General features: G+C 43.6%; 6 protein-coding genes across 12 annotated transcripts in view; 2 read left to right on the plus strand and 4 right to left on the minus strand.

Annotated features, from left to right (window-relative positions):
• SHCBP1 (SHC binding and spindle associated 1) overlaps window positions 1–485 on the minus strand; it is a 13,956-nt gene extending 13,471 nt beyond the window's left edge. Inside the window, exon 1 of the mRNA XM_071567425.1 lies at window positions 333–485. Coding sequence (XP_071423526.1) covers window positions 333–435 — 103 coding nt within the window. The 5' untranslated portion in view covers window positions 436–485. The remainder of the gene's footprint in view (window positions 1–332) is intronic.
• Window positions 486–24,408: 23,923 nt separating this feature from the next.
• On the plus strand, window positions 24,409–29,191 carry LOC139677306 (histamine H3 receptor-like). 3 transcript variants are annotated; one of them, XM_071567131.1, is made up of 3 exons: window positions 24,409–25,010; window positions 27,169–27,338; window positions 27,429–29,191. In XM_071567131.1, exons 1-3 carry the CDS (start codon window positions 24,552–24,554, stop codon window positions 28,045–28,047), a joined length of 1,248 nt encoding a protein of 415 aa, XP_071423232.1. In that variant the 5' UTR covers window positions 24,409–24,551; the 3' UTR covers window positions 28,048–29,191. The 3 variants fall into 3 exon arrangements, with proteins under 3 accessions (XP_071423232.1, XP_071423231.1, XP_071423230.1); XM_071567130.1 differs by having other exon boundaries at window positions 24,409–24,777; window positions 24,844–25,010; window positions 27,169–29,191; XM_071567129.1 differs by having other exon boundaries at window positions 27,169–29,191.
• A 1,011-nt stretch (window positions 29,192–30,202) lies between these two features.
• Window positions 30,203–55,087, minus strand: VPS35 (VPS35 retromer complex component). 2 transcript variants are annotated; one of them, XM_071567128.1, is made up of 17 exons: window positions 55,045–55,087; window positions 47,429–47,527; window positions 45,820–45,916; window positions 44,956–45,079; window positions 43,329–43,511; window positions 42,800–43,013; window positions 41,988–42,071; window positions 41,447–41,556; window positions 38,508–38,604; window positions 38,271–38,419; window positions 37,543–37,750; window positions 36,874–37,029; window positions 35,083–35,205; window positions 33,976–34,155; window positions 32,589–32,828; window positions 31,782–31,925; window positions 30,203–31,101 (listed from the first exon to the last, which is right to left on the minus strand). In XM_071567128.1, exons 1-17 carry the CDS (start codon window positions 55,045–55,047, stop codon window positions 30,922–30,924), a joined length of 2,391 nt encoding a protein of 796 aa, XP_071423229.1. In that variant the 5' UTR covers window positions 55,048–55,087; the 3' UTR covers window positions 30,203–30,921. The 2 variants fall into 2 exon arrangements, with proteins under 2 accessions (XP_071423229.1, XP_071423228.1); XM_071567127.1 differs by having other exon boundaries at window positions 55,039–55,066.
• Window positions 55,088–55,227: 140 nt separating this feature from the next.
• ORC6 (origin recognition complex subunit 6) lies at window positions 55,228–74,919 on the plus strand. Of its 4 annotated transcripts, none has more exons than XM_071567461.1 (7): window positions 55,228–55,301; window positions 56,056–56,185; window positions 56,935–57,098; window positions 58,123–58,212; window positions 58,707–58,819; window positions 60,087–60,158; window positions 74,667–74,919. In XM_071567461.1, the coding sequence occupies exons 1-7, from the start codon at window positions 55,237–55,239 to the stop codon at window positions 74,789–74,791; spliced, it is 759 nt and encodes a 252-aa protein (XP_071423562.1). In that variant the 5' UTR covers window positions 55,228–55,236; the 3' UTR covers window positions 74,792–74,919. The 4 variants fall into 4 exon arrangements, with proteins under 4 accessions (XP_071423562.1, XP_071423560.1, XP_071423563.1 ...); XM_071567459.1 differs by lacking the exon at window positions 74,667–74,919 and adding an exon at window positions 60,551–62,871; XM_071567462.1 differs by lacking the exon at window positions 74,667–74,919 and adding an exon at window positions 60,551–62,872 and having other exon boundaries at window positions 55,287–55,333.
• On the minus strand, window positions 62,025–84,393 carry MYLK3 (myosin light chain kinase 3). Its single transcript, XM_071567464.1, has 14 exons — window positions 83,863–84,393; window positions 81,735–81,800; window positions 80,689–80,779; window positions 78,959–79,397; window positions 75,236–75,807; window positions 73,430–73,535; window positions 72,250–72,343; window positions 71,879–71,988; window positions 70,512–70,653; window positions 69,418–69,488; window positions 67,815–67,943; window positions 66,612–66,764; window positions 64,759–64,891; window positions 62,025–63,876 (listed from the first exon to the last, which is right to left on the minus strand). Exons 1-14 carry the CDS (start codon window positions 84,373–84,375, stop codon window positions 63,805–63,807), a joined length of 2,691 nt encoding a protein of 896 aa, XP_071423565.1. The 5' UTR covers window positions 84,376–84,393; the 3' UTR covers window positions 62,025–63,804.
• A 22,210-nt stretch (window positions 84,394–106,603) lies between these two features.
• C12H16orf87 (chromosome 12 C16orf87 homolog) lies at window positions 106,604–118,971 on the minus strand. Its single transcript, XM_071567577.1, has 4 exons — window positions 118,805–118,971; window positions 115,186–115,282; window positions 112,631–112,813; window positions 106,604–107,152 (listed from the first exon to the last, which is right to left on the minus strand). The coding sequence occupies exons 1-4, from the start codon at window positions 118,868–118,870 to the stop codon at window positions 107,034–107,036; spliced, it is 465 nt and encodes a 154-aa protein (XP_071423678.1). The 5' UTR covers window positions 118,871–118,971; the 3' UTR covers window positions 106,604–107,033.
• Between the last annotated feature and the right edge of the window lie 1,778 nt (window positions 118,972–120,749).

The following is a 120,749-nucleotide window of genomic DNA, read 5'->3' on the forward strand; positions in this document are numbered from 1 at the left end:
CAGCAGGGATAGCTCGGACAGCAGGGACAGCTCGGACAGCAGGGACAGCTCGGACAGCAGGGATAGCTCGGACAGCAGGGCCAGCTCGGACAGCAGGGACAGCTCGGACAGCAGGGATAGCTCGGACAGCAGGGATAGCTCGGACAGCAGGGCCAGCTCGGACAGCAGGGACAGCTCGGACAGCAGGGACAGCTCGGACAGCGTGGCCTGCACTGCAGCCCGGCGGCTGCGGCTCCGGTTGCGGCACCGCCCGAGCGCGGTACGCGGAGTGCCCGCGGCGGTCCAGGCTGTGCCGCGCTCGCCCTCCCTCCCTCCCTCTCTCCAGCCCGTACCTGTCTCCGCCTGCTCGGCGCGGTCCCGCGGGCCGGCAGTTCTGCCACAGGGCAATGGGGCACAGCCGTCCCCGCCCGGCCCCGGCGCGTCCCGCTCGGCCATGGCCCCCCCAGCGCGTTCAAACCGCGCGGGCGCCCAACGGCCCTCGGAACTGGCGGCCCCGCGCCGCGCTCTGCCCACCGTGATTGGCTGTCGTCACAGCGCCCCGCTCTGATTGGCTGTGGCCAGCCAGCGGCCCGCTCTGATTGGTTGGCGGCACGGCGGCGGGTGGCGCGGGTTACCCTCAGTGCGTCGGGGCTGCCCGGCCCGCCGGAGCCCGCGGGGATCGCTGTGGGAGCGATGGAACCTCCTCCTTATCCCAGCCGGGAACGGCCCGTCCTTGCCGGCCGACAGACGGCACTGCCGGCCAGGAGCCGCCGCCCGCACATCCCTGGCCACTCCGTCCCTGCGGGGAGGGATCCACGGCGCACGGCGGGACTGAGCGGCCAAGCGCGGCCGCGGGAACACCCAGCGATCTCCCTCCTCAGGAAAAAAACAAACGAACGACAAAAACACACCACACGACCCACCCAAACCAGCAACAAACAAACAAATTAACTAAAATTTAAAAATGAAATAAACCCCACCAAGCCCACCACTGAACGGAATTCCCTGATGGGCGGCACTAACTCCAGGCAGAGCCGCCTCGCGTTCAGCTCCGCCCGGTCCGCGCACAAAAGGCGCTTTTATACCAAAATCTAAAGCCCTGAGATCTGCCCACCCTGTGCCGCCCCCAGCGCTGCCCTCCAGGCCGCTCGGGATGCTCTGAGCGCCCACGGGCACCGGAGCCCCCCGCCCATCGGAGCTGCCCCGGGCTCCCCCCGCGCCCGAACCCCTCGGGCTCCCACCAGAACTGGCTTTGCAGCATCGCGGTGCCCACAGCATCTCACGGTGCGGGGAAACCTGCCCGAACCGCCCCGCTACTCCAGTGGGAGTTGCCAAAGGTCCGCTGGAATCAACCCTCGCCCATCACAGCCCCAGAGGAAAAGGGAGTGTCCCATTCCCCAGGATCTGTCTGCTGTTTGCTGTCAGAATTTAATAGAATCATAGAATCGATTTGGTTGGAAAAGACCTCCCAGATCATCAAGTCCAACCCTTGGTCCAACTCCAGTCCCTTTACCAGATCATGGCCCTCAGTGCCACGGCCAATGTCAGTTGAAAAACCTCCAGGGATGGGGAATCCACCCCCTCTCTGGGCAGCCCATTCCAATGCCTGATTACTCTCTCTGCAAAGAATTTTTTTCTGATCACCAACTTCAATTTCCCCTGGCAGAGCTTGAGCCCGTGCCCCCTTGTCCTATAGCTGAGTGCCTGGGAGAAGAGACCAGCCCCCACCTGGCCAGAACTTCCCTTCAGGGAGTTATAGAATTTACTCATTATACTGGGTGTGCATATTTAATCTCACTTATATAGTTTTCATCTATCATAATTAGTTCCAAAATTACAGGTAAACATCAAGATCTCCACCAAAAGCTTTTGGAGTTTGTTTGTTTGTTTGTTTTTTCCAAGGTCAGGCTTCAGAGCAGAGTGTATTTGTAAACATCCCCTTCCAGTAGCTGAAAGGGCTACAAGAGAGCTGGAGAGGAGCTTTTCCCAAGGGCATGGAGTGATAGGACAGGGGGGAATGGCTTCAAGTGGAAAGACAGGTTAGATTAGATTGGATTAGACTAGAGATCAGGAAGAAATGCTTCCCTGTGAGGGTGGGCAGGCCCTGGCACAGGTTGCCCAGAGAAGCTGTGGCTGCCCCATCCCTGGAAGTGTCCAAGGCCAGGCTGGACAGGGCTTGGAGGAACCTGGGATAGTGGAAGGTGTCCCTGCCCATGGCAGGGGGTTGGAACTGGGTGATCTTTAAAGTCCCTTCCAACCCAACCCCTTCCATGATTCTATAAGTAATTAAGAATTGTGAGATTGTCCCTACAAAACCTGCAATACCATTGAACGTGGCATTATATTAGAAATGAGATCCCCCATATTTAAAGGGACACAGTTATCCACATAAATCTTTTGCTATAAATCCACAGAACTGGGATGCTGCAGTAGGCAACACACATTTGTTACTTGCACACAGAAGAATGTCTCTGATACGAAAGAAACTTCACTCAGTGAAGAAAGATTTTTAATCCAACCTCAGCAGCACATATTAACAAAGTTTTATTCAGGCTGTACACTGAGTCAGGAGGAACAGAGTAATGGTCAAAAAGAGAAAATTTAAAACTGTAAGAAGTAGCCTAACAGAGAGGAAAGATAATGGAGGAACAGAAATAACTTTCACAACAGGAATGGGAAGAAAGAGGGTATTTGGAAAGAAAAGGACTGGAAGAGGATATTCCACGTAGACAAAGAAGGTCCTCTTTTGGCACTTAGTTCCCTGGTGGGATGTTCCTTGTCTTGTCCTTTTTTCAAAGCCTAGAATGAAAAGAGACCCAGCATGAAAAGATATAAATAGCAAACACAACAGGAGGGGGGAAAAAGCCCAAACAAACAAGAAAGGCCAAATAAAAGGGAGGAAAAGCAGAATGCCAAACATAGCTTGGAAGATCCATGAGAAGCCAGACTGGTTCTGTGACTCCAGGAACAAAGCTTTGAACATGCTTTCTTCCTGAGCACAGGAGGTAATAAAGGATTCAATAAAAAGCATGAGGTGGATCCAAAAGGAAAGAAAAGGGGTAGCAAGTGAAGAACAATTAAAACCCCCCTCATTCTATTATACATTTGAGATATCTGCTGTTAAATCTCCACTTTTATAGATTTATGTCCATAACCTTAGGCCCACTGTCTTGCCTGTGCATATAAGAGGTTCCCATGTTATTTAAATGTTTGGGTTATTTTTTCTCCAAACAGATACAATGAATTCAGGCTCACAATGGGCAGGTCAGTTCTTTCACACCTGGGTAAAACACTGGTACAATGTTGTGATCAGGACAATCCCTTTATCCCTATTTGTTCCATTTGCAGAATAGCTGGGGCTAAGCAGATTGTGTTCCATTATTAAAGACTTCCAAAGTGTTCAGTTAATGAGCCACCATCCTTGTAAAAAAGCTGTTTTGCTTCAGAGAGACATTGTCCTGGCAGCAATTGCTGCTGTAGGTGCCATGGACTGATCTAGCTCCATTTTGCTAAAAAAAAAACTTCCACCACAGTTGGTTTCCTTCCCCTCATACTGGAAATAGAAACACAGTCCTCTTATTGTTGGAAAACTTCCACTTTCCAGCTTGAATGTGCATGCACAATGCAAGCCATCAGTTATTTTCTTGAGCTTCAACAGTTATTTTTCTCCCTACAATGTTTATCCACCCAATTTATTATTGAGCATGAAATTGTGTTTTGCTGAAGCTCTTTTGGTAAGTCACAGTCTGTCTTCCTTTGCACAGCAGGCTTTCCATTCACCTCAGCTCACTTCTTGTCCTTTTTTGCACTTTTCTCCAAGCTTGTTTCTTTTCTTGAGTAGGAGCGACCAGGTCTGTGTGGAGAGCAGAGCACTGGAAATGCCCTGCATGGAACATTAACACTCCTGACTTTGAGGGGATAAACAGAAAGTGTTTGCCCTCACACTCTGTGCTCAGCCCTCACACTTTTGAATAAAATCTCATTGCTGTTGCTCCTGTGAATGAGATGTGTGCATTTAAGTCATCTGGGTGCTTCTAAAACCCCCAGACTTATCTTAAGCCTCAAATATATTTGTTCAGCTGCCTTCCCCTTGAAATATTAAACCAGTGAGGAGTGCTAGTATGCAGAACTCCATCTTTTGAAATCTGAAATAGACTTTCACTCCAAAACATGACACCACAAATACAGTTTGGAAATCACAGAAGGTGATTAATTGCTTTGCAAGCTAAGGAAATGCAGAGAGGAACAGAGTCTTAATGCTAAATGATAATTATCTTTTAGTATTGTACTGGTTTTGACTGAAGAAACACAATGGACATACATATCTCTCAGTTGAGACTATTTATGCCTTAAAATAGTATCTTCTTAGTCATGTCCCATTACAAGGAAACCTTAAATTACAAATAGAATTAGAAGATCAAATTATTTTGTTACATGCAATGAAAAACATTGTTAGTCAATATAAGCTTGGAAATCAGAAAATGTCCATGAAACCTGTGGAACAAGCAGCTGAGATGAGCCAATGGAGATGTGATGGTGATGGGAAAGAAACAACAAATATGCACAAAGGAAAAAGAAATCCAGAAAGCAACTGCTACGTAAGACAATAAAACGTTTCTGTGTCCTTTCCTTGTTTTGGCACACGTTTTCTTTGTTGCCATGGCAATCACTTTAGTCTTTCTAGGCCTCCATTTGCACACTGTAAAACACAAATAATACTTTTTACTGCAAATGTTTCAGTAATTCATTTGCAAACCACTTTCAAGGCAGGTGATGAATGGTGTCACAGAACTGTATTGTTGTTAATTAACTGGCTTATTATATATTGGGTTACATAACTGATGTTCTTTGACAGGTATTTCATCTGTCTTTAGACTTCCTTCTGTAGCAGTATGAACTTGAACTATTGTAAACCTAAATAAATTGAATCTGATGAGAAAAGCAATTAAATTTTGAAGACCTGTTCAGTTTCTTTCTCTCAGGAAGTCAAATCCAGTTATTTTCTTATGAACTTTTATTGGACCCTTATATACGAGTTTGCATCCAAATACTTACATTTCTGAAAGATGGAGCCATGCCTCTGAGACCAAGATATCTGTCTTCAGAAGTTGTAAATTAGAGCTGGAAATCACCTGCTTGTACCACTGCTTCTCTCTTTATTCCCAGAGGATGTTTCCTTAAGTGTGTTTTCTTGTGTGTTGAGAGTAGTTTTCAGAAACTTCTCAATACTGGCTTCTTCCTGAAGGTACTGGCTGAGTTAAGAATTGTTCTAACAGCCACCTTAGATTTAAAAACCCCAATAACAGCATTGCTTATTTGGATGTTCAAGTTTACAGACCCTTCTTTTCTTTCTGATTTCTTTCTCCATGGGCAAAAAATAGGCAGGCAGATTGTTCCAACAGATGTTAAAATTAAAATTGAGAATTAATGGGAATAAATAGAGAGCTTGGGCAAAACCAGAAATTGTAAACGGGCTCTATGACTAATACTGTGAGATTTATATGTAGTATAACAGAGTGAATGATGTATTGCCCTGTTACTGTCAAAATTTTCACTGGCATTAGTAAGAATAGACATCATTGCCATCACAGGCCCCTTAACTGCCTGCCCCTCTGGAGCTGCTGAGCACTTCTCTGAAATGGTAGCAAAGATGCTGTGACTAAATACAAGGAGGAAATCATGATAACTGCAGGTGCAGAACACAACAAATAGGCATAATTATGTCAGGAAGAAGGCATGTTTGGAAAGAATGGCAATCACTTGCAGTAGTTATTTCACATGATCACTGCACCTCTTCATTCACTGTAAACAAAACAAAATCAAATTTACCAATGATGCAGAAGAATGCAGCTGTTGGTGATGGGACATGTTTTGATCAATGCTTCCTTTAGTTCCAGTTAAAATCTGAACATGGCTACTTAAAAGCGATTCTTCTATAATTTTGTGATAGTTCAAGTACTTGAGGTTCGTTTTTCCAAAGGACAGCTGTGTCGTTATCTTGACAACTAATGTGCAATAATGATGGATTTTGGATCTTAAAAATTAGCTACTAAAGCGTGTCAGAAAAGAGACCAATTAGCCTGAAGAGACCAATTTCTGACAAGCACTTGTCAGTGGGCTTGTGATTGTCTCAGCAGATGGTGGTTTGGAAGGTTGGAGCTCTCTGAAATGTGCCACTTCCACTGCCAGTCAGAGCAGAGACAGCCGGTTCAGCTGGGCACTGAAAGCCAGAGTAAAGCAGAGTACACTGCACTTGGTTTTCTTGCTTTTCTGTTCTTGGCTTGGGTTCCTGTGCTCTGCAATCTGTGTACCAATTTGTGCATAATCACAATAATTTTACCACATGTGCCATCAATGTGTATGTATAATAATGATGCAACATAAAACTCCACACACATTTAATTTATAAAGGCAAGTCCTTTTCTAATGGAATTCTTAAGATATTTTAGAATTTTTAAAATATGTTGAAGGCCCTTCAGGAAAGAAATGTTTCAGACAAAATAAAGGTTTTCTGCTTGGTGCAGCAGGTGCTGGGGCACATTCTAAGGTCTGTGGTTCATAAAACAGTAGAATATGGGACATAGTGATCCCCAAGGACTGCAATATATTCAATTGACACAACAGCATGTATCAAAAAAGGAGCTATTTTTTTCCTCCAAAATACAACATATTTTGGTTATTTAGTGAAATTTTTATATTTGAATTGAAACATTAAGAGGTGCATTTCAACCCCAATATACTGTCTTTAAATTTTACCCAAATAAATAGCATAATTATTAAGTAGTGTAAAATAGGTTACTATTTTTTTAAATTAATCCTTTGGTTTTATCCAAACCAACTTCCCCTTTGGTGGCCCTTTAAGTAGCTGCAAATCTCACCCTTCAAAAACAGGGCCTTATTTATTAAAAAATAAAAATTACAAATTTAGATGTATTCAAAGCTACTGCATTTCTTTCCTTAATATACATCCCCACTATGTAATAGCATATATAATGTAGAGCAGATGTGCACTGACAGAGAAAACATATCTTGTCCAGCTAAAATAAAATAAAATAAAATAAAATAAATCCCATGGTTTTGATGTTGTTTTTATGTTTTTAGAGGTACCTTTTGTGTTGGGAGCAAAGCAGAACCCTGTGTGCTGATGGGAATCCATTGCTATGTCTGTGCAGTCAGGCTTCTTCACAAACTACCTGGAGATGTTCCTCCAGACAGGATGCTGCTCCTGAGCTGCCTCCTTGCTGCCTGCCCCCCTCAGTGGCCAGCACAGCAAGAACACACAGAAAATATCCTGCACTGCAAGCAGACATGTGTAAGTGACAATCCCCAGTGTGAAAAGTAGTCTCAACTATATCAAAAGTGTGCAAAGTCAGTAATTTTGCAAGTCCCTCCCAAACACAAAGTTCTGTAGGTAACACTACTGATAATGGGGTCTCCACAGGGCCAATCCAGGTCGCAGCTTCACTGCCATCTGCAGCCACCAGCACTGCAGTGATGCTTGCAGGGAGTGTGGGAGCAGGGCAGAACCACACTGGATCCAGCCTTAACCCCACCTGTGGGCCCTAGAAATTCTTATTTGCACAGAGGACCCAATTTCCCAGATCATCAAACACTCATTCTCCACTGTCCCAACTTTGAGCAGCATGACAAGGTAAACAAATATTTTAAAATAGAGCCTTCAATGTTTACTCTTCAAGTTCCGTGTACTTTATGTGGCCATTTGAAACTAAAATGAAGTCAGAGACAGGTTTTAAGGTTCTGCCTTCCTCACAACCCGGGGGATGTGTGAATTGAGTACTTTGTATTATACCCAAGGAGAATGGACACCAAAAGGGCAGAGTAAATGCTTGGGTGGCAAATAGAGTGTTGATGGAAAGAAAACTAAACCACTCAGGAGCACCAGCCCTGTCTGAGTGAAGTGTGGCCACTCAGCACATCAGCCTCAGAAAGCAGCATGTCACCAAAAAGAACGTGCATGAAAGGAACAGGACAGAAGGCAACAGGCAAGTTTGCATGTTCCTAGAGACCCAGAACAGAGGGCAATGAAATATATGTGGCTTGCTCACCACTTTTTAAAAAAATGAAGGGAGAGACAAGAAGTTCTTTCATTGTGTGACCAAAGAGAATCAAAATCTGGAGGCATTTTTGTATGAAGAGAGACTGATATTAAGCCTGTTAATTCAAGCATTAAATTGTTTCTTAGTGTTAAAATTAACTGAATTTTTTCACATTCACACATAATAGTGCACATTCTTCTATGAGAAGCTGATCCTCTCCTCTGAGAGAAGACAGATAACTGTGATGAAAACTGTATTATGAAAGACTTCCCAGCCAGTTTCTGAGCTACAGATTGTCACACTAAAATTCCAATAGGAAGAGTTATCATTCAGATTTTGTATTTGTATTTGTTTTCCTAGTTATTGCACTTCCATTTAGAAACAGAGAATTCTTACTAAGAACTTGTTCTCCCACCTCTTTTCCTTAGCATAAGCCACAGATCATCAGCTGCTTTTGCATATTGCTGCAGAAAATACTATTTGGTATTTCTCCGTGGAGAAGACAGAAACAAAGGACACACAGGGTGACACCAACCTGCTTCACAAGCTGTGCAGTGCCCTCAGTGGAGCAGACAGGATGTGCCAGCTGTGCTGCAGCAGCTGTGTCCTGGCACAGCAGCTTACCTGTACAAAAGGAACATTTCATAAGTAATGGCAGCCCAGATGGAAGGAGACCACTAAAACAATCCACTTGGTTCAAATGCTTGTTATTCCTTAAGCCAGTATGTCCTGAGGCAACGTGACACATGTCCTGTATCAGTGTACAGCCCAGAGGTTGTGCCTGCACAGCTCTCTGTCTGTGGGAACACACAGCCTGGGGGCTGCTAATGAGGGCAATCAGGCCCACTAATTAGGTGCCCTCGAGGCAGCACATCCTGGCTGGTTCTGCGAGGTAACAGCAGAATCAGCAAAGTCCACACTCAGCTCCACAGCAAGAGTTGTCAAAAAGACACTCACAATGTCCTCCAATCTTTCAGAAAGAGAAAAGCAAAGCAAGAGAAGTGGGTTTTCTCCCATTCAGTCCCATTTTTGTAGCCAAATCAATATTCTCATGTCTGAATAAGGCCCCATTATCCAGCTGTTGTGAGCTACCACATCCCTTCTGACATTCCCAAGATGATACGTAAATGAGCCAAGTCCCTCTGTGTCTGCCCAGTATTTTAGGTCAGGATAAGGCCACCCCTGCAGGTAAGAAACAAACATTTTTTGGTCTTTCTTACCTCTGTGCTAAAAGTGCTGAGCCTTTACACAGCCTGCACAGTGCGAGGCCACATCAGCATTGCACAGCCCCATTCGGTACCATGACTTCCACGAGCTGGGCAAGGGCTGCAGCCCTGCTGTGGCCTTTGAGTTGTGGCTTCTGGAGGTACAGCAGAAAACAAAAACCCAGCATGAGGGACAGCATCCCTGCTGCTGCCACCCCAACCTGCAAGAGACATGACAGTACAACTGGACCTTTGCATTCTAGACAAAGTTTGTCCAAAAGGACAGAGCTGGAGGTGTCTCTGGCCTGGAAGCATCTACAGAGTTCAGCAGCAAAGGGCAGTTAATAACAGAAAATAGAGGCACAGAGTAATGGCAAATGCTGTCACTGGTTTTGTGTAGTACTTTGACATGCACAAACAACATTTTCCATATCAGGGTTGCTTCTGCTTCTTTTAAAATCTTTCCCTTATATATATATATATTTGATATGCTATTTGAAATAAAGGGCAACTTAAAAGCAAAGAGTGTTCATGAGACAAAAAGCTCAGCCCCACACATGGTAGGACAGTGGACTCATCTGTTGCTGGAACAAAGCTTTGGGGAAGCAAACAATAGAAATCCAATTAAAGGTGCTTTAAAACACATGCAGTAGAGGGTGGCCTAATTCCCAGAGCTCCCAGGCAGTGTTGCTGGGGTGTGCTCAGCACCTGCTCCAGGGGCTGGCGTGGCAGGGAAATGTGGATGTGCTCAGCTGGGTGGGAGCTGCTGGCAGCGTGGGGTTCTGCATGGAGGAAAACAATTTCTTTGTGTTCATGGTGGTGCTGACGAACAAATCCTGACTGACTTTATTCATAACCATCTCCTATCTTATTTTAAACATACTAAATATGCAGCTTCCTGCTAGACAGATAAAACTCACACTCCCAGCACTCCCAATTTTGTTCATAAAAAGCTTCTTTTGCCCTCTGTCCTTCTGTTGGTACCAAGCACTCATAACTGCCCCATTAATCTGTGCCTGTCACTGCCTTTTTAATCCCAAATTACCTCCCTCCATTCAAAGTAATGCAGAGGTTCCTCTGTTGTCAGTGGCAACAGTCTGTTAATCATCAGTACCACAGCATCCTGCGTGACACGCTAGTCCTGTTTTCCTGCTGAAGTCTGGAGGAGTGAGCCTCTTACAGCAGGCACTGAAATACAGCAGATGACCTGAAAAGCCTTTGCAGGAATATTGTCAATATACTTCTAATAAATGTGCCCAATGAGAGATCACACTTTTGACAAGATGACAGACAGACTCCTCTCAAAGGCTCCCAAGAAATGGCACACTCTTAATTCCTCATTTGTGCTGCTGTCCAGGAGTGAACACTGGTACCAAGACACATCTTTCACCTCTGAGAAGGCAAGGCTGAGGGAGGCAGGGAGAGACAATGCTTTTGTTCACACCTCTGTTATTGACCACGAGAAGAGGCTTTCTCTGACTGTGTCAAACAAAACTGGTCCAAAATGGAATATCCCATATTTACATACATTTGCTTTCTTTATGCCTCATCCATCCTGATATTTAGCTATTTCCATGAGCCTATCAAACATTATTCTGTATATAACTGCATAACACCAACATACAGCCTGGCTTTTCAAAATACATACTAGGTCAGAATGAAATGTCTCAAATGTTCCACTGGGGAGATTGTATTAAGTTACTGTACTCATCACTTGCCAGTTAGCCTGGTAAAAACAACCTGTCACAACTCCCTGCCAAAACTGATACATACTGGATAAAAACCAGTAGCTCTTATCAAAAGGCCTGGACTGAATCTGGTTATTTTCAATGTTAATCACACTGCAATGCCACTTCCAGTGAGCTGTTGTACTGCATGGGAACCAAAATGCTCTGCAGAAACTTGCACAGCCAGGACAAAACTCAAGGATAAATCATGCAAGTGGGGGGTGAAAGACCTAAACAGTAGCACAAATCCAAGCAAAAGCAGTGAGGTTTAAGAGAGGACAGAAAAAGTATTTTGCCTGTGTGTGTATATGTGCATATAAACATGCATGGAGAAACCTTACTCAGGGTATCCAGGAAAAGATAACATGAAATCAGTAGCAGAATAGACTATAGCTGCACCCAAAAAAAAAAAAAAGCACAAATGATACAAACCCCCTTTTTAGGTACTAGGAAGAAAAGCACAGCAAATGTTTTCCCTGTGATTAGAAGAGGGACTGACTCCTAGGGAAGTCAAGTTAGCCTAAATAAAGCAGATATGGTATGTTCTTATATTCTACTCATAATGCTATTCATCTAATCCTTCTGAGGCCTTGGACTTCTCTACAAATAACTTACAAAGCCAGAAGGCTCAGCCTGGCACCACTGCTCTTCAAAAGTGTCTCCCTCCAAACCAGCTGGTTAGCACAGCCCTTGTTGCAAGCACAACAACAAGCTGAACAGTTACTTCAGAGCCATGAGCTTTGTATTTAACTAAGAACTTAAAAGTACAAATACCTGCTCAGAAGCAGGAAACCATCCCCTAATTATTGCTTTGCATAGTTTGGTCATCTCATTTAGTTACAATCAACACGATTAAAATTTTTGAAGTCAGTCTAACACATCCTGTATGGTTACTCACCACCCTCTTCTGCAGCCATGTGTCACTACATTTTGAAATCATGTTTACTAGTTAATGTCAAGTGCAAATGCACTGCATCAGTTCATGTCTGAGATGTTATTACTGCCTAAAACTGACCTCACATTGCCCACATAACTAGTCCGATTTCTATCCAATGAGCTAAAGTAGCCAACAGCTCCACAGACTATACAGTGAACAATTCAACAACTTCTTCAGCATTAAATTACAATGATAGATGATTAATAACAAGGACACAGAGACAGAATTTAATGGAAAGTACAGTGAATGCAGTACAGAAGAGAACTAAGAGGTTATGCTCCTAATACAATAAAAGTTCTTTATCTCAAACCTCATCACTTGCATTATCAGTCACAGCAGGAGAAAGCTTCAGTTAATAGGTAGGTCTTGCCTTTTTCTTTGGTGACCACTGAATGTCCTCTTGCCCGCAGTGTTCAAATGCTCTAATACAGGTACAAATGTGTGTGTGTCCCTATATATGTGTGTGGACATGCATAAAGTGCCAGCTGGAGCTGCCCCTTGCCTGTGGCCTGTGCAGAGAGCACAGCCTGGCTCAACACTGCCCTTCACACTCACTTCATGTTACTCTTGCCTGGCCTCCTTCTACTCACTTCTTTGACTAGTCCACTTGATACAGAAAGTCTTCAATAAAACATTGTATGGTTTGTTGTCCAATATTTTTGGAAGTGGCTGTTATTGAGTTTTAGGTAATTGGAGTTCTTGGCACCATCTAGATAGCCAATGTCTTAATCTTTCTGACTGGCACTGCAGCTTTGGGCTGGAGTTTCTGACCTGCAGTTTTCTTTGTACAAGACACTGCTGGTTAGTGGTGCAGAATATTCTGCAGTGAATGCAGCTGTGTCCAGCAGTGTGACTGGTCCTGGAGTGAAACAAGAGAAAAGCTCTGTGGGAAACAGCTGTTTACTGAGAAATTAGATGTGGCCACATATACACATTTTTCTTTTCCCCAGATCAGCCCCTTTATTATTGGGTGTTCCAAGCAGGTTGGCAACAAGCAGCACAAGAAGAAATAACTTGTTTTTCAAGTGGGATCCTGATGTCCTTAGGTTATCTGGGGATGGAAGTAGATCCTTCAAAACATGACTGTTTTATTGGAGCCAAGGCAGATGGAGACAGGCAGACTGCTGAAGCAGCAGCTGGAAAAGACAGCTGGCTCGGTTCAGGCAGCAGCACTGCTGTTCTTAGCTAGTCTTGTTAGCAGGCTGGAACTGGAATGGACACTGCTCAGGATTTGGTGATGAATGTGTTATTCTGCTGCCTCTGCAGCTGAGAAAAAAAGGCTGTTGAGGGAGGATCTCCACTGACTACTTCAGGAGCAAAGATTGTACAAGATTTTGAATAAGAAGATGAAGGTGCTGTGAGCATATCAAATTATGAATGCTAATTAAAGCAAATACTATGATCATAGGGAATAAAACAACTCTAATTTTTCTTAGTTTCATGTCACAGATGACTAAGCAGAAAAATACTTCAAGCTGACACCTTCTGGTTGGTTTGTTCCCACTGACCTGCTGATTGCCAAGAATCACATCCATTGTACATTTCTGCTTCTATGGAAAAGTCCTGTGCAGTCACAACCTCTGCTTGGTGACTAAGGAAGAGAAACCTAGGAGGGAAAAAAGCAGCAAAACCCAACAAAGCAAAAGGTGCCCAACAGCCACACAGGAGGCTTCCACAGGTGCTGAGTTATTTCATAGGGGATGGCAGTTTTTTCTTATGGAGTAGATTCTGCTTACCTTATAACCTCTTACTGTTCAAGTGTTCCTGCTAAGACTGAATTCAAAAAGCTTGTCTACAGCCAGAACAGTTGCACCAGAGCTTGACTCTCACTGTGAGGAGCCCTTGAAAACCTACCCAGATGATGGAGAAATTCTAAAACAGGAAAAATTGCCAATAATACCTATTATTAACAATTGCAATATCATTCATCATTTACAGTAGTGCCACCTCTCAAAAAACCCAGCATGGATCAGTCATGATCAATGTAGAGGCTAAAACCTTGGAGTATTTTTTCTCGGGTTAGATCATCACTGAGCTCACTAGTGAGAGGTTCACTGGTAAGATAAAGCAGACAATTGGAAACTGGTGGTGTCATGCTTAAAAATAGCACGCTCTGATGGACAACTGGGGAGAGAAAAGGAGAATATTTTAAGTAGAGAGAGAATTATTATACCCTTTTCACCTTCAAATTTCCCCAAAAATTGCTCAGCATGTCCACGGAATAAATAAGGCTATTTATGTGTCAAAGAAATGCTTCTAAAGGGAGATCTGGTGAAAGAAAACGCAAGAAACTATGAAGAGATGACAAGTTCATCACATAGCTGAAAGTGCAGCACCTGTATTTCCTCTCCAGTTCAATTTTATTCTTTTTACAGATAATAAAAACTGAACTTATCATCAAAGGAGAGTAGTAATACTTTCTCCAGTCTACCATAAAATCTGGTTTTCTTACATTGCTCTAAAAGTAAGATTATAGAAGCAAAGAAAATAAGAGAGATGCCTCAAAAAAATCAAGGCACAGTGTCAAATTTTCCCTACAGACCTAGACTGTATTTCAGTATAAATTAAGCACTAAACAGGTGTGTGGTTGGTTGTTATGTAACTCCATTATCTCCATGTAAATCAAGTCTTGTGTCAAAGAGGGACCAACCAATTTATTGAACTGGAACCTGAGTATGACTACAGGAAGTCCATATAGGTTTCCAGCCCAAATATTTCAATACAAGATCACCAAGATTTTGTAAAGAAACAAGGTTTAGAAAATGTCACCTTATTACTGATGGGATATTGCTGAGAATAAAAGAAGTCTATAATGTCAAGAATTAATGCAGGGCTTTTAAAACAGAAGTGCAGGAGAGGTCACATTGAATGTGGAATATGGGAAAAATTAAGAAACTGGGAGAGAATGGAGAGCAAGAAGAAAAAAGACTGGCTACATTTTCATTAGTATTGGGAATCACATTCACATCTTTACCAGCAAAATGCATTCTTCTGGCAGTGCCCCTCTCCCTGGCAAACTAGTCAATGGTCTGTCAAAGGTTATCCTGCCTTCCCCAAAGGCCATCCAACCTCCCAGGAATGCACAGCTCACACCACAAATAGCTGAGATGCCTGTCATGTTTACAGGCCATAAATCTGCCCTGTGCTGAGCTATGGAACTCAGAGGTGACTGCTGACAACCACACATTGATCTGTTGTCCTGAGCTAAAACAGGAGATTGTTAAACATCTCATTAGCACCACGGCCAGGAATCAGTCGCTTCAAGCTCTTAATGAATTACAGCAGATGACAACGTAACACAGGCAACAAAACCACAGTGTGACTCTCTAATCCTCAGGCATCTCAATCCATCTGAAAGTCAGACTGTGGTTTCTGAACACTTTAATGTAGTACAAGAGAGGAGACCTAAAATCCAAGCTCTTTTCCCCTCCACCTCAGTGTATCCATTTCTAAATTACATTCCCTCTCCTCCCTGCATGCCACATCCTGACCCATCTGGGATATCACCTGAACACTCCAAGGTAGCCTTTCAACTTCAATTCTTATCTCAACAGGCAAAAGGGAAGCAGTGCTGTTTCCACCATGTGATTTTGCCTGGGGATATGAAAACAGTTGTCCCCTGAGTTGCCATAAGCATGTAAATTCTCCAGGAAACAGGAAATACAGGACTACATTGGCAAGGAGACAGAAATATATTAAAATTCCCTTCATTCTATTAATACTTAAGAGCTCATTCTAGAGAAGTTTAAATGCACACAATATATAAATATTTTTAAAAATCATATTTTTAACAGACAAAAACTTACTAAGTGTACAAACAGGTAACTAATATATGTGTTCATTCACAAGAATTTACTCTGTTTCCCATTCTTTTTCATTTATTACAGTGTAATTATGTTATTAACTTACTACAATTTAGTAAGTAAAGATTTTACTGCCTTGTCAGGGAGGTGCTTTTTCCACTAAGAGTTATTAAGGATTATTTGCATCCTGTTCTAAAAGAGTAAGGCTCCAAATTATAATTCAGCAGTCTTCTTATCATCCCTCTTACAAGGAAGATGAAAAATTATATTTGATTAATCTACACCATGTCAAGAGTCCCATCAGACACACATGGGGGAGTGAGTATTCTCAGCAAATTTGGGCATCAAAGCCCAGTCCCTGTGTAGGGTTTTGGGAAACACACACCCCACATGCTGGGAGGCACCTAATTCACAAACCTGGTCAGCAGAATTTGGTTATTTAGAGCAGTGACCCTGCAGAGCAATAAAATGAAAAGACAGACATAATTCATTTAAAATTTAGACTGGGATGTGAAGCTGTGTGAAGAAAACAGAATATTCTATAAATCCTAGTCACTTCTTCTGAGCATTTCTTAAATATTTAATGATCAGGACCAGACAAATATTCCATGAAATCTGGATTTTGGCTCTCACAGGCTGCATACACAGGTTGTTGTGGTGATGATTTGAAGGCTATGAAAATGCAGAGCAATGTCACAAGCTGGTTTTGGTGAGTCAGACACAATAAATGCATGCACATTGAAAGGTCAGTCCTTGAATTTCTTAGATGAAAGGTCAAAACTAATGACAGGCTTAGAAAAAAAAACTTTTTTATAAACAGGATGAGGTCACTTGGAACACGGAAGGAAGCATAAATGAAATCAAGAGTTAAAACAAGGTTAATGCTAACAGCTGAAGGAAGGTAAAAGGTTGATGGGATCCCCGTTTCTGAATTGGCACTGAAGGCTGGTTCAATGACTACAAAATACAGTGCACAAGACAATCCCCCAGGTCAGTGATTACCAGGTCCTGGTATTAGCCAGAAAAGGGCATTTTTATTACAGATGTATGAAGCAGATATCCATTAACATCCCCTGTTATTCTGCTGCCAGTTACCATCTGTTAATGAAGTTCTCATGATTTGCCAGCTCATTCTTTAATTACCGGCCTGTGCTAGTCTCTAGTTCACAGCCACACTGGCCATGTACTGTGCTTACCAAGCTTTCACCTTTGACAGGACCTGTATCTCTCTAAATGACATTCTCCTACACAGCCAGCACAGGGTTCAGAGAATGCTTTGTGGGCTCATAAATTATACAGTCTGTGCTCTTTTGGCAATGGAAGAGCATCCTTCTGATCAAGAATTTCTTTTCTATATAATCCTGAAGTTGGCAAGTCTCCTGTGAGAGACATGTCAGCTCCAACATTTGTCATTAAGATCTTTAATTCTAATTACCCTGACATTCCTCGGCTCTCTCTCAAGAGTAGTTTTTAAGTTTCTATAGATACCAGCTCTGTAGCTCTGTTATTCTTTCTCACTTTCAGAAAATTATATTTTATTTATTCCCTCAAGAAGAAACTGCTTATACCTAGAAACCTGTCCATGTGCTGTAATGCCTCTTTGGTGCTGGGCTCCCTGGGGGATATTCCCACCCCTCCAGGTGCTGTATTGTGTGTGTGGCATTTTAAGAACAGGTCCACAAACATTCAGCACACTAAAGGAAAGGCACAAAATTGAGCCAAAAGGAAACACTCAGAGGAACATATTTTAATTGGAACACTCAGAAGAACGTATTTCAGTTACTTCTTTTCTCAGTTTTAGATGGTAAAATCTTTACAAGAAGTCATGTATATGCTGGAATTCTATAATTACAGCATTCTCTTGGGGGAAAAGGTCCATGAGTTATCCATGAAAAACCAAAGCACCTGTCCAAATAACAGGTTGCAGTGCACATTCCCCTCTTCCTCAAACATTTTGCCTCTTCAGCTTTGAATGGTCTGACATCAGGCCAGGTCTGTGCATTGGCTTTCAGCACAAATGGCCAGTTCTGATGTCCTCTTTTGAATTTCACACAATTCTTCTGATATCCTTTCCTCCAACATCCCAGGTATCTGTTTACTACCTTATGAATATGTGTTCTCATAACTGGAGAAGTGCAATAATTTAATATTTAAACTTGCATTGTTCAACTAGATGCTCAGAGACTGAAGACTTTAGCTCTTTATGTAGAAGCAGTTCTGACAGTCTCGTGGTGTAATGGAGAGCACTCTGGACTCTGAATCCCAAGGACCTGAGTTCCAGTCTCACTGGGGACCATCCCCTGGCAGTTAAAGCCTCCCTGCCATCCCATCCCATCAGATCTCGGATGCTCAGCAGGGTCAGCCCCGGTCAGTACCGGCGGCTGTGACAGTCCCGAGGACTTCCCTGTCACTGCCCAAGCTTGCTCGGCTGTGGCAGATGGACCTCAGGACTTAAATGGTGGGGCCAGTTCTGTGCACTCTGTATCTCACCTGAACAATCCACTGTGCAGGCAGGAAGGGCACGTGGGGAGAGCCCTTCCCAAAGCTTAGTTCGCCAAGTCTGGCCATACATACAGAAGGACTTCTACAAAACTGCTTTTTCCCAGAGTTCACGATACCCAAAGCTCACCTCAGTGTGCCCCACAGCGTCCAAAGGGGCTCAGGCGTTGGCTTGCAAAGCTCAGCTGCCCCATTGAGCTGGAAGCATCTCCAGGAGATCCTTCTCCAGCTTATTCAAGCTCTTTGCCCTGCTGCTGATCAGAAGAGGGCAAAGCCTGTGCTGAGGACCAGCTGATATCCCTGGGTCTGGTTTGCCTTAGTCACACAGCTGTGCTGCAGGTGAGCAGGAAACACCCGCAGGCTGTGTCTGTGTGTGCCCTCTGCTGGCAGCACTGACCCAAACCTGCCCACTGCTCTCTTCTACCGAGCCATCAGCCACTCTGACAAGCAGAGCTGCTTTTCATTTAAGTGATTAAGGGTGGCATTTTATTCCGAAGCTGAAAGTATGAACTGAGTGCCTGATCCATTAATGTTGCCCTGCAGTTGGTAGGGGTGGATTTTGACAGCTCATTGCCCCCCACTGATTGTCCCTTTGGAGTGTGCACAGGGAACAATGGAGTGCTCGAGTGCCAGGTAATTACACTTTTGCAGACAACTGCGTTTACTGGACTTGATGATAGGAAGACTACAAATAGCCCCTATAACAAAAGCAGAAAAGTGGTCTGGATCTCTGCTGTGTTTTTTATCAGGCAAATGCATTCCCCAGAACTTTCATTTGAAATACTGGATTATCTTCTCTAATAGGTAAAAAATCAGTGAGTTCACGCTGACAAGATGAGATTTATTTTACTGTAAGGAAGTGCATCAGTACCTGCAAATCCATTCCTTGCAAGATGCAGGCCCTGAGCAGAGTCCCTTAGATATTCACAGCAATCACTACCGGTTTGTAACCACCAGCCCGGAAATCTGAAGCCCAGCTTGTAGCTTCCCCTCTGATCTTATTAAGACACAATCACACTCAAATGTAAAGGAAAGTGTTGCCCAAGTGCATCCATGTGCCAGAAACATTGTTTTCCTGGGACCTCAGTATCACTCTGGCTGGAAATATTGTTGCATATTAGCAAGATTCTATATGTGGACATTGGCCACCAGCACACTTGCAGCAAGCATGGGTAGAGCCTTTCCCAAGCCTCTGTTCACAAAGCCCAGGCATGAGAGAATGAATGATATCTGGACATTATCAGGGCAAGGGAAAAAGGAGGCAGACCAGGGGTAAAAGGAACTTTTCCAAAGATTAAGGAAAAAGAAACTAAGAATGTGAAATAAGCCACAGTCTGGGTACCCCTATGTAGGGGTGACAGTGTGTTTGTGAATCTCCTGATATCTGAGGTAATTGATGAAGAGAATGATATGGAGCAGTTCAGAGTGCATTTTTGAGAGAAAAGCAGTTTGCAGAGCACCCTTAAGGAGCAGAGCCACCTGTAGAATGTGGGATACCTTCTAGCCAGTAGAATGTTTCCATGTATGCCCAGTGAACTGACCAGCCTATAGTGTGAGGACACGTTGGATACGAGAGGAGATAAAAGGTGAAGCTGTAACTAAAAATAAATTTCTAAGCTCTTTGTTCAAGCCTTCTGATGTTGCTGTGCCTGATCCTCTTCTGACTATCATTAACCCACCCCTCTTTACCACTACACCTCTGATTTTTGCAGTGCTCTGGTCACCAATACATTGTTAAGAGGTATTTTTTGGAAGATTGTCCAACTCTCACTGAGAGCAACGAAACATTTAGTCCTCTCTTATGTACTTGCAGCCAAGAGACAAAATTGTAACGACATCCTTTGATGCTGGCAACAGAAATGAAACTGCCTGAGTGAAACACTGATGCATGAAGTCTCCAGGATGGGAAGGATACAAAACTCCAAGCGCTGAACTGGTAGTACAGGGTACCACCAGTAACAGGTGAAACTGCTGCATGAATCCAGAAGGATCAAAAGGAAATAAAATTACTTCTAGTGCCTATAATGCATTTTGTTATGATGCTTCTCAATACTAATATAATTTTGGTGTAACTTTAAGGCAATTGCCTATGAGATAACTATTTCTGGCACCTTATTGCAGTCTAATAATCCAAGTCCATTAGTTAAATCATATTTCAAATCTCTCATCTGTATTCATCAAAATCACAAGTCTTACTTCTCGACAAGTCATTATTAAAACAGTAAACCCAGGTGTAGAGAGGACCTCAGGCTCGTGGTATTGGGATGAATTCATACAGAGTGTGACATGGCAATGGTGACATCCCCTGAAATGCACAACACAGAGCAGAACCAAAGCACCAGGGCCTGGCCCCAGTCACCTCTCTGACAGTGCATTCTTTACTGAAGAATATAAAATGCCTCATCAGCAAAAGGTAGGTAACATTGTGTACTCTGAAGCAGAAGCACAGATCAAATAGGTGTCTTTTCTCTGCATGTGTGAGAACAAGAAGAATTACACTAAAATGTGAATTGCATCATATGCAGAAAGACTTCTACAAAACATTAAAAAAATAAAAGAGGAATCAGTGTACAAGCAAAATTCTGACTGGTAAAGGGTATAAGCTTAATAGGAAATGATCCTGGCAGAATTTAGTTTTCCCCATTCATTTAACTAGGATCAGCTTTGACAGCAGAATTTGATTTCCCAGTTGATAAAGTGGTATCTGCATTCTCTTAGAGTATCATTCCTCTTTCCCTGGCCAAGGAAGTCTTGTCAAATATCAGCCTCTCAGAGTGAGAGGATAGTTGACAATAACCTCTAAATTTTAAATGGGGCTATTAACAAAAAGATATTTTGACAAAATTTGCAAAACAGTTTGTGCATAATTTCTTCTAAGTAAGTGAAGGTTGCAGCTCTGGCAATGCTTTCCTGCTCACCGCTGGAATGTGCAACAATTCCCTTCTCTACAGAGCAAAGCTGCAGAACAGATCTGGTATCAGATTGTGGCACATCGAGGGAACTGCCCTGCATGTGAAATCTTAGGACTAAAACTCAGTATCTTTACAAGGAACAAGAAGAAGAGGAAGAAACATTAGGTACACTATGGGATTTGGCAAAAGGCACAACAATTTAGTGTTGAGATTGGATTTAGGCAAAGGTCGGATGTAAATGTATCTCGCCATACTTCTCTTACTGCAAAGACACCAGCTGAGATCTCCTGGAGCCTCTGGCCCTGCTGGCTCTCCAGACAGCTGGGCTTTACCCCCTCTGTGTGGCTGCCCAAGTCTTTGGAATTTGGCTTGTTCTGGGGAAAGTGTTATCCATCTGCAGTGGGAGGAAAACATTCTGTTTCTCTACCATTTCTCTAGATGCACTCACCCACATGTGCCAGAGTCACGGGAAACAGCATGATTCAGGCAGCTCTCAAAAAACACCGAAGGAAGTCTTATGGGAATGAAAACAATTAGCAGGAAATCACAGGAAACAAAAGTTAAAATTTCAGAACACGTCAGTATTGACATGCCTTGGAAAACACCATTTTCTTGGGATGTTATTCCTCTTTACCAACTCTAATAATTCATGTCTCTTGCTTCAAGACTTAGATAAAGATCAGGAACAAAATATATTTTCAGAAGGCTACAATTCGGTCTCACACAAAGACATTTTGTAAAGAGTACTTCATCCTGCCAGGATCCATTAATCAGTGTTCTCCCTCAGGGACAGACTGCTTGGGCAATGGAGCCATTGAGGTTCTTTTCATGTTTCATGTTCCTGTGCTCATTTTAAGAATTTTTCCCCCCAATATGTGCATATATCTACAACACTATAGCATCTATTTTGAAGTTAAACAAAGCTCTTCTCCCAAGAATTAATGCTGTTTAAAGAAAATCAACATAGCACAGTCAAAAAGCCAGTAACTCACAGGACATGAAAAAATCCTTTTTCAGGGAAAAAGGAAATGCTTGAAGACCGGATTTTAAAAGCTGCTGTTCTGAGAGTGCTGCCCACTTATTGCACACCTGGATCTGCTGCCTGCAGGGTCTCTGGACAGCATTAGTATGGTCTTCAACAATAGGTCCCCAAAAAGCTGTTATGGACTGATGATTCTTGCTTTTAGGAACAGTCCTGTTAAGAGTTGCACATATCATCCCTTGTCAAAGCAGCAGCAACAAAGGACCATCAGGAGGCAGTAAAGATAGTTGTTATGGGACTTACTGAGAATCTCAAAATCTGCCAGGAGGTAAAACACTACAAAACCCACTTCAAATAAAGTACACAAGTGTACATGCTGCAAACTCACTGAGCTGCTGTAAAGTTACTTTATATTAGAGGAGTTAAAGAATGTAGCAATTATTCATGAAAGAATAAATTCTCCCATGTTTTCCTGGTGATGAGATATATATTTTTTTCTCCTCTGTGTCTACTGGCTGCCTCTTTTATCTTTTCTATTCCACAGCACAGTCAGCAGTAATTATCAACAACCTTGATCCTGCCCAGAGTAAAGCGAATGGAAAACTGTCAAATGGGCTCAAAGGAAAGTGAAAATGAGTCCCCAAATTAGGAAATAAGAATAATAATCACTGCAGCAACAAGCTAAGGCTTCAGTGTTCTTTCACTTTTGTTTTGTGTGGCTTTGCTAATTTGCTTTAGGGAGATAATGATACGGGAACATGTAAAAAGGGCATTTGGCTCACACACACTAGACATGCAGATGCCATTTCTGTCTCTGGACTGACATAAACAGAGAGGCCATATCATAAGCAGTGTAAATTGCAAAATATCTTCAGTGGAGCTCCCAATTTATAGGGATTAACTGGCCTGGAATTTGTACTTCCAGCATTGACAAAGGCGTGGTATTTCCCTCTGAGGAAATATAGCACACTGTTACCCTGAGAATACACGTTCCACCTCAGACCAATACTAGAGAAGTTATTCAGCTGCTCCTGTTGTCTTACCTGATGTCCATTGGAATGGTTCTCTTTAGAAAGCTGCCCTAATTGCTTCTTAACCTGTTATTTCAAACGGCCGATTTATGCCAATCTGCCATAAAAGGGTTCACCCCTTGTGAAACACTGGCTGAGTTAAGGGAAGATTGTGCTTTGTTTTTGAGCAAGTGTGTTGTCCCTTAACACTAAAGGCAGCAAGTGCCAGAGAGTTACAGTCGCTACGGAACTCTCTTGGGAAGGGGAGCAAAGCCCACAACGGCTTCATATTTTAGGGCAGATGAAGATCCAGAGAGCCAAATCAGGAGAGTAGGGGTGAAGCTGCATTTCCTCTTCTGAATTAACTTTCAGATCTGACAGACTTCAGCAGCCCCTTCAGGGGTCACTGCATCCCTCTCCTTCCCCCCGGCTGCCTCAGCCTTCCTGCCAGAGGCTGAAGGAGGTCTGAGCCCTTTCCTGGCTGCTCCCGTGTTTGGTTTGTGGAATAGATCTGCCTTCTGAGACAAAACTGGCTCTCTGGCATCACTGTTACAATGCACTTTAAAACACTGCCCAAGTCCATTGCCAGTTTTGAAGAGAGGTCTCAGATATACTGTGTTCCTGCAAATGTGAAAAGGTACAGTCAGGCAGAGCAGCGAGCCCTTGTCAGTTCTCCTGTAGAGGGCAAGGCTGAGCGGCCGCAGGCAGAGCTCAGGAGAAGCTGCAGATTGGATCATCTGAGCGGGACAAAGCACAAGGGAGGGAGGGCTGAGAGACCCCAGACATGGAGAATAGAGAGCAGCTGAGGGGCCTCAGGGCCACGGGACAGAGCTGCAGACACGGTGTAGGGCATGAGTCACAGGAGCAGGGCAGGTGCCCGAGGCTGCTCCGCCAGTGGCTGCCAGCGAGGAGGAGTTAGAGGGAGGCGCGGGGAGCGACACTGCACGGGCTGGGAGGGACCGGCCCGCGGGCAGCGGGAACAGCGCTCCCCGCCGCAGCCCCGCGCAGAATCCAGGAGAAGCTGATTTCAGTCGATCGCGGGGTGGATTGTGGAGGTGCAGCCCCTGCCCTCGTCCCAGCCCCGTGGCCACACCCCGGCAAGTTCTGCCGCATCCCGGCAAGTTCTGCTGCTCCGGCGCGGTCGCAGCGCCGGGAGGGGCAGAACTGGGCTGGACAGGGCGGAACAGGACTGGACAGAGCAGAACTGGGCTGGACAGAGCAGGGGTGGGCAGAGCAGAACAGGGCTGGGCAGGGCGGATCAGGGGTGGGCAGAACAGAACTGAACTGGGCTGGACTGGGCGGAGTAGGGCTGGGCAGGGCTGCACCGCCCTCCCGCAGGCTCCGAGCCCGGCCGGCCCCTCGCTCCGCCCGGCGGGGCTGTGGGGGGGCCGCGGCGGTGCCGACACAGCCGGCGCCGGGCCGGGCATCCCCGCGGGCACCATGGGGCAGGACGGGCCGGGGCTGAACCGCTCCGGCAGCGCCTGTGCGGCGGGCGGGCCCTTCGCCGCCGGCACGGCCGCGCTGCTGGCCGCGCTCATGGGGCTGCTGGTGCTGGCCACGGTGCTGGGCAATGCCCTGGTCATCCTGGCGTTCGTGGTGGACCGGAGCCTTCGCACGCACGGCAACTTCTTCTTCCTCAACCTGGCCGTGGCCGACCTGCTGGTGGGTGAGTGCCGGGGCGCCGGGGGCGGGGGTGTGCTCCGCCCGTGTCACCGGCCCGCTCTGCCCGCAGGTGGCTTCTGCATCCCCCTCTACATCCCCTACGTGCTGACGGGCGAGTGGAGGCTCGGCAGGGGCTTGTGCAAGCTGTGGCTGGTGGTGGACTATCTGGTGTGCACCGCCTCCGTCTTCAACATCGTCCTGATCAGCTTCGACAGGTTCATCTGTGTCACCAGAGCGGTAAGCGCTGGGCAGGGGGCGCGGCAGGGGCTCCGGCTCAGACAGGGTTTGCTTAGGTCGCCTGTCTCTCAGCCCCCTTGAGCCTCTCTCAAACGCCACGCGAAGCAGGCAGGTCCCCTCGGTTCTGGAAATAGTTCTGGGAGGGATCGGCTTTGGCAGAAAATGCATTTTCTTCTCACTGTTACAGTGGAAGAGGTAACTGCTTTAGAAATGGGCACAGGCTGTGTATGCAGAGCCAACAAGGTGTACTTATTTCCTCTCCAGCTGTGCCTTGGATAACCTTAAAAAGTATTCCACGCTGAAATAGTGCAGGTCCCTCAGAACACAGCAGGGCACCTGTTGGCAGCTGCCAGCCCGAGCCAGCCCAGGGGCAGCCCAAGGCAGAGACACCTCCGTGCAACGGGTACCAAACTGTACTGAAGCAATTAGACATACACGGGTGTGTATGGTTGAAAACCAGCAGAATATAAATTAACGAGAACATCTCTCCAAGGATGCAAATGCTGTTTCCATGTACCAGTCACAGGAATAGCTAGAGCTGTGGCTGCAGAAAAAGAGGAAGACTAGACTTTGCAAAATCAAAAGCCAACTTCATTTCCACCCAGACCATACTGCCTCAAAGTATTTTGGATGGTGTCAACATTTTACCTGATAGCACGTTTCACACTTCTACATACACTTTTTAGTTATGTTTCAACCCCATTCCACCCACATTTCCTTAAAATGTTCATTTTGCTTCATTGCTCATTCTAAACCACAAACTGTAAAAGGCTGCAGAATCAATTCAACAGTTCAGATGCACCTTTATGTTATACCAACTTCTTTTTGAAGAGGGAGAAATGAACAGATTAATTCTCAGTCAACACTCAGAATTCCTTTATTTTCTAGGTTCTGAATTAGCCATGAATTTTTGATTCATTAACCAATCTCTCATGACTATGCACATAGTATAAATATATAAATGAGATGGTTTCAGAAACAAAGGGAAACTGGTCAGAATAAATGAAAAATCATCCACTTCAAAATACTTCAAATGAATCCCTCATATAAAAATTCCTTCCCCAGCAAGAATACAAAAAATGCCTGTTGGGTTAGGGCAGTGTAAGAAAAACACGAACATCTGAAGTTCCAAATTATTCTCCCTCTGAATGCAAATAGTAACTCCTCCAAGCCTGCTCCTGAAAGCATGAGTAGCTTTGTCAAGGATTCCAAAATCAGACCCAATTCAGACAAACTCAGCTCCTCTACCAGAACAGCATTGACTGTGGAGATAAAGATTCACAGATTGGGGCGGTAAATATAAATCCTATACAGAATTCAAGCTTGAGGACTTCATATTCCAAACCCTGTGCAACCACCTGTGGAGATGTGAAGACTGAATTCCAAGTCATTATATGACTATTTGTCCAGTACACCAGGGAATTAGACTACTGAGAAACAGATGATCCCAAGATTCTGAGGCATTCTATTGCTGATATCACTGACTCAGTATTACTGACATAGTTTTACTGTCTCTAATTTTTAACAGAAATTACTCTTCCTGTAGAGCACTCTGCAAACCACAACACCCCATCTATACATCTTCATTGCAGATGGAATGCTGCACGTACTTCAGGGAAGAATGAGTTTAAGTATACCAAACAGAAAAAAGATGTTATACATTATTTTTTTGTGTGTGTGTATGATTTTCACATTACGAAAAAACTCTCTCTTAACAACACAGAAAGAAAAGAATTTGCACAAGTGTTCTGTGAATTCAAACCCTTTTGTTTATTTCAAATTAAGTAACTTAAAAATTCAAAATAAGTGAATTTTGAAGTGGCACATTTTCAGCCATTCTGTTACAGGTATCAGAGCTAATGCAATTGAATCTGAAGCAACTGGTGACAACCAATTCAATGGAATAGCACTGGTTATTTGCTCTGAAAAGTATTTGGTTTTCTAGCTTTTAAGATCTGATGTACATTCTAGTCACCTTGATCATGTTTCTTGGAATGGATGTTTCAGAAGTAACTTTCGTGTGGCATTGGAAAGCTTGGTATGACCTTCCATCCAAAACCAGTCTGTCCTCAGCCATCCCAAGTGAGGGCACAGTCCAAGGCAGCCATATAACTGTTTGAGATACTTAGAGTGTAAGTGACAAACTTTTCTCTCTCAGGTCAGTTACAGGGCTCAGAAAGGGATGACCAGAAATGCAGTACTGAAGATGGTCACCGTATGGATTGCTGCTTTTCTTCTCTATGGTCCAGCCATTCTCAGCTGGGAGCACATTGCCCAAAAGAGCATCCTCCCTAAAGGAGAATGTCATGCAGAATTTTTCTACAACTGGTATTTCCTGATGATTGCCTCTACCTTTGAGTTCTTTACCCCTTTTGTCACCGTTACATATTTCAACTTAAGTATTTATCTCAACATCAGGAAACGCACATCCCTCAGAAATGAAAACCCCTCACCTGGTCAAGAGGACTGTGAGATGAGCTTCCAGGGGGCAAAAAGGGAACACACTCTATTTTCTGTACAACCAGCAAACAAACACAAGAAGGCAGCAAGCAGCCTTTTTCCACAAAAAAAGACATCAAGGCTTCATGTCTCAGCTGAGCTTGGCAGTCCATCATCAAATCTGAATGTCAATCCCAACCTTCCACCCCTTCAGGTGGATGAAAAGGAGAAGCCTCATGGGAATGGTTTCCTCCAAGGGAAAGAAAGCAGATGCCATGCTACCAAAGTGGACACTGCCACCACTGTGGCAAACAGCTGTAGACTCTCCCGGGACAAAAGAGTGGCAAAGTCTCTGGCAATTATTGTCTGTGTGTTCGGGCTGTGCTGGGCTCCATACACCCTTCTGATGATCATCAGAGCAGCCTGCCATGGGCACTGCGTGCACTACTCCCTCTACGAGATCTCATTTTGGCTCCTGTGGCTGAACTCAGCCATAAACCCTGTGCTATACCCACTGTGTCACATGAGCTTTAGGAAAGCCTTTCTAAAACTCCTGTGTCCAGGAAAGGCCAAAATTCACCCTCGTATTTTTATGTGAAAAGTATGAAGGCTGACAGTACATCTTGCTTTTGGTGGAAGCACCAAAAAGCACGTATTGCAATACCTGCAAATATTAAGTGCACTGGGTATTTTATGGAACACAGGTAAGTAGGTACAAGTGTAGATATTTATAAATATACAGAAATTCAGTCATCCATATAGCTGCAGGAATCACAGAAATGAAAAGAAACATTTCACAAAGCTCTTGGTGACATTACACCAACAGTCTCTTTTCTGGTAATGGTGCAGTAGCATTGAAGTGCAGAAAAGGGAATACAACATTCATGGCCAAAAACTAGAGTCACTTTTAATAACTGTAAATATTGCTGGTAAAGAACTTCATGCAGTGTTAATCTGGGATCTGTTATATCTTACCCCAAATCCACTCTAAGACACCAAGGTGCTCAGTTGTTAAGTGTAGGAAGCTTTCCCCTCCACTCAGTGACAAGCCAGACAAGATCATGAGTAATGCAAAAAACTAAATATTGGTGTCCAGAAAAAGCATGGGACAGGAGGCACCAGAACAGTGATGTTACCAGAGAAGCTGAGCAACTGTAGCAGGTAAGGGAGCCCTTGGAGTAATTTTTAAAACATTTCCAATTGGACTTTAGTAGTTCTGGTTAGTGCTGGAAGACACAAAGAGCCTTGTTTTCCCCTATCCCACCCACTGAATGTAGCCATCCACCAAGTCATCAGTGGTCAGAAAAGTATCACTTGAAGTGTCCATAGACATTTCCCAGGTCATGCATCAAAAATGGCATGACTCAAAGTCTGTTAAAATTTACAGCCTTGCTACTGACTGCGTGAAAAACCAGAACATCAATAATTCCATATTGTTTCTGCCCTTCTGCCTGTGCCCCAGGAGAAGCTCCCACAGCCAGTTCCCACGTCCTGACTAGGTTTGTCCCATGAGAGGTGCCAATCTGAACATCACTAGTGATCCAAGTTTGTACACCACCACTGGCACTTACTGCATAACCAAACAGATGCTTTCCTTTGCTGACAAGGGGTAGCTATTGAACAGCTGTAGTTGTCCATTGCCACAGTCACAATGCATGTTAGTACAACTGAGCTTAAAGTTTACAGACAGTATTTTGCAATTGTTTACTTTGTAAAATTTCAATAAAGGTAATTAAGAGCTGTGCAAGAGTCATAAGTTTGTAGCCCTGACAAGGGAGAGATGGGGAAAAAAAGCACTTGTCTATAACATCTGGGTAACTGCAGCTGAAACTGCAAAACTGTTACTCCAAAGACAATTCCTAAGTTATGACAGACACTGAGGATTAAACAAACATGGTTAGCAAATACCGTAAACTAAGTTGGCATATCCCTACACTACAGATGTATCTACATAGTCATCATGTTCTGCTATGGATGTACCAAAACAAAATAGCTTAACAGGTCTCTTCAGAGGAACAGCATCAACAGATACACAACAACATTAAGATTTTTGAATTAGCATTAATTATAGCCCTGGGCAAGTAAAGCCCTTAGATTATCTCCCCATTCCTCCTCCCCTCCAAGCCAGACTTATTCATCAGTATATCTATCACCTAATTGTTGTCTACTCTGCAGTTCTTGTCTACTAGTAACTTATTTGCCTTCTTCAGAAAACAGGTAGCACTAAATTACTGAACAGTCACACCAAAGTCTCATTTACTATCCAATCAAACTAGGACATGTTCTCAGAAAACAGTGGTCAGCTCAAGGAGCAAGGCAATTCACTTGGTTACCTTTAGAACACTGTGTTCAGTAAAGGTAAAGCAGACACATCAAAACTTAGAACAGGTGGCATTAACCCATAGACTGGACCAGTTTCACAGGAGCTGTCACTGACAATTGCCTCATGCTTAGTTTCCTACAGCATTGTTGTTTGATTGCCACTCATCTCTTCAGCACAGAATTCAGGAGGATTCTTTATCACTCAAGGTGTGCCATAAAAGCACTCTGAAATGTGAACACTCATCATCCCAGCACCATTTGGAAAAGTACTGGTCTGAATGTTGAACTTGTCCATTAGAAATGCCAGCAGCCCCCCAGCATGGCCAGGTTAGCCATGCCTTCACTCTTCTGTCCCTGCAAAACAGAAGTTCTCTCACCCTTATGGAAAGGTTTGGGTTCAACAGTGGGCTCCGAAGAGACATGAAACAACAGGTGTTAATAGCAACTTTATTGTTCCACTGGTGCAAAATCATGATACTGAATAAACTTGTGTAATGCATTTTCCCCTAAATTTACAGTAATGAAGGTTATACATATCTATATAGATTGCAATTTCTCTATTTTTATACTATTTGGAACAAAATTATCTTGATAAATATGCCCTGTGCACAGTACTGGCCCTCACTGAATGTCACAGAGCCTTAATATGCAAAATATAACTTCTGTTTTTGAACATGGTACTTTAAAACTCTCCAAACATGCATTAATATATTCTAGTTTTTAGGGAAAAATATTACACTTAGTCTTAACTTGCATTAAAAGAAAAGCACAAGCAGAATTTGACATACAATAATCCCAAAAATCTGATGCTCTGGAAGGATGAGACACAGTTTCAGATGACAGTCACTGCCAGTTTAGAGCTCTAGTGCTACAGAAGCAACAGTGAACAGACAGAGGAGAAATCAGAACCAAAGAGCCCTACCATGTCACGTGGATTTCAAAGGAAGTTTCAGCCATGCTAACTGATGAAACCTGTAGTTGCTGGTCCAACCTTTCCAATTTGTTAGAGTACTCAACACAAGAGTTTGAAGTGCCAGACTGAACACATGAATGTTAACTTAACTTGACATTTCTGAAAGGCACAACCTAGGAATCTATCTTAAAAAAACATACATGTATGTAAATGAAAACAGGTACAGTGAGCATCTACCTAAAGAACAAGACCTTCATAAATTGGCCCCTCAGATTCTGGGGATTCCCTCCTCAGACGCAAGTGCTCCAGTGTGTTGTGAAAATGTTTGTTAATTTGTTCTGTTTCTTCAGTAGACTCAAGGTTTGGGAGATCTTCTCTGATCTTCTGTATAAGCTGATTCAAAACCTGAATTGTCACCTACAGAACACAGAACACAAATCATCAGCATCACCTGTGTACAAGTGCACAGTTTTAAGAGACTTGTCTCTAAGCTATTGGTATCTGGACAGTTTTTCAAAATACTGATAAGCCTGTATGCAGACAAACTGCTGGGGGCTGCCTTCTCTTGCTCCTCCTACGACTCTTCCCATTGCAGTTTTGTGGAAGTTCTCCCATCCAAGCAAATGTGAAGAACTTATGTCATTATCCTGACAGCTTTGTAACTGTCACCACAGCACTTCTCTGCAATGTATTCAATACAAATTTAAAATCTGTAAACAAATGAAGTACAGATTGTCTATGCATTCTTAATTGTTTTTGTACAAGTCAGTACAGTAATATCATCTAATCATGTCAGCTAAGTCACAGCAAGTTTTAATCTATAAATATTTCAGGTATCCAAGTCGTACAATATTTAAGTGTGTAACTAAACTGCAAATGTTTGGTGGTTTGCCCCCATGTAAGAAAAATGAGGTTTAATCCACAGTTTTGCTTGCATACAAAGAATTGACTAGTCTGTTTTTATCACCAGAAGTTATGCCTCTCCTGAGAGATGACAGGGCAAGCTGAATAGCCATTATTTGGGGTACAAGCATGAATAAAGAGCTTAAAGAAATGCAGTTTAAGTAAGATGCAACAGAGCACGGATTTCCACTCACCGCCTCATTTTCCTTTTCATAAAAATAGATATATCTATTCAGAATTTCTATGAAGAGTTGGACTTGCAGAGAAGGGTCCATGCACTGATTAGCTATCTTCAGAGCCTTCTTTAGGCATTCCATCACTCTTTTTCCTCCATGAAGCTAAAAGAGAAACTCCAAAAGTTACAAGAAATAAAAGAACTTTAAGGAGCTCCAGTATCTCTTCCCTTGCCAACATATGGCATTTCCTGGGGGTCTGCCACAGGAACACAAAACTACACAAACTGTGCAGAACAAGCTGTCATTGAAAGCTTACCTTGTCTGACTGCCACTATTAGTTTTTTTAAAAATCAGACAGTAACTTGAACATTTGAAGGCCTTCAATTATGAGATCAATTAACTCAATTTTGTAACATGTACCATAAGGCATATTTTGAGAAACATGTTTCAAACACTGCTTTTAATGACAACAGCTTGTGTGACAAACCCTGAAGAACACACAGTTATTTTTTTCCACCTTTAACTTCAACAACTCTATCTTTAATTTGGAAGTTTAGTAGTTCACATGGAAACACAAATACTATAATAAAAACATGCAAAATGGAGCCTGTCTTAAACTACTTTCCAGTCAAAAGCTTGCCTGGTACTTCCACCTTAGAGTTTTCCCCATTTTTATTATGTAGTTCACACTGCAGTGACATTTAGAAGCTTCATATATGAGCATCTACTCCAACCAAATCTACATCACTGATATATCTACTTCAGAAGAAAGGCAGAACTGCTCCTGAGGTAGGATGTGTTACACTGTTGTCCCTTTGCTCTTACCTCCTCTCCATTCTTGTCAGTATTTCGGCCAGACCAAAACAGGTGGGCACAAGTGCTCACAGCCCGGCACTGGTCTGGCTTCTTCAGGAGCTTCGAGGCTGCCAGTGCACACTGAGTCCTCAGGGGCTCGTGGTTCTCCTCACTGAAGCACTTCATCCTCTCAAATGTCCCAATTATCAAGGTGATTGCAGCCAGCTGTGCTTTTGAGTCACTGATTTCATCTTCATATAGAGAGAAGGCCTAGTCAAGGAAGAAAGCAAGACTCAATCAGAACACATCAGAATAAAAACCCACACCTGATAGTGACACAGCAGGAAACTGTCCAGTTTTACATTTTTTAAAAGCTTTAGGCAGGAAAAAAGATTTTTCATTTAGAATGTCAAACTCAAGTTAAATCCACAGACCAGAAATAAATCTTCCAAAAAATACTATTCAAGTGGTCACAGCAAACAAATGTGATCCCACATATAATTTGAAGATGGAGCTTTTCCTCATGTTGAGCACCCGTTCAAATACAGAACTTCAACAGAAGAAATAAACCTTGAAGAGGATTTGGTTCTTTGAAACACACAGAACAGCAAAGCAGGAGCTGAGTGGTAGGTCAGTGATGACAGAGTAGGCAAGGAAAGCACTTGCACTGCAGCTACGTGGCTCAAGGATCCTCAGAGTATGGACAAGATTAATATATTGAACTGTATCTCTAATAGAAAGTACATGACTGTCATGCTGCTCTCATCTTCAGAACAGAGCTATAATGGCAACTGGTACAAGACAATCAGCAAAGGTCGAGTTTATCAGCAACTCTGTTTAAAAACATGCATTAGTAGCAGTACTGGAGGCAAGACTAGGACAGAGTTTACAACGTGGGTATCATGAACTCCATTGGTTCTGTATCAATAGGGAGGAGGGGAAGGCTTTTGCAACGAGGAAGGCTTAAGACCAAGTAACAAGTTCAAGTGGATTTTCAGAATATTTTATAATAGGTTTCATTATGAGTATTTTAAATTAGCAAAGCCCAGCATGGCAGTTGCAAACACTGCAAATTTTAGACAACTTCCAGAGTGTGGTCAGGGCAATACCAGCTGGATAACTGGAGCTGTGAGACAGTAGCAGTGAAGGAGTATTTTACGCTGAGAAAGCTGCACTCCAGCAAACCAGCTATGTAAGCAGGAGGCAGCATTACAACACACCACATTGTCAGACTGAGTACTCAAACCAGGAGCAACGGAGCTTAATTCCACAGCAGCCTGGGAAGCAACAATGAAGATGAGTTTCTATCTAGTAGCAGTAGTCCATTATTTCAGGTGTTTTGATCACACTGGATGGCTCACTGTTCAGACAGATTAAAGTTAGTACATAGCACCACCTGTAATAGTTGGACACTCACCTGGGACATGAACTCATAGGCCACAGTTTCGTGGTTCTCAAAGCCAATCTCTCCTGCAGCCAGTGCTCCCTGGAGGAAGAGACGGAGGGGCAGCTCTGCCAGTTCCGCTTTGATCAGAGCACTGATGGTCTGATGAGCAAATGAGAAGATCTTCTGGCACTTCTTTTCCCATTTGTCATCCTAGAGAAGAAAAACAAGTAAAAGCTTGAACAAGAGTATTGCTACAGGAAAGGAGAAATCTAAACTGTGTTAAGATCTGTTAAGGGCTCCAGTCTGCTGCCCTCTGATGCCACTGCAATCATGTATTTACTGAAGCAACAATGAGTGCCCTGTGTTGATCTCAGTGGGTCTTCATGATGTATTTCTTTAATTTATAAAAATTTTACACCCATTTTCCCTACCAGTTCATAGAAACCTTCCTCAGAAGTCCACACTGAATTGCAGTTACAACATCTATGCTTAGAGCGTAACTGAGCAAAAGACTAAGTAGCTAAGCAGAGAAAAACTCTGTTCAGTCTGGAGCAACCAGAAGTGAAAGAGAATATAAAATATTCTTCAAAATGAAGTTTTTCAACAGAGAGCAATTAAACTTATTTCCCCACACTAAGGGAAATAGCTTAAATATGTATCTCAATCAAAGCATTAGAGGGACAAAAACAGATCAGCCATTGTTTTAGTGTGCACTTTTGCAACTACTGCTTAAGTTAACCTACAAAAAGCACTGGTTTTCCAAAATATTAAAATAGTATAGCTATAATTTAGAAATTGCTGAATTTCAATATCCAGACTGAAATCAGTTTCATGCCATCACTTGCCTGGCCTCCTGTAAAAGCACACAACCAGTCACCTTCAGGAATAAACAAAACTAGGCAATTTCTGCTTCACCACTTCTCAGGTGCCAAACTAGTTGTATGAGTTGATAAAATCTTCACTAAGGTAGAAAGCATTCAAACCTCAAGTAAAAATCTGCCTTGAGCAAAAAGAAAAAAAAATCCCCAAACAAGTAGCATTGTGTATGAAGTCTTAGCATACCATAGCCAGACAAAATGCACTTTTAACAAAACCCAAAAGAAGAAGTACACAAGAGCAGCCAAGAGCTCAACTTACCACTTTGGAGTTGTCTTTGTAGCGGAAGGCGAGCTGGTAGGCGGCGAACACCAACGGGGGCAGCGTGAAACGAATGCGCTGGTTCCCGCCCGCACCAAAGTGCTTCCGGGCAGTGTTCAGGATCTGAAACAGAAGCTCTGTAAGCTGAGGGAACTCTTAAAAGAGGTGTGGCATTTGCAACTATCAATCTGCACTCTATGGAAAGACATGGTGTTATGATCAGATAAATTACGGTATTTGGGGGGGACTTGAATTTAAGTTGAAGTTGCTTCACTTGAATTAAATTTGCGCAGTCTCTGCAGCTTTTTATGTGGTATCAGCCCGAATTTTTCCCAGAGCTGCTTAGTAAGTGTTAGGCAGCACCTGCTGCACTATATTAACTGCAGATCCACTTTGGACTGTGCAGTGAGGTGGAAGTTGCCTGAGCTTGCATTTAATAACAACGTCAATACATTCTGTCCTCAACTCAATGGCAGCTACAAAAAGGTCTGCTCCTTCTTACAGCACCTGCGAGAAAAGTAAGCAAAAGAAACCAAGTTTCATGAAAGTAAATTATAGTGCCACATTCTGGTAGACACACTGGCAACTTTTACCACTTTCCCGTGTTTAGTTTTCCATTATGCTCATTAATGACAGCTTTTTCATTGCCATTCTCAGTTTTGGGCACAAGCTGTACACACAACATCAATGTGCTACTTTTCTGCCTTCTTGCCCGTGTTCCAAGTCTGTGGAGAGGGGCAAAGGAACTCTATTGTTTGTACTTTTAGCTTCTCCCTTTTCCCTTATTTTGGGGTTATTTCTATCTATTGCTGTAATTAGTCATATATTCTCATAACCAGAATTCTCCAGAACAGCAAGAACTCCAGGTATCAGATCAATCAATCTGTTCCACACAAGCTCAACATTACAGCAGTAGTTTATAATAACCAGATTGCCTTTCAAAAGGGACAAAACTCAGACAATACTATATTTTACACTAAAAATTCTGAAAGCAAAATAAAGAACACTTCTACTAGAGATCAGTTACAGGGTGATTTTCTTTTTTTGTTGTTTTAAGTGTCAGAGCAAAGATGTCTGGTTACCACAGCCAGGTATGACCTTGCTTTCTGGCCACAGCAGTGCCATTACCACTGAAACAAGCACTACAACCCTACATACATTTTTAGGTAAGATATAGAACTCATGTAAATAATATGAATAAATAAGGAATTTGTAATCATCCATTATACACTGTATTAGCTACTTTGGCTAAGATGTTTGAATTTGCATTTCATATCTCTTCCATACAGAATGCATAATTTAATGTGAGATATTGTGAAACAGCTGTACAAGTCCCAGAGTCTTGAATTTTTTCCTGCTGCTCTTGTAATATAGAAAAATTTGATACAGGTATTTGTGATGCTCATCAAGGAGTTATTAAGGTGTTAAGTAGCTTATAGAATTCTATCCAAAAGATAATCTGGTAAGTCTCATGATGGCATTGAAAATACATCAACTCCCTTAGTGCCAGCATTCCCAAAAAAACCCCACATAGTTATCCTGGCCTCCCTACAGAAATATGGTATGTGCTAGTTGTAATCAACCGATATAGTTCTTGAAAGTAATGAGGAGGGGGTTGACCTTGGTGCCTTACTCCAGCAATATTCAGAAATAATGCAACCCATGGCCAGCAGGTCCTGAAACAACTGTCTCCAATTCTTATACATATCCTAAAGCTGTGCTTTTCCCCATTACGCAAGTTTCAGCAAATCTCTACATTTCAAGCACACTCAGGGGCACAAGGCACTGTACCAGGTACTGCTGGTCAGGGTCATCAGAACGCAGAAGGTGAATAAACCTTCCCACAAGACTCTGCTCATCAGCAAAGTCCTCCGGGTCAGGATCTTCAGCAGGCTGGTCTGGCTGGTCCTGGATCAGCGTGGACACCAAATTCATGATAGCATCCACCTGTAAAGGCAACATAAGCTCTGTTTAAAGTAGTCTATAAGCATAAGTTGACAGCAACAGGGAACATCTTTACAGCCATTCACAGTGCTGATGCTTTAGGCGTATGTGCCTTTCTCCCTGAAGAAGTGTCCCCTCTCAGGACAAGTGGGATGGGACAGCACAGCAGTGCAGAGGAAATTCAGATTCCAAAAGTACTACGCAACCTTCTTAGGTAGTAAGCCTAGTTTAAAGAGATCCAGAGTCTCTCTTCAAACTTAACAGCTCTAGTGTCTAGGGAGAGGTGGGGTAAGGTCAGAAATAGTCTCTAGGATGAGGTTAGGTAAGATGTGCAAAGACATTTCAGAAAATGTGAGGAAGAATTATCATGTGGGATAAAGCCTGTGCCCAGATGGGGGGGCAGAGGCACAAAGGCTGGGAAACAAAGCTTGTCCTGCATGAAGTCACTTAGTATGTGTTTTCAGGTCTTCAATGCTATTTTAAATACATAGAATTTCAAGTTAACTTATGTCATACCTGTTCTTGGGACACAATTTCTGTGTTATAATCCAATACATTGCTAAGCACGTAACAACTCATGCTCTTCCTGGACTCATAATCAAAGTATTCAAAGAGTGGGTGAAAGTGTTTCAGTTTCAGAACTGTCAGGATATTGTTGTAAGTATCAACAGGGATTTTCAAAAGTCTAGTCAGTTCCTTTGAAACAGCACTGCTTGTTGCAATACTAAAAGAAAACATATGCAAAAAACACAGTTAATCAATGGTTCACACACGTAGACAGTTTTAAAGCCTGCCTCAAAATACCAATTCTGAGGTATCCCACAACAACTAAGAAACTTGCAGCTAGGGAGAGGGAGATAAAAGCATCAAAACAACTTAAATGTTCTTTGGGCCATACAGTGACAAAATACATGTTTGAAGTTGCTGATAGCAGAAGCAGAGACTGTGGCTGCAAACCCAGCAGGAGAACTCGAGTGCTGTAAGGGCTGCCTGGATAATGACAACACACAGCTTAGCACACACCCTGTGTGGCTGTACAGCTGCACACTGGGATTTGTGCACAGAGGAGCAAGTCCTGGTTAGGCAGTAGTTTACCATGACTGTCTATAGCTTGGCCCCAAAGCAATCGTCTCACACATCCAAGGCATGTCTCTGCTCTCTCACCCAATGTGGTGCAATGCACAAGTCCAGGTTTTAGGGTACTAACTGCCATGCCAAAGAGAATGTAAGAGACATCTACTTACTGTTCCAGATTAAGTTTATTGAATATTTCCACAGTTGTCTCCAACACCTTGTCAACATAGTCAACACGGTCTGGGTAGCATTTCATAGCCAAGTTAATGAGAGAAACTTGCAAAGACACCACATCCTCTGAGGGCATGTCCTGCCGAGACTGAAATTTAAGACAGCACTAAGTTGATACAAAAGCACATAACTTTGCAAAAAACACCTTCAACTGCATGCAAGAACACCCAGCATACCTGTATTACAGTAGCAACCTGCTGTGAAAAGATGTCAAACAGCTTGATATCTGCTGGGATACCAGGTCCATCTTCACGATGTGCAAATAAAGCTAACCTGGTGACACAGCAACGAAAGCAGCCTGGTCAGCACAGTTTGCCCACTCCTCAGAAACACACCAGAAAGAGGTACTGGCAGAAAAAGCACTTCCTTTAGGTATTTTTGGAAGCTCTATTACAAGCAAAACAGAAATTAATGGAAGCCTTATGAGCAACTGAGTCTGGTAGCTATCAGTCCTGGAAAAGAGTCTGACAGAAAAGTCAAGGTGAAGAAGGAGCAAGAAGGACATTTCATAATCGATGTTCTTCAGCTAGAAGCAAATGTTCTGTTCTTTCCAACAAGTAGGCTGATGGAAGAGCAAATTCCCTGCATTCATTCAGTGATATTACTGAAATTAGACACTCAATAGCATTCACTGCAAAACAGTTTCCAGAATAAAAAAACAAACCACAGCAGAAATACTTCACTATGCTTTGTCTCTAAAGACAGACTGATGTTTGGGACTTCCACTGTTTGCAAAGAACAAAATACAAAGTAAACTTGAAGTGAAGAAGAATACCTTCTTTTGGGGGGGTGGGGGAAAGGAAAGAAAATGCTATTCAGCAAGCATCTAAAAGACAATGAGAGGTATTTCTGTCTCTAAGGGAACAAAGTCATGCCAGAAGAATCACTACAGGAAGGCTATCACCTTACCAAAGCTGCTGCTTAAGAAGCTCAGCATTGCTGTCTTGATTTTCTAATTGTTGAGATTATTCTACTCTGAATTAGAGAAAAAACTATAAAAATATTTAGGAAAAGGCATTTTAAAATTATTTCTTACAGGGTTTCCAAACTGATTCTGAATTAATTTTGGGTCTGAAACAGAGTCAGGTAAGAAAAGGCTAAGGTGCCAAAACACTGACAGGAAAAACAGACATTGTATTTTTTTATATTTCATTGGGGTGGTAAGAAGCAGACCTCCTAACACCAGGAACAATCACCCCCTTTTCTCAAAGGGACAAGGCAGCTTTTCTTGGCAACAGCTCCAAGCGTAAGGCCAGCATGCTACAGAGTATGAACAAGCTGCAGGCAGATGGCAGCATAATTAAAAGCCATGAATGGTTTAGCAAGGCAAGAAAGATCCCAAAGCTGTAAGACTATTTGCAGAGATTCCTTTAGCAGGAAAGACCCACAGGAATAAGGACAAAATTTTCATAAGCTTCTTCAGCAGTCACTGATGTCCAGATTCAATTATCCCATGACAGCTGAAACAAAGGTGAAAAATGCCAACAGGTACTGTATGGGGCAGATTACATCTTAACTGCACAATACTGAAACACTGAGCAATTACTCCTACCAGCTCCAATCCGACCAGAGGAGTGAGACCCTCCCTGCATGAATGGGTTCCAAGGACAGACCCACTCATATCCTCCAACACTTGCAGTAACATTACAGTCCAAATCACAAGCTGACGTGCTACAAAGATAACCACCAGACTGGCACCTCTGCAGCCTTGTCCTGCAGCCACACAGCACAGCAGTGCTGAGCCTGGGAGGGCAGCAGGGTCACTGCTCAGCACTCACTTCCTGGTATTTCTAACACCAAGAACAGAAATCTTACTGTAGAGGTAATGCCAAAGTTTAAGTCCTCAAAGCAGACACGGCAGCAGAAGCCACACAACAAAATCCTTCTCGCAACAATGACATTGCCACAGTCTCATGCAAGAACCTAGAGAAAGATCCTGTGACTGCTGTTGAAAGTAGGCTCAAGACAGTCTCAAAAAATCAGATCGTTATAGGTAATGCTTCTTGGGATCTGGGGTTAGGGTTTGGGGTTTGACTGTTTTGGTTTTGGGTTTTTTTTAAGGCTAACAAAATTATAACAAATCTCAGCCATGGCAGCAAAGCGCAGGAAACCAAAGAATTCCTGTGAACACAGCAGTGCTGCTTCTCTGACAAATGCACAAATACTGGAAGATATTCCAGAAAAACCAAAGTCTTGAACAAATAAATCTGACATAACCTGGAGAAAAATTACAGATTTGCTAAGTAAAAAATTCAAGGCCTTACGCTATACCAGTCATGCTCAACATACACACTCCATCTCTAGTCATTAGAGGAGTTAAAGTAACCCTGCTCATTCCTGAATGCCAGTGGGACCCAAGATCCCCTCGGTCCCTGAAATCCATACATGGGTACATGGACCAGCTACACAAAGACATGTGTCTGTGTGCAATTGCAAAACCAAGGCTTTGCTGAGGCTTCAACAAGCCATGCAAGTGCACTTCCTTTCGCTGATAAACTGTGCTGTTTCCTTCAAGAGACAAATCAAAACTTCAGTTTGATCTACAAGGTCTTTCCCAACCCAAACAATTCTAGGATTTCTCCCCCATAACTGAGTTTACTGCAAGCAGTTTTAAGCAGTACCTCCACAAGCAAAACCACACTTTTGGGAGAACAGGCAGGATGTGGTAGCAAGCTGAGAATGAAGAAAGTGCTTCCATTTATTACTAGCTCCTCTCTGAAGAGGTATTATGTTACATTCTCTAACCAAAACCACAAGGTGAAGTATCCCTGATAGACAATTTGGCCATTAGGGTTTCAAGAGGTACCTGTGGCCGACATGGCTGTCAGAGCAGAACACTGCTGCCACTTCAGAAACATGAAAATGGCCAATAATAAATGGGCTGTTTCCTGGCTTAATCTGTTTACAAGTTTTAATCAGTCCATAAAGCAGGTTTCATTGGAAGCTGTAAAAAGAGTCCAGAGAGAAGAAGCTCTAGAAATATTCTTCACAGCTTAATTACAGCTGATAGAAAGACATGGAAACAGTCAAGTTAAGTGATAACAAAAATTAAACACATTCTTGTGCACAACACAAACTTAATTTTGAGCCAATTTCCACCCCCTTGGTCACTCACCTGTCAATTAAAGCAATAATTATATTTTTCACATTCACATTTTGGTGCAGCTCAGCACAGGCTCTGAGAAATGGGTTCAGGGTTTGGAGGTGAAATTCATCTGGGAAAACCTGAAGTTTTAGATCAATAGTCATCAAGTTATAAACTGAATTTGCCCAATGTTTACACAGCAGTAAAATGCAATAGAATAATTCTAAAGCAGATAGCCACACAGTAAATACACTCTGGCCTATGAAGCTGACCTTGACTGGGTAGATGCATGAAGGAAGAGATGCAAGACAAAGGGGTAACTTGAGGGCCCAGCTATCTATTACAACTCAGGCACTGCTGCTCAGAGGCTTACAAGCTTCTGCAATAGGAGCACAAAATGGATTCAACTCCACTCTGCCTGTTTGGTAAGAAATACAGGACAAGCCACTGTGTAAAAGTCCCAGTGATGAAGTTTTCCCATGAGGAGGAAGATGTGAAAGTTGCCTGATCTGACTAAGAGTACAGAAGTGTCCCTGTGTCCCATCAGTGCAATGGAATTTAAGCAGCTCACCTGTATGATGCACTCCATGAGGTACTCCTGAGCTAAAGCATCTCTACAGTTCACAACCTGCTCCAGTATTCCAGGCAGAACAATCTGGAATAGGGAAAAAAGAAGTCTTACAGTGATTTTATAATTACTTTCCAAGTTTATATTTACATATGCATTTAATCCAAGCAGAGCAGAATTTCTAACAGTTCTCAGCTTATTCTGTACATAAAGACTTTCTGACAAAAAGTCCCACTTTTCTTGTTTCATCCTTCAGAGAAAAAAAAACAAACTCGTGGTGTCAGACATCTGTCCCTTTCATACATTATGCAAGGTTTGATTTACTAAGTCAGTTCTACTAACTTTGCTGGCACATACTCAGGGTCTCACTCAAAATCCTTTTGAGCAGCCATGTGGCAGAACTTACAAGGGACACACTTTTAAATAATGTATTTGCTTCATTGTCATTTCATGCATTAACAGTTCTCTTGAAAGCTTAGGAAGCAAAGCCTCATAACTTGTAAAGCCTATCACAGAATGCTGTATAAGCACACATCCCTTAAACCAACTCACTAGTCCTCAAATAAAATGGGAATCAAGAAGGAAAGTTTTAAATTCCCAGTGTTACAGGCAAACTTTTAAGAAAAATGCATGAATCATGTCCTTAACCTCAGAACACACTGTATACCCTCATTAGGATTCAGATCTTTGCCTCAGTGAAGAGTTTGAGAAGCACCAGGATTACTGAACTTTTAGCACAGTTGTAACACTTCCAGCTGCTCATTTCAAAGTCCAAGCTAGTTTCAGTTGAAAAAAAGGATGGACAGACATCCCACCTGCTTGTATCGCTCCACATTGACACCTTCCAGCTGACTGAGGCGAACCAGGTTTGTTCCCACCAGGATTCTCAGCTCCTGCCTTTCGCGCTCCCTTTTCTCCCTGTCCCGACTGTGGCCCTGGTGCTGCATCCGCACCCACAGCTTGTTCATCTCTGCAAAGTTCAGCAGCACGAAATCCATCGAGTCACTGATGTCTCCAGTGGTTTCTTCACTGCAATTGGTAACAGGGTAACAACAGGAAAACCTTGTCAGAGGTATTCACCCTTCCATGTACTAGTGAATATACAGCTTTTAAGAAGGTTGGAGGGTGGGGAAGCGTGTGGTGGGTTCCTAAGAAAGGTTCATATCCTCACTTGTAAGAAACCTTAGTTCTGTAAGGGAATTCTTGATGGACAAAACACTTATCAAGTCTATAGGATTCTCTAACACATCTACTTCTCTTAGATCTGAAGAAAGTCATAGAGAAAATTGAAATATGCTCTGTTAAAAACAATAATTCTATCAAGTTATAGCCCATCCTTCTTACTCTGCTTGCTCGCCTTCATCTGGTAAGATATTCCTGGTACACTGCAGGAGATAGTTTCTAAGGAAGAGGCCTCTAAGAGGATGCTGTACTCCACGGCACATCTCCACCAGGTCTTTCAAAATATCTTTTCTGGACTGTGGAAATGACTTGACATAGACAACACCTACTGTTATCAGGAGATACCTGCAAAAGGCACAAAGTCAGACAATAAATCATAAAGTAACAACATCACGCTTAAAGGCAACAGTTCCTTTTTTCCACCCTGGCAGGATTACCAAAGCACAGAAAGAGAATCAAGTATCATCCAGGTCCTGCGATTTTGGATCTCTAGTCAGCTTTCAACTCCTATTCTCCTTTCCCACAGAGCACAGCAAGTCTGAACAGCCACTTGACCTCATCACAATGTCTGATACCTTGAATGTGCAAATGCTCGGCATGCACAAAGTTCTGAATGATCTCTGGCCAGCTTATCCATACTTCCAGCATCCCACCAAGCTGGAAAACAGCTCTGGCACAGACAGGTAAGTAATCAATGATGGGGATGCAGCTAAGCCTCTTTCACACTGCAGTCTGGCAGGAGAGCAATGTATCCATTCCTTCAGCATCTCTATATTAGGCAACAGGCAGAAGGAACATGGGAGATGCAAAGTACTGGACACCCCTCAGCTTAAGAGAGAAAACACACAATGCTCACAACCTCCACATACTTAGTTCAGAGGCCTCAACTAACCATGCATGCTCCTCTGCCTCACCATGGATGTGCACAGAACCTCCAGGAAAGCACCAGGAGCATTCCCCAGGGAGAACTGGAGTCTACATCAAGCAGGCAGGAAGACAACTGTACTCATTACACACAGGGGTGCAATGTGGAACCACAGGTGCTAGGTACCATCATGGTAGGCATTAGCCAAACTCCAGAAACTGCATGAAGATGCAGCCTGCTGTGCCCAAAGCCTCTTCCTGGCATGAACAAAAAGTCCAGGAATGAAAATCTTCAGTACCAACCAAAATCCAAGCCTCAAAAGACTGTCTTGAAGATGTACTGCAGCCCAATGGTGACATACTTGAAGAGGAGCCTTCCAGGCCTCCCAGAATCATTTCTGGCATGCTAACACTTAAATATATTCAGAAACACAGATTTTAAGGGTTAAGTTACAGAAACCCTCAGGTTCCTTCCCACACTTCTTTTCCTCCTAATGGTTATAAGGAATCTACTGTGTGTGAGAATCTACAATCCAGACCCTCAGGAGCAAGTTCATTAGCAGGTAAGAGAAATAGTTAATAAATGGATAGCCAATCTCATTGACCAGAGTGTGGTACTTGGTTAACCTTCACTGACCAGCTCTTACCCAAAAACCAACTTTATCTTAAGAATAAAGTGCTTCCATCTTGGTCATGTACAAAATTAATACAGTGGCAGGAGGAACTGAGCTTGTGCAGCAGCTGCACTCTCAGCACAATCTCTGAAGTCTCTCAGTAATTCACTCAAGATATGCAGAAATCCTACTGACCATTGCAAACTGAATTGCTGCTGTTGAGCAAACAGTGTCTGAACCCAGGGCCTGAGCACCATCCACCACTTTAAAAAAGAAAAAACAAACCCAGACAGTAACAGATACACACTTACAGTCTTGGAATGATATTTCCAGCATACTGTACTAGCTCATAGAGGTCTGCCACTTTCCTTCCTTTGGCAAATTCATCTGTCAGGTAGACTTCCAAGTAGTGAAGCTCATCAGAAATTGCCATATCTTTTTCTCAGAGCTAAGGATTTTAACTAGAACATCTTGAACAGATTTTTGTAGTAATTTGCTCCTTCACACCAAAGACAACCCTGCCCAGGCAGGCAGTACTTCTGAACCAGTAATTGCTACTGGGATAAGTGTGCAAATTAACCCTAAACCTTCAATCATAATGGTTAGCATATTAGAAAAGGGAATAAAACCCCAAGCAACTAAATCAAAACTGAGCAAATGAATGTAATTGAACAGAGTATATCTAAAGTATCAGCATACTATGTATCACAAGAGATTGTCATCCACACATGGAGAAAGTAGTACTTGAATACATTCACATTCTATTCTCGAGTCTCTGTAGAAGGCTCCCTTTCTTCAGAGACCACAGTATGCACAAGTAAATACACCAAGGCACTGACTCACAGAAACAAAGATAATAATGAAGGGCAAAAAGCTGATTTTACAGTAGAGCTGCTTTACAGAGCTGATTTTTCATTTTACAACTAGACTCCTGAAACCTCCCAGAGGAAGATATGAAAGACATTAAGACCTGCTTTATACCAAAGAGAAAAAAAAATCAACTTACACAGTGAGCAAGTGTGTATTTCCACATGATATACAGACAATTGAATACTGAGGAGAAAACCGCTAGTAAATATCTGAGACTAACAAGATACCATTGTGTCAACACAAGCAGGTGAACGCTTCATTCCAAATTCAACATTTTAACTGTTAAGTTTCCCTTCAAAGGATACAGAGCTCATAATAGCTCTTTGGAGATAACATGGAAGTGCGCAGCTCCCCCAGCATGTTGGAAGCGTGTTTCAGAGCATCCATCAGCTTGTTTTTGTCCTGCAGAGGAAGAAAGGGAATAGTCTGTTAGAAATACCACTAGGTAACTGCAGTATTTGACATAGCTAGCCTTTATCTTCTTCTAAAAGCAAGCAAAGATTAAGAAAACATCAGGACAGCACCAATTCTAATTAAATCTGTTAGTATCTAGCTTGTACTACACTGCCTGTGCTAATTAAGTGGAACGTTACACCTGAAGGTGGTAAGAACACACAACTGAAAACAGAGCTACAGTAATAAATTGTAATACTAATGGCACAAAAATCTAAAATCATTTTGCTTATGCAGCAATCCCCACCCAACACTCACATTCTACCCAGTAAGCAAAACAGAACAGATTCCCTTCCTGCAAAGAAAGCCCGTCTGCTGCTTTGCTCAGCTCTCAGTGAGAAACCTGCAGCACACAGACAACGTGCACTGCCATCATCATCTTCGTTCCCTGCTCCTCACTCACAACCCCCACCATTTATCAGGGTGCATCCACCTTGCCTTCTGACACACACAGTCACCTGGCATCACAGGGTACACACAAACCTCTAAGGTACCACCATGCAAACCTGTTCAACCCATCACAGGCAGTACCAACAGGTTTTGAGAGAGAACAAAATGAATTGCTGGTGTGATCCACTTGGTATATTTATGTTGTCACTCAATCACAGACGGCAGTGAAATGCTCAGCTGCAGCTACTTCAAAGATTTCAAATGCATTCCAGAGTACAAAACTGGAGGAGGTGTTACCTTTTTTGCTACTGTCACTTGGCTGCAAACAAAGTTAGCTTGGCTAACCACACGAAAATATACAGGAATAATTAAGTTTTCATTGCAACTTTAAGCAGTTTCTCCAAATAAAAATAGGCTTCTCAAACCCAAGAGAGCTATGTGTGATTACATCATCTGTCTGCATTGGCTAAAATTTCAAGATGAAATCTCAGCACACCACCAGCCAATGGTGTTTTCCAGTCACACAGGAATTCACACATCAGTCTACAGTTAATGACTACAAAATTCATCCTATGCAGGATGTAATTCATTAGCAGCCTCATAGTCTGTAATCGATGCCAAGAAAAGACTACATGGTAAAAACAGCAATATGGTGCACAATATAATGTATATTATATTGTATATTATATTGTACAATTGTACAATATAATATACAATATAATATACATTATTGCACAATAATGTATATTATATTGTCTCATGTAATTCCAAATAAAATAATTTTGAACAATAACCTTCTCAACTTAGGCTGACATAAATGCAAGCACATAAATTATAAAGGTACATCTTTTAACTTATCTTGTCACATGCTACAGAAAAATCAGGAAGACACATTCAAAGAATATTCAAGGTTCACTCTCAATGAGCAGCTGCCTCATTTATTTGCAAAGCTTCTGGCACAAAGATGCATAAAGGGTTAATTTTCCTCACAGCACTAGTGACTGGTATTGATTTGCTGTTTTACTCCTAGCAGACAAGAAGCTTCATTGCATTTTAAATTCCCATTCTTACCAAGCATCTCTTCATCTGGAAGGACTGCACCTTAACAGCCTGAATGGCTTCATCCAGGAGCTTTTCCTGTTCATCCTGAGGAGATTGCTGTGTTGTTGGCTGGAAGAAAAAAAGGAGAAAAAAAAGAAAAAAAAACAGAACTCAATTATTTTTATTAAGCTGTTTATGACTTGACTACAACAGTTCAGAATGCAGTGAAAAATGACACTGCAGTGTGACCACTCAGAGGTTTCAGAAATAGCTGTGAGATGTGTAAGGGGAAAAGTTCCAGTATTGTGTAAAATCCTGAGGGCAGGTTACAGGCAGCCTGGGAGCACAACTGTTTCCTGGAGTGCAAAGCCATGGAGGCAGAGCTTTCTAACATTTAGAGGTCAAGAACCCAGTGCAAGTATCTGGCAAGAAAAAGCTCCAGGAGAATGCAAAGACATGACTATGCTGAGAGGAAGGGCTGCTGTTACTTCTTTGCACACAGATTCAAAGCACTGCTCAGACCACACACGCAGTGCCACTGCACAGATCCTTCCTGTGCTCACAACTCCTCAGTTAACTGCTGAGCCACACAACTCTAATCAGCACCAGTTTCAGATAAGCAAAGGATAAAGTACACTTTGTGCTTTCAGGAAGGCAGAAGCTACTTGCAGAAGGAAAGAGAAAGCTGAAGAGGACCAACAACTCTTCATGTCTCCAACCTGTTCCAGTGTCTCTCTTGCCTCACTACAGAGGCACATTTTACACCTTCCAATACCTTTTGACTTTCCAAGGATCATACTGCATTTTCTTATAATATTAAATAAATCCATTGCCTACAGCCTTAAGATTCCCCTCAATCCAGCTGTACCAGGCCCTCTCCTGCAGCTGCTCCCTTCCCTCTACCAGACTAATGAGATCAGTTTCTACAAGCATCTTTAAGTTATCCACAAAGACGACCAAATTAGATCAGAGCCTCTAGTGCTCTCCCCACCTGCTCCCAGCCTTCCTCCTCACACCTTACAAGGAAACATCACTATTCACCTCTGGTCCAGGCTCAGTCTTCTACACCCCATTAAAGCATCTCCATCTCTCCCACTCTTGTAGCTTGTTTTCAGATGGTCTCTCTGAAATACTGCCAGAGATAAAAGCACTGATGTTGTGTCTCAACTATATCTTCTCTAGTCTTGACAAGTACCAGGTACACAGTGATTTGCACAGCAGGTTCTCTGAGCCTTCAGCTTCAGTAAATTCTCAGCTATTTATATTTGTTTCCTTCATCCACTGTGTTCAGAAGGTTCCTGGTCCTCTCTTTTTAACTGCATTTCAAAAACAAGCTAGCAGGCCATGAATTACATCACCCCAATGTTTTTGAAACCTGTTTTCAGTACCAACTCCCACACATCTCATGCTTGGAGTCTCCATAAAGTATCTTTTGAGAACTGAGATTAAAATTGAGGTCTTCATCAAAATAGGTAAGTTTTAGTTTCAGACCAATTTAATGGTTATAGAGCATTGCATTCCCATTATTTCCCATATTTAACTGGATTCCTGTTCTGCAATTGGAATGTCCCTAGTAAGAGTCACAGACAGTATCTCCCCACTGTGCTCTTTCACACACAGAAAACAGAGTGCCCTGCAATACTGATCTTGCCTGAATCACAGAGTCATAGAATCGATTGGGTTGGAAAAGACCTCCGAGATCATCAAGTCCAACCCTTGGTCCAACTCCAGTCCCTCTACCAGATCATGGCACTCAGTGCCACGGCCAATCTCAGTTGAAAAACCTCCAGGGATGGGGAATCCACCCCCTCTGTGGGCAGCCCATTCCAATGCCTGATTACTCTCTCTGGAAAGAATTTTTTTCTGATCTCCAACTTCAATTTCCCCTGGCAGAGCTTGAGCCCGTGCCCCCTTGTCCTATTGCTGAGTGCCTGGGAGAAGAGACCAACCCCCACCTGGCCAGAACTTCCCTTCAGGTAGTTCCAGACAGTGCTGAGGTCACCTCTGAGCCTCCTCTTCTCCAGGCTAAACACCCCCAGCTCCCTCAGCCTCTCCCTACAGCACTTGTGCTCCAGTCCCTTCTCCAGCCTCATTGCTCTTTTCTGGCCCCGCTCCAGCCCCTCAGTATCTTTCCTGAACTGAGGGACCCAGAACTGAACACAATCATGCCCTAATAGGCAGTGAAACTCCACTCTCAAAGTTCCTCAGTCACCCAGATGGACAAAACCAAGGCTTATCTGGCAATAAACCTGCTTCAAGAAGGTTACACAAGATAAAGATTCCTTCCAACCAACACTTCTGACTGTGTGCCCCAGGAATATTCCAACTATGCACAGTAACTAATTAAGAAGTCTATTTAGTCAACAGAATGTCTGCTAATTAGAGTGACTGCACCTCTTACAAAGCTCTTTCTATATATAATTAATCACACAAAGCACAGGTCTTCCAAAAACGATCCAAGAATAAGGCAAAAGCAGCAACCATGGTTACTGACCCTATTTCCCAGGCAATTCAATAGCTATAAACCCTCAGAAAAACTCAAACTGTGAAACAAGTATGTTCTGCCAGCAGAAGTTTGCTGTAATTGCTAAGCTTGAACTATTCTGTGACAGATTGGACTTTCAAGGAACAGAGAATGGCAGTGCTGGGACCACTGTGCAACAATCAATATCGCAACATCACGAACAGACTTGCTGAGTTATGTCTGTGCCAGAACGTCCATCACACCTGCAGACCCCTGAACGCACAGCAGCGCCTCAGAGAAGGCAAATCACCACTGAGGTGATGCCCCACTCTGACCACGTCTCAGCTCCACTAAAGCACACTGGAAACAATGCAGCAAGGCCAACATGACCCACAGCTGCCTGAGCCCCTTCTCCTAATGGGCAGTAAGCCTGAAGAGTTGCCAGACCTGCTCCTCCATCCCCAGCTGCTCACAGGACCATCCAGTGCCGGTAGAGCAGGTTAGCCTGTAAAACATCACATAAGCTGCAGGACTAGGCCAGCTGATGGACAGTTTACCATTCACCTACTGCACCCCACAGCCACATAAAACACTACAAGTGGGCCATGAAGAGAAGGCTTTTCAACAGCAACACCGAGTCAAAGCATTTATTGCAACAGACAGTGTCTGCTATAGCCCCGAGAAGCAGTGGCTGACTCCATGTGCATCCATTTCCTTACTTTTGGTGTGAAAACATGCTGGTTACAGCATAATGGCTACTACGATTTTGAGACTATACATGATATTAACAATGATCTGAGCAGATGTATCGATTTTCTTACAAAACTTTAACCATTGTCTTGTCTTTTAGCAGCAGTTGGAGAAAAACTGGAGTTTCAGAGCCTTGCCATTTATAATGACCCAGAGTCAGTCAGCTTTACACCACATTCTGTCTGCATTAACAGAAGCCACTGACAGCACTTCCCTTTCTGTTCTGAACTGGAGCAGCAAAGTCCCACACCCTGTACTTGACTGAATCCATCAACAGAAGCATTTTTGTGTTACCATAAGAGGTTAACTTCTTTCTTCTCTATCTCTTCAAGATACAGAGAATTTAGAGGAGGAAAATTAAATTCATATCTGCCCTGATTTGAAGGACTGAGAAGGTGATTGTCTAAAGAAAGATGTCTTTACTACAAGGGTACTGCACTTCATGCCTAAAGAAAAGACAGCTGGAGTGTTTTACAGTGGGATAATCTACCACTGGTATCACAGGAGTGTAACAGAAGCAGTTGTGTTGCTTGAGGTGCTGTTTACAGCAGCTTGACTTCTGCAGGAATAGAAGACATCTCAACAGCAGCACCATCAGTTCCAACCCTTTCTTACTTTCCAAAGTCTGAATATTTATCAGCTTACCCTTCTGATTTCAGAAAGCAAGCTACTTTCAGCTTTCAAACTGCAGAGATCTCCAAACATAACCTGGTTTCTATCAAGTGATACACAAGATCGCATCAAACATACACATTCTGATACACGTGCCTGAAGTTTGAGGGTGTGTTGGCAAAAGGCAAGTGAAGTGAAGAGAACATATGGCAAAGCCCACCAGTGCCATCCAGCAGGGCACACACTGAATCAGAACACAGCTCTGTCAGATTCAATGCTGAGCAAAGCTGTTTATGCTCTCTATCTTCCACTTAAATTAGTAACCTAGTAACACAAGATGGTATTTTCAAGTGTTATTTTATCAAAAAAGCAACTGTGACGTGGAGTCCTAGGCCTGTTTAGGAAAAACAACCTTGAACACAGGCCTTTGAAGTGGAAGATACTTTATAACACTGGACAAAAGCAGCAGCACTTCATAATGGAGGCACAGAATACCCTGCCTCGTCAACTGCCTGTATAATAAGGTGTAAACTCCTGCATGAACACAAGATAAGCAATTTATAGCAATTATGCAGCCATTTAGACTTCAGAAAAGCCTGAGCCTTACCCACACTAGATACACTGCAAGTGTTGAAGGAAAAAAGAGAGGTGATGTGAAGAGTTTTCCCCTGTACTCGTTCCCTAACCTTGTTTCCTTCGAAGCAACAAGGAAGCAAGTGAGCAGTGGAGAAGGGACAAAGACTAACCTCCCACAGCTGCACCAGCAGTTTCTGTTCAAAAGAAAAAAGCCATTTTCTAGCTTTGAAGATAGGACTACCATGTTACCACAGGCAAGGTATGGAAATCACAACACACAGCAGATGAGTTTGGAGGGGAAGGTGAGGAAAGTGGCTGTTGGTGTCATTTTTTTCCTTTGTTTTTGTTTTTTTTTGTTTTTTTTTTTGGTTGTTGTTTCTTTCAGATTTAGTTTTGCTTTTTTTCCCAGTAAGTTGCTGTGGAAAACAATTTTTTTTTTAATTCAGAACAGCTTGAAACCAGCTGATCACAGTAGGTAGTACAAGTTATCCTGCAGGTAACAATTAGTGAAGAGCAGTGGCAAACTTTATTCTGGACTGTGCCTATCCTCAAAATTGCAACTCCTCTTGAACATACAAAGCAAACATTACACCTGTTATGTAGGATTTACTGTTTCTAACACTCTTCTATGAGAAGACTTCATAAGATTCATATTTAGTTCTGTATCTGACGTTGAGCTACACTCTAGAGATGGTTATTATTTTGGGACAATGGGTTGACTTATCCCACTTACAAATCTGGTCCCTTGCAGTTCTGAAGGATGACACAGAACTGAACAGAGCAGAGTTTGAGTAAGCTTGTCAAGCTACCAAAAAGCTCATATTCTGACACACAGGTATCTTAAGCAGATCATAGAATAGAATCACAGAATAATAGAATCAATTGGGTTGGAAAAGACCTCCGAGATCATCAAATCCAACCCTTGGTCCAACTCCAGTCCCTTTACCAGATCATGGCACTCAGTGCCACGGCCAATCTCAATTGAAAAACCTCCAGGGATGGGGAATCCACCCCCTCTCTGGGCAGCCCATTCCAGTGCCTGATTACTCTCTCTGCAAAGAATTTTTTTCTGATCACCAACTTCAATTTCCCCTGGCAGAGCTTGAGCCCCCCTTGTCCTATTGCTGAGTGCCTGGGAGAGCAGAATACAGAGCAGAAGGTTTTGCTTCCATTCTAATGTGCATTTTCATCAATCTCCAGAAGTCCTTTCCCTTAGATAACTGATGTGCTTGCAGCCTCTCCACACGTGACACTTCAGTTTGCTCACATGACTGTGTGTTTAATACCACAACAAATGAGATTTACCCAAGGAGGGTTTCCTGCCTCCTCCTCCGAGCTGGATGTTATCAGGACTGCCTACCAATCAATCAGCACTGAGCCACTTAAAATTAATGTTACCCCAGAGAGAAGATGGGTTAGCTCTGGGAGTGGACCAGGACAAGTGCCAGCCTATGGCTGAAGGCTGGGTGCACACAGAGCTCTGCTGTGTGAGGCACTGGGAGAATTCACAAATTAAAAAACACCTAAGGGTTTGATACCATATAGGAATTATTATTCCACAACACCAAAGGTTCCACAACCCCTATTACATGTCACAATATAGGAGCTGGAAGACAAACCAGAGATGGAAACATTTTTCACATGTTGAAATTGGAAGCCACAAGACACTACTGAGTATTAAAGAGATGGACTTTTATTCAGGGGATGATCAAAACCAGCCAGAGCCATCTTAAAATGAGTTTTAAGTGCCTTGTTAAAGGCACTCAAGTATTCAGCTTCAAGGTTTAAACCAAGTTTGGCCACAGGAAGTCACAGTGGAGCCTAATTTGGTAGAGGGGATTATCCCAAGTTTAACACCTGTAAGTTTAATTATTTCAGAATCACCTCCTATCAGCTATTCTTAGCAAGAGGCCATGAGACCAGACAATTCTCAGGCCAGTTCCCATGGAAATGACAGGCAGAGAAAAGTTGTGTTATTGCTCAGTCACCAACTACCACAAAATAATATTTACGTGGGGGACAGAGACTGCTGTATACACACATTTAGCATTTCTCATCACCCAATTCAGTATTTACCATTCCACTTTCAAGTAGCATTACAAGTTTTGCCCATGACCCCTCCCCATCTTGCAGTGTTCAACTGATCCCAACATCCATGTAACTTTAAAAACAGTCTGTCCCAAAAGCCTGAGCTGCACAATCCCTTCTTTATAAAACTCAGTTATTTTTTGCCTCACTATCTATATCCTGCTCATACACCACCCTTAGGTTAATTAACACATCATGATTGTTACAGCAAGTGCTGCTGAAAATTTTGCTGAATATTAAACACCACTGAAGGAAGACTAAAGACTCAAGTTTTACTAGGAATACTTGGTAGTCTCCTTACTCTAAATGAAGACTGAAAAGCATTGCTCATTAAGTGTTATTTCCATGTGGAAATTTCAGGTCTTACAGAATCAAGTGGGTTGGAAAAGATCTCTGAGACCATCGAGTCCAACCTACGACCCAACAGCAGCACATCAACCAGACCATGGCACAAGTGCCACGTTCAGTCCTTCCTAAAGCACCCCAAGGGATGGTGACTCCACCGCCTCCCTGGGCAGCCCATTCCAGTGTCTAATCACCCTTTCTGTGAAGAAATTCCTCTCAATGCCCAACCTAAACCTTCTCAGCACATCTCAAACCTGTGTCCTCTCGCCCTGTCACTGGTTGCCTGAGAGAAGAGCCCGACCCCCACCTGGCCTGTCTCATAAACACCAACATTTGTGCCAGACAGCACTAATGAGCTGGATCCACCAATACAAAACCACCTTTTCTGCTGGAAAAGAGAAAAGCTCACTCGGAGAACGTGCGCCAGCAGCCCTGGAGGGCCAGGAGGGGCTGGCGGGCCGGGGCACACGAGCACAGCCCCGGCACACGCCGGGCACACCGCGGGGCAGCGCGACAGAACAGCCCCAAACTCTGCCCGCCGCGGCAGCGGCTCCCCGATACAAACACCCCCTTCCCCACCGCCCCCGCGAGCACACGGGCCCCAGGCCACGGGCTTCCCTCCCGCGGGCACAGCGGGCCCGGCCCTGCCCGCACCTCCGCCCCGCCCGGCCCGCACCGCGCGGCCTCCGCAGCCCCCCCCCGCCGCCAGCCCAGCGCGTTGGCTCAGGGTGCGGGCGGTGCCGGGGCTGCCGGTCCCGGTCGGTCCCCCCGCGGTGCCGCCCCTGCCCCGGCGCTGCCCCCTCACCCTCACCATGGTCGCGCCGCCGCCCCCGCCGGTGCCGCCCCGTCATGTGACTGCGCCGCGCGCGCCGCCCCGCCCCGCGCCCGCCCCATTGGCCCGCCGGCCGGGAGCGCCCCGCTGCGCGCCGATTGGCTCAGGGGCCGGTGATTGGCGGCACGGCTGGCCAATCGCGTGGCTGCGCGCGCTGGGGCGCGGCGGGAGATGGAGCGCGGGGCCGTGAGGGACATGGCGGCGAGGCTGGGGCTGGGCGGAGCGGCCCTGCTCAGGTACCGCGGGGCAGGGAAATGGCCCCGCTCAGGTATGGAGGGGCAGGGACATGGCCCTGCTCAGGTACGGAGGGCAGGGACCTGGCTCTGCTCAGGTACCGCGGGGCAGGGACCTAGCTCTGCTCAGGTACCGCGGGGCAGGGACATGGCTCTGCTCAGGTACCGCGGGGCAGGGACATGGCCCTGCTCAGGTACGGAGGGGCAGGGACACGGCACGGCCCTGCTCAGGTACCGCGGGGCAGGGACATGGCTCTGCTCAGGTACCGCGGGGCAGGGACATGGCCCCGCTCAGGTACCGCGGGGCAGGGACATGACCCCGCTCAGGTACCGCGGGGCAGGGACATGGCCCCGCTCAGGTACCGCGGGGCAGGGACATGGCCCCGCTCAGGTACTGCGGGGGCAGGGACACGGCACGACCCTGCTCAGGTACTGCGGGGTGCGGGACACCCTGTGCGCCGCCTCGCCCCGGCCCCGCACTGCGCTGCCGGAGGTGGGTCCGGGGGATGTGGCAGAGCCGCAGATCGCAGGGCACGGGGGTCAGTGACCCAGCCGTGGCACGCTCTGCAGGGCACAGGATCAGTGACACAGCCGTGGCATGCCTTGCAGTGCAGAGCTGCTGCACATCCTCTCAGGAAGCGGCGGGGCCCCGTTACTGCCCGGTGCCCAAGCGTGCGCTGCAGCCAGAGAGCCAGGCTGTGAAACCGTGGATCGGGACATCCTTACTGCCTTGCGACTGTGGGTTTGTGCTTTGCAGAAAAGCCGAGGAGTATCTGCGGCTGTCCCAGGTGAAATGCACGGGATTAATGGCTCAAATGACAGCAACGAGCAGCGCTGTGATATGCCTGGACCTGGCAGCGAGTTTCATAAAACAACCCGTTGACAAAGTAAGTTGCAGTGTGTGGCTTGGCTGGCTGGTGTGCTCTGTGTGAGCCCACTGAAATCATTGTTCTCTGTAGTGTGAGTTGGGGGCAAGCAAGGGAAATAATAACTGACTTACTATTATGCTGCTGGCCATGGCATTAGAGCTTTCACTATTCAGAGTTAGGAACAGGGCAAATTGAGATGTGTCACAGTTACTTCTCAAGCTGAGCTTGCTTTGGTATAATTTCAGCTCATTTAGTAACAAATTACCAGCAGACATGTTAAACTTGAGATCTGTCCCTTTTACTGTGGGAGGGAAGCAGTGGCTCCAAGGAATCCCTCTCTGTAGGGATATCTATGAACCTCCACCTGCAAAGCTGCCAAAACAATGCTTGATACAGAGTGTTCATGATTGTCCCATTACAGACAGAGGAGAATTCAGCTGGACCTGACCCTGTGAGGAATAGCATGAGGTGTTGCTCATGTCTTCAAGCTGCCCAGATTTTGCTAGTTTTTATTTTTTAACCACCTTGTGATAAAAGTGCTATATTACATTATATGGAAACATCACACCTCACTTCCAGTGAAAAGGTCTGAAGATCTCACTGTGTTAAAAGATGTGGCATTCCTAGGTGGTTAAACAAACATTATTCATTGCACAAATTTGTTTAATGTAACAATTGAATTTTATGCTGTTTTGTTGATTGTCTGATTTAAGATGACAGGAAGGAATCTTGCTAATTCTTGGTGTCTTCCTTTGTCTTTTTGAAAGAACTATTGTGTTAAACTCTCTGGGTTGAACAAGATTACCTACCAGAACTCCAGAAAGTCCTTGGAGTGTTTGCTAGAGGTGAACCCCAAGCTGGGAATGCGAGACTTGGCTGTGCAATTTTGCTGCACAGAGGCAGTGAACATGGCTTCAGAAATACTGCACAGGTGAGCAAGCTCTCCTGAGCACACTGGTATGATTCTTTGTTCATTCAAGGTTTGGAAGAGCCAGATATCCTCCACTGACTGGAGCAGTGAGGAGAGTTCTTGGCACTGACAATCCAGCCAAGATCCAGGCCACTTTTCAGACCACATGTTAGAAATACTTAGTCTCTGAATCTCAGTAGGTCATTGTCTGACTTTCAATTCTTCAGCTGGGAATAGTGTAAAAAATAGAGAACTCTTACATCCACAGCATCAGACTGTCATCCCTTTAACTGCTGATTCCAGCATAATTCAGAAGTAATGCTGAGTAGAAAGAAATCCTCCCTTCTGGAGACACTGATCTCTTAAAATACACATTACTCTCCCTGATAAACCAATAAGTAGAGCACTTCAGTGGATTCAACAGAGTTAACTAAAATTTTCCATTCTATAACATCTGCTTTAACCAGAGCAGTCCCTGAAGAGCTCTGTTTTGCAGTGCTGTCACCCTGATAGCACCTGCTTCAGAGCTGTTAGGTCAGTGAACAAAGGCTGTGCATGCTTGCTGGTGCTTAATACAAATTGGGAAAATAGCCTGGGGACAGGTGAACAATGAAAAATTCTTCAGTGCTGCACATTCACTGTGTGATTTTCCAGGTTTAAGCCTTCATCTGTGTCACATACATATTGGAGGAATCCAAGAAACTGTAATTTATGCAAAGCATCTCATTGTAATTTTTAGATCTCATGTACAGCTAAAAGTACTGTGAGAATGGGGAGTACAAGAAACAGATTTTCCTGACGTGCTGTGATCCAGATCCCTAATTTAAAATACCTTTAATTCAAAAAGAGGAGGCCATCCCAATCCCCTTCTTTTCCCTACTCTCTTTTGATCTCAGCCCATAGCAGTTGTTTTTGCTTGTCTGGGTTGCAAAGGACCAAGTGGTCCAACAGGCCTGATCAACTGCTGAGTACCACGTGACTGGTGTATTTCAGCAGCTTCATTGGAGGCAAATGCACTGTCCAATTACCACTTGCTGTTCTCTAGGTATGAATCCAGCCTCTCTGAAGCACAGAGAATGGACCTTGATTTCTCAAAACCACTTTTTATAACAGCTTCACTGTTCACTGCCTGCAGGTGAGTATTAGCTGGGGATCTTCTGCAGGCTGAAATGTCTAATGACACTAAACAATCTAAGCAGCTGGTTCAAGCAGGGTCTTGCTTAGCACATGCTGATGCTTCTGAAAATAGAGACAGCTGAAGCAAACCAGGCATTTCCTTGCCTTGAAATCTCCAACTTATACTGCACAAATCAAAAACTTATATGGATTTTGGTGAAATACTGCTCAAGGTGCAAGAATGGCTGCCAGCTCACTTCTGAGCACCAGGAAACAGTAATTGTGGAGAATGAAAAGGCTTGAGCCCTCCACCATCACATCCTGAGGGTGCTCTGACCCTGGGGACGTGGCTCTCAGAGCTGTAGGCCCCTGTCAGACAAGGACAGGTAGGACAAAAACTCAGGCCTGCCTTCCTCATTCCCACAGGCAATGTTGGTACAGTAGTTATCACATCACCTAATTAAGAGTTGGTGGAGTGTTGCTTTGGACAGAGATAACAAGGTTCTCTTGTAGGTGTTTGAAGCTAAAAGTGGACAAAACTAAAATGTTGGCTACATCTGGAGTGAAAAAAGCAATATTTCATCGGCTGTGCAATCAGCTGGAGAAGATCAGCCAGCAACTCAGAAGTAAGTCTGGCTTTATCCCTCTTCAGACAGTACACCCATCCCATGGCCTCACAGGGCCCCATCCTTTTCCACTGGTGAGTTCATTCTCATCATTTTCAGCTGTCCCCTTTCAGCCACATCTGCCCATCCATTCCAACACATTTGCTGCTGCCAAGTTCCCAGTCACAGTTCCCAGTCACTGTCGTTGCTTCTGGGAAGTTGCAATACCTTAGCATGTAGGAAGGCCAAAAATAAGTATTTCCCTCTCTTCTCAAATGCCCACTGCTCTTTACAGTCTCTGCTGCTGCAGCTTATTCCCTGCTTCTCCCATACTGCCTGACCTACCCTGGATTCCTCCTTCTTGCTTGCTTTCTGTATCATGTTAACATGGCAACATGACACACAAATTAACACAAACACTGTGCTCTGACTGACTCCCTTCTGTGCTTTCCCCCACTGCAGCATTAACAAGCCTTGCTCTTCTAGTAATAACCCAGCCATTCCCTGACACCATCCCTCCACACACAGTGGGCAGACATGAGGAATCTTTCTTACCGTGGTTAAGCCTGCAGTTCTTTCCACTTCTTTTTTGGAAGACAAAGACTGAAATATGAACTGTGCCTTTCTGTTCTTATCTCTGCACCTTTCTGCTTCTCTCCTTTGTCCTTCCCCAGGCTTTCATTCTTACCTTCCCACTGAGAATAACCCTCCTTCATGCTGTTTTCATGCTTCATATCCTGAATTTTTCAGGAACATGCTTCCTGAACCTGAACTAAATCTGCTGCTCTGTCCTGGGCAGGGACCTTCCCACAGTACAATGCCCTCTAAAACCCCAAATCTTACCCCACCACTAAAGCAGCTAATGGCAGTTCTGTACCAGTTCATGCATCTGTATGCCTGGACAGCCCTGTGCTTGTTGGGGGGTATCTACAATACAAACTGTGGAAATGGAACAGAAGGGGAAGAAATAACTGATAATCCTGCCTGAGTAATCTAGAAGGGTAGATTAGGGCAATGAACATGGTGGATCATTGTGGTTACAAATGCAGCCGCAGTTTGCTGCTAATTAGCAACCTGCTAATTAAAGCAGCCAGTCAGTCTGTGCAACCCTTGGAGTGTGCTGTCCCCTCTGCATGTAGAGCTTGAGCATCAGTCTGGACCAGGAAACTGCTCTGACTTGGTGACAATAGTTTTGAAAGGTGGCACTGCTGTCAAAGAATTCCATGTGCAGCACCCTCAGGGCCCCAGCCACCACTTGGAAGTAAAGCAACTGACTTTACTTTTTCAGAGGATGTTCCCCTGGCTGCAGAGACACCTGAATGCTTGCAGATCAACCTGGAGCAGTGTGAGCAGGAAGATGGTAAGTTGTGCTTAGCTATGAATGAAAATCACCTCCCTGGAGTAGTTCTGAGCTTTATTTCTGCTCAGTATGTCAGTTGTGGACAGGCCATAGTCTCAGGCTCACAGCAGCTTACTGCATCCTGCATCCATTGGCTGTGGATGGACAGAGGGAACCTAGCAGAAGGATAATGGAGTTCATACTGAGCAGTCCTAGTAGAATTAAGGACAACTGTTCTGCTCAGACACAGAGGTGGAGAGGAGCCTGTCCCAGCAGGTGAGAGGAGCAGCAAACCAGGGGTTTGGATAACACAGGGACAGGCCCCCTGCTTGTCTGTGCATTTGCTCACTGCCATGTTCCCACGAACATGCTGCCCATGGGAGGCTGTCATGGACTTTCTCATTTCCTCCCAGGATCTGAAGATGATGAGGAGGTGCCATGTAAACGGCCCAAGACTGAAATGAGTCAGGACTATGAAGAATGGAAAAGGAAAATCCTGGAAAATGCTGCTAAGGCACAACCGACAAGTAGTGCTGCCTCTGTAACACCACCCAGTAATGTAACTGCTGCTTGCTCTTAATTTTAACTCTCCCTCTGCTCCAACAGTAGTTCCAGTAGCATGAGTGAGGGCTGCCTGGTAGCCAGCTGATTTTATTTAGTTTTCAAGTATTTAAGAATGGTATTTTTAATAAACGACACCAGGATGGAGGTGATTCTCACTACTCCCTAGGCTGGCACCTGAGCAGCTATGGAATTAGGGGGTGCAGCAGCTTCATTCTCTTGCTGCAAGCAGCAGGTAGTGTTCTAATGCTACTTTAAGTGTAAATAAGTTATAAGTTACAGGCCCTTGGCCCCCTGGCTGGAAGCAGTGAGTGAAGTAAGAGGGAGAGGAATAACGGTGCCTTGTTGTACTGCAAAGCAGCAGAGAAATTAAGCCTTTTTAGAATTTATTTTTTTTTATTGTTGAAATATTGTTTAGTAACTGAATTTTACTTATTTTCATGTGTATGGGAATGAAGTCATGTGCTTTTGTAAGGACTCCCAAATATTTCAAGAAACAATAAAAAGTAGTAGAAGGAAAAGCTTTTTATTATGATATCATGTTCTTGGCACATGTTCCTAGAACACAAAAAAGACATACAGGGGATGCCTGTGCTTTTAGAAGGAAGAGATCCAGGGGACAAGGATCTTGACTGCGTAGGAGGGGTTTTTGTCTCTCATAAGCTTAGAGGAGAGGAGAGAGGGCCCTGCCCTGTAATTTGTGGAGGCAATTTCTGTGATGCTGCACTGGCATCCCAGCTGCTCAAACTCTAATTTGCTTTAACTACTTTTTGGAGGAAAATCATGACTTTTAGCACTGCAGGGCTGGTGTAACTACAACAAAATCAAAGCAAGTCTTTGTTCCATTTCTCTTGTGTGTTTTCTGCCTGGGCTGTACAAAGACAAGGTAACTTTCATAAACCCTCATTTCAAAAGAAAGCAGAAAGCCCCAAGTGTCTACATGAAGCAAGATAAATTGTCTTATGTCTGAGCATTTAGGTGTGAAAAACTGCACCCACCTGAGCTTCTTAACAGTATTTTAATGCAGAACCATGGGATGGCTGTCCAATCTGAAGGGATTCCTTTATATTAAAAACAAAATAGTCATCCTTCAGGCAAGGCACCTTCTCTTTGTTAGAGAGGAAATACATACAGGACAGCAGAGATCATCTGTGTGTTACACTCAGAAGCAGCACACACCAAGGGAAAACTGAGAACTTCTGGCCATGCTCCTTTCACTTCTCCCAGTGCATTAAAAAAGGAAATTGCTTGGAGCCAAGTTTAATTAGCAAGAACTGACTTCATTACAGGTGAGAGTTCTGAAATGTAACAGTAACTACTCGGGAATAGACTCCAAACAAATTCTTGATGTGCGGAGAAAATACTGGACAGTCACCCACATGGAGTGAGAGCTGTGGCAAAACATCTGACATGAGGAGAGAATCCCCCCTAGTACCATTAGCATTCTGTTTTTAAGACCTACAAAGAGATGCTTTCAGGTTTGTTTGGCAGAGGGCTTTAAACCAAAATTGATGCTAAAGGTTGTTTCACTTCCATGAAATTTATTAGTATTAATTCAGAAATATACAGACCAATGAATATAGTCACATTTAGCATGCAGAACTGCTGTGGAAGGAAAACATGAACAAAAGTGGGCCTTCATAGAAGGTGATAAATTCTCAAGATTATTTCACTTGGTTTTAATAATTCTTCTCTGTCCCAGTTCTGGAAATGTTGCAGTTTGAGACTATGCAAAGTGAGAAGCAGTTGAGTGGAAAGGAACTAGACTGGGATAAGCCAGTCTTACAAAAGCTCTTCATAAGCAACCAACACTACTTTTGCTAATTAAAGGGATGTGAAAGTCCATAAAGTTCAAAGGAAATATAGTTTTAGTAGCATTAGTTTCCATTTTTCCCTAAGAGCCCATCCAGCTCGCACCGAGTCTTGCAGAATCTACAACAGGAAACCACAGGTTTAATAAATAATGTTATACTTTTTTCTGAGAGATTGCAAGTGGCTCCCTCTCTACATCAGCAAAAAAGTTTAAAATCCAAAATAAGTTAGTACTGTGAAGAAAACTTTTAATGTTCAAGAGGAAAGTGGGGGAAAAAAAGGGCTTCAACCTCCTAACTGGACTAAAGGCAGAGTCTGGCAACACATCCCTGTCACTGAACCTGTTGGAAATAAAACCTATTTCACATGTCACATCATTCCAGCTTCTCGGATTTCATTAACATTTTCAGAGTGGAGAAAAAAGTCCTTAAACTAAAACTTCTAAACTTAAGGGCTGCAGTCACAGCCAATGAGAAGCACTTAACAGATTTAAATATAAAAAACTATATCTGGAAGTCTCTTCTGGACAGCACAAGATCTTTTTGCACAGACCCAGTGGTGATTGCACAGTCTGTGTGGCAGTTTCACAGATCTCCTTTCAGAAGTTCAGTCAGTTCAGCTCAATTCAACCTGCCATAAGAAACAGCAGCAATGGACCAAATGAAGTTGCTTCAAACCAGGATTCCCCATAGCTCCTAACTATGCCATGATTATTTTCCTAAAGGAGAGTAGAAAAAACAAAACAACAAACCCAAACCATTCAAACCTATCATGTTGGGGGGAAAAATTAATTGTTTTGAAAGAAATGCAGCAGAAAAGGGAATCAGTTCTCTTTTGTTCTAACTAACACCTGACAGAGAAGCTGTGCCACTGTTGTAGCAATTCTGTAAAAATAACATACATCAATCACTCTGTAAGAAAGTTTTCAGAGTTGCCATGCTTGGTGTGAGAAACCAGAAAACTGAGAAGGGTTCTGTGGTGTAAACACACCAAGATCACCCCACAGAATCAAAGCCTTCAGCAAGAAGTCAGCCCCAGTAACAGCCACATTTTCCCACCACTACTTACAACTCAAAACTTGAAAAAAACAAAGCAGCTTCTGCTTTTAGAAATCATTATTTCAGTGCCTCTTCCTTGAGGCACTTCTGGAACCTTAGCACTAACACACACAATAATTGAGGAGGACAGTCTCAAAACCTTATGTTATAAAACAGGTAGAAATCATTGAGGATACTGAATCATCCTTTCATGGCTTGGTGTCCATCTCCAGGAGTGGTGGACGCTCCACAAAACCTTATGCAGGTTTGACAGACATACTCTGAAACCTCTTCAGCCTGTTAGCAGCAGCCACCACGTAAAAATGTTTCTGTGAACAAACAGAACAGAACAGTCCAAGTGTGAGTGCAGCCAAGATAAAGGACTTTCTGCAGCTGACACAGATTTTTCTTCCTGGTAAATCCTTTTCCCTCTAGTGACCCACACCTTGTGTGTTTTGCATTGCACAGCCACTGGTTCTGCTGGTACTGTGAAGTTCTGCAGTGTTATTATGAATTGTACAGTGAGAGATCTTCAGATTATGTATTTTTTTAAATGTGAGTGCAGAATTTTGCCACCAAACCACTGACGTGCAGGACTGGAAATTGCATTAGCCTCTGGTTTAACTCCTTGGTAAGGAATTGCAACTCCCCAGTGACAGAAGGAAAGTCCTCACTGAGTTTGCCTCCCATTTCCAGAGGCTTCTTTTTAACAAGATCACAGTTCACCTTTCAGGATCAAAATCTAATAGAGACTCTATCACAAATTATTACCTATAATTTCATAATAATGTAGTTCAGAAGGTGCCTAGATTTATCAGAAAGATCCTGATAGTTCTTTGGTAAGATTTAAGCCTATTTTTTACCTTTCTCCCACACTTCTACTCTGGGAAACACAAACTGCTTTAATGGATCCCTACTCGACAGTGACAACAGATCATTGGAACTGTTACCAATGGGAAAGTCTAAAGAGACAGAACATTCAATATAAGCTAAGTAGCACCTGAGGCCTCTGAACCTGTAGGAAAAAAAACGTAAAACTCCTAAACACCAATGAGAACTAGTGAACGTTGAAACCAAACATGCTGAAGATAGAAGCAATAAAATAGACTTCCCAACTCCTATTTAGAGTAAAGAAATCCGTGGAGCCAACACCCAGGAGGAGGGGCTGGCTGTGCCTGTGCTGAGCTGCTTTGCCCATGCCGTGTGCTCACCTTCCATTTCCTTTGGGCCAGGTAACTCTGCAGCAGCAGCTGCGACTTGAGGCGCAGCCGCGACTTCTCGGCCTTGGCAGGGAGGTTGTTGAGCCACTCGTGCCTCAGACACTGCGTCGCGCTCATCCTGCAGCTGGGGGAGGAAACGTGCACGTCAGCACAGCCCCCCGGGGGGCATTTCTCACAGGGAGTAACGCCTCGAATGAGTGAGCACAATGAAATGCTGCTGAGGTGCTGGGGATCCCGGTGTGGGGGATCCTGCTGGCACCTGCCCTCTCCAGCCCAAGGGGTGAGCAGGGTGAGGAGCTGCTGGTGGCTCTGCAGTGGGTGGGTTGGGCTGTGATTAAGTTCATCAGTTTATATATCATTTTATTATGCAATTGCTGAACTTTGCCAACAGAAAAATAACATTTGTGGTGTTACCTGTCTGTCCTGATAGCCCAGGCCTATTGTGTGCCTCATATTTAAAAAGCACAATTGTCTCTTCACACTTAGACCAAGATAGGCATAGGTTATACCCTGATATCCAACAATGGGCCGAAATGTCAGGGCCTATCCTAAAAGCTTTGGGAAATACATGGGAATTAAGGAAATCTTGAGGTAGAGGTGTCGAGAAAAAAAGTTTAATTTGCTTTTTCTCAAAACAAAAGCCTTTGCCATAACTGCTGAGCTTTGTCTGAGCCCCACCAAGAAGATGAATTGAGGTGACTCCTGCCTGCTCAGCCCTGACTGCAGCAGTCAGGGGAGGGAGGTAAAAATGCAGCAGGAAGCCAGACCCACCGTGCCAGCAGGGCAGAGGTGCCTGGTTTGCAGGAGAGCTGGGCTGCCACACATCCTGGGAACAACTGGGCCAGCTAATCCTTGCTCTTTGCAACTCCCTGACAGCACTCGGAGTCATTTCATTCACAGCTTGTAACCAGGCTTTGCAGAGTGTCCCTCTGGAGCCCCAGTTCCCATTGCACAGAAAAACTGAAGACTCCAAAGCAAAGTTTAGTCTCACAGCAAATCATCATCACAGCCTGAGTAAAACCCATTTGTTCTTTCCTGCTGGCAATATGCTAAATTTCGGTTTCTTCTTTGCTTTTCCTAGGACTTATTATTCAAAATGTAATTAGTACTTGAACTGATCTGTCTGATTTAGGTAATGATCTGGAAGTTGTGAATATTCTAAGCACTCCTTTGAATTCCCCTCAACCACACAATCTGTTTTATTGTATGGATCATTTCCTGGTTTGATTAGTTTTGTATCACTACTCAGCAAGAGAAAAATTTCTCTACTCAACCAACCCCACAGCCAAGGTCTGACATCAATATCATGCTCATTCTCTCCTGCTGTTTCATATGTGCAATCACTTCTTATCTCAGTGGAACCAAGACTAAGAAGCCACATGCAAAGTTAAGTCTCAAATGCTCCTTAATGTCTCCCAGATGCCTGTAGACCACTTTAGAAGAGAACAATGCACATTTTCACAGCTGCAGCTTCCATTTATCCTTCATGGCATTCAAGAGGCATTTTTGCAATTTGTGTCAGGGTTTGTGAGAATCCACAATGACAATAGAAATAGTTTTTACTCAGAGAAGCAAAAGCTTTAGAGACAGATTCCTACACTGCAAATCCTTCCAGATTTCCTGTGCTGTGTTTCTCTACTGTGAAAAACATCTTTCTTCAGTCAGGACACACAGACACTTTCCTTTTAAATAGGGGCTTCTGAATCACTGAGGAACTGCCCAGCAAGTTCAGATACAAAAATGTCACATAGTAGTTTCTCATTGTTGCCTGCAATGCAAACAATTATCTGTAGGACCTTAATGTCAGTAGGTGCTACTGTCCTGAGGATCAGACACAGAGGTACCTTTTCTCCTTCACGAGTAGTCTGGAAATAAAATCTTTGGCTTCCTCCGAGAGCTGTTCAAATGCTTCTGCATCAAAATCCCAGCTGCAATTGAGTACATAATTCATTGTCTCTGCATCAGTTTCTCCCAGGAATGGGGACAGGCCACTAAGCCTTAAAAAAACAAAGAAGGGGAGGGGAAAAGAGGAGTTATCATATGCAAGGTGTGTTTTTCCTTCTACAAATCCTCTGCTTTATAACTGTTGCTGGCTTATGGAGAGGAAAGGCTCTCATCTGTGGAGAGTTCCACTTCTAAGTCCTTGCCAAGATAAGCCAATATTTTGGGACAATAATGTGTTGTAATTTTAGCATTACTGTCCAGGGGTTTGCAGGGCTTGTCACGGAGCAAGAGGTGCCCAAGGAAATTGATTCCGTGGGGACCCAGGCAATCCTTCAGTGCTTTCCCAGCTAGGAAAGCTAGGGGGACTCGAGAGCTTTCCCAAATCAAGGCCCATACCCATGTGTGGCTTGAATTAAACAGAATTCTGAACAATGGATTACTTTTTTCAATTAGTGTCTAAGCCCAGACTTATTGATTCCATCATTTATTACTTCATCCAGTTGGGTTTTGGCTGATATACAAATTTAAACCAGAAATGTATCCACCTCACAGGAAACACTTGTGAATCATTCTGGGATGCAAAGCCAGCTCATCAGAAGGCAGAGGCTTTGGACAGACAGGCCATCCATGGCTGCCATGCAAGTATCAGAGAAAAGTTTTGGCCCTCTTCATGACAAGACATTTTTCAGAGCCATGGCCAAACACCCATAATAATTCTGTGCAGATGCACAGCAAGTCTAAGCTAATACAATGATCAGATTGCAAATTTGAAAATTAATTCAAGCCCTCAAGAACACAATCAAAATGGAAATTGCCACATGTTTTGGGCAACTTTTCTGAGTGAAAAAAGACCTGACCCACTTTAAGATGGTAAGGGAGAAAAGCATTTACACATTGGTCAAAAGGATCATTTGTTGTTTAGAGAGTTTGTACACACAGCAAGGTGCCTTGGGGGTTTAAACAGAATTAATGAGGAGGAGTCACAGCCAGATGGGCTCAGTGGCTGCTGCATTCCTGCTCTCCAGACCCCTCCTCTTCAGTGCCATCACCACCACCCCTTGCGGGGTCACCCCTCACAGGGTCGCCCCTCGCAGGGTACTCACAACATGTACGTGATGACTCCCACACTCCACATGTCCGTTGGGAAGGAAACAAAGTCGTAGTTCACCACTTCAGGAGCCAAGAACTCTGGAGTCCCAAAATTAACCTTCAGTTTCTCACAGGGTTTGTACCTTTAGAGGGAAAAGAGACAGCAGTGCTGAGCACAGGCTGGGGACACATTCACAGAGGTAAAATCGAGGCAGGGATTTTTGTGGGAGCACAGCAGAGAGGGCAGAGTTGACTCCCATCAGGGCAGCACTGAGGGGACCTCAGGTGGACAGACCATCACCTATCCCAATGCCAGAGCATCACCTATCCCAATGCCAGAGCAAAACCAGGAGATAGACCCAGGACACTAAGGCCTGCAGAGTGGTAGCAGCCTTACTCTCTGCCGGGCACCACAGGATGCTTTCCAGCAGATGTTGTTCCACATAAAACAAAGAAAGCAGCTTTGATTAGAGGAGGTTTGGAGAGTGTTTGCTTGGTGGGATGTACCCAGCTACAGCTCAGGGTAAAGGTTTGTATCACAGATATGAACACATAAGGTAGGACTCTGAAGAGGATTATTAGGGCTTGTAACAAGTTAAGTAGTGATCCTATATAAGGGGAAATTATTATGTTCTATTACTTAAAAGGGAAGGTTACTAAACCAGTAACCTTTTTTAACCACTACTGAACCAGTAACCTTTTAAATCAGAACTGTTACTGAACCACTAGCAATTGTCACTGATGGCAGTTGGAGTTACATCTGTGTACAGACAGAACAAGATCCTTCTTTCCTGAAGGATCTTGTTTTCAAAGCTGCTTTAGTAGAAGTTTGTCTCTTTACCCTTCCAATTAAAAAAAAAATCAAACACAATGCATACACTTCTTTTCTTTCAGAAGTGTTTTATGGAAACAAAGTCCTTGAACAGATATTACACTCACACACATAAGTACATGTATGCACAAATGGACCAACTTTTGGCTTAAGAAAAGCCTCAAGGGGGTTAGAAAATCAATAGAGAAATGTTATTGTTCTTACCAGAACAGTAATGGAAATAATTCCTTTGTATTCTAGAGCAATTGACTCATGCTCTCTCAGCTTTTCTTCAACAAACTCATGCAAGCAAAGTAAAAGAATGGAGAAAGGTCCCCATTTTTCTGAGAGTTTTCTGTTTCACATTGGATGGCTCAAACATCATTTTATTTTATTTTTGCCTTCTTTTTTCCTTTAATCAGTGTAGCTGTGTAAAGAGTTTAGCAGATAATTTCTACAACTGGAACCTGCACAATGAAACCCAGCAGTCAAGAAGTCTCTGAGAGCCTTCATGGAGTCCCCAGAGTAAAAGCTCTACATGGGGAATGATTTTGAGATAATTAGAACAGCAGTATAGCTTTATCCAACAGAAATGTAATTTGGAAAAGTAATTAGATAATTAATGCACACAGCAGAAAACTGATGCCTGCAGAAGCAAAATGTTTAGCTCATTCACATGGCAGAATTATTTTAGAGCCATCAAAATACAACCCCCACCTCAAAAGAACTACCAAAACCACATCAGATGTTTGTGAATTTGATTTGGGTTTGGTTTTTAAAATAAATTCACAACTGAACTCTCTTACCTCCTTGCTAATCCGAAGTCAATTATTTTAATCTGGTTTCCTGTATGATTTACACATAGTATGTTTTCAGGCTACAAAAAGAAGAGGGTATTTTAAGTTCAAGTTTGACTGAGAGATCCAGTAAAAGAACATGTAAAAGTCTCAGAGATCTTAAAGATAATGATAAAGAATAATATTTTGCCTTCTATTCCTATCATGAGAGAAGGACCTGACAGGCATAGTGAGTTAGTGAAAGGTTTGGGCTTGGACCTCTGATAAAGAAGTTTAATTTCTGTTCCTGTAAAACAACACTCCTGTATTTTGCCACAGATGACAAATAGATTTTGGAATAGAAAGGACCCCTATGTAAAACAGTACAGGCAGTCTCATGCTTGAGGCTCACCCACTGGATTTACTCCTTAAGTATAAAAGTACATCCATAAGAAGCCACAAAAAGCAGGTTAAATTCATCCTTTGGTTTGCCTATGATTTTTTTTCCAATGACAATATTTTCCTAGGTGGGGATGGGATGGGGTCCAAACTAGTTCCAACTGCAGAACTGCCTACAGGCCAGCCTGGTCCAGCACCACTCGTGTTGTATAAACAAGCAGAAGAAAAATCAGTAGGTATTTCTGTTTTAAAATATCAGTTACTAAGGGACCATTAGGAAAACATTGTCATTTTCCTGCAGATTGGTTCCAGGCAGCAGAAAGCACAAACTGTAGGAAGATGATTGAATAGGTGTTTGAACACAGTTACAAAGGGGTGGGAGAAAGGGGGGAATACTGTGGGAATTTCCAGCCAAAGAGGGTGTGGGTGGGGTTTTGCATTGATGACAAAAGGACATTTTTAAATACTACACAGAATGAAAAGCTGCTGATTAAAGAGGCAAAAGCACAGAATCCTGATCGTTTCACTATTCCAAGCCAGCTACTGAACAGACACGGGAGAAAAGTAATGAATCTCCAGATCTCCACTCACTGTGGATGCTGCACTGAGTCTACTCCTTCATGACAGAAGGCCATGAAATGAGGAATGACTTTTGTAATTAGAGACTCTGTGGTGGCCAAACCCAAACCAGCAGCACTAAAGCACAGACAGCACAAAGGACTGACCTTCAGATCTAAGTGGAGAATATAATGCTGGTGCAAGTAGTGGACCCCTTCACAGATCTGCTTGGTGAACAGGATTGCATCCAGCTCACTCAGGTGATAGTTCTCATCCGTGATCCGGTCGAATAATTCACCACCATCAAGACTACAATTTTGACATAAAAAGTGTTAAAACCTCTAAAATTCTGCATCAGCTCAATTTATTTCCAAGTTGGGAATTAGGCTCTGTAATTGAGGAAGGGTCCTAACAGCACATCCAATACAATGTGTATCAGCAGCCACAATGACTTCAAGAGACTTACTTCTCCGTGTGAAATTAAGTGTCAATCTAAATTCAAATACGGAAAAGTTGCCACTAACATTTGGGGGGATAGATGTCAAACCCAAACCCACATGGCCTGGGGATCCCATGGGGACCTGAGGAACCTACAGGGAGCACCAAAGGATCACTCATCTTATTAATCTAGAGAAAGTAAGTGTTTAACCTATAAAATTTACTAAATGAAACTTCTCAGCCTGAAAGGTGTTTTATATGAATTTAATTCTGCACAAAAGTTAAGAGAAAATTAGAGGTTTGACAAGGTTCTGCAAGGAAAAACTTCAGGTATCTATTTCCATATACACACTTTAAATGTCTTATTATATTTATATTTGCTATTTCATTTTTCATTCCTTCATTGTCATTACCAATTCATTCTGTAACAGAAACTCAGTTTTTAGGTTAAAAAATTGACATTTATTGTAAAGCAATATACCACTACATAGAAAAGGCAATAGGAATACATCATGAAATCTTCCTTCTGTTAAGCCCATATTTGATATAGATCAAAATTCTTATTTATCTTCCAATGAGGAGACACTTTTACTAACCCTAAAATTGTTCAGAGGCAGACCATGTATATAATTAATCACCTTTCTACCTTCTCCATATCTTTTGTAATTCTGCTTTAAACATCTCACTCCTCATGTCTTTGTCTCACCTTCACTCTTCCCCTAATATGAGATTTTATTTATTTATGACAATTCTATGTAATTTGGTATCTGGGGACAATGTTGGGGCCTGTAAGTGAAACTTAAATGAAAAACTGAACCATGGGGAAATTCTGTTCATTACCCATCTTGTAATTTGGTTCATACTCCTGAAGACAGATGCCTTTCTTACCATTTGTTTAAACTGTAATCTTGCTAAATACATGATTTTTAACCTGAAGAAATTACCTTTAAAGCAATTTTTTTTTCCTTCTGAAAGTGAGATCAAGACACTCTTAGGCTGGGAAACTACTCGAGGCCTCTTCACACCTCAGAATTATCACTCCCTATTTCCTTTAGTGACCTGAGAAAGCCCAGTTCCTGAAATCTTTCAAACTTACTATTCCATGATCAAAGTGATGCTATTTTTGGCCTCAAAAGCATCATAAAGCTGGATCAGATTCACGTGATTTAACTGGTTCATGATGTTAATTTCATTTTTTACTTCCTCCTGAAAAAAACAACAAAGTAACCAAAAATGAGCAAAATACCCCCCTAAATTCCAATGTATCAAAGCAGAGTTACTTGTAAACCCCAGTAACAGCTACAGCACAGGTCTCAGGTGGACAGGAGTTTAATCACAAACTCGGGGGAAGGTGAACAGTCCTTTGGAGTCCCTGGTAGGGCAGATGTTGGTGTGACAGCCCCACAGGCTGATGGAGGTCAGGGCAGCTCAGGGGCAGGGCCAGGTCGGCTCCCAGCCCGTGCTTACCTTGTCCTTGGCTCCTTTCACTTTGATGATTTTGGCTGCCAGCTGCAGCCCAGTCGACATTTCCGTGCACTTGTGAACTTGCCCAAAACGCCCCCTGCGGATGCCAAGGAAAAGAGGGAACCAGCTCAGAGCAGCTCCGCACAGAAACCTCTCCTACGACTATTCTTGTGCCGAGCAAAAATAGCCGAGGACAAAGCGAACGGCATCGGGTGGCCAGCAGCACGGAGCTCCTCTTTCTCTCAGCTTATGAAGGATTAGTTTTACCTTTCCAGCCAGTTGTTCAGCGCTTACATTAACATATTAAGCCCCCTCGTGTCTCCGCATCTCGCTGTGGCTCCGTGACCTGCCCATGTTCCTGCTCAGCCCCGTAACCAAACCCGCCCGCTGCCCTTCAGGGCTGTGGGAGGGGGATATTAACAGGGATATTTCTGTCCTGGGCTCCCAACTTCGTAAATGCCCATAAGCCCAGTAACTGTAGCCACTGCACAGCCTGCATTGCTGGCGTGCTGTGAATTCTCCCCCATGTCACGCACATACTTTAATGTCCCTCGGGATGATTACAAACACCACCCCCCTGCTATTGCATCATACTGCTTATACTTATTAGAAGTGCAAGCCATTATAAGCCATATTTGTAAGTGGATCAATGTGTAAATCAAGCCTTCTTGTCACATAAGTAAGGATACAAGAATACAAAAGCTGAAGCAGCTGCAGGCTTCCTATGAGTGAAAACTAAACATAAGGTCAAAATCAGAACTTCTCCCTTAATTGTCTTTAATGTGCAATTTGGCACAGGAAAAAAAAGTATTTTGGAAGCTGCCTGACCTGAAGGGTTTGGTTGACTTCATATGCTCTGAATTTGTCTGCCTTAAGGGTACAGGTTTTTCTCATGATACCAGCTGAGGCCAGGATTATTAAAAGTGAAAAAAACCAGTCACAGACAGGCATCTGAAAAGGGAGCTGGGGAAGAAACCAGTCACCCAAGGGACACCCCTTGATTTAACAGCAGCTATGGGAGCCCAGGGGTCTCCAGGATGAACCTGCTCCCTCTGGCAGCAGTGAGCTTGTATGTGCCTCACACACACACACACCCTGGGGCCATCTGAAGAAGGCAGCTCTGGCCCTCCAGCTCCCTGCACTCCTCCAAGAGCAGTACAGCAGTAGGGACAGGGATACTCACCCCCCCAGTACCTCGTGACGACACACCGAGTAGCACGTTGTCAACTCTGTTTGCTTGACACTCACCATGCGATGCTCGAAGGGAGCTGGAGGAGAAGGGCTGTCATCTAAAGAGGAGACAAGCTGGTCACTGAGGTGTTTCTGCACACACCCCTGCACTGCTTCACCTCCCTCACGCCAGGGACTCCCACACACCCGACATGCCCATCACCTTGCTGTGCCTGCAAAGGGCAATGACAAGTCTCAGCTGCCTCCTGTGTTCCCAGTATCCACAGCTCCACAAATCCAGACCCTGGTGCTCTCCCCACCTCCAGCACTGCTGTCTTGAAGGGATGATCCCAGTATCTCCAGCAGGCATTGCTGGTACTGCCCCCAGTGCTGCTGTGGAGGCCACAGACACCCAGCCCAGCCCATGTCTGACTGCTGCCCACAGCTACCAATGCACACACTGAACCCAAACCTTCACACTGAGGTGCACTGCCCTCTCTCTCACCTCTTCTCTTTGTTCATAGTCTCTACCATGCCATCATTTTTTCACCTACTGGAATTCAGACAAGCACTGCAGTATCTGGCTAACATTAAGCATGCGATTCCTTCACTCTTTTTAGAGTGGCACACAAGTGAAATGACCCCTGCATTTGCAGCTGGCCCTGAGCAGGGAGGTGCTGAACATGTCCAGAATCACTCTGTTACTTCAAGAGAGGGACTTTCACTGCTTCTACAGATGAGGAATGAAGTCTCAGAACTGAGAACAGGATCCCACCTCTCAAGTCTCAACGCTGTTTTTTTAACACAGTAAACTCAGTGGACAACTTTAAGAGACCAATGTCTTAGTGTATGCATTAACAGAAAAGGCCACCTGAAAAAACTATCTGAAAGTTTGAAAAAAATTATACTTAATCATCTTTCCATTGTTACAGGGCAGCTGGAAAGGCCAGCACAAATACGCAGCTCTGGTGAACAATGGCAGTGATTGGTAAAATCATGAAATTGCTCCCAGCAGCAAGATTTTTGCAGATAATGTTCTAATTAAAGCTGCAAATATTAACATTAAAACTATTAAGTTTAGTCAGTTTGTGGTAAGCTAAAACAGTTAACCATCATCACTCAATGTCTGAGTTTTTCTAGGGTAAAGCTTCATTAAAGCCATTTTTGGTCATGCACATTGAAAGCATTTTTACAATTAATCTCCAGGTATGTTTGGGCTGTAATTTGATATGTATTCAATTCATCTCCAGCCACTGCTGAGAATGCCAGATCCAGATCAGGACATCGACCCATGTATGTACCTTCTGGAACACACACATATCTGTGCTGCCAGGAGCGAGTCCTCCCTGAAACAAGGCAAGTGTTCACACAGTGACACAGAGGAGACCTGTGGCCAGTAACAAACACAGCCCATGCCCAGGTACTCCTCCTGCAGTATCTGGTGTGCTCCGAGTCTCCAGCCTACAGCTGGTAAAGCATGCCTGGTTTGCATACTGTATCTTAAGGAATAAATGCTTTATCCAAAGAAAATAGATTTTTTTCAAAATTACTCATACTTCTGACCACACAAACACTTCACCCTATTTTATTGTAAATGAATTTTTTCCCCCAAAACACACTTTGTAAGAAGATTTACTAATGAAAAAGTTTGTGCAAATGTTAATTGCTTTTACAGCCAAAGATACCCAGGGCAAAACACTGTTCAGTGTAAGACACAGGTGTTCCACTGAGCACTGCTCCAGGCATTGTTCATACAACAGAGAGGAACAGCACAAACCCCTCACTGAACAAGTTCCCAGAGTAACCGTGAGCAGCTCACCGATGATCACTGTCCCCTGGGTGGGGAGGGCTCTGCCCCCCTCCAGCACCTTCGTCTTCTCTGGAGTCACTCCCGGGCACTGCCCAGCGTCACTTCCACTTCCCCCTGAAGGTGCAGGCTCAGAGTCTCTCCTCTCAGAGTTGGTACCTGTTGGGGATTCTTCTGCTTTTGCTGTTTCCTGATGAATTTTCACTTCTCTTCCCACGTCTTTTGCAGGCTCCTTTGCAGAGGTGTTCTGTGAGGTGACAGGCCTGCACTTTAATTCTGATTTCCCTTCAGCCTTTTTCCCTGGCTGGGGCTTGCTCAGGAATGGCTCCTGCTTTCCGGTTTGAGGTGCAAGTTCATTTTGCTTATTGTCCCCTTTAACTTCAGGATTTGGCTCAGTGCTGGTGTTTTTAGGACTCTGCTGAAGTTTTGATTTGTCAGGCAGCTGTTTGACTCCTTTCAAGTCTGCTGGTGTGGAGGATGTAGGTTTTACTTTGGAACCTTTACCCCTATGATCACTTACATTTCCTTCCTTGGCCATCTCAATCTTTTCTTTCTTATCAGTCCTGTGTTCACTGATGGATATCCTGCAGAGCAAACAGTCAACATTTCATTCAGATGGCTAACCTTGCTTTTTCAGCTTTGTGGGGGAAGAAACATCTATAAGTTTCCAAAACCATGGATTTCTACAGTGTTGATAACACCTACCTGTACTAATCCTCTTAGGAAATACTCACAAACTCTAAGGAAAGAGCACCAAAAAGCACTCTGATCCTTTTCCTGTGTCTTCATCCATGTACATTTCTGCCTTCTGCTGAACAAAATGTCTCACTCTACAAAGTGTTAATCCCACGTTTGAAAATTACCCACTTTTCGCAATTATTACAGTTGGTCTAATAAAATACCACTCATCTGGGCAGAGAGGGGTAGTAATTGCCTTCACAAATTACAGGCTGATTATTTAACTGGCTGACTGCTAATGTGGCTCTGCAAATGCAATGGTTTGCATCCACCCCCAGTCCTGTTCCAGCTGGCTGACTTGCACACTCAGACATCTGTCTTCTGAGGGGACAGCATTCTTTCCACAGCTTAAAAATCCAACTTTCATAAACTCTCTCCCTCCATCAATATTATTTTCCTTGGCATTCTAGCTACTGGAAAAGTTTAAAGAATTTTTTCCCCTCTTGTGTTGCCTAAAAAGAATACTGGTTAGAACCAAATCTCTGTGCTCCTAAAAGCCATTGGAGACATTGGTGTGCTGATGCTTGAGTCAGCTGTCACTGCCCCAGCTGTCATGAACTGCCTGATTTTAGTGAGGCTGAACTGAAACATGGAAAGTAGATTTTATACAATGGCAAGCAAAGAAAATTCGTTATCAAAGAGAGAGCATACCTCATGTTCACAAAGGTTATTGCCTCTTTTGGTGGAGCAACCTTATTATAAAAGATGTTACCAAAGAAAATGTTTCTGCTTTTGTATTCAGGAGTCTGAAGTTTCTCATTTTTAGTGCCTTTAACACCCTTTTGCTGTGCTATGAATCTCAGCTGGGTCAGTGTGAGCTATCAGAGCAGCTGAACACAGCTCTGAGCAAACACTTCCTCTGCTATCTAGACATGCCTGAACCCAGCAGGCCTCATGGGCATTTCTCCAAGCTGGGGAACACAATGTTCTCCTGACACTTCTGTGTGGGCTTACAAACTTCATTAAAAGTTGCATCCATTTTAGAGACATGCTTACGACTCTCATGTGACTTCACACTCAAAAGCATAATGGGTGCCCTGGGCAGGAAGGCTGCAGGTTCCCCTGGGGTTGGCTCCAGCTTCTGCCTTCCAGTCACCTGTTGGCCTCCTTCCTCCCCACACCAAAGTCTTTGGGGCTCAGGAACCCTCCTGTCCAAACCAACCAGCTGGTGCAGCTTCTGCCCATCCAAATTCACCCCCTGGAACATCATCATCAACCAGCACCGGCCTCCAAGGGGTTACAACAGCAGTTCCTCCCCAGCTTCACCAGCAGACTGAGCCACCTCCAAAGCACAGGCAGAGCCTCCAAGGCAGCACCGGGCAGGGAGCTGGATGGACCCACTCTGGCAGGGAGCTGGGATGGACCCACTCTGGCAGGGAGCTGGGATGGACCCACTCTGGCAGGGAGCTGGGATGGACCCACTCTGCCAGGGAGCTGGGATGGACCCACTCTGCCAGGGAGCTGGGATGGACCCACTCTGCCAGGGAGCTGGGATGGACCCACTCTGCCAGGGAGCTGGGATGGACCCACTCTGCCAGGGAGCTGGGATGGACCCACTCTGCCAGGGAGCTGGGATGGACCCACTCTGCCAGGGAGCTGGGATGGACCCACTCTGCCAGGGAGCTGGGATGGACCCACTCTGCCAGGGAGCTGGGATGGACCCACTCTGCCAGGGAGCTGGGATGGACCCACTCTGCCAGGGAGCTGGGATGGACCCACTCTGCCAGGGAGCTGGGATGGACCCACTCTGCCAGGGAGCTGGGATGGACCCACTCTGCCAGGGAGCTGGGATGGACCCACTCTGCCAGGGAGCTGGGATGGACCCACTCTGCCAGGGAGCTGGGATGGACCCACTCTGCCAGGGAGCAGGGATGGACCCACTCTGCCAGGGAGCAGGGATGGACCCACTCTGCCAGGGAGCAGGGATGGACCCACTCTGCCAGGGAGCTGGGATGGACCCACTCTGCCAGGGAGCTGGGATGGACCCACTCTGCCAGGGAGCTGCTGGAGCCCCGAGCCTCGAGCTCACCAGCCAGAGCCCCAGACCCACCAGGAAAGCACAGGGAGGTCCCTCTGCTTTCAGTCTTACTGCAGTAACCAGTGTGGAGGGACCCACACGTATAACTGCACACAAATGTTTGAAAAGAGGCCACAGTACTGAAAGCTTCCACCTTCTCCTGCCACATCCTCACATTTACCCTCCCGCTAAGGAGAAAAATATGTCTGTGTGCCAGTCCTCACAATGAGCCCTTTCCTTCAGGAAGTCTGTGTGCTCACACCAGGACAACTTTCTTTCATTTTGGTAATTTCTTCTTAATTAACTTTATTTGTTATTTTGGGTTTTGTGGGGTTTTCTTAAGAGTCCTACAATCCCAATAGTTACCTATGGCACAGGATTTAAGTCTCCACCCTATATTTGCAAATACGCCTCCAGAGTTTTCAAATTACAGTACCCGTACACAAAGTGTCGTGTTCTGTCATGGCTTTGTAAATAAATAAATCAAAGGAAAATGGAAAATGAAAGACATATTACAAAACATCTATGCAAGGAAAAGATTAGCCTGAGAGAGATTAATACATGAACAATTTTTAGGTAACCAAGACATTAAAAAACAGAACATGAAAACACTGAGGACAACAAACACAAGTTCTTTGGTTTTGTCATATACTAGTAAATATCTCACATTCGTTTCATCCCCGTGGTTAGAGAAACAAAAGAGTTGGGAAGCTCTGCCATGGTGGTCACCTTTCTGTGTTTAATACACTGAAGGTGATCATCTGAAACCCCTCCCTGCCACCCAAGCCCTCTGGCTCCTTGGCTTCACACAACTTGACTCATGGCCCTTTGAGTTTTTAGCCTTCACCACGGGCAAGGTCTCCCCACTCCTATCCCAGCATGCAGGAGCTGCCTCCTTTAATGTCCTGGCTTTCCTGTTTTTCCTTCCAACACATGAAATGGTTTCAGGTCACACCAAAAGCCACCAGCAAGGCCATTACCTGGTCCGTGTCCCTTCACAGCCCGTGTCAGACACAGCCTGGGATGTGCAGGGCGCAGCTTCCCGTGATGCCACACTCGAGGCTGCAGCTTTGTTTTCATTCTTCCCGAGTTTCTGATGAACAGGCTGCCCATGGCACCCATCTGAGCGTGGAGCTCTGTCCATATTCTGTGCTTTAGCAGCAGCATTTTGGTTGCCTACATGATCTTGATGTACGAAGGCAAGACCATTGTGCTGATTCAAAACCTTGACACCAATGTCCTTTTGCTGTTGGCAGCTTTTATTGCTGTGTGTTTTGCCAGCACCTTCTACCACTTGCTGCTGTGATGTCCTCTCTTTAACTTGGAGTTTGGAGTCAGATTTTTGGGCCACAGCTCCAGAAGTGTTCACCTTTTCACATGCTCCCTTGTTTTCATCCAGCTTTTTCCCAGTTTTTGTCTCTGAATAAGATAATCCATTAATGAACTATCCTTGGCAATAGTCATGGCAAAACAGAGAAGGGATAAAGCAACCCACCACTCAAAATAACCCACACAGTTAAATACAGCTGAAAAGATAAAAAGAAACTCCCTGAAAGCTTTAAAATCCTTACACTACCAGGCTTGAGACAGCCACTGCTAATGCTCATGGCTTAACCAGAGGTTTAACTGCTCTGTCTGATGCCTTCCCAGCACTGTGACACTTTGCACTTGGACCTCCAGAAGCAAATGAAAATCCTGCAAGGCTCAACTTCACTGTATCTAAAATCTGAAGTAGCTCTGCAAGCAAATATGGGCAGTTTGGGGACTGCAGACCCACCCAGGACCCTTCTGAACCCAATACACCCTCTGCCAGGAGAGAGGGGCAGAGACCCCCAAGGGACGCCAAGGGCTGAGACAGCACTGCCTGCATTTCCCACAGAACAACAAAGATGCTCTGTCACCTTCTCATGACAATGCCTGTGATTATCAGCAGTGGAAATTTCTAGGGTTACTTCTTTCAGCACTCCACATGCACAGATCATTGGCAGTTAAGGTTTGCTCACATCCCTGAGTGGCTTTTGAGTCAGAATTGGGACCGTCTGCCTTATTTTTGTCACTTCCAAAACGAGGGAGCTAAAAAGGGGATTGCCCACAGTGCAGAGGATTCACTGACAATTTGTGAAGACAACAGCATGACAGGGCCTGCTCAGCATCACATCCAGCCCTGCTGAACTGCACAGGCACCAACAGTGGGTGCAACAGGGCAATGCCCTGACAGATGCGTCCTAAATAGGAATCCAGCCCTGACAGGCCGATCAAACTGGCTGAGCAAAAAAAGATATTCCCAGCGTCATGTCCCCTTTTCAGAGAGGGGAGGAGGAAGGGCTGCCTCAGATGTATTAAGGGAAAAGAATTTATCAGGTTTGCTATGTGATATTGCCACTATCTTTGCAGTACCTCCAAATAAGCACTGCTCTCTGAATTCAACTCACTGAAATCCAAATTAAAAAAGCAATAAAAAATACCTGTGCAGCTAAACAAAGGTGCTATTTTAGTTTCTCTATCTTCTAGTCTTTCGTGGGGTTTGATCCTGGGGACAAATCATCTTTGGAAGAGGTGAGAACAATTCTATTTTCCCAGTGCAGTGGGCAAAGTCACTCAGTTACATTTGAGTAATTCAGGTAGTGGGAAATAGCAGCCTATTAATTTCCAGTTTGTCTGCTGCACATTCTAGAGTCAAAGCCTGCAGCATGCCTGGAGTGATACATACCTTCCAGAGGCTTCTTGCTTTCAGTTTGGGTTCCTCTGTTACTAAGCACATGCTTAGGTTTTGCACCGCTGTCCTCAGGCTTGTCTTTGGCCTAAAAATGACAGGGGAACACAAAAATAATAGTTACAGCCAAGAGGGTCTAATTCCCATTATGTAGGCATTCAGACTCTGTAAACTGGACACTGACACCTCTTAACTTCTGAATTTTTAGTTACTGTTGTGTTTACTGCCTTCTTCCAGTCTCTCCCTGCTTTTGCAGGCAGGCATACTTCTAAAACAAGATGAATACATTAGCTCAGTGCTTTACAAAATTTTCACTGTCATAGTTTTTGCCTCCTGTCATTTTTACTCATACTGATGAAAAAGCATGACATGTGAAACAAGAGAGAGTAGAAAAAGAAATGACACTGTATTTCTGTTGCTTTTTCACTGGTGACAGAATGAAAAGCAATGTCTCTGAATATATTTGCCAAATATAGTTGTCTCAGGGTATCTAAAGGCTCATTATTTGACCTGATAGAGGTGATGGAGACACCAAAAAGGAGCCTCCAGCTTTGTGGCAACTCATCTGGATGTACTTGATATTTCACATGCCACCTTTGGAATGATGAAAAACAGACTTAGTGTCTTCCAGAAGCAGATTTTTATTTTTAAGCAAAGTTCTCCCCCCAATTAATTTGGGAGGAGGAATATGTTGCAATAGCATCACTAAAGACTTGCCACAGCAATACATTTGAAATCAAATTTAAACTAAGTAATATTTACCAAAAAGCATTGTAAGAAAATAGGAGAAGGCATAACTTATCTTGTGGTTGGCACATAGTTAAAAATCTAGTGCTGAGCAGCCCCCTATCCTATTTGTACAAGCAAATAAGTACCATGTAAAACATTTCTGCAGATAACTGATTACAGCATAGATAGCTGCTCACCTGTTAGTAGAAGAGTTAAAGTTCATGCACCAACCCCATAGATTGCACAGAGCCTCCCACCTCCCCCTTCCCAAGTACAAAACACCCAAAGAGTAAAAGTAGTAAAAAAATCATTACCATTTTTATTACAGCTCTAAGCAAACCTGCAACAATGACCAGGGTGAACATTATTCTTGCAAAATCCTACATGCAAAGAAAGCCTTGGGTAAGTGACAGTTTAATGCCAGTGGGGTTTTCTGTCTAAGTAAGAAGTCAGAGGTTTGGGTCCTGTGAAGTTCAATTCATAGTCTTTTATTAATTTGTCTCCAACCCCACAGAGCTTCTTCCATAAGCATTCCCATGGCATCCCTGGAATGCTGTCACAGCATCAACAAACAGCTTCACCCAGAAATGCAAATGGGGCCTCCCCACTCCCCCACCCAAACCAACCCCATGATAAGCAGGACACTGGCACCAACAGCAAAGGCTGGAGAACAGAAACAAGCAGCCAGCAAGTTCTTTTGTGTGCAACTGTGGAGCTCTTTGGACATGTCTGTGCTGCCATCACACAACAGGCTGCAAAAACCAGACCAAAGTCAGCACCTGGCTCAGCAGGTCAACTTGTTTCTAAGTTCTCCTGTGCTTTGGTTCACATTACCCAGCCAGGTCAGTACACACCAGCCCTCACTAATTCAAGCCCAGGTCAGTCTGGGATCGAAGCACAGATATATCTTAAGGTCTTATAACTGACCTTGTGCTCCAACTTCAAAAACTGTTCATGACCAGAAACAAAAAAGGAGAACAATGATGGTCATATTGCACAACTGGAGTTTGCCATAAAGCTGCTTGCCCAGCACACCCAGCCTGTTCTGCAGAGCCTGGAACACTGACCTCCCCCATCCCAGCAGGCCATTGCACCTCTCTGTCTCTATCTGCCTGTCCACAAGACTTGGATGGAGCTCTGAGCCCCTTCCCTTTCCTCTTCTGCAAACACAGATGTCTGTGCATGGTGGTTACTCAAGACCCAAAGCCAGCAGTGTGCTGGGAGCCCATGGGAATCCTTCCTCTGGGATCCCTCCTCACAACACCTCACTTCTTTTACATCCCTCTTCACTGCTCTTCTCACCTGGAAACGTACAATTTGGAAACAAAATTAGTTTGTCTTCTTTATGTTCCTCTTCACCTGCCACTGACACAAAGTGTGCCAGTTCAGTCCAAGGTGTGAATGAGGCCAAGGACAGGACCTGTCTCCAGCCATTCTGCAGTGACTGCAGGCAGTGACACGGAACAGCACAGCTTTAACCAAAATTGCCAAACTTTCCCAATACTCCAAAAATCTGTAAAACTGAGATTGGAACTGCAAGTACAAGCTTTATCTCTATCCTGATTTACTAAGGCATAATTTATTGTTCTCAGTACTATGGAAACACTTTATAAATTCTTCTGTCTCCTTATAGTTCAGTTCATTTGTCAGACACCGGCATTTGGAAAAGGCAGACCAGGACAGCACCCAGACAGCCTGAAAAGGCACACTGGCATTGAGCACTGCCTTGTTTTCCTAAAAGTTTAGATGTACCTTCCCACCCAAACTTTAGTTTTGGTGAAAATTAATTGGATTAAGATACGAAAGGACATTTTCATTTGAGCTCAATTCTCCTTAGTATAATCACACCCCCCCCACACAAGGAAATTCTTGGAATGAGTAAACATATTCCAACTCTTGCAGTTTCCCTCCGTTTCATCCCCATGGTGGATTACAAGCCTTAGTGAAAAACGAAAACTCCCATTAGCTAAAACTAATTCCAGATGTAGCTAAAGACAATTTAGATGTCCAAGGATATATAAATCTACTCAGAAACACGACCCTAAGTCAGTACAGGTTTTAGTAACTGGTGCTTTTTTCAGCATTCATGAACAAACACAGAAACAGAAGCTTCTCCCCACAAAAATGCTTCCCTTTCACTGGGGCCTCAATTCAGTCACTAATGGGAGTGACGTTGCTGAGCTTTGAGCACTGGGAGCAGCTGAACTTTCCCTTACAGTAGCAATCCACTCCTCACACTTGTGCCAGGGCTTGGGGAACCTCAAACATTGGCCTGCAAGGCACGTTTGGTGCCTGCCCTCAGAGCCTTGCAATTCAAAGGTCACGGCAGTAACCTGGAACACTGGAAGGAAAACACGAACTGTACATTATGCAAGAAATCAACAGGAGGGCCTAAAGCCCTTCTAAATCAAAGTAAAGTAAGAATAGTAAAACTAAACCAACCTCAATAGGGATTTCCAGCAGACTCCCCTTCTTCCAGGGCACAATGCCTTTGAGAATAAAATCCACTACTTTGGAATTTTTAAATACTTCTCCCACGAACGTAATAACTTTATCCAGGGTATCCACCCTTTTCTCTATCTTTGCCAGCCTCTCCTTATGCTTTGAGGCATCTAGCTGGGCAGCTTTCATCAGCTTCAGCACTTCTGAGCACATGCTCTGCACCTCAGCCTGGGCAGCACTGTCCGATGCCTTTGGCCCTTCCCGCACTGCATCAGGCTCAGCAGGAGCTGCTCGGGCTACTGGGACCTTGCTAAGGCCTTTTTCTACACCATCAATGCCTCTGTCAACTCGCTGCAGTTTGCCTGTCAGATCTTCCTGGAAATGCAACAGTTTGTCCACCTTTTCGTTCAAGAGATAGAGTTTTTTGTCCACCATACTTAAATTGGTCACTTTTGCAGGCTGTAACTTTGCCAGGGCATTTCCCTCTGCGAGGTCCAAGCTCCCTGCAGACATTGTGTGCAGACAGCAGGATGTCAGACAGATTAGGCTGGCTTTTCATTAATCATAAATTAGAAAATGAGGCTCTGAAACACCATCTTCTTCAGCTATTCCTATACCAGACAACCTCACTTACTGGAGTCACTGGAGCATATCATGAGATAGCGACTGCTCAGGAGATTTATTTCTGTGTTATCTATTTCTTACTGTGGGCTCTCAGGGATGGAGGCAATTTGGCACCAGACTATGTTTTCTTGGGCCTCCTTGACGTCACAAACCCATTTAAAATTCTTTCTCGAGTGGCTGTTGATAGGCAAACATCCCAACAATTGCCAATGCCTGCGCAGGCCTTCGCAGGGAGGAGGATTGTTTTTATGACCAGTTTTAGTTCTGTGATAATGAAAAGGTGCTAGAACATTTCCCTTCATTAAACAGGAAAACTATATAAGTAAATTTGCTGGCCTTGTGCTAAAGCTTGGAAGAAATCAGCTTTGTAGCTGCAGAGCACCCATCACAGACACAGGGGACACTCTTTAGGTTGGCTGGCACTCGAATTTAAAAATAGAGTACAATGACAATGACCTGAAATACGTATCTAACACCAGCATGTCTCTGTCAACTGAAACTTCTAAAATTAAATCTTTCTCCAGGGTTATAAAAATGAAGCGAGTTAAAAACATATCGTAATGAAGGCACAGCAGAACTACTTGAAAAAAACTATTAAACCATAAATCTTAAAGGATTTGTTGCTGGCTTTTCGCTTCTGAATCACAGCATAACTCCTACAACAATTGCAGTCACTAGAGAACAGAAAGAGCCACTTCATGCTGCTCAGCCCCCACAGCCACAGTTCTGAATGCCTCAGAAACACTAATGAATGTGTCCCCACAATGCAGCACAGAAGGGGAGTCAGTTCTCCTCCACAGAGGATGAACTGTGGCATCAAGAGAGAAAGCAGTTTGTCCATGTCAGATGTGTCATTGTGTCACACAACTGTGTCCAGCTCTCCTGGGTCCCTTTTCCCTGCTGTGTTTGTAGGGCAGGGAGGAGAAGCCAGTGGGGAAACTGATGCTGCAGGAGAGAGGCGAGACAGGACAATGGAACCACATCCACACTGTGGGCTTTGCAATACTGAGCATCCCTTCATCTCTCCTTCCCTCCTCATATGGAAGGGGCATATGGAAAAAAAAAAGTAATTTTTAAAGTGAATTTCTTATATGAGATGGAACATGCTAGGTATTAAAATCCTTCCTGCAGAGTAGTAGCAGCATTAAAATTACCCTCTCCAGATAATGTTGAGTCCTTGCCATGCCTGTAAGATGAGGATTTTTACCTTTACAATAAAAAAATCCCCATTTTGTTACATCTGCCAAGACCATCATATAGTTATAACCAACCTGGTGACTCTGTGACATTTAGAGCCCAATAACTGTCTCTACAAAACATACCAAAAGCTTTAAGACTTGGACTGTTCATCACCTTCATGGGAGTTTGAATGCCAAGCAATGCCTTTAGAAGAAAATTTGGCTTGGGAGTTGGCATTTCATGCCATGTCACTTCTGACAAAAAACTATTTTAAAGCCACTGGTATTTTCACACTGGTCTGGGATGGAATGGCATAATTTTTTTGATATGCCATAAAACTCAGTAAAATATACAGCTTTAACTTGAAAGTTTGGGACACTGACAATAAAAACCTTGCAACTCAACTACTGTTTCTGATGTCAATTGGTGTCCTGTGGATTCCTGCTCATTTCTCCCAGGTAACAAAAAATGAGTGCTGTGTTCTGCACTGTGCAGGCAACTGCCTCAGTTCCATTATCTGCTGAACTGAAATGAACTTTTCAGACACCTATAAAATACCTCCAAGATATCAAGTATCTCAGGAATGCAGAGAAAAGGAGCACAAATGCTGGAGAACCAGAACCACAAGTGACCCTGAACTGATGATGCTGAAGATACTGCAATTCTCAAGAGGGAACTGAGACTTTGTTCCTCTTTGGCTCACAGCCCACACACACTCTCCCAGTTGTGAAAGGGAGATGTCAGAAAACAAGAGACAAATTCACATTCAAAACAAAAAAAAATCTATCATATGGCAGTTCAGTTACAATTCCTCCTTACTAGCTCTGATCCAAAGGAAGGAAAAAAACCACAAAGATGCGAGTGAATAGAAAATAAAAAGTAAAAAAAAATCTACAGCATGTACTAAACTGACAGCAGAGGTTTATGCTCCAAACAAGAAATGTCACAGAGGTTAAAACCAGCTGCTCAAACAGATCATCTCATTAGATTGTTGCATTGCTTCCAACAGCACTGTAAAACCAGAGCTGGCTGAAGATATGTAAGCAAATGAAAAAATAACTTTTTATATGACCTATAAAAAGTCAGAGCTTAATAGACAACTTGAAGGCTTTGGGAAAAGGTGGCAGTGGCTGCAATGCAGCAGAGTTCTAAGGAGATGGAGAACTCAATATGGCAAAACCTCAGGAGTTTACCAAAGGAAAATCTAAAGGAGCTAAGCTCAAAACAACCTGGGTACATCTCCTAAACACTGCTAGTCCCAGTAGGAAAATACAGAAAAACACCAAGAAGTATCTTTTACATAATTAGAAACCAGTTGTCAATTTTTTCAAGTTACACTGGAAATCTACTTAATCTACATCTAATTGATGCAGCTCATTAACTTACTCCTCCTACTTTTCCCCCAGCAAATAAAACGCTAACTGAACCTTTTCAGAGAACCTAAACTTATGAAAAATTAAGCCTAATTAAGCCTAATTTTTCATAAACAGCATGAAAGTTAATTATGTCCACAGAATAATGGTGCAGCAACAGAGCAATTGTCACAACAATGGCAAGCACGAACCTGGCACCAGCTCTAGTTCAGAGGAGTAACTTCCCAGGCAGGGTGTGCCACACAGTCTGGTTAAGTCCATCTGATTCAATGGTTGGGTTTCCTGCTGAGACCAGATCGTAGCAGGAACCAGACTACATCTGCTTTAGAAGCCAAGAACCTGACACTTCATGTGTCAGTCATGTTGGCTGCTGGTTGGAATCCACCTGCACAGTAAAGGGGTCTCTGGAGCACTGTTGGCATCCCCAAGTGACCCTGGTGGGACACAACTCAACAGTGACTCACTCACAGCACTGTAACATCAACTCAACCTTAACAGTCACTATAGGAACACTTTTTTAGGTCCATCTATATATTTAATGAGAGAAAACAGCTAACACAGTACACCAGGAAACCCTCTTTCAAGGCCTGACTCCTTCCTTCACTTCCATTTTATTCTTTTCCGGACAACAGACCCCAAGGCCGGCGCTCCCAGGCAGGGGCAGAGCCAAGGACAGGCCACGGAACCCCAGAGCATGTGCACCATTGTAATGCATCTCTGCCCAGCAGCTGCCAGCAGGGAGCTGAACAGATCAATTATGACATTGCATTGACATCAAAGTGATGAGATTTCCAGATAACACTGTTTGCCATTTGCCCACATGGCTACCCAAGAACCCCAAAGCCCTCCTGCCAGGTTACTCTGCCTCCCAGGAGGACACCAGAGCACCTGCTGCCCAGCCTCAGTCTCTCACTTGACCTCAGAGCTTATTCTGGCCACCAAGTCTGTCACTCATAGAAACTACATTAAGAAGCTCATTATTTTTACTTGTCACTCTTTTCTTTCAACTTATTTTTTAAACCCAAGCAGCCACTAAACTATTTAATTAACTTGGACCAGAAAAATGGTAACTGTTAATGTTTCCCTGGTAGGGTGATAAGGATTCACCCTCCCACTCCTCCAGACCCTCCAACAAAGAGCTCTCCTCTGGAAACTGAAAAGTCATGTTGGTCACTCTGCTTTCCCTGAATTTCAGTGATTTTGTATCTCATGCAGTCAGTCTCTCACAAAGGGAGGGACATTTAAGGGTCCCTGATTTTAAGGATCAGCCACAAAAGATCCCCTTGGATTCAAGAAGCCTCTCATTTACAAGGTGCTTTCTCACTCCTACAAGGGTCTCAGCTGAGAACCCGAGGCCCATTTCACCCCTGCCCAAAGCCCTTGTGTCCATGGCACTTTGCTCAGGTACATGGAATAGTAAGTCTGTAGGGATCTGCCATAACAGAGTAGTCTTGGCTGTGCAGCAACACCAACAGGAATAACATCAGGAAAAGCAAATCCTCATCAGTGAACTGATGGGATAGGCCTCTCAGTACCCCCTGGTGCTTCTCTGAAAGAGCTCTGTCAGAACTCAGGAGGTTTTGTTTCTGAACCACTTTGCTGTCTTAAATCAACCATCAACAGACTCCAGAGCATTAATTTTAAGCAACTACATAAACATTTCTCTGCACTCATAAGAGGTTCCTGAATTAAAACTAATAAACCATTGATTTGGGAATTTGGTTGTTAGATTAGTGACAAATTAATCTCTAAAAGCATTGCAGAGACAGCTGTAGTGTAAACTCAGACTCACTGATTGTCAGGGCTAAACTACAAAAACAGCCCCAGGTCCTGGCACCAGAAAGCCAAAATCACTCAAGAGGAAAGCAATCAAATAACACTGCTGATAAAAGATCCAGGATATAAATGGCTTGCATTTCATATTAGTTGATATCAGGAGTATTTGTCACTAAAGGGTAATAGGGCAGTTCCAGTCACAAATATAGTAACAGTACATCAAGATCTTCTGTGTGAGAAGTTAGGAGAGCAGTAACTCTGGGCTGGATGGTGGCAGAGGCTGCAGCAACACTCTGCAGAGGGAAGGGAGCTGCAGCTGGCAAGAGTCTGTACACACAGCCCTGAAAATGGGGAAATACAGAGGGCCCTCACTCTTGTTCAGCCACAATAGGAGGGACAGGGAAATTCTGCAAAAGTTCATCTGAACTGAATCTAGTGAAGACTGGATCTTATGAAATTCTGTATTTACCAAAACCCAGATAAAAGGGTCCCAAACACACCCACAGCAGTGACTGGCAGCTTCCTACCTGCCCTACCAAGACAAGCCATCACTGATGGTCATGGCAACTGCCTGACAGAGAGGGATGACCCAGCAGCCAGCTGGGAACTTGTGCCAGTGTTTTCAAGTAGGTTGGAAAAGACCTCTGAGATCATCAAGTCCAACCTATGACCAAACACCACCACATCAACTGGACCATGGCACTAACACTGATCATTTCTAGCCCTAGGACTGATAATTCTGTATAAAGCAAACTCAGAAACAAGAAGGTAGGTCAGCTAAGCATCAAATCTGTAGCAGGACAAGTCAAGAAAGATGTAATTCAAGCTGTGCTGATTCCTAAAGAGGTGCTGAGAAGTAGCCAGGACCCTGAAGCTTCCCACATCAGGCTTCTGGGGACTTCAGCTGAAACTGGGAACAGGAATCCTCCAAGAAAATATCCAGAACAGACACATCATTTCTTTCTAACTCTACCAAGCCCCACACAATACCAGTGACTATGCAAGGACAGTGCTGGAAGGAATCAGGTCTCTGAAGGGAAGCATTCAGGACCTGAAGTGAGAAGCATGCCCAAGTTGGATGAGTCAGAAAGCACATGTGCTGCTCCAGCCTGAACAACAAAACAAGGACACAAATGAGAGTGAAAGGTGAGCCACAAATATAGAAGACAACAGCAGGAGGACCTGCTAGCTCCTGCTATCTCACTTCAGCCATGGAGAAGGTGAAAACAAACCTGGTTTGTAATGTCAGAGACTATATATAGTTTACTACTCTAGTTTCTGGGATATGAACTGTCTGAAAGGATACTCAATAGAATATATTTAGATTGCAGACCACTATCCTCTGGTGCAAAATTTAAATCAGAGCACATGACATCTTTCTCTTGAGTTTCCACAATGCCTGGGAAGACAGTGCTAACAAGTGAGGTGCTCAGAAATTTTCCAAACAAGTGTTTTTCTAAAAATGCCAATCCTTCACAATGGCTTCCCACTTCCATTCATTTTTGCCAGTCTGCCTGCCTTTCTGCCAGCTCTCCCCAGCAGTGTGCACAGAGCCTGCCAAGACTCTGGACCCCAGCATGGGAATTCAGAGCTCTGCAGTTCAGACTGCCCCAGAGCCTGGGGTCCCACACCTGCTCTGCTGAGGACAGGAGTCACTCCCCAGGTGAACAGGAGCCCAAACTGTAGGTGTCAAGGCCTGATCTCCACCAGCCCTATCCCAGCACCTTTACACCCCAAGCACCAACCACACAAAATGGGAGACAAATGTTCAAAGAGATTAAAATAAAGGTAGTTGTTGTGCAGTGCAAGACATTCAAAAGCAATCACCCAAAGGTCAAGATGAGCACCAACAGTACTGGAGGAGTAACACAGATAATGCCGCACAGGATTCCCAATAAAAATGTCTGAGTACCAAAAGCAGCAAGATGTTACCCAAAAGAAAACCCAAACCCAACCCACAGAGTGGAATGCACACCCCCAACCACAAACATGAGCATCAAGATTAGCTTTTGTGAAGGACTACATGACTTCAGATATCTCATTAAGTGGCTGTGTCCTGAAATTAAGTGGCAGAGGGAAGGCAGCAGCACCACCAAGGTTCAAAGAACTGATGCTCCAAGGAAAGGAAAAGCCTAAAGGAAGTACAGGCAACTTGGTTTTCAGGCACATGTTAGACCATCTCTATCACTGCCTCTCCTAAGAATCCAATTAATTTCAGAAACACAAACTGTCTCATCTTATGGCTTGAGCATGAACTCCACTGAACTCAGCAATGACTGAGATTGCCAGGCAATCTGTAAACACACAGACCACTGTTTGCAGAACTGCCTGGGGCTGTGAGTGCCCCCACAACAGCCCAGTCACCTGAGTACCAGCAGGCAGCTCACCAAGCACCACGCCAGGAGGAGACTGCAGTCCACAGACATGCAAATAGCAGGTTCCACTGCAACCACTGCAATGAGAATCACACACACACTCAGCAGATCCTGCTGGGACAGGCTCAAACCCAGCTAGTAGGTGACATTCTACACAGGAGAAGAGAGCTCTCCCCAGGGTTAATATCAAACTTCCAGGTCAGAGCAGTTCTCACCAGCTTTGCTAAGAATCGCACACATGGTCCAAGGCACTGCTCATCCTTAACATGCTCTCTGATGCCCATATCCTCCAAAAGCATTCTCCCCTTTATAATGTTCCATGAATTTGAGTCCCAGCTTTGTGAACAAAACAGAGAATGATTTTCCAAGAGATAAACATAATGAGTTTGGTAAACTGGCCAGAGTGATGTAATCCAATGCAAGACATCCCAAACAGAGTAGGTTTTGATTCTTGGCTCACTGAGGACAAGGAAAACCAATAAATCAAACTAAATCTGACATAACATTTACCTGTGGACCTTAATGTTATTCTCAGAAGAGAGGCACCATTATCTCTAGTTTTACAGAAAAGGAAATTAAAGTAATGAATATGAAAGAATTACTCAGTCAGCCAGCAGATCAATTACAGAGCAACAAGATATTCTGAATCTCATTATAGTCTTCATTCTACTGCAGAACACTAACTCTGGTCTGCACAAAGCCAAGCCACAGAATGCCATGTAGACAGATAACTGCAGTACTGACATTTTCCCCCAAGACATGACTAGTCCAAAACACCTTGGATTGTTTGCTTGGATGGTTCTAAGGCCACCCTCTGTAGTCCTTCTGGAAACCTCTTTTATTTGCATTCCTTCAGAAAGGAGCAAGAGAAATTTCTTGCACAAATAAAGCAAGAGAAAATGTCACGTATTTCAAGATGTTTAATATCTTTAACATAAAGCTGAACATGAGCAAATTAAACACATCATTATCTCCTCAACATGAAGAACAGCTGAGTAGGACATTCAAATTAACAGACCAAAACATTACTCTGCTACGTGGCCATAAACAGACAAAAAATCATGTGGCCACAGGAATATGAAACATGTTTGGTCTTCTGAGCCATTCTGTTTCCTATGTAATGTATGATAACAACAAAAAAACCACATGGGTTTTATTAAATGTATTAAATAGCTGTATTACATCCACTACATGCCAGTACATTAGATGAATTTAAGACTTTGGAACAATATCCTACTTATTGAAATTAGTAGAAATTTCATCCCTTCAACTGAGCCAGAATTTGGCTTATTACTGATGATTTAATTCATTTACTCCACTGGCTTTTGAAAAAACAATGATGATTACAAATACAAATTCCTTAAGAAAATCCGTAACAGCTACTGAACAAAATACATGAAGAAATGCCTTCTTCAAAATGTTGAAAGAGAACAGTTTTAAAATCCCCACAACAATCTGATCTATTCTAATTTAAAGCACAACTCCTACAATTGCTATTTTTTTAATTACTTGAGCATTATTATATGTACATAGCATTTTTTTTCAAGTCTCTTAAACCCATTTTCTGCTACTGGTCTTTTCAGCAGCCCAAAAAGCAGGTAAAGACAAACAAACCACAGAAAACAAATACTTTTTCTAGACTTCCTACAACTGGCAACTGAAATTTAACTCTGCAGACAGCCTGATATCCCAGTGGGCTTTGAGGGACAGCTTACAAAAGTAGAAAAGCAGATTCCCATTCTCTCCTGCACCAGTGGTGTCTGGTCTCCCAGGGTTGACTGTGTTAAGCTTTGGGACACAGAGTGCCTTTGGCTTTGTGTGCTCAGACCTTTGCTCAGGGGGTTCTGCTCTCTCAGCTTCCAGCAGATCCCAGAGCACTCTTTGAGGTGCCCACTGCTCAAGGTGATTGCACTGCTTTTACCACAAGCCAAATGGGCTCATGCAGCATTTGGCTCCTCATTAACTCGCCTCAGGGTGAGCCTGCCTGACAGATTCCCTGCCTCAAAACTCACAGACACATGACAACTAAAACAAAAAGCTGTAACAACCAACCTTCACATCACCTGAGTGTCAGCCTGGCATCCTATACCACAAATATTCCCATATGACAAAAGTGCCACTCAGAATAAAAGTTGTAATGTGTCGAGGCTCTCATGGAAAGTAAATCTATTTACAAAGGCAAAGCCTGTCCTCATCATTTCAGAAACACCTCCTTGACACTGGCAGGTGTTCTGCAGGCCAACAGGCTGCACAACCTGGCCAAGAATGTCAGACACACTTTACAAAAGGCACAGAAAGCAAAACTGTGCCATCCAGAAAGTTTCCCCTTTCCAACTCGGCTCCCAGCAAAGCCCTGAGGAGTGCCTTACCGTGAATCTCTTTATGTAATCAGAAACACAAAATCCTCCCATGCTCAAACGAAGGGATCTGTGCAGGGAAGATTCCCGATATAAAGTTCCCATCCTGTTTGGCTTTCCTGGTGTCACGCAGGTAGTGCAGCCTTTGACTGAGGAAAGCTGCACAGCCTCCCTGGATCTTGCTAGAATTCTGCTTGTGTGATAAAGCAGGCATTTCATCTTATCTAACACTACACCAGGCATTTCAGTCATTTCACTGCCTTATCAGCAGCCCTGAGTTCTATCTGTATCCCAGCAGCTCACTTCCTGAATCCCTGATAACAGATACTCCGGGCACGGAAACAACACGAGATGACAGCCACATCCCTGCAGTCACTGAGCAGTCCCTTCTTGGCATTTCTCTGCTCCTTGGCTTCTTTTTGTCCAATTTTACTTTGCTTTGGCTCTAAGTTAAGGACAGCACATTGGTTGCAGCCAAGCAGTGACAGGACTGTCACTTACCCCACTGCTGTTCTTTTCAGTGACACTGGGAACTGCTGCAGGGTATTTGCTTCAACATAACACGATTATTACGTGTGTGGGTGTTTCTTGTGTTTCCAATTTCTTAAGCACAGGAACACAGGGAACAAGGAATGGACACAAAAGGACCATTCATGAGGATTCATACTCCATCAGAAATCTCAGACCTATTTAAAACTTAAGCACTGCTCCTAGTCTGATGCTCTGCACACAGAGCCATTCACTGCAGTCTGTAAAACCCCTTACAGCCCAACAAAAGTACTTGCACAGGTGTGTGTTGCTATGAAGTCCATGCAGATGTAATTGTGAACCCCAAATTCTCAATATTTGGATTTTTTTTTACTTACACAGATTAATATGTAGCCATAATGCACCCAAGTGATGTTCCTCATGCATTTGGTCCTTAACTCATTAATTACTTTTTATTTTGCCCTGTTTGAGATACACCTTATTTTTACCTTCCCTGTAAGATTGTGTCCATGGAGGATAAATATACAAAGACAACAGATACCAAGATTCTGGATGACCTAAGAAGAAAAGTAAGTTCTGGAGAAGAAGATCTACTTTCAGTTTTAATCTGTGCTGTGCCTTCCTTTCCCACTCAGCCAGGAAGCTGGAATAGAATTATCTCTGATTGCAGGCTTCAAGTGATCTTTGATTGAGCTGGACCACATCAGGAATGAGAATACAAAAGGACAGCCACTCACTATGGACCTGCCTTTCAGCAGGTGGACAAGCACCTCAGACAGCAGTACCAGGGCTTAGCATGGGCCAGAACTTCACTGCTTAAACCAAACCAGAAGTGTGTTTTACCACAGGCTGAGTGCACATCCCTGAAACAATCAGGTGAGCACTGGAGATGGGATACTGTACCTTTATCATTATGGTCTAAGAGATGTCAGGTCCAGAGGTGTGGGTACAGAGCTGGCTACCCCTCTCACAGCAAAAACAAGTGCTTTGGTTCCACTTGGGTTTGTACAGCAAAATAACAAATATGCTGTTAAAAAAACAAAATAGAACGAACGTAAGTAGAGACCAAACCAGAAAATTCGGGTGAGCCAAAGCCAGGGAGGAGATGGCAATGGTTGCTGTGCTGCAGGGATGTTCCACTGCCTGGCAGGGAAGGGTTCTCAGGCTGTTCACACACAAGGGAGCAGGCTTGGGGTGCCTGGGGTACAGCATGGTCTGAGCACAGATATAGAGTGAGGCAGTTAGAGCAGTGAGTGCTGTAACACCCTGGTAAGGGGATTTAAGGGGACAGTCTAACATCCTGATAAAGGGACTGGTCTAACACCCTGGTAAGGGGACAGGCCTAACACCCTGGTAAAGGCACAGAGGCAATCTGAGATGCTGGACTTCAGCCTCCAGAAATGTGAGGCCAGTCTTGACTCCCAGATCCCTGCACAATTCCCAACTGAATCTCTGTGCTTTGGCTTTTCCACCTATAAAGCAGAGTTAACCCTTCCTAGCCAGAGTATTTTCAGAGCTTTAGCATCTACTATGACTATTCCACCCTTTCAAAAGGAAAACCAAACCATAAATTCTATGTGAAAACTGCCCCCAAAATCATAAGCCACACCAGCCCTGCCCATGCAGGGGGGCAAAGGGACACTTGGTGCCTCCGGGGCAGGGAGCACTGGGACTGCTCCGAGCCATCCTGCCTGGCTTCCTGGCACAAGGAACACTGCCCAGCCACGCTCAGTGGAACAGAACACTGTCCACATGGGCACTGAGATCCTGAATGTGGCCTTCAGCTTTTTACAACTGATTGTATGAGTTAAAGGCTCCTATTCCAATATCTGAGAAACCACAAATATCCCAGCTGTTCAGGAGGGGCAGTGCTAACAGATGAGTCAGGAGATCCCTAGACCCAGCAGAGGGAATATAAATATTTCTATATATTTGTGTCTTACTCCAATAGCACAAATAACCATGCAGTTACTCTCGATTTAGTAAAGAGACACTATTACTTAATGTGGCAGCAGAGGCATGCACACCATGCAAGCACCATGCCACAGGGGAAAGCTTGCATGACCAAGAGAATCCTTCAGAAAATTTGGCAAGCACTCCAGAATTTGCAATGCTCAGACTGCAACCTTCCATTAGCAGATCTAAATACAGATCTGTAGTGTAAAAAAAACACCTTCCTGCATGATTTTTAATTAATTAATATTAAGAATATCATTTACTGACTCTGCTTTTTATCCATTTGGGCTGTGCAAAAGAACCCCAATAATCTGGAGCTTCTCTCTGCCCCATTTTCATTTCAAATCTCATGATGTCAATTCTGGACTGTGTGATTCTGCCAGTATCAAAAGCAATAAATTAGTAGCAACTAACATTCAATCCACAACAAGGAAATAGCTCACTTTCACAGTGTTAAATGTATGGACACAGGACTAAGTGTTCCTTAAAAGTCTAAGTACTTTATAAGGAAATGCAGTTTGGTGCCTTGCCCTAGAATAGAAAGATCTAGAGACGAGGAAAGTGCTCACTTTGAGCACAGACTTTGTAGATGTCACGAGACACCATTCACTCATAGAATTAATGCCAAACTTTTCCAAAAATCATGCAAGCAACACCCAACAAATGAAATCAAGATGAAGGTTAGTACTTTAGCTTTTAGAGCAAGTCTGCAAATCTGCTATACTCAGACTCCAAAACTCCTCTCTCACACCAAGAGCAGTGTTGGACAGCATTGCAGTTCAGCTGGAGCTGAACCAGCTGAAGACCAAGGAAAGGGGAGAGGTAAAGAGCCTATTGTAACTGGCTTCCCCAGCCAGCTGCTGCCAGATGTGCCAACTCCTGCACTACCTGCAGAGTGAAATGATGGGGCTCAGCATTTTGAGGTGACCTCTCTCACCTCCCAGCATCAGCCTCTGTGAATTAGGAGGTGAACAAACACATCCCATTTTCAGGGTATTTATAATCTAAGCAACATTCCTGAGATAAAATGGTTAATAGAAAGTATTTTCCTTCCTGAAAACAAGAAACTTTAGTCATGTGGCACATTCCTTCTGCACACACTTCTGAGTTATGAAAACAGGTAAGCATTTTAGAACCTTTTTATCATTAATAATCAGGGGCAGGGAGGATGTCACCCAGTTTAACTCATCATGACCATGCCCTAAAGATCTAACTGAAGGTTCACAGCTCTCTTCCAAAAGGCACTTCCAAACTGTACCAACAACTTACCCTTTCATTCCGCTTCCATCCATGCAACAAGCTGGAGCTGATTGGCAGCATTCAGGGGTGCTCCCAGGGACAAGCACACAGAACCAGCAGGCAGGGAGTGATACCAGAAATGCCCAGGTCCTCTTCTCTATCTGATCAGGGCAAGTATTCAGGAGCCTCTGAGGGCTTTGACTGATGAGGCATGTTCTGTGAGCAGTCAACTCCTGGTTGTCTCTGTGCCAGTATCAGCTCATTTCTAGAGCTGCTCCACTCACAATGGATTAGTATTAAAGGACAGGTCTGAAAGCCTCCCCACCTCATTAATATTAATTTTATATTTTAAATGCCATTTACACAAGGACTCATCCCCAAGGCTAGAAGTCTCAAATTATATTCCACTTTTAAACCTGCAGTATTCACTCTCACAGTTTCAAAATGAAAACACCAGTGGAGACAGCCTTAGGCAGGCTGCTTTTGTTTAAAAGAATACTATCTAAAGCCCTGCTTTAACTCCATTAGCCCACAAAGATTTGCACTGCAACAATTCCTGCCTGCACAGCACAAACACAACTGTCAGCACATTTTCCTTCTTTCATGACTCTGCTTTAGTTCCAGCTGCCAGAGCAGTGGTAGAACATCTGCTGCTGAATCAACTCACAGAAGGCAACTTACCTAGTGGAAATCTGAAATAGCCACAACCACCATAAAACAGCCAAATTAAGAGGCAAAGTGACTCAGTATCTACTTTGTCTCCTGGCAAACATGGGGAGATGATTTGGCGTTCAGAGCTATCACATTACACAGCAAACCTGGCTTTGATGGTCATAAAAAAGGTCCAAGGGAGAACAGATTGAAGCCTTCTCTGCAAGGATGAGGGCCAGGTTTGGGGTAGAAGGTCTATTCCTCCTGTGCAGCACAAAGCCCTGTAACAGGCCAACCTTACAGGCAGACAGTGCCTGCACCCCTCCACCTGCCACTAATGAAGGAATCAACAGCAAAGGCAAAAAGAAAGACAGATTTTTCTCATTTTACCTTTGCAAAGCGTTTGCTGTAACACAAATTCCGTGTTCATGTAAACATGGAGAGGCAACTGGAACCAAAAACATTTGACATCATTTCCCCACTTGCCCTCCCTTCAGCAGGGAGCAGAGCAGACCAGGCATATTTCCCAGAGGGACAAGCAGGCTGGCACTCACATGGCATGACAGTTTTAACAAGCTCCTACTCTGCACATGCACTATTCTGTGCTTTTCATAAAGAATTAACCCAGACCCTCTTGCCCACTCTGAGGTATCCACAAACAGTTGGTAATCACAACCTCTCGTTTAATGGTCCATTAACTAAGGGAGACACGTCATTTCTGTGAGTAAGCCCCATAAAGTACACATGCAGCACCAACTTTGTGTCTAGTGAACATACATGTGGAAATCAGAAATACAAAATCCTCTCTATTTGAGTTTGAAATTCAGAGGTAAATATTTTAGATGTATTTTAACTTTGGCACGTGGACTGGTTTTTTCCTGCAAACCTGTCCACTAACTAGGTTCATTCTAGCACTCAAAAACCTTCACAAGATGTTTCCTCATTTTGAATTGGATCTGAAAAACAAGGATTAACACTCAATCTCACTCCCAGTGGTGGTGGGATCTGGTTCACCTTCCATATCACATCTGAGCCCGTTACCCAGAGCAACGCCCAGTAAAGCCACAACTAAGGACACAGATGGGGAAGGCCAAACACAGGAACAGAAGAACACAGCCACTGGAGAATTCCTTTCTCAAACATCTAATTTTTAGGTAAAAAGGAGCTGGTCAACTCTGAGAACACCTGAGCAGCAGTATCCTTACTCCTACAAATGCAGCACCTCTCCAGTCACTCCTCAGTGTTATCCCATATCCCTGCTCGCTCTCACAGCTCCAGAAAGCCCAAACACATGCATTGCTTTCTCCACCTCACTCTCACAAACAGCCTTAACATATTAATCATTATTATTCATCATTAAATCATTGTTAATTCTCATCATCATCCCTTTCTCCATTCTCTGGCCAGTCCAGCTTTCCTCACCACTTCTGTCTGCTGCCTGCCTCCCCCTGATGTCTGAGAGAGCCCCAATCCCCTCCCTGCCTTGGCTATCCCAGGACACTCTCGTGCAGCTCTAGCACTGCTCACAAGGAAACCTGTGGGCCTGAACTCCCAGAAACTGCGATTCCTGCATTCACAACACAAACAGTCTGACAGTGGCCTTTAAGTCGTTGTGCTTTTGAGTATTGCTGCAGTCATAAAGAGCACAAGCTGTCAAAAACCCATTAAGATATCACAGCTTGATTAGCAAAAAAGACACAAGTAAATTGACAAGCAACAATCAACGATCTCCGAAATAATTAATGTAATATAATCTCAACCCATCTGTTAGTCTCAAAAAAGTCATTTTGATGACTTTCTCAGATTCCTCCCATTCAAATTATGAATTTTCTCATTTCCAAGGCATTTGTAACACAGGCACTCCAAACAGAACGTGTCCCCTGCTCTTTCCCATTTGGTGTATTCTTATTTTTGATCTATCATTGATAGGAGTAGGGTTCTGTTAATTTTGATTTCAAACTCTTGCAACACCTTAACAGTCTAATATTTTAAAAGAAAATATTTTAAGACCTATTTTCCTATGTTCTACTACCATCAGTCTCAATCACTGAGCAGTACAAATTGTTCAAGTATCGGTTTCCCCTTCCAAACTCCTCTAACCTTTCCTTTTTTCCAGCCCTACATTTAGCTGCAGACTCATGGGCTGTAAGCAAACGTGAGCTTCCCTGTTGCTAAGGAGCTGGGTGCCAGCAGCCAGCACTGGCAGAGCTGCAGCTTCGGGTTTGGGCAGCGCCAAGAAATGTAAGCTAAATATTTTGGATGGGACTCTCAATCTTTTTCAAATGGGTGGGAGCAACAATGAAAGAAAAATAGATCTGGAAATGACTGGACTCGTGAGTAATCCTGCACACTGGGGGATGTTTTGTCCCTGCCAGAGCACTCAGGCTGTATTGCAGAATGCAGCTATCAGTGTTTATCTAAATTAGGCTTCTTGCTCAGTTTGCATTCAGCCAATCATACACTGCTCTGAGGTACATTTTCAAAACACTCCTCTATCTAACTGTTAGAAAGACATTACATAATCTTAATCATTCCGTTAAATAAAATTTCTTTCTAAAGTATCTTTTTGAAAAACTTTCACAGGATGGCAATATCTGTCATGATATAAAAATCCTGAGAGTAAACTCTAATGTTCATCTTCTAGTCTTAAGATAGATTTCTCCATTCAGTTTGGTAGTTTTGGGGACGGGTGTTAAGTCTTTAATTCAGTTGCTTCTTTTTCAACAAAATTAAGAGGCAGGATCAGGCTCTGAATCACTACTTGGCCAAGACTTGAGATATCTCTGCCTTAAGCATTTCATCACTTGCTGTACCATTTTTCAATCTTTGGAATTGCTCGGTCTTAGGGAACAGAGAACTTTGTTAGTTTTCCAAGATGAGAAGAAGCAATCTTTATCCTCCACTGATTTAGAACACTCCAGCAAAAGGCAACTAAATCTAAAGCCTCAGTCTGCAGTAACAGCAGTTCCCTGGTGAAGTTAAACAAACTGAGCCTTACCTTTCTAACCTCACCCATCTGAGGTTACACACCAACCCCTCCCAGCCTCGGTGCAGTCCCCAGCTGAGAGGCCCATGCAAAACAAACAGCTGTTCTTTTCAGGAGTTTCTTACCCTCGTGCCTCTCCTCTGACTGTCTTGTGCTCAAGACAAAACCTGCATTTCCTCCAGGACACTCTGTGTGGTTTCACAAGACAGATTTAATACCTGGTGCACTGTTATGCATGTTATGACAACTCTAAAGATTCATGAACTATGCTGTTAATAAACTGTATGCCATTCCTCAAAAATGTCCTTTAACACATCAGAATTTTTTATCTGTAAGAAGTCAACCCCATCAATAAACATTACTTTCAAATACTCTCCAGATTGCTCTGCAGCGCCAGTTAAATCACTGTCAGTTGCTCACTTTGCTGAAAACCAGAGCTCCTGGTTCAGCTCTTGCTCCAGTGGGTTCACTGCCCCTGCAGGAAACACTTTTGATGTTGCTGAGGGCCAGGACCTGGGACACCAAACCACCTACAGCACTGCTCGTGCTCACATGGGCATCCACACACACACACCCCCCTCTGGCTCCACAGCTTCTCCAAATAAAGCAACTCTGACATCAGACTGAGGATTTGTCTTTATTAGCAAGGTATTTTCCATAAAATATTCAAAAGCTGTTCATTCCAAGACAAAACAAAACCCACTGAAACTTGGGAAAACTGCCAGACTATTCACGTTTCTACTCCAGGTATCTGGAACTTTCTCTGTTCTTGACAGCATTTTATGGTCTTCAGTGCTGTCCAGGATTAAAAATAGTGTTTATGTCTTAACTCTTACAACAAAATTAAAGACTGAGTTGAGATTGAGAGAAATAACACACAGTAGGTGACCAAAGGCAGTAAACTAACTTTTATAAGACAGCATTCATGTTTGATGTACAAAGCTAAGAAGCACCAAGAAAAGCACCTTATGGGGGTGAGGGAAAGATGAGGAAGGGGTACCTGAACTTTTCCTGAGGATATGTTGCATGATGGCACCAAGTAATTAATGAGAATCATGTTCTCAGCTTGTAATTAAACAATTGTGATGAAATCAGGTTTAGGTGTTTTTCTGCAGAAAAAAGGAAATGTACAGATTTATCCATTTCCAGTGCCTCCTGTCTAATCAATTCCTTGTTTTCACTTAGATTGCAAATCCCAATCATGAGCTGGCAGCCATGAGTAACCCTTTTGGAAGTAAGAGCAGGAAAAAACCCAATCATACACTTCAGTACACTGATTCACAGATATTTTCAGTTCATTTTAAACTCACAGTATCTACTGAAATCACAGTGTATTTTTGCAGTGCCTGATCTGCCACAATGCAGCAAAATTGATCATCTTCATCTCAATAGAAAAATCAGTTATAACTTTAGGGCAGCCAGCCTTAGAATTCTGTGAGTTTTGAAAGTGACAGACAAAAAAAACAAGGAAAAAAATTTCTTCTATGACTTATTAGAGCTGTCCTACCAGCACTGCTACCTAAGTAGCAACCTCCAAAATTGATAGGTAAGGAACTGGCGAAAACACCTTGAAATGCTACACTTGCCAGAGGTCATTTGCCAGAATCCACAGTGAAAACAAAAATACAAAGCCTACTACAAAATTCTGATTAACACAGTCAATACTTTGAAGATTAAATTGCTTTTAGACTCACCTGAAAGTGCTGGTTCACAGATCCTCATAGTTCACAGACTATTCTGAGTTGGAAGGGACCCACAAGGATCATCGAGTCCAACTCAAGTCAATGGCCCACACAGGGGATTGAACTCATGACCTTGGCATTATTACAGCCATGTTTGAACCAACTGAGCTAACCTCAAAGTTCTGTTAAACTTGTTTCCACTGGCTCTGCTGTAGTTCTGTAATAAGCAAGAAGTGAGGCACAAGAGGAAATCTGCGGAGTGCAACAGTTGGCACCAAGAGCCCAACACCTGCTACAGGTAGCCCTGGCCCTGCAGAACAAGCAGCCACTACCAGCTGAAGACATCTTCCAGGTCAGCTTCTTGTCAAATGAATCTAAATCCTGATTCCCATGACCATTCCACGATGCAAACAAAAGCACTGGAAGCACAGACTACCATGGGATTTGCTTGAGGCACAGACTGCTAATGCAAACAAAAACCCTTGCACAGATGCACCCAGAGATTACACACACCTGCATGTGAGAGGGAACAGCAGCTCAGGAAGGGCTCAGCTGAGCAGGGCTTTAACACAGCTCTCTGTTCCACTGTTTGTCACAGGCTGTCAGTGCCTCAAAGGTTACAGAACAAAGTGAAGCACCACCTGTGCTGGGCAATAAGCATCCTTGGGAGTACAGTCCAAGATACAAGGCATAGACATGGTGCTGTGAGCAGCCTACATGATCACTGTTTCACTCTAAAAACCCTAGAAAAAAAATTAAAAATAAAACAAAAAATTAAAAATCACTAAGTAAAATCAACCCACAGACCATGTTTGGGAACTGATACTCAAAGCCACTACCTCATTTTTAATCTCTCTCCATAAATCCCACACAGCCACAGGGTGATGATAATCTGCGAAGTATTCCCTTATACTTTGTCCCATTTTCAACATTTTATCAACCATAAGAGCATTAGAACAAAAATAACAGAAAAATCAGAGATGTTTCTAAAATTTGACCAAGGAAAACTTACATACATGGGACTTCCAGGGAAGGTGAAGGGTTCCCTTAAATCATTTTTGATTTAACTGCCAACTGAAAGTTCAGAATTCTTTGGTGCTGCCAAATTATTCACCTTAACCAGTTCTCACAGCTCAGGAGCTGACAACCCACACTGATGGAGCACTGTTTCAGTGCAGAGAGGCAGCAACACCCAACAGCAGTGTTCTCATGTTAGGTATGAGTGATGTTTTAAAGAAAAATGACCTTTCAGAGTACTTTGAAAACTGAACACTGTGCTCTTCCCAGCCTGAATAAACAGTGAACTATTTAGAATGAGGCTGCCATCTAGTAGCAGAGCAGAGGAAATGCAGGGAAATCTCAAGCCAAACTTTGAACTGTGAACCCACCTGACAGTCAGACATCCTGTTACACAAAGCTATAAACACTGCAAGCACAGCTATTCAGAAAAGAAAAAAAAAAAAAGGAAAAGGTTTCTTGCTGAATGGTGGTTTACAATCAGGCAGTTCTGCAGTACAATCCTAAACTATCTAGTTCACATCAGGAAGTTTATTCAGTCAGGCAAGTCAAAGCATACAGAGCTGGAGTGGTATTTTACTTTGGTTCATTAAAAACTGCAGCCTAATTCACTTTCTGAGAGACTATCCTCCTGTGTGAGGGTGCATGCTACAAAAAATGCAGTGAAACAAATGTAGTCAGCCTGAACCACAAAGACAGTCACAGGCAGGGCCTAAAATCTGAAACCAGATTCACAAAAAAAGTTGTGTAAGCAACTTCCTGAAGTGTTACCCATATTTATTCTTGCTTCTCAGAAACTGTGCAGTTTCCAAGCCAGAGCTGCAGTACATAGAATTTTTTCTTTCATCATTTAGCTGTCACTGGCTTTATTTTAGTCTCACAGACTGACAGCAAATACAATTTACAATTATAATCTAGATTTGCTGCAGTGCTTCGTTCATGGATCATCTCTAGCACACAAAGAAAGAGCTCTTGAGATGGCACCATGTTGATGGTGCCTGTTTTCTACAATGCAGACACTTTCCAGTTCAGTCCCCGAGTATGTTCCAAGACATCTATGTCTTGGCATCCCACAGTTACCAGGGCTTTTGGAAGATGCTGCAATGTCCTGTCTCTATAGGAAACATGGCTTGCTTCTGATTAGTGGGAAAAGAAAGTCTGACTGTCTCCTGCTTTGCCAGATCCACTGGCAAAGAACCACTCTCTCCTAGGGTATTTCCAAGGCCACCTGCTTCCAATCCCAGCTTTCTCGAAGAATCTGGGAGCCAGCACAGGAAGAAATGCAGTATCACAACACATGGGAAAGAGCTGAGGGCAGAGACCTGGGGAAGACAAAGGGAAAAAACACAGAAATAGAACTTAAGCATTGTTTCAAGAGGGCCATGACCAATGACGGATGAAAAATAGCCTTGCACTTTTGAGAGGTATGAACATATTTTATCAGTACTTATTAGAGAAAGCACCAACCTAGAAGTAAAAAGTTAAAGTTTGTCTCATCTAACATGAACTTCAGTCCTCTGGTGGTGTATAGGAGCAGAAAGAAATAGAATAGGCAGGAAAGCAGGTCAGAGCGCCCAACAAACTGCCTTGGCAGCTCCCTTTGTCCCTTTCTAACACATCCAATGTCAGTCTAGCAACAGAAGCAACACCAGCCTGAGCATATCCTTCAGTTTGCAAAGTCAGAACATCCCTTTTGTCATTCTGACTAACAACTTACCATGCAAACATATCCTCTATCCTTAAGAGTTACTCATCTGTCCTTACTACTGGTGTCTGTGACAGGCACAGCTCTGGAAAGCAGAAGTCTATGTAATGGAGGGAAGTAGGTCTTGTGTTCACAATTTCCCATTTACTGGAAAAGACAAATCTGCATTAGTGGTTAAAGAGCATTTCCACACCCACACCTCTCTCAATTATTTCTTAGGAGTTAAGAATTAAAAATCACCTTCCATGTTTCCTTCTTTTGCTCACAAAGTTTGCATCTGATCAGACCCTTGTGGCTTATCTGGAAACTATCACAGCTCCTTCTTTTAACCAGTAACTAACAGACAGTATTTGATAGTCTAGCTTTATTAATAAAAATCCTGGCTTGCACCCAGAGATCAGTTCTGCAGCAGAACCTCATTAGCCAATTCTCACTATTGAAGTAATGTGATGCTGAAGAGCATGAGTAATACTTAATTAAAACACATTTAGCTGCACTCTCCTTCTTAGAAAAGAGCGAATGAAAGATAACAAAAACCCAGTGTGTCAGATTTTATGAATGTAATTACCTCCTACACCACCTCCCTCAGGATTTTACACCACTTGAGGTTTGGGGTTTTTTTCTTGGTAAAACAAAACCCCCACATAGTTACTAAAGGAAGAGTTTTGGCTCCAATTGCACTATATCCCTTCAGCAAAACCACTTTGTTGAATGTCTTCCCCCAGCCTATTTCTACCAAAACAGCTCATTTTTGCACACTCAGGTAGATGTTTGCTTTGGTGTTTATAGTCAACAATTCAAACACAATAGCAAGAAGAATTACGCTTACAGATGGCAGAAAAAAAGGTTACTGAGAGTGAAAGGAACCACCACATCCTCCTGTTTTGGCAGTACCAGTAGAGAGGTGCTAACTGCAGATCCACACCTCTGCTCCTGCTCCTCTGCCTCTCCAGGAAACAAGGGCCAAGAAAGAGTATGGGACAAGAACTTACCAGCTGGACAAGGCAGAGACCAGTAAATAATTGTTTCAAAACAAGTGCTTTAGTTCTGACTTCAGGAGTCTGACCCCCAAAAGTATATATGACTTAAAATCAACTCTGTGTAACAGGAAGTGGTTTTTCAGAGGTAATTCATAAACAATATGAAGTTGCCTAAGAAAATTATCCCCCCCAAATTAAACCTCTTTAGTTTTCTCCCTGTCAGAATTATATCACACCTATTAAAAAAATGTAAGTCTCAAGTCATACCTAGGATGAATACCAGACTTCTAAGAGGACTAAAACCAACACACCCTAAGTATCACAAATGTACTTAATTCCCAGTTCAATAAAATATTGGAATATCAATTTATTAAAAAGTTATGTGAACTGTACATACGTAAACTGCAATATAGCTGAAAAATCTGAAATATATAATTTTAAAGGAAAATCATTTATTTCTGAAAATATTTAAAATATTGCATTTCTGGCAGCAAGTTCAAAAGAAGTGCTCTGGAATAGGTGCAGTCTCTCTGTGCATTTGTCTAGCAATTGTCTTCAAGGCGTAAAACATTATCTGCTTCCTGATTTTTCACAGCACAATCTTGGGAACACTTTCTTTCTGACTTGCAGAGACAGAATTCGATTTCCAAGACCAGCAGCAGAATTTTAACAGGAAATATTACAGTCCTTGTTGGTGCAGACAACACACTTCCCAAGAGTCCACGGCACCTTGGCAATCTGCATGCCAGTCTGCATAAACTGCATCACACTGTGCTGACAAGTCACAGAATAAGTCTTTGATTGATAATTTTTCTGTTTATTTCCGCCAAGGCCACTGAAAATACGAAGGCCTTTTCATCTGAAAGGTTAGCATACATGTCAACTTCTTTTTCTTGTTTCTCTGTAGAAGAAAAAAAAGTCACTATTAGAAGCTTTTTCCACTATTCAAAGTTAACGCAAGTCACACAGAAGTTAATAAATTATGTGAAGTAGTGGAATTGAAGTTAGACAATCAGTTCCTATGCACGAGGGACTGAGAAAGAGGAGGAAGTGATGGAGGCACACAAAGGTGCTGGAAGAGCCACAGAATTAGTCATCCAAAAGCATGACTGGATTTCTGTTGCTAAACCATGATGAAAGAATGAGTCGTTAATATAACGATAAACAAGCCTTCAAGTGTTCCCTCAGTGGTTTTGGTTTGTATTTTTAATTTTACAGTAACACCTCACATCCTAGAAAACAAAGTTATTTTACAGTGGCCTCATTAAACATGACATTCATCCACCTACTTTGCATCCAAGTGAAAGAAACCCCAGAGTTTAATTACAGTATCAAAGGCCAAAGAGCAGATAGTTGGCAGACAGCAGGCTCCCAGTTCATCATCACAAACATTTCTGGACTTTCTACACTGCAGCCTCTCCCTCTAATTGCAGCTGTAGAAGAAGGCTAACACCTCACAGAGCAAGTGAGAGCCTGTGAGTTCCCTCTGCTCCTGTTGGGTTGTTTCAATGCTGCAGACACACAACAGGAAGCCATCAAAAAGTTTCCACACTGAGGTGCTCAAGTAAACTAAGTGACACCACAAACTCACAAAATAGTCCCATTTCAGAAATACCACCCTCATAAATGCCACCTACTCCAGATCCTGACTGTTTATATCCCAGTTGAGCCAGCCACAGGCAGCTGACACAGATCACTAAGAAAATAAAGCCAACAAAGACGCAGTTTTTCAGCAGATCAGGCTTGTGGACACAAAGAAGAGGGAAATGTATTAACAGCTTCAGGGCTGGTGCCCAGCTGTGAACTCCACCTCTAACCCAGGATCCACAGTGGCCTGGGCCACAGCCATGACCCAGAGCTCACCTGGCAGAGCCCTCTGTCTCACTAACACAATCCCACATGAGCACACTCTGGCAGCTGCTCCACCAGGACACCTGAACTAGCATGGGAAGGTGCACTGGAAAATAATGGAAAACACCATGGGGAAAAAAGATCCCAGCATCTCCTATCTGCACCTACTCACCTGGTTATGGCTCAGTGGGTTCACATTCATACTGGTATTTTTAGACTTGGTTTCACATTTGTGTTACAGCTACAGACAGAGTTCCAGCAGACTGCCTTCTGCGTGCAATCAACTGCTTGCACTAAAGTAGAAGAAGCTGAAAAATCCTTTAGCTCTTTATTCTGATTTAATACTGATACAGAACAGCTGAAACCAGCTTTCAGTTGCTTCCCTGGCTATGCAAGACAATATTCTCTAGTGTATTCAGTTTGAAATGAGTCAGAAACTGAGTTTCACTGCAAGTCCTGCCCTGCAGTTTAAGACAAATCAGTTCCTGTATGTACACTCTGTCTGGGCTGCTCCACTTCCTCCCTCTCACCATTTAAAAATTAACAATGCTGGGAGTTGTTCTGAACACAGACACTATACACTGGTTATTCCACATTAACCTTTTGTATTTTCATATCTAAACCCCACCCCTTTTTTCATGCTTCCTGATCCAAACAAATCCAGCCACCACTTGAATATATCAGCATTTTTACAAACCCTCCCCCACCACCCCCCAGGCTGCTGTTTGCAGATTTTAGACTATTTAAATTTTAGTTTCCCTTCCCCCGTCCTCACAGGACAGGCTTGTTCTGAGAGACTTCAGCTTACTGAAATCTTGATATCAACGAGTATCAGGGATTGACACAGGTTTGCAGCTTCACACACGCTCAGGACAACTCCAGTGCTCATCAGGAGCAAGTGAAGAGCTGGCACCTGCATGACACTTTACCACAGGCTGCTCAGGGGATGCCGTGGCTTCTGCAGACACTGTGAAAACTTTCCACTTCAGTCTTATCTGAGAGTAGTTTTGACTCATTTCTCTATTATGAGCAAAAGACAAAAACGGTATTGGGTTTGTGACAGACAGTAAGACATTAAATACCAAGTCTATTGCTGTACAACTAAGAGGTTATTTAGGTGAAAATAGTCATTCTTTCTGGAGCACGTTCCTTGCATTCCCAGATCTCCTGCAATCCCCTTACACCCACAGCCCTTAAAACTGTCATTGCATATAAATCAAAGGTGGACCCTCCCCCTCACAAATTTTGCATGGATTCACTATTCAAGATAATAAGTTACTTCAAATGTGCACATTGGGCAAACAAATGTGTGAGTAGTACAGCTGGAAAATACAGGAAAAAGAAAATTTGGGCCAAAAAATTTAATTCAGTTGAAGTTTAATCAGGAAATGTATATACCTTTCTGAAGATTCATCCCTTGTCAAGCAACAGGCATGCTTTAGCCATTCTACAGACCACTCTTACTTGCTGGTAACCACTTTCAGAGTAATCACTACCACTTCCTCCAGCCACAAGGGTTTGTGTTTGTTTTATACAGTCAGGGTTGGTACTCAGATAACAGGGCAGCTGGGGACGGGTCTGGCTCTGTGTCAGTCCCACACAGTGAAACAAAGAACACACCACCACAACAACAACATCAGAGTCAAACTGTTAGGAAGTGTTTCTATTTTCAAAATATATTGCAGCATTTCTGACAAAGAAATTAAGTGACAATTCTGACAAGCCAAGCCTGCAGGGAGGAGCTCTATTTTCCAGGGTCATCACATAGCTCTGAAACACATGATAGGACTATTTTCTGGGTCTCAGCCCTCTGTCATATCCCCTCAATCCACATCAGCTTCCTCCTTCCTCCCCCTCCATTCCTTCTTACTAAACCTGCAGGAAAAATAGTTTGTTTTAAAAAGCCTTTTTGCTTCTTCTGTTCTCAACTGCTGCTGAATCCTGCAGCTCTGTGCTCTGATGTGAGCCAGTCACAAAGCACACAAAAGAACCAGTCAGAGGCACAGACATAACTGGGAACAAGTACACTGTGCATGGAAAGAGCACGGCAAGTAAGGGGGCAAAGCTACAGATGTCACAGGGGTCTTTAGGAACTAAATTTTCACAGCTGGGTGGTCTTCAAATGGACAGATGAGCTGCTCTTCAATGCTACTATAGTTGAGGTGTTTCCTGTCCTCCTGTTTTTCCATCTACAAATGCATTAGGCACTGCAGAAGCCCAAGAGGCACCAAATATTTAACACCTATGCAAGGAGTATTTTCAATTATTTGGGGTAAAAGAACAACAGCACAAGCTCTACTGGTAAGTAATGTGTGCCCAAAATATCACAGAAACATAAAATAGGCAAGGAAATAAGATACTTAAAGTCTAAAACTAAGGTGACATTGTGCACTCCAGGGCTGACTTTCACCACTACACAAACTGGTACCAGAACTAGCAATCAGTCACATAAAAATCACCTTAACTGTAGTAGAATTACAGTTGCTTAATAGACACAAACAAGCAGCAGGTTTGGTAAAGGGATAATATTTCTAAAATTCCCACTAATTACTCCACAGATAGTAGTTAGGTTAATTTTCTACGCAACTTGAAAAGAGAGAGGTCAGTGTTAACTTGTTTTATAGCAATTACTTATAAAATGATGAGTTCACTGCTGAATTTATTTTTACAGCCATGACAGCCATCTATATAATATTCTTTTAATTGGCCTAAAAATCACCACAGTGGTCTACACACATTACAGTCTGGCACAACCAGAAATAAGGCAGAAGTAAGAAAATATTCCAAGCCTCCTTACTCCTGAACAGTAAGGTTTGCTGTACTGGAGCAAAGATAACGACAAAGGGGTGTGGTTCTTCCTCAACCAGCTCTGCAGAAGAGGTTGAGGAAGAAACTGTAGCAAGAGCAAGTAAAGGGTCTGATAAGAACAGGACAAGATGAAGGCAATCTTACCAACTGAGATTCAATTAAAATAAAAAACACCAAGAAAAAGGCACAGCACACACTCTGATGCAAAGATCTCACTGCAACTCTCTCTCTAGTTTTCTACCTCAAAGTACTGGCATATTGCCCTTTGGAGTGTGCAGCAGGAGGTTAGAAACACTCAGCCTGGTTCTGAATAGGAAAACATGTTCTCTAAATATCCCTCATGCTGTCAGAGTCTTGCTTTTGGAGACTACAAAACTTGCCTCAAGAGCACAGATCTGTTCTTTTGATTGCTTGGATTGCTTTCCTCTTTTTCAGGGGACAGAAGAGAAGATTTACTCTTACAGAGCAACCCAACCACCTTGCTGGAATTTTAAAACCAAAGCTGTTGTGAACTAGATAGCAGTTAAATGCCCAGAGAGGATCCTAAAGCTGCCAGGCAAAGTCTAGCTTGGGACAGTAACAAGCAGGGAAGCTCCATACATCAACAACCATATGCAACAGTGAAGAGATTAGATATTACAAGTGTGTTCCTACTAGAGAAGAACAATTGCCATCCAGAAAATATGCAGAAATTAAATGCCACCTCTTTCCACACCCAAAGTGCTAAAAAACCCCCACCAAATACCAATTTACACTTGTTTTTCACAGGAAAGAAACATTAAGAAAGAACAAACTTAAATTAAACAGCAGAGACATCAAAACTGGTTTTGAAAAGTCAGGAATTACAGGAATTTGCAACATGAACTAACACCCATTTTTTGTTAACAAATAAGTTGGAAGGGAAAAAATAATTCCATTTCTGAGTTATGCCACAAGATATGTTTGAAGGCTTCAGGAATTTTGAGAACAGTATCTTCTGAATATTTGTATGAAATCTTGTTATTTCTCTCTTATTTGCCTTCTGACTTTTTAAGCCCATGCTGAGTTTTGGATTCATAATTCAGGCCTCAAATTACTGTCTCCAAAACCAGAGAGCAAATGCAGTGTCAACAGGCTCTTAAAACAACAGGAATATTCTAAAGGACAGTTCCATTCTTGAGGGACTACTCTAGTCATGTAATAGTCTCTATACTGTATGAAGATTAAAAGCAGCAGGTTACCAAGGAACCTTAATAACCAAGGAGGCATTTCTTCCTCTGGAGTGTTATTCTAAAAATGTGGGACCAAAATTCAGGTCATAGCAGTGACTCAAGATGCCCTTTTTACTTTGGCCCTCCAAAAGCTTTCAAAATACTTTTTAAACCCTCTCTGCCAACAAACATGGTTATATTGTTTGTCCCTGTGATACAGAGCAGTGGCACCTCAGCAAAACACAAAAAACCAATTTAACAGATCAGGCCAATGGTTTTCAACCTATATGTTGAAACTTGATACAGTGGCTAAAAATACAGAATTAGATCATTGTAGTTAGTTTCATCAGACACTGAAACATAAAACCAGAGGTCTCTACAGATGTGAAACAGTCCCTACCCCACATTAAGATATCAGGTAGTGGCTGAACTAGTCCAGCTAAATGGTTTGAATGGCATAAAGATTTATTGAGTAAAAAAAGTCTTCATACAAATACAAAACCCAATGAACATATTTCTCGTTCTCATACCTCTTTCTTCCTCATGCTTTTTTGCTGAGGCACTCTTAGGTCTTCCCCTTCCTCTTCTGCTGTGATCTGAATGGCTGTTAGATCTGGATCTCTTTCGGTTTTCTAAGTCTTTATTTACTGCAGAATTTATCTTCTCTCGCTTCACTCTCTCTGTCCGTCTCCTTTTGGCCTCACTCTTGTTTTCTGTGCAAACAAACAGCAATGGTATGATCCAGGGTTCTTCTCATCTTTGTTCTTAATTTACTCTTAGTGCTTACCCCACCCAACCACCTTTTGTCCTTAAAAGTAGTTAGATGTCTCTGCCTTTACAGGACAACCACATCTGCATGATATCCATGCACAAATTAAGGGGTCAGATCCAGAATGACATTCACCTCTGGATTACAAGAACCAAGCCTTTAACTGCTTCAAATGTATTTTGTAACATGAGACACTTGATAGCACACAAAAAGCTCAGTTTCCCAAACAAGGTGGGAATACAAACTGTACACAGCACAGCCTTCAAGACAAAGTCCATTGCTTTTGTTTCTTCTAGCAAAAGAAAAGTTTATCATATAGGCAAACACCACAACACTTGAGCTTCTTTTGAGACTAGCAATGAAATCATTCCTGCTGCTCAGACAAATCAAAAGCTGGGTCAGTGATGCTGTCAGTAAATGCACAAAACACAGTGTACATGTCCCACCAAACACAGTCCATGACAAAGCCTCATCACCCTCAGTGCTGAACCGGGGCATTGCTGTCCTACACACCAAAGTGGGGGGAAAAACCTGGATTTACATGAGTCTCACCTGGAAGTTAATTATAAATTAATGAGTTTGGGTACTGAAAACAGTAGTCATCACAGCACACTATTCCACACTAACCCAGGCACTCAGCAATAGGACAAGGGGGCATGGGCTCTAGCTCTGATAGGGGAAATTGAAGTTGGAGATCAGGAAAAAATTCTTTCCAGAGAGAGTAATCAGGCATTGGAATGGGCTGCCCAGAGAGGAGGTCGATTCTCCATCCCTGGAGGTTTTTCAATTGAGATTGGCCGTGGCACTGAGTGCCATGATCTGGTAAAGGGGCTGGAGTTGGACCAAGGGTTGGACTTGATGATCTCGGAGGGCTTTTCCAACCCAATCAATCCTATGATTCTCTGCTTCTATTCACCACGGACTAGCTGCACATCTGCAAGGCTGCAGCACCTCCCTGCAGGTGCTGCACTGCTGAAAATACTGAAACAGCATTTTCTAAAAGAAGTGGCAGTTACACAATACAGACATACACAGTCTCCTACTACATCTTCTTGGGGAGCAGGGTACAAACTGGACAGCAGGGTAACTTGTCACTAATGTTAACACAAAACCTGTATTTCACCTGCAGGCTGAGGTGTAAAGAGACCCTCTGGAGACCAACCTGTCCAACCCCTCTGCTCAAGCAGGGCCATCAAGAACCAACTGCCCAAGACTATGCCCAGAAGACTTTTGAGTATCTCCAAAGATGGAGACTCCATAACTTCTTTGGGCAACTTTTGTCAGTGCTTGGTCACCCTCACAGTAAGAAGTGTTTTCCAGAGCTGCTTTCCAACAAAAGGCCCCCAGCCTATGTTAATTTTGTCTCCCCTGGTGCATTTCCTATGTACAACACTGAATTATACAACCAGATTATGGCCTTCAGCTTCACTTGTTAATTGCTTCATTAATTGGGGAAGAGGAAAGAAAATTGACCAACACTTCAAACCTACCACAGGCATTTCTCAATCTCCCCCACCTTGAAAGTTCAGTTTTCAGCACATCATTATCTAATTCCTATCAGCTGGTAAACTATGAGCATCCTTCAAAAGAGTGCTACAACACACCAAATGCTTGAGTTTGTATGTCTGGCAGATAATTTTAAAAAGTAGACATTCTAGATCAGATATGTTGTTGGGGGTTTGTTTGTTTGTTTGTTTAATAAACACCTTCCCTGACAGGTTCTTGTTCTCACTAATTGCTGCTAGGACTGGAGGAAGTGATAGAAATGAACACAGGAAGAATGTCATTCATGCCAGAATGCACATTCAACTGCCTGTGTCCATCAACACAAGACACGCAAGTTAGACACAAAAAATACCCTATTTTTTAATTTAACCCATGGAGAGAGAAGCAAGACCAACCTGGATTTAGATTAAACACTATGACCAATTTTTTACTTTCAGAAAACCCAGCTTCAATCAGAACATACTCTGAAATCAGATCCTTTTGACACCTCTAGACATTTAGCTTCAAAATAGGATTAACACAAAGCTTTCTGCAATGAGTTTTTTTGCGCAGAGTCCAATGTGCACAGCTAGAACATACACAGAATAAATGCCAACATCACAAGTACAAAGGAAGTAAGACTGAAAGCACCAGCTTTGCCCCTCCTCCCAATTCAAGCAAAATTAAGACATTCACAGTGCACAAATTCAAGGGAAGGTCAACTGAAAACAGTCAGTTTACACAGAGAAGTAAAATGCTCAGTTCCTTTGCCTCCAAGAAATAAGGGGAAAGAGCAGTTCCCTCCCTTCTTCCCCCCTCTGTAAGTATTACCTGTGATGGGTGGGGATCTCTCCGAACGTTTGGCATGCAAGAGTTTCCGACTAATAAATATGTAGCCACAGGGACATGATTTACATGCAACAGGAACCTGGGAAAACAAAAGACAAATATTGCAGATAATTTCAAACTATGACAAAATTCCTGCCCGATAAAGAAACAAACACACCAGTGACTCACATTTTGACCTCAGAGCAACTCTTTGAATTCAGTCTGTACTCCAACTATGGCCTGTACTAGTACACAATTGTATTTAAACATAATAAAACCAGATTCTGCTGTGAATCCCCCAGCAAGCCTGTTCTTTATGCAGTTGTTCCAAACCAAGCTGAAAATGCACAGCTGTTGTGATGGCTTTGCTCTGCTTTTCCCCAGACTGGCAGGAAGGGGGTGGGGGAAAGTGCAGAGCATTAAAGCAAGGCTGAATTAAAATAGAAATACAATTTCTCTTCAGAGCTCTCAAATATCACCAGTCAAATCAGTCAGACATTTCCAGTTTTGCTTCCTCTATTTACTTAAAAAAATAATTATGAATTAAAACCAGCAGTGCATTCTGAATACATTCACTTTCAGAAGCATTTGAAAGCAGCTCCTTTAGAGAGCAGGAGCACTTTTAAACAGGAGGCACAATAGAGCCCGAAGCAAAACAGATGCATTTGTACCACACTCTCTGCTCCAGAGCTGGAGACAAGGCCGGGTGGCTACAGAAGGACCTTGTTAATTCAAAATGCAAATAACCCAACAGCCAGTGGTTAAAAACTGACTGCAGGCCCAAGAGTTTCAGAGAATACACTGCTTTTTGGTCAGCTAAGCACACAGGAGCAGTGTGCTCCTCCAGCAAATGACAATGTAAAACAAGAAATCACACATTTAATATGGAAAATGACCAAATTTTTACTCGGAGCAATTTTTACAAAAAGCCACACTGGTAAATTACAAACCTCATTACCTTAATGCCAAGATCTTTCCAGATCTTTGAAAGTAGTAAGGAATACACCATGTTGCTTTGATCAGGTTTAAGACTGAAAACACAAATCAAAGCAAGTTTAAACAGAGATCTGGAAGAGATTAAAATAACACACATTAAAGTCGAGTCATGTTGAAGCATGACAGTGAGGGAAAGAAGCAGGAGGTGCTTTCCCAAATGTAATTCTTTAAGACAGGTCACTATGAGTTTGCCAATGTCCACCGAAACAAACAGGAGCACAGAACCACAACTGTCTGCTCAATTCAACCAGACATGGAGAAGAACCAAGGTTCAGTGTTCTACTGGCTTGGAAACCCCCTGCCAAATTAGTCCATGAATTTGTAAAGGGGAAACTTAAGTGCTACTCAGAATAAACAAATTATTTTTCTTTCTGGAACACATCTTAACTCTGGTACTTCACCCTATAAACAGCTTACAGATAGATTTTTGATACAGGTTTTATAGAACTAGAGACTTTTTAATTCCCTGACATAATAAAACCAACAAAGGTTTATTGAACCTTAAAGCTCAGAATTTAGCAGACTTGTGTGCACACTTGTCTCCTTGTTCATATCTCAATATAACAACACTAAAGCCCATTATCCAGCAGATAATGTGTGTATTATTAAGGTGATAAAGGAGTTTCACTTAAATCCATTTCTGAACACTTGGGTCTCTCCAATAATTATGTTTCCAGGCTCAGCCTAAAAAAATGTTTGGCAAAACCACCCAAGGGGATTGGAACAGACCCAATATTTCCCAACGAACTTAACTGTGTTTAAGAGAACAATATTGTTCTCAGGTTACAGGTTTGGCACGTAGGTGTGTGCACCATTTGGGGCGTGGGGATTAGGGGGCAAGGGGCTTTTTCACTGCAACACAAGTTATCCTTTGAAGACCTACACTGATAACATCCTGCAATATAACTAAGGCACATTAGTCCTACAAACACTACTTTAGCTTGTTTAACATTTTCCCAATCAAAAAGAAATTCAGTGTCTTGCACAAGAAATTTCACCTGAAACTAATTTAAGAAGTGATAACTATTTCCTCAGATTGCCTGCAAGAACTTCAGGCTTCCTAGTTTAATGGGGCTATGATTTGGTTGTGAAAATATCATGGAAATGGTATATTATCTAAATTACAATGAAAAGTTTTAAAGTGTTACTCAATATTATGCCCCAAGAACTGTGGCTGTCTCAGTATTTCCATGCACACCACAGTGAAGAAAACAGAAACAAATGCAAATCCCTTGTTTATGGAAAAATTTAAGAAACACTAGTACAGGACAGAACTACTGAAGAGTCACACAAGAGCTTCCCCACACTCTGCAAAGGGCAACTTGCACTGTAGGTTTTAGTTTCTTGTTCCTCTCAAATATGTGGCACTGGAAAACAAGTCCTGTGAGCAATGTCTGCCAGGGCAGGACACACATGCACATTAATTCCATGTCAGCCTCACTGCAGAGCTTCTAACAGAGAATCTACATCAACACATGCATATCATGTGTCTTATAGTGCAGAACAAAGCGAAATTTTCCCATCGGCTTATTAAGCCTACAGTGTTTGCTTACTTGCCCTTCCTATTGTTGGTTTGACATTCACTACATTTATTTTAAAAAATATTAAAAAATAAAACCAAAACCAAACCAAACACACACGCATATAACACTTCTCACTCGGTTGGTTAAAACCTGGCTGTAATAATGCCAAGGCCATGGGTTCAATCCCCTGTGTGGGCCACTGACTTAAGAGTTGGACTCGATGATCCTTGTGGGTCCCTTCCAACTCAGAATAGTCTGTGATTCTGTGAATGACAAACTTGGCAGAGGATCCTTTCTCAGAAGCAGCGCTCCAGTGCCGTGCCCACCGTGCCCATCGCAGCGGAGCATCTGCTGGTGGGACACGAAGGGACGTACACAGGGCTCAGCCAGGACTGGGGGCACTGTGCGAACTGTGCAAGGGGGGACGAACAGCGTGCATTTTGGAAAATCCGCACAAGTAGAGAAAAACGGCACGAGGCTGTGTTATTTTTCCAAGTGTAGCTAAAGCAGTGCCTGGCAGTCACTAGGCAGGGTGAAGTGGGAGCAGCGTTCCCATGACTGCCTGTGACAAGCGCTTCTGCGGCGCTGGGCCATTGTTCGGGGCTCTGCTGGAGCCCCCCAGCCCGTGCCCAGTGGTCCCCCCATCCCAGCATGGGGGACAGGCTCCTGGCACCGCACCACTGCGGGGCAGCTGCCGTGGATGCTGCAAGTGTGAGCAGCTCCATTTTGTGCACACAGGGAGATCTCAGTGGGACACAAGCGGCTCACGTGGAGCTCCGGGGGGCAGAAATCGCTGCAAAGGGCTCATTCTGCTGCTACCAAACCACCCACCCCACGGGAAAACAACCCCACTGCCCGCCCAGCCCCGGGCACGCCAGTCCTGCCAGGGCAAACTCATGTATGCCCTTATACACATCACCAGGCTCCTTTTGTATTTGTAACAAACCCACACACAGTCACAGCACAACCCCAGCAATACCCAGCACGGACACCCCGCACCGCGCCCTCCCCGCCATGCACATTCCCAGCACGAGCCGCACACACAACAGCGATTTGCTCCACGCGTTCTGCCCCCTGCCCGCGACCCCGGCCCGGCCGCTCACCTGCTGGTCACACTCCGGGCACGACTTGGTGGCCATCTTCACTTTCTTGGCCCGGCTGGAGGACATGCTCGCTGCTGCCGTGGCGGTGACTGACACTGCCCCAGCGCCGCCCGACCGGGAGGGGCCGCGGCAGCCGCGGGAGGGAAGGGAGGGAAGGGAGGGAGGGAAGAGAGGGAGGGGCGAGAGGGAGGAGCGGCAGGGGAGGGAAAGGAGGGAGGAGGGAAAAGAGGGAAGAGAGGGAGGAGCAGGTGGAGCCCCGCGCGCCCCCGCGCGGTCACCGACAAGGAAGCCGCTCTTGCCCGGGGATGAGGGAGACTGGGGATGAGGGAGAACAGGGGTACAAGGGAACCCGGGCATGAGGGAGCTCAGAGATGATGGAAGACCTGAGGGAGCCTGCGGATGAGGATAGAGCAGGTGGATGAGGGAGAGCAGGGGAATGAGGGAAGAGCAGGGAGATGAGAGAGATCAGGGGAATAGGTGAGCCCGGGAGAATGAGGATGACAAGGGGGATGAGAGAGAGCAGGGGGATGCGGGAGCCTGGGGATAAGGGAGCCCAAGGGATGAGGGAGCCCAGGGGGTTGAGAGGAGACCGAGAGTGAGGGAACCTGTGGCTGAGGGGAGACCAGGAGGATGAGAGCGCCTGGGGATGAGGGAGGATGAGGGGAGCCTGACTGAAATGTACAAGCCGTCAGGAAGCATCCAACACAGTTTTTCTGGTCTTCGTCTCAGTTCAGCGAAAGAAAGGCTGGAGTGGAGGGGATGGTTATTTATCCCTGCTACTCCCTTGCCCTTGGCAGCCGCTGGCTCAGGGACCGGGGTGTTCGGTCGTGCATCTCAGTGTGGTTACCCCTGTAAATGCAGCGTTTTTAGAGTACAGCGTTCTCAGGACCAGAGCAACAGGAATGGCACGAGGCCTCTGCTGTCTCGGCAGGGTCTGCATTTCTGAGAGATGAATTGCATTTATGCAATCCTACAGGTTCCCACTTTGTCCTGCCAGCCCTCTCCATCCCTACTACCAGTATTGTATGATGAATAAAGAATCCAACATCGTTTGAAATATCCTCTCCTGTGCCAGTGCAAGCTGTTGATTTTTTCTATCCTTCCTCCTCTGTCAGTCTCTGCCTGGTTCCCACACAGGGGATGAGAATATACTGCTCTGTCTTGAGAGCATCTTGGGCTCCCATGTGTGTGTGGTGGTTTCTGTCTGTGTATAGAGTAACTAAACTGACCGATTTGCCCTTTTCCTTTTCTCCTTGGTATTTAAAGTTATCACTCAGAGGGTGAATTTGGTTCTCTGTTCTCTCTGCCAGTGCCAGTCCATCGGCACAGGTCTTTCTCCAGAGATACACAAAGTTTATTTTCCATATAAACTGTAACTGCTGCCAAAGGACAAATGTGTTCCATGTAGGCAGGACATCCAGATTTCGTTCCTGAATCCAGAACAAATCCATGTAACCAGGACCCTGAGCCTATTTTTGATTTTTTTTTCTTTTTCTTAACTGAGAAGGGCCAAAACATAGAAAGGTATTTCACGGACATTATAACAGCAGGGGGCTCTGCTGGGTATAGTAACAGTATCCAGTAAATCAATTAATGAATGTACACGAGAGCTCACAAAGGTCTTTGTCAATATCCTGCTTTTCTTTGTATAGCAAATAAAGTAGTCAGGGATAACTGACCAGCTATTCCAATACAAACAAAAATATTTCCCTTATTGAATGCAAACAAGCTAGACAACTGATTACTAATATTTTCCAAATAGGCATATATTTTTCTTGTTATTCTAATTTATTAACGCATTAGTTTTGAGTTCCTAAAGTCCAAGGCTATTTTCTTTTACAAAACTCCAGAGGTTTCATCCACTACTGAGATAAAAACAACAAATACATTTTTAAGGGTACAGGTACATTCTCTACTAAGAGGGTCAATGTGTGGCACTTTGCAA

This window comes from Pithys albifrons, chromosome 12 (genome assembly GCF_047495875.1).
Source record: "Pithys albifrons albifrons isolate INPA30051 chromosome 12, PitAlb_v1, whole genome shotgun sequence".
Classification (NCBI taxonomy): domain Eukaryota; kingdom Metazoa; phylum Chordata; class Aves; order Passeriformes; family Thamnophilidae; genus Pithys; species Pithys albifrons.

Bases quoted from the DNA above. Each gene is read 5' to 3' on its own strand.
- LOC139677306 (XM_071567129.1), top strand. From the start codon at position 24,552: ATGGGGCAGGACGGGCCGGGGCTGAACCGCTCCGGCAGCGCCTGTGCG. The intron at 25,011-27,168 runs GTAAGCGCTGGG...TTTCTCTCTCAG, and splicing joins TCATCTGTGTCACCAGAGCG to GTCAGTTACAGGGCTCAGAA.
- VPS35 (XM_071567127.1), bottom strand. The intron at 45,080-45,819 runs GTATCCTTTGAA...TCTGAGAAAAAG, and splicing joins AAAGAGCTATTATGAGCTCT to ATATGGCAATTTCTGATGAG. The intron at 43,512-44,955 runs GTAAGTGTGTAT...TGCCTTTTGCAG, and splicing joins GGAAATATCATTCCAAGACT to GTATCTCCTGATAACAGTAG.
- ORC6 (XM_071567459.1), top strand. From the start codon at position 55,237: ATGGAGCGCGGGGCCGTGAGGGACATGGCGGCGAGGCTGGGGCTGGGC. The intron at 56,186-56,934 runs GTAAGTTGCAGT...TCTTTTTGAAAG, and splicing joins TAAAACAACCCGTTGACAAA to AACTATTGTGTTAAACTCTC. The intron at 58,213-58,706 runs GTGAGTATTAGC...GTTCTCTTGTAG, and splicing joins TCACTGTTCACTGCCTGCAG to GTGTTTGAAGCTAAAAGTGG.
- MYLK3 (XM_071567464.1), bottom strand. From the start codon at position 84,375: ATGTCTGCAGGGAGCTTGGACCTCGCAGAGGGAAATGCCCTGGCAAAG. The intron at 80,780-81,734 runs GTAATGATTTTT...TGTCATTTTTAG, and splicing joins TTAGAGCTGTAATAAAAATG to GCCAAAGACAAGCCTGAGGA. The intron at 67,944-69,417 runs GTAAGAGAGTTC...TTCCCTCTAAAG, and splicing joins GACTTCGGATTAGCAAGGAG to GTACAAACCCTGTGAGAAAC.
- C12H16orf87 (XM_071567577.1), bottom strand. From the start codon at position 118,870: ATGTCCTCCAGCCGGGCCAAGAAAGTGAAGATGGCCACCAAGTCGTGC. The intron at 112,814-115,185 runs GTAATACTTACA...TTGTTTGCACAG, and splicing joins GAGATCCCCACCCATCACAG to AAAACAAGAGTGAGGCCAAA. The intron at 107,153-112,630 runs GTATGAGAACGA...TTTCTTCTACAG, and splicing joins AAAGCATGAGGAAGAAAGAG to AGAAACAAGAAAAAGAAGTT.